We start from the raw sequence: 144,179 nt of genomic DNA, 5'->3' as shown, positions 1-144,179 counted from the left end.
CAAAGAGAACAATACAAAGAATCAATGAAACAAAGAGTTGGTCCTTTGAGAAAACCAACAAGATAAACAAGCCCTTATCCAAATTAACCAAAAGGCAGAGAGAGAGAGAGAGAGAGAGAGAGAGAGAGAGAGAGAGAGAGAGAGAGAGAGAGAGAGAGAATCCAAATTAACAAAATCAGAAATGAAAAGGAGACATAACAAAAGACAATGAGGAAATTCAGAGAATCATCAAACCATACTTCAAAAACAAGTACTCCACAAAGTTGGTAAATCTAAAAGTGATAGATAATTTTTGGTTAGGTGCCACATACAGAAGTTAAATCAAGATCAGATAAACAATTAAAATGAACCAATAACCCCTTAGTCAATAGAAATGGTCATTAAAAGTCTCCAAACCAAAAAAAAGCCCAGGACTAGATCACTTCAATGCAGAATTCTATCATATTTTCAAAGAAGAGCTAATACCAATACTCTTCAAATTGTTCCACATAATAGAAAAAAAGAAGGAATGTTACCAAACTCTTTTTATGAGGCTATAGTTACTCTGATACCCAAACCACGCAAAGATGCAACAAAATGATAATTACAGACCAATCTCCTTCAAAAACATTGAAGCAAAAGTACTTAATAAAATATTGGTAAACTGAATTCAAGAACACATCAAAAAATTATACACCATGATCAAGTAGGCTTCATTCCAGAGATGCAAGGATAGTTCACCATATGAAAAACTGTCATTGTATTATACCATATAAACAAACTGAAATTAAAAAAAACCCACATAATCATTTCATTAGATGCTGAAAAGGCCTTTAGTAAATTCCAACACTCTTTTATGATATAGGTCTTGGGGAGATCAGGTATACAAGAAACATACCTAAACATATTAAAGGGAATTTACAGGAAGCCAACTTCAAATTAAGTGGAGAAAAATTCAAAGCGATTCCACTAAAATCAGAACAAGACAAGGCTCTCTGCTCTCTCCATATTTATTCAGTATAGTACCTGAAGTTCTAACTAGAGCGATAATACAACAAAAGGAGACCAAGGGGATACAAATTGAAAAGGAAGAAGTCAATCTTTTATTGGTTCCCACATCTTCCAAATGATAGTGGGCAGTCTTCCTGGAATTGATTCTTTTTTCTATTTTATTGAGAGTTTCTTCTTTACAGCATAATTCCCTTTATCTAAGACTGTGATTCATAGCATACTCTCTGAAAACTAAAACCATCAAATAAAATTCCACAAAATAAAGCCAAATTACATCAAAACCAACTTCTGAACTCCTTACCATCTTGGACTTGTTGACATTTCCTTTCTTCCTTAAGGAAAAAAAAAGAGTCTTAAAAATATTTCAATCTAGTTATTGCTCCTATATTTTCTCTTTTAGTTTCATTTCAATTCACTTTTACCCCTCCACCTCTCCCATTAGTATTCCAAGTAGCATTCACATTATGAAGTCCAATACTTAATTTTCAATTTTGACTTTGAAAATGAACATAATAGAAATTAAGAATTTTACTTTTCTCAAAAAAATATTTGGTCCTAGGTGTTCAGTAGTAAATCATAGTTCTTCTAAAAAATTAGTTGTCAGTTTTGATCATTGTATTGAATGTATTCTTAGTTAAATATGATATTATGAATGACAGTATGACAGAACTCAATCATAAAATTCCTTGTCCCTCCCATTTTTTTTTTTTTTGCTTCTGTAGGCAAAGACTGCTTAATTTATATCTTCCTATACAATATCACCAATCACATTCAGGATTTCAATGTCTTTATTTGTTTCAAACATAATCTAGCCAAGATAAGACATTATTTGTAAGTTGCCTTTCACAAAACAATATTATAAATCATTTTAGTACATTTAAAAATATATTACCAGACTTCTAAATTCTCAGATCAGAAATGGTACATCTTTCTGTATTTTTCCCAAAGTAGATCTTAATGTACTCTGACTGCAGGCTTGGGTTCATTTTTGCTGTTTTTTTTTTTTTTTTTTTTTTTTAATGTGAATGTATGCTTTGCTTGAATGTATCTATTCATCATTTGCATGGCTAGTGCCTGAAAAGGACAGAAGAATGAACCAAAACATCTGGAACTAGAGTTCAAGAGGTTATGAGCTTTCGTGTGGAGGCTAGGAATCAAACCTGGATCCTCTGGAAATGATACCTTTAACCACTGAGCCATCTGTACATACTACCCACCTTTGAAAGGCACAGTAAACATTCAGTAGTAGCAACAAATGAAGTAACTCTGAAACAAATACTGTGCAAGATTCATGGACAACATAGGAGGTTCAAAAGGTCTCTGAAAGGAAATCTTGTTGAAACTGAGTAAAAAAGTTTGTCTTGGAGTAATCACCTTTATTAGGAAAAATGGAAAATATTTTTGCACTGTGATTTAGTATGGCATGTGATGAGGATTTCTCTCCAGAGTGCTTTCCATGAGGAGGCTTGAGAGGAAAGGATACAGACTAAAAGTATAAAGAAGCAGTGAGTTGAGCATGTGTAGTATGGATAGAGTTCTATCAACGCCTTGTATGGTGGAGTTTCAGACATTTATGTCAATATTGGATCATTTGTACCTTTGAAATAAACAATCTAACCACATTTGCTACCTCCAACCCCATAACCAATCACTGTCATCTGTTATAGAGTTGATGGGTTGGTGTAAAATCCTTTGATTGGAATGGGTTCTAGAGTGAAACAAAATTAAATAATTATAAAGCAGACAATGATGCCACACTTCCTTTTATTTTGCTATGCACACCATCAGATTTCGACAGGATTGTCCCCAAAGAAAAGTGAGCTTGGGGAAGCTTTGTCTTCAATTAAGATTAAGGAAATTACTTCTCATTGGTATGATAATAGAAGATAGCTATTAAAATTTAGAAGTATTGAAGCAAAGTAGATTTTTTCCAAAACAAATATTTGATACATGAGTATATATTAAATTAAGGAACCATCGGTATATCTATATTTTTCTGAATATTAAATGTCCATAAAGGGTAAGGGAAAAAAGGCAGATTTTCATATGATAGATGAATAAATAGTTTTTGGTAGGCATGTATCCTAATCACTTCAAATGGCCTCATTGTTTAACATAATACAGAACTAAATTAGTCACATGAACAATGATAATAATATAGAGGTATGTAGTTGGAAGAATAAAGGTGATGTTTTGAATAGTTTCTAAAAAGGATACAAAGAACAGAGTTATATTATTATAATAAAATATTTTTATATTTATCCTTCACAAATAGAGTGTTCATAGCATGGGTCTGTGTCAGTTTATGAATGAATTATCTAACTCTCTCTCCCTATGAAATCAACTATTATGTGAAGAGTACTAGGCCATGTTCAATGCCAAAATATATGCCTGAAATCATCCTGGCATTCACTGAAATTAGTTGAACTATAAAAATAATTTAAAATAAATATGATTAGAAGAATACATGTGAGCAACGAAGGACTATCGTAAAAAAGGTAGAAAAGAGAGCACAGGGTCACAATACTGTCTTTCCATGTGAAATTATTAAGTGCTAAAAATAGACTAGTGAATAGCCTTATCTATTTCACTGACGTTGACTTTATCTGATGACATTTTCTTGACAATGACTGTCAGCCAATGTCTGATACATCTGAGAAAGTAGGCTAGGTGGGTAGGTAGTCCTGTCATTGGTGACATTGTATTGACTGTCTCTGAATATTATATTTTATGTTTGTATGTTTAACAATGGAAAATAAACTTGTAGAAATGCATAAAATTTTCTAAGACATTTGATTTAAAAAACTTAAAATTATTTGCAATATTAAAATAATGTAGAGACTATTAAATTTTAGGCTAAGCAGCATATGATCCTCTTTTTTAGTTTTCAAACCCATTTTAGGTAACTTTGGATCTCTGTATGTAGTAGTCAATCTGCTCTAGAACACATAAATTGCTTGTCTCCATTGCCATTGTTGTGGGAATGCACATCTATACTTAAATGTTTTCTTACAAATAAAACAAAATATATAGATAGCTAAAATATTACTAAATGTACAATGCACTACATTTTCTAAATTATACTTAAAAAATAGCCTCTATTCCAGTATTTCCAACTATTTACCTTTTAAAGCTGACTAGTTTAAATGAGAACATGAATAGTATCATCATATTCCATTTGATCACAATGCATTGAACTTATTTTTATGATAAACCAATTAAGATGGTCAGGATCATTATTGGATGTTGAAAACACTCAATAATTTATTCAGAAGAAGGTAAATAAATTAGCAGTCACAGAAATGACTTATACCCTTACCACTACAGGATTTTCATGTATCTAAAGGATCCAGACTCTCCTTCCATTCTTATTTTCCTACTGCTTTGAAACCTAAGAACACATAACAAGTGCTCATTAAGTACCAAGTAAATATGTTTCTATTTCTAAACACCAATTTTCTTCATACTATTTTCATAAGTAATACATGTACGTCAGTGTTTTAACATTTACTTTGGTCAGTATAAAAAACAGAGCAGTCACTTTAGATTACAATAACCTACTTGATTTAAACTAAAATTTTACTTCTGTTTAAATTTTAAACTTTAAAGTAAGATATATACACATGCCTTTAATCCCAGCATTAAGGAAGCAGAGGAAGGCAGATCTGTGCTCTTCTCTTTGTTGGGTTGGTGTTTTGTTCCATGGTTTCTCTTCTCTGCTCTCATTCTTTGGAGAATGTGAGGCTGTGTGTCCTCTGGTACAAAATTCTTCTGGGACCATGCTAGGTGTGGCCCCTGAGGGTTCCAGGTAGAATGTCTTTCTAGGTATTGGGAGCTGTCACCTAAGAATGGGGATTTTTAGAATAAAAAAATTATTTTATTTTTCATGATTATTTTTAGAGATAGGGTCTCAAGTAGACCACCTTGACCTCAAACTCGATATGCATACAAGGATGACCTTGAATCACGGAACCTCCTGCCTCCACTTCCTGAATAGAGTACAGAGATTATAAGGATGTGCCACCATGCTCAGTTTTACACATTGATGGGGATCAAACCCAGGGCTTTGTGAACTTTATGTTAACCACCCTACTAACAAGCTACATTTTTAGCACCAACTTACATGGGTTTTATGAAAATGTACATTTATTCAAGTGATTTAGTTCAATGTAATCTAATTTTGATGGGCATATATTAAATTTTCAAAGGGCTAAGATAGGGCTACTGAGATGGTCCACAGGATGGAAGAAAGCAGGATGTTTCACCAGAATCTGCTTAGTCGCCTGCAAATGGAAGCACAGACTGAAGAGAGGCCATAACCTAGTCTGCTACAGAGCTACGAATGAAAACGGGGGATTGTATTTTGAGGAGAAGAGGGAGAGTCATGATCTGAATCTCACATACCTGCTTTTCTGACCTACTTGCTTCTCTGGCAGGCATGCCTGGTGGGTTTCCAGGGAATTTCTGCTGGTACTGGGGACCAGGATAACAAGACGAATGGAGGGAAGGAAGGTTGGAACGGAATGTCTTATACCTAATGTGGGACAGACAGGGCCAGAGAGGAATGGGAGACCACAAGAGATGTTCTGCTATAATGTTGTCTGTGCTTAAGACTGGGCAATCAGATTTGGAAGAGAGGACAGATAGGTAAAGATCTCTAGCTACCTTATTTGTTTCCCCGGACAGAGAGTTTCTCATGACATTTCTGGTGGAGTCAGGGAAGGAACATTGGAGATAATGATCTGTGTGACCCACTAGAGATGGAACCACAGAGGAGTGGGTGCAGCATGTGTCCTGCTACAGATCTTGAGGTGACTCTGGGCTTAATTTTGGAGGAAAGGGTAGAAAGTGAAGATCTGGAGTTGGCCCACTAGCTTCATGGCCTTAATGGCCTATGGTTTGCCAGTGCATATATTTTGGAATTTGACACTGGAATAAAGCCATGTTGGTAGGGAGGAAGGTTGGAAGGGGAGTTCAGTGTGATCTCCTGGGGATGGCGACAGAGAGCCAGAAATATTCTTTGAATTCATTCTATTGGTACTTTTATATGTACACAAATAATATGAAGAACTATACTTAGATTTAACATTTTTATACTTATATATTGATTTTTATTAATCTGATCTGTTTTATTTAGTGTCATCAATTCTTATTAATCATAAATTTATATAACAAATTAGTTCCTGTGTATATATGCATGTCTTCAAGTTTCTTTATGTGTGCCTTTGTATAGGGATACATGTACATGTGTATATACGCTTGTGAAGACTATATACTGAAGTTGATTATTTTTCTCCATCCTTCCTTTTCTTAATTTTTGAAACCAGAGTTCTCTAGAAAGCCAGATCTAGCCAAGTGGCTAGAGTGCCTAACCACAAGTCTCCTATGTCAGCTTGTCTCTGCAGCTAGCAGCACTGGAGATGCAGATTCATGCCATTACACTTGGCTTTATGTGAGTCCTTGGGATCCAGCTCAGACCCTCATCTTGTTTGCATAACAAACAATTGGCAAAATTAACCATCTCCATCCCTTCAAATTAGTCTTTCTTTTATCAAGTCAAATATAATTCTAGAATTTGTACATATAGTCATGTGATAACTTATACAAGTTTTCACCAACATGTCCATTATTTACTTTTAAATATTTTATCATGAATACTTGTTCTAATCACAGATTTTATTCTTGCAATTTACATGACAATACAGATTTTTTTCTATCAGATCATGTGTGTTTTTGTTTGAACCATTTTGTGTACCGCCCTTCCCATCTTTGAAAATCTAGTAATGAAACTGAAATACTGAAATTGTTGTAGACTTTATCTGAACTTTTCTGGCCTTTGAATCTTCTAAAACACAGTATGCTTGCATGTATCTGTGGCTGATTGCGATGGAATCACGATGCTTCCTCACCCTCACTATGTCTAATACTAATCAACTTCCATTTCTTAAATCTCCATTGTGTGCTGAATATCGTTGTTTTTTTTTTGCATTTTATAGCAGATGTTGAACTACTCCATTCACTGAACTACTACAGTGAACATGTCATATCTAGATAAATATAAGCATGCTACATTTTAACCTAGGCTATGATGTAACTGTTTTAAGTATTCTGAGATGAAATACATGTTGTACAAAAGAATTCCACAATATCTTTGTTATCTTGCTTTTCTTCTGCATACGGCCATTCTGTCTTCTCTTATAATATTCAATCCTTATACTACAATGTACTGAGCATCTCCAGAGTCTATTGAATCCGATGAGTAGACAATAAGATCAAGATATAAGACAATTAGAAGGTGAGCAAGCTCCTGCTTCATATCTCATTGATGCCACTTGTTGATTCTTCTCATAGTTTAAAAGCTGAACACTTCATCTTCATATGACTGAAGGAAAATCAGAACACTTCCATCCATTATGTATTTACCAATATGATAAAGTAGAATTTGTGCTTGTGATTTAGTCACTTAATCTCTTCTTAATGATGATGAAGTGATGATTAATTCTCAGTATAAATTTGGAAGAACATATTCCTGTCATAATATTGCACCCCATAGTTAATATGTATGTAAAATTAAGGTGCAGTAACCTCTCAGTCTAAGACAGGTAATTTTCCAAACTTTATGAAAACTAATAGATACTGACTAGAATGTTGTCTCTTGCAGCTAAACAATGTTTATTCTTGTTTTTGTACATTCATTTTAAAGTAATTTTTCTTTTGTTCTAAACATCAAAAATGTTGAGGACAAAAATATGTGATTAAGATAAAATTCAAATTCATGTTATCTATCACCTGTTAAACTATCTATCATCCACTTACCCACTGTCATCCATCTAAGCTTTTTATTTGCTTTCACAAGTAAAGAGCCATTATCAGGGTAAGAAAATCTGCCACTAGGTTTTATGGAATGTTACCAGTATAGAAAGTTGGAACTGTAGTTTAACCTCTTTACTCCACAAGTTTCATTTAACACATTCTTTCCATTCTCAAGATTTCTTATTCAGTTGATATGTTATGGAAAAGTTTATACTCATTTTCTTGGTTCTCTTCTTTCTCTTGATATGTGCATTAGTTTATAAATATCTTACCCTTCAAGAAGTTATTACATCTACAACTACATGATGGTTTCTGACACTAAATAGGGATATTGTGTATTCTCCCTTTATTATGTTCCATTTACATAAATATGGTCAATTTACTATTTATAATTTTACCTCCCCTCCTTGAAGGAGAGCTGGAATGACAAAAACATCAAAATTCATTCTGCTTTTTGGAGGCAAAGTGATTATAAGCAGACAGATACAAATGATCTTCATGTTACTTCCAAATGAAAGTAAGAATTTAATAAGATATTATACACTAGTTGCACATATGTTATTACACACATAGCATATATTTATCTGTATTTCTCATAGACCAATGTCCTTAGACTTTGAAACATGACAAAATTACCTGTGCATCCTTTAAAAAAATATATGTGGACTCCAGCATGAGAATTTTACTTATGCATACACAAAAGTTGCTCTCAATGATAGTATCTTTATAACACTTAGAAAATTAATGTGGAGCATACGTATAACATTTGAAAATGTTCAGCACCTGAGATCAGGCAAATGATGGAGGTTATATTTTTAATGAAGATTTTATGTCTGTAACCTGCCACCAGTAGGTGTCATGATTAATAATAATTTTTATGCTTTGCATAATATATGACATTTGAATGTTTTCCTTCTCTTCATAAAAAAACTTCAAATTCATGAATGTGGTTAATTAGTTCTACAACTCTGGTTAGAACAGATAGGGATATTTCCATAAAGTATACAAGCATCATTTTCTATTGTCTCTTATTTCTCCAATGAGCTTTAAATTCTTTTGTATCTGCTTATATGGGTAAATAGACAAGTGAGCATTCGTTCCTCTGAAATCACACATGCCAAGGTAGAGAACTCTGACTGATTTGATGCTGTCTACCTCTTGACACATCAAGCTGAAAACCTTTCTGCTTGTGTATCGATCTACACATTTAGATGAGTTTGACAAGTATGCTATTTTAGCAAGAAACAATACAAAGAGGGGAAAAAATATCCTTCATTGTATTTAAGCCTGGGGCTGTTCAGGGCTGCAGCCTAGCAGAATTAGCTTCTTTATGGGATGCAATCGTTTTCTAAGCTGAAATCTCCAATAGACCTGGAATTATTTTCAATGACACTAAGATAGATATGACCTTGCAGGAGAGTTTTATATTAAGTGGATAACTGATTGTTGTTATTATTTGAAAAAGACACAAACGCACTAGATATTGCAAATAAAATGAGTTGAATACAGGAAATTGGACTGTTATCTAATACTCAAAATAAGACAATACTCTATATGCCATTGATCATTCTAGTACTGTCTCTTTGCAGTGAGATTGATTTTATAAATTTATGTGTAGGTACTTTGTTCTCAGTTTTGATTGGAAATTCTTTTACAGTTTTAATATAGCACTATTTTGAACTATTTAAAGTCTGTTTCACAATTGATAACACTTGTTTATTCATTTTATGTTTACTTCATGTGACTTGAGGTTTGGCCTGGATGTATGTCCTTTCATCCTATGCAGTCAGTGCCCATGGATGCCAAAAGAGGGTGTCAGATCCACTGGAACTAGAGTTACAGACAACTGGGAGCCACCATGTGGGCAAATGGACTCAAACCCATATTCTCTGAAAAAGCAGCTACTACTAAACTAAGCCATTGAGCCATCTCTCCAGCCTCCATGCTATGATCATTCACTTAATGTATGTTGTCTATATGATGAATAATAATTTTTAGCTATGTCCAGGTTTTTATCCATTACTTGAGTTTTACAAATATTAATTAAACCAAAATTCTTCCTGTGCTATCAGAAATACATGTTAGTAATTTATTGCTGTTATTCTGATACATCCAGCAAAATACTAAGATTTAATGTCGGATTATCTGGAATAATTGTGAGTAACTTATTTTATGTCTTATAGAGTAATAGAAGTTTTTGAAGCTCATTAGTTATGAAACAACTGATAAAATATGAGTTTTAAATGTAAACATAAGATTTAATTTCAATGTAACTAACATTTAGTCAAATTCTTTTTTTTTACTTTTATTTTATTTTATTTTACAATACTATTCAGTTCTACATAATAGCCACAGATTCCCTTGTTCTCTCCCTCCCTGCCCCCCTCCCCTTCTCCCCAGCCCACCCCCCATTCCCAACTCCTCCAGATCAAGGTCTCCCCCTAGGACTGGGATCGACCTGATAGACTCAGTCCAGGCAGGTCCAGTCCCCTCCTCCCAGATTGAGCCAAGCGTCCTTGTTGACCGTATCCTTTGCTCTACAAAGCTTCTCAGTTTCAAGAGATCCCATTGATTGATTGTTTCTCTCAGTGTCTGTGTTACTGGTGTTATATTTAGGAAGTGATCTCCTATGCCAATATGTTCAAGACTCCTTCCTACTTTCTCTTCTAGCAGGTTCAGAGTAGCTGGATTTATCTTTAGGTCCTTGATCCACCTGGACTTAAGTTTTGTGCACGGTGACAGATATGGATCTATTTGCAGCCTTCTTCTACACGTTGATATCCAGTTATGCCAGCACCATTTGTTGAAGATGCTTTCTTTTTTCCATTGTACCCTTTTGGCTTCTTTGTCAAAAATTATATGTTCATAGGTGTGTGGGTTAATGTCAGGGTCTTCAATTCGATTCCATTGGTCTACATGTCGGTTTTTATGCCAATACCAAGCTGTTTTTACTACTGTAGCTCTATAGTAGAGCTTGAAGTCAGGGATTGTGATGCCTCCAGAGGTTGTTTTATTGTACAGGATTCTTTTGGCTATCCTGGGTTTTTTGTTTTTCCATATGAAGTTAAGTATTATTCTTTCCAGGTCTGTGAAGAATTGTGTTGGTATTTTGATGGGGATTGCATTGAATCTGTATATTGCTTTTGGTAAGATTGCCATTTTTACTATGTTAACCCTGCCTATCCATGATCATGGGAGATCTTTCCATTTTCTGACATCTTCTTCAATTTCTTTTTTCAGGGACTTAAAGTTCTTGTCATGTAGGTCGTTCACTTGCTTGGTTAGTGTTACCCCAAGGTATTTTAGGTCATTTGTGGCTATTGTAAAGGGTGATGTATCTCTAATTGCCTTCTCATCTTCTTTGTCCATTGTATATAGGAGGGCTACTGATTTTTTTGAGTTGATCTTGTATCTTGCTATGTTGCTGAAGGTGTTTATTAGCTTTATCAGTTCCTGGGTGGAATCTTTGGGGTCACTCAAGTATACTATCATGTCATCTGCAAATAGGGAAAGCTTGACTTCTTCCTTTCCAATTTGTATCCCCTTAATCTCCTTATGTTGTCTTATTGCTCTGGCTAGAACTTTGAGTACTATATTGAATAAGTATGGGGAGAGTGGACAGCCTTGCCTCCTGATTTTCGTGGAATTGCTTTGAGTTTCTCTCCATTTAATTTGATGTTGGCTGTTGGCTTGCTGTAAATTGCCTTTATTATGTTTAGGTATGTTCCCTGTATTCCTGATCGCTCCAAGACTTTTATCATGAAGGGGTGTTGGATTTTGTCAAATGCCTTTTCTGCATCTAGTGAAATGACCATGTGTTTTTTTTCTTTGGGTTTGTTTATATGGTGTATTACATTTATGGACTTTCGTATGTTGAACCACCCTTGCATCCCTGGGATGAAGCCTACTTGATCATGGTGGATAATTGTTCTGATGTGAGAGACAGCTGGGACTGACCTACTCTGGTGATGGGATGGCCAAACACCCTAATAGTTGTAACAGAAACCCCATTCAAGTACTGAGGAAACTGAATGCAGACATCCACGGCTAGGCCCCAGGTAGAGTGCTGGGAGTCTAATTAGCGAGAAAGAGGAGGGTTTATATGAGCAAGAATTGTTGAAACCAAGGCTGGATAAAGCACAGGGACAAATAGCCAAAAGAATGGAAACACATTAACTATGAACCGAAGGCTGAGGGGCCCCCAACTGGATCAGGCCCTCTGAATAGGTGAGACAGTTGATTGGCTTGATCTGTTTGGGAGGCATCTAGGCAGTGGTACCAGGTCCTGCGCTGGTTGCATGAGATAGCTGTTTGAAACCTGGGACTTGTACAGGGACTCTTGCCTCAATCTGGGAGGAGGGGACTGGACCTGCCTGCACTGAGTCTATCAGGTCGATCTCAGTCCTTGGGGGTGGCCTTGATCTGGAGGTGGTGGGAATGGGGGATGGGCTGGGGGGAAGGGGAGGGGGACAGCAAGAGGGAGAAGAAGGGAATCTGTGGCTGCTATGCAGAACTGAATAGTATTGTAAAATAAAATTAAAAAAATAATAAAAATAATAAAAAAGACATGCAAAAAAATTAAAAATAAAAAATTCTTAATAAAAAAGAAAATGTTGAAATTATAAAAAATAATATTATCAAATATATTATTTATAAATTGTTTCACTTTTCTATGTGTCATAATATGAATGCACATATTTTGTCCAGTCCATGGCTCACCCCGTAAAGGCTCCTTCTGTCAATCATGATGACCTGTGTTTTATTCCCAGGACTTCTGAGGTAAGAAAAAAGAAAGGACTCCTACATATTGCCCTTTATCTCCCCATGTACCTTATGGCATGTGTCCTCTCCAAATACACACAGAATAAGATAAATGAAAATATAAAAACTTTTAAAGCTTCATCTTGCAATATGCTTTAAAGTTGAATACCGTATATCTGTATATATGGCATGTATGTATACATAAGTAGTCATAAGGCTAATTGATTAAATATGTGCAAAATAAAATGGTCTTTCATGGTTTGCTGATTTCAGTGATTCTTACTAATTGTGACAGTCATGAGCACTCACATCTGCGCTTGATGCATAGAAGCCCAGCCCTCAAGAGACTTTGACAAGAAATATCAATGGAAATTTTTCAATGCTTTCAGGCAAAGTCACCATTATCCTTTGATTAGTAATAACATATGAATTTCAAATAATATTGTGAACTATTAGGATAGCCAAAAATATGCCTCTATTGCAAGGAACAGCCATATTTAGAGAAATAGTTTGCATGCTCATTGTCCAAAAAGACACAGCTGAACCCTGAAAATGTTTGATCCTACTGAAAACAATCAATATTGACTGTAAGGAAGGGAAACCATTGAAATAGTGTACTAGGTGTCACTAGTTGGCATAACTCAATTTAATTTTCACCAAAAGTTGAAACTAGTTTGATACGCACATAGAACTTCAGCATGGTGCCACCTGAAAAATAGTTGTTTATATACAATGTTTAATGTTTTAAACCATATAAGAACTCAACTGTTCAGTGTTTCTGGCATTATTATTTCAATAGCTTAATAATAAATTAGTACAACTGACAGTAGACAATATGCTTGTATGGTCATGGAACACTTTTATTTCTAATTTTTAATAATCCTTGAAAAATAAAATGACTTTTTACTTCCTGGTTAATTAAATCACAAATGTTCTTCCTTGTCTTCAAGAAGAACTTTTGGGACTCTACCTACAGACTGTCAAAAACGTACAAAAAATTAGTTCCATAGAACAAATTCTAACTTTATTCTTACCCACTTTTCTTTATCACAGACACAAATAGATACTGTTCTTTCTCCAACCATCTCATGTCATATCTATTCCTTCCCTTAAAAATGCCTGGAGTCTAAGTTATGTAGGTGTTGCATATATTTTTAAGAAACACAGGATGAGATATTGGGAACAAAATAAATTGGTCTCCTCAAGATATTTTGCTTTCTTTGTTATTATTTTGAAAACAATATATGGGATTTTACTCCTGATACAATATTAGCAGTTACCACAATATTTTCTTTATATAACTAAATATTCCAAAATTGTCTGTATTTTAGCTCATATATTTTGTTTATGTGTATACACACACACACACATTATATATATATATACACACATCCACACACAGCTTTTTGGAAATTTATAATGCCAGGTCAAAATATACTGCTGATTAAAATGTCTAAAAGAAATGGTAAAGAAAGACAAAACAGTGTCATAAGGAACAAGTACAAATAATTGTTAAGTACAAATTATTTCTTTAATCTTCATATTGTTTATGCCTTTTCATATATTTCCATACATGACATGGTCAGTGCCTATGTAGATAAGATTATCTGTTTTCTCGAGTGTTGTACAAGAAGTCAAAGTGTGTTATTCCCAGGTTTGATCCTTTTAAAGCCATTCTTCTCCTTACTTTAAAAATTCTACACATTTTTTTAAAAAATGAAAACACATATTGCTTAATGTAATGGCAATTAATAAGTGGGAGAAAGAGGAAGGGAAAGATCATGAATGGGAGCTCATGATGAACATGGGTAGTTCCAGTGATAAAGCCAAATAATTTATTCACACACCTATTGCATCATCCACACAAAGGTTCAATGTATCCTTAGAAAAAAGATTGCAATAAACCCTCCTCATTCATAGTAGGCTTGTTTCCTAACATCTAAAATTTGTGGGAAACTGTAGATTGAAACAAAACATACATATTCAATATTTTATCATATTATATAAATATATATGCTACTGATAATTTATACATTATTCATAGTAATAAACGAACAAAATATACTGAAGTAATCATCCTTATATATTCTGAAAACAATTTAAGTAGTGTGCCTTCAAAATATCTTCTTATATTATGTCACTTTCTGTGATACTATGAAAAAGTATATCAATGTGATAAGATCAAATAAAATGTATGACATAAGCATTTTGACACATTATTAATCTACCACTCAGTGTCTACACATCTGATACACTAGTGCTACAATACTGTCATAATGTCTGTTAACTGAAGAAACTACAAAGTGACAGAATGTTTGGTACAATTTAGAGCAAAGGGATGATATCCTACATGAAATTAAGCAGAATGGCACAATGTTTTCCCATTCTACTAAGAATAATGTACAATTTTAAAGTGAATCCATACATCTCTTTCTTTCTTGAGGTATGGATTCAGTTTTCAGATCATTAAAATTAAAACCAATATTTACAAATTCTCAAATTAGAAAAACAATAATTCATTATGCTTATTTCACTAACTTTAGATCTTATGATTATTCATATATATATATATATATATATAATTTATTATTCTTTATTACTGGATAAATGAATATTTTCTGTATGATTTATATTTAGGCATTAATTTTTATCTTAAAAAATCATACTCACTGGAATGATGAACTCAATTCATATTAAAGTATAATGGAAATGAAGTCCAAAATTAACTTACAAGGCATGTTATTCACTCAAATCACATGTGTTCCCTTGGAGGTCTCTTTTAGTGTATAAAGAGTAAATTGAATCAAATTTCTTCAGAGCAAACTATAATTCACCATGATTTTTATTTCATTAGAGAATAGTATCTACATAGGAAATGTGCAATGAGCATTATGTTTTTGTACAACAGAACAATATATATATAACATTAGATTCCATAAAATAGTTGAATTTCATTTCAAGAAAACTTCTTAACACAGTTTAAGATGATAGAAAAAATCCAAACAATGAAAACAAAATAAAACAAAACAAAAATACTTTCTAACTTATGGTTATAGAGTAAGAGTTTTTAAATCAAAGACTTAAGCCAGTAACACAAAATAATCTACTGTTCACAATATTGATAAGAATTAACTTAACCTGTCCCATGAATTAAAGTGGGGGAGGAGTATATTGGAAGGAAGGGAAGAGGGGAGGTGGGAAGAGTGACTGGGAGGATAGGAGGGAGTGGAAACTGCAGTTAGGATGTAACATAAATAAATAAATTTTAAAGAAGAAATTAACTCCAAATTGATTATTTTGTTCAATTTCAAAAAATGTTATCATCCACTGTAGAAAATTAACATGACAAAATTTATGACCTGCATATGAAAATAAATATTTTTGTTTGGTTGTTTTTCTTACTTTCTATGATGATAAAACTGTATACATTTATCATGTATAATATGTACAATGGTATTTTCAAATGTGCATACATTTTAGAATGAGTAATTCAAATTAATTAACTTAGCTCACTTTATATAATTATTTTCCACTTAGGGAAACATGTAAAATTTCTTGAGCAATTTGCATGAAAAGAAGATATTTTTATCAGCTATAATTTCAATTGCTTAATACCTACTGCAAATAGAAGCTTCTTAGGGGAAGGGTGAGAGATACATTGTAAGAATAAGGATAAGGCTTTAGGAATTAGTTTTAAACTATGTCTGTTTACCAACATAATAATGGTAAGTTCTTTTGTAGGGTATGTGACCCATCTAGTTATGTTCTTGGCCCAAAAATGTTGCCAGATATGTGTTTCATCTGATGGAGCAGGACTTAAATCCAGTCAGAAAAGCCTGTTACACACATAATGTTTTTGACCATAATGTACCAGTGGGTATGTCTTTCTGAGACATTCATTTTTCTAGCTTGAAGGATTCACAGCTGAGTATGATGTATTATTACTTTTTACCTCCAATAGCATGTTTAATTCCAAAGAGTGCTGTGACTGCTAGCCAGTAGGCATGATGCTTCTAGGTCAGTACCACCTTGATTTTTGTCGTCCTCCATATGACTGAAGTGTGTGATATCCTATGCAATCACACAGGCCAACAACCCAAAAGAAATAACCCATTCCCTACTAGCATATTAATGTGAATATGTGCATAAACAAAACTATACAAATGCATAATGCATTGTACATATCTATCTATATTGATATGTATTAAGATCACAGGGTTAGAAAACATTTTCTAAGATGAAATACTGAGAAAAGTGAGTGAACAAAAGGATATACTTAATGAAATTGAGTTAACACAAATAGAATGAGGATTTTAGAAGGAAACAAGAAAATAAAATAAAAATTAACTAAAAAGAGATGGCATTTTTCTCTGATTCCTACATTGGCCTCAAACCCACAACAGTCTGCCTGGCTCATGTACCCATGTTTTGGGAATTAGACATTAGCAACTATGCCTGGCTATAAATTTCTTATTTATAGCAAAATCTCAACCATAGGTGTAGAAGAAATGGTATAATGAATAAGTTTTAAGGAGGGAACAAAATCCCAGGGAGATATTTGTCATTCAACTACAGCATGTTTGTTGTAGAAACAGAAAATTCTGATCTTATCAATACTACTGATGTTCCATTCTGTCTGTAAGAAATATCACATAGGCTTTTTTTTTTTTTTTTTTTTTTTTTTTTTTTTGGTTTTTCGAGACAGGGTTTCTCTGTGTAGCTTTGCGCCTTTTCCTGGAACTCACTTGGTAGCCCAGGCTGGCCTCGAACTCACAGAGATCTGCCTGGCTCTGCCTCCCGGGTGCTGGGATTAAAGGCGTGCGCCGCCACCGCCCGGCTCACATAGGCTTTTCTATCAAATTCCATAAAACTTGTTTTTAGGAAAAGTAGTTAAGATCTTTTTGGCTCCCCCATCTTTTAAGGCTTTAAAGTGTTTTAATCCTCTCCACCAAAAAACCTTTATTTATGCAAAAGATCATTGCTCAATTATAGGAATTTGATCACCTGGAATAGCCACCCTTTTTCCTTCCTCCATTTCCTATGTGCCAATTCTTTTGGGACTAACCAATTGAATAAGACTGTGAGGTTGGACCCCTGGCCAATGGTAAGTGGATACAGTCATCACCTTTCCTAGAATAAAGCAGAAATATACTTCCTGTCTCAGTTTGTGCTTGTTATTCCAGTGTACACCTTCTTGATTAAGAGGAAAGTTTGCCTTGTCAAGGCACTACAGTGATAACGACGACAGTCTTTCTTTGGGACCGCAAACTTATTATTAAGATGTATAGGTTTGAATCCAGAATATTTCAGTGAAGGTGAAATCAACAGCACTATCCAGCCAATTTGGTGATGAGAATGATGACCGGTTCTCAGTGGAAGTGATCCTGGCACAAGACTTTTCTTTAAATAGCCTCATGTTGATATTGAAGACCATGAAAGAACAAAGGGTAAGTGTGTCAAGCTATGGCCACAAGTTGCATTTTTATTTGTGTCTATAAGTATGAAACCTTTGTGTGTTTTTTTTTTTCCTTTTGCATTGGAAAACCCTCCTGGACATTTGTTTGAGAGTTGTCTAATATTCTCAAAATATCAGACAAAGTTTTTGTGGCTTTGTCAGTGACATGCTAGAAGAAAGTGCCTTCATTTACACTTTGTCGTGCTGGTTCTTTGATTGTGTGTGAAAAATGGTCACATCGTTTCAGGTATATTTGCAAAATTATGGTTTTATACTGTATGGCAGAGAATTATCGTATTGTACAAATTGTGAAAATTCAATATTCTTACTTTCCTTTCAATGTCAATCACTACATTTTTCCCCTGCTTGAACCTTATACATTCCACCATTCTTTGTGCACTTATTAATGAATATTTTACTATAAACTGAAAACTTATAGACGGGCATAATTACTTTATTCTATATTCCCAAATCATGAAAATTTTAAGCAGGTAGATTATTGTGAGTTTGAGGCCAATGTAGAGTTCGGAGTAAACAATATCTTACAAGTAAATTGATAAACAAATGTGATAAGCCCGTTAATTTCACAAGGTCCGAGATAAAATATTAAATATTATGCAAGTGAGATGCACATCTAACCAGTCCTGGCTAAGTTTGATCTCAACTGCCATTGAGACACAATGGTTTGAGCTCTTGTTTCTTATTATACTAAATGTGGTCTCAAAAGTGTTTAGAGCTGTGCAAAATCCCTTTCTAGGAGACAAGTTCCTGCTCTGATCAGTAAACTCCTTGCTCATCTTCCCAACGAGCTGCATTATGTGGTGATATTTTAATTGTGCTGAAATGTGATTTTATTTGTATGTTAATCAATAAAGTTTGCCTGGAGATCAGAGGTCATAGTGAGCCAGGGACAACAGTCTGGCAGTGGTAGCACACACCCTTAATCTGATCACATGGCAGGCAGAGTCTCTATGTGGTCAAGGACACAGCCAAGCGTGGTGACCCTTGAGTCTTTAATCCCAGTATCAACCATAGAGACCAGGAGGTCTGTATAGACAGGCAGTGACAAGGAAGTCATGTGGCTGGGCTTAGAGTCAATGAGAAGGCAGAACAGGAAAGCAATAAAAAAAACACAAGACACACAGTAAGAAGGACTCTCCCTCAGGGGAAGGACAACAGAGAGTGGTAAGCTAAAGGAAGTTGTGGCTCTTGCTCTGATCTCTTAGGCTTTAACTATGTATTTGGCTCTGTGTTTTTTCTTTAATAAGACCATTTAAAATTTCATCTACAACTTTGAATATATCTTTTTTCTGATTTGTTACTATTAATTTGTCTCCTTTAGTTGGCTTCTAGGGTGAATTGTCAAACTTAGCTTCTTGGGTACACACAATGACGTAAAGTGTGTTGATAGTGCCGGTCAAAATGTTAGGAGATATTTATTTCAGCAGCTCATGCAAAGACATCCTATGTCTGATAATGTAAACAGTAATATAATATAGATACATATCTGAATTTAAAATGTCTGTTACCATAAACACCAATGAGGAGAGACAAAAATTGAACCTTAATATATATATATTTTTTTTTTTTTTTTTTTTTTTGGTTTTTTCGAGACAGGGTTTCTCTGTGTAGCTTTGCACCTTTCCTGGAACTCACTTGGTAGCCCAGGCTGGCCTCGAACTCACAGAGATCCGCCTGCCTCTGCCTCCCAAGTGCTGGGATTAAAGGCGTGCGCCACCACCGCCCGGCGAACCTTAATATATTATCCATTAAAATAGACATCAATATTCTAAAACAGTGCACCAGCTTCCCTTCTAGTTCCCTTTCTACCCAGCAAATATTGAGTTCTGTCCCTCTGACCAGGTAGTCAGCCTTGCCCCTTAACTCCTCTCCTACCATTTCTGCACATTTGTCCCATTATCATCTCTCTGTGCCAGGGTAGTTTGTATTCTCTAAGGCTGCTGAGTTTTGCATGCCTCCCAATGGTTTCATCTAGGCTACAACTAGGTTGAAGGTTAACCCAGAACAAATAATTAGCAGTGCATACTCATTGGACTACATGCAACATGTAACTGAAGTTTTCTTTTTTTTTTTAATATAACATGAATTTCAAATACACCCTTATAATATAGAATAGAAAATTAACCCTATCTTTCCATTCTCTATACATCATCATGTAGGTATACTTAAGGTAGTAAATATTAAAAAACAAAACAAAACAAAAACAAATTTACACTAACTTAAATAAGTGGAATAACCATTAACTTTATATTAAGGCTATGTTTAATTCTTAAATATAATTTTATGTGACAATGAATAATAATAATAGTGATCAAATCCTTGAAAAGTTCTATGAGAAACTGCATAGATACAAATAAGAAATTGAAATCTGCAAATTAATGGCCATATCAATTTATGTCTCTTCAAATTTTCTTTCCAGAAAAAAATCATGTGTGTTCTACTTCTCCATTTCTCTAAGCCTAAGTCAAAACTCTCAGTTCGTATCCTCCTATTCCTCTAATAATGAATTGTCCTATAGATCATTAGAACACATCATCACAGAAGAAGGGTAACCCATATAACTCCGTTAGCCCTGGAAGGCTAACTTGGACATATTTTATGTCTAGCTCACCAAAAGTATTTCATGAAACCACACCTCAGAGTTGTTTTCACCACTGTTCAGAGCACTAACCACAGACCATCAGAGGGTGTATGTACTATGATGGAGTTAAATAGGGGAGTTGGTTAATTTATATCTCTTGGGAAATTTTTGACTCTGTACTCTCCATTAATAACATGGCATGAAAAGTGGAAACCAAGAAAAACAACATCTGTATGAACAAATGAAAGAAACCAGCTGGTTGGCAGAGAAGAATTTAAAGCCTTTCCCCACCTGGGTTTCATAGAACAAATGGGGCATGTTCAAGTCAGTTTGCAGGGATACTGGTACATTTTCTAATCTAGATGTTTTGCAACAAAGCATAGTCTCAGAAATCCTTCACTCCACGTGTATGAGAGAAGGGTATGAATATGCTGCCAAAGGGTCATCTGCCTTGTGGCCTAGGCTTTGCTTTTCCTTCAGATCAGTAGCCCATTACTTTTCTTGGGGGGTATTCTCTTTATTAACCAAGTTCTTGGTACATTTTTTTTCATATAGTTCTCGGTAAATATTTTTTCATATTGTGTATTTCATACACAAGAATGTAGATCCTCATAAATGTACTCCTGGGACATTACAAAGCACACCATGGGTCTCAGGTTTATGTCTATTAGAAGAACAATGACATTACTAGATCTGAGGGCAGTTTGTCTCTCTGACAGTAGAAATGAAACAGCCAGTATGGGAGCAGGAAACAGGAACACAAACAGAAGAATTTTAGCTGAGGAAAGAAGAAAAGGAACATGTCTTAGGGGAAGGAATGAAATTTCACTAAATTAGAATGGGCAGACACAGGACCAAACCCTTATCCACAGACCTGCTAGCTTTTAAAGATAAAGTTTATTTTCCTTCTTGTCAGTTTTCTATCCCAAACAATATGGGAATAAACAAGTACTTACCAACAATTCAAAAATAAATACAAAATAAAAATAAAACAATAAGTTTGTTGAGAGAAGGTAGCAAAGACTGGGAAAATGGCATTAGCCATACCAAGATAGCAACAGAAATGCCAATGAAACCAAGATGACCCCAGTATACTCCCAAGAGTAGATTGAAGAATTAACTTTGATCCCTTTGTTTAGCCTGATATTCCTTAGAAACATAATGTGTGCCTTTCTTTTCCCTCCATCAAAGAAAGAATGCAACTGTTCCTGAGATAAAATGACTAGCCATTGTTAGGAAGCCTCATTTCCTATTTTCCTCACTAATTTTTAACACATATTTATACAAAAATAAATATCAAATGGCTGAGATTAGACTGTTCTCCAACCTCTTCTTCCATACTAAATAAAACATTTAAGAGTGAAAGATAGCTGGCACCTCAATAGGCATATGAATGGCAATACATTTTCAGCATTACCCACACTGCACACACTTACAATTAACTTATTTCTGAAAAACAAACAAACAAACAAAAAACATCGTTTATCATCCAGTAAATTTATGCAGGTGGCTTGTTAATGTCAGGGCATTTGGGTATAACAGACATGTGTTGGGATAAGCAGACCCTAAAATGTATCATACAAATCAGACCAAATGAAAGGTATCAATCTCTCACATGAAGCACATAAAGAGGTAATAACTTAATATTGTGTTCGTATTTGACTGCTACCAATCTGTAATCTGATTTCTATGTATGTAAGTCAAAGACTAACTAAGGGAAAATTTCAGAATGTTCCTATGACTTAGGTTAAGATATGTCCATCTGTTAAAGCAAACTACTGGAGTTCCCATTTGTCTGTCTACCAGTTTATCTGTCCGGATCTATTGTCCATCAATCAGACTATTGGTGCACGTTAAATAAGTCATGCCCTTTTACTTCTACAGCAGAATAGGACTCTATAGCTCTATTCCGAGGCTGCAGAGGGACTTCACAATAGCACCTGCTGTGTCTCCACAGAGACCTCCATCTAGTTTATTATTTCCCTTCCATAAATTATTTTAATTTTATTTATATACTTCTCCATGACTCATTCTCTTTCCTTGCTCTCCCAGTCTGTCCCTGTTCCAGCACAAACCTCCCATTCCCCTATGTCCTCATCCCCCATCCCTTGCCCTCCATTACCCCCTCTCATCCCCAGTTTGCTCATGTAGATCTCATCTATTTCTCCTTCACTGGGCAATCCATGCATCCTTCCTAGGTTCCTGCCTGCTATCTAGCTTCCCTGGAGCTATGGGTTGCAGTCTGGTTATCCTTGGCTTTACACCTAGTATCCACGTATGAGTGAGTACATACCATGTTTGTCTTTCTGAGTCTGGGTTACCTCACTCAGGATGATATTTTCTAGTTCCATCCATTGGCTTGTAAATTTCATGATGTCATTGTTTTTCTCTGCTGAGTAGTACTCCATTGTGTATATATACCACATTTTCTTAATCCATCCTTCAATTGAGGGGCATTTAGGTTGTTTCCATGTTCTGGCTATTATGAATAAGCATGTGTCCTTGGGGTATATTTGAGCATTCCTTGGGTATATGCTCAGTAGTGGTATAGCTAGGTCTTGAAGAAGAGTGATTCCCAATTTTCTGAGAAACAGCCATACTGATTTCCCAAGTGTCTATATAAGTTTACACTCTCACAAACATTGGAGGAGTGTTCCACTTGCTTCACATCCTCTCCAATATAAGCTGTCTTCAATGTTTTTGATCCTAGCCATTCTGACAAGTGTAAAATGGTATCTCAGAGCCATTTTGATTTGCATTTTCCTGATGACTAAGGATGTTGAGCAATTCCTTAAATGTTTGCCAGTCCTTTGAGATCCTTATATTGAGAATTCTCTGTTTAGCTCTGTAACCCATTTTTTTAAATTGGATTATTCAGTATTTTGGCGTCTAGTTTCTTGAATTCTTTATATATTTTGGAGATCAGTCCTCTGTCAGATATGGGGCTGGTGAAGATCTTTTCCCATTCTGTAGGCTGTTGTTTTGTCTTGTTGACTGTGGCCTTTGCCCTACAAAAGCTTCTCAGTTTCAGGAGGTCCCACTGTTGCTCTCACTGTCTATGCTACTGGTGTTATATTTAGGAAGTGATTTCTATCCCCTTGATCTCCTTTTGTTATCTTAATGCTCTAGCTAGAACTTCAGGTACCATATTGAATAAATATGGGGAAAGCAGACAGCCTTGTCTTGTTCCTGATTTTAGTGGAATCACTTTGAGTTTCTCTCCATTTAATTTGATGTTGACTGTTGATTTGCTATAAATTGCCTTTATTATGTTTAGGTACGGTGTAGATGTAACCAGCCATCTTATTAAATAAGAAACACATGGCCAATACAGAGATGAAAGCCAAGAGGTCAGAGCAATAGCTAAGAACTAAAAAGCTTACCCTTCACTGTCACGGTGCTCCTACCTCTCTGAAAGAGACCTACTTCCTATGTGTCTGTCTTTTTATAGTGTTTCTGTTCTGCCTTCTCATTGGTTGTAAACCCAACCACATGACCTCCTAGTCACTGCCTGTCTGTACAGACCTCCAGGTCTTCTATGGTTGGTATTGAGATTAAAGGTGTGTGTCTCCATGCTGGCTGAATCCTTGAACACACAGAGATCGACTCAGCTCTGCCTCCCAAGAGCTGGGATTAAAGGCGTGTACCACCACCACTCAGCTTCTGCGATGGCTTGCTAATAGCTCTGACCCCCAGGCAACTTTATTTATTAACATACAAATAAAATCACATTTCAGTACAAATAAAATATCACCATAATATGGTCCTTGTATTCCTGATCTCTCTAAGAACTTTATCATGAAAGTCCAGGTTAGAAAAGCAGTTAATTCCATGGTTTACCAGAAATTTATGCATGAATGGGATATAGAGAAAAAAGGACAGTGCAGATGAGAAGTGTCTACATTTCTGCAGTATCAAAAAGAAGTAAAATGATGTAATTACGATATAATCTCAGAAAATAAAACTTTTTTTTCTTTTTGTTTTTTTGAGACAGGGTAGACCATGCTGGCCTTGAACTCACAAAGATCCACATGCCCCTACCTCCCATGTTCTGGGATTAAAGGTGTGTACCACCAACACTCAGCCAAAACATTTAACAAAAGACTAAAAAATAATTTGATGAATTTTTGCCTATTTTCGTAGTTTATGGTTGAAGTTAAATAAATATAATTTTGAGAAATTCTATTTGTTTTTGGTTGAAGTTTATAAAAACAACACAACTTTTTCTCCTATAGATTCTTGAATGTCTCTGTGTCCTTCTGACCATTTGTCTATTTACCTTTACAACAGGAAAGCAGAAAGGTGACTATTTGACTATTTTAGTGAAGGCAGATGTACAAGAGAGAGCAACGGTAGAATGAGTATTACTAAAGTGTGGTGGCACACTTATGAAAACGCGGTAATGAAATGTACTGCCAGTTGTCGGTTTACTAAGTGATATTGGTGACAAAAATCCACACCCAAATAATTTTTCCCTCTGCAAGGCTCATATAACATTATCACTGTTCTTATATATTCACATATTTCACAGCATGAGTAGGTATCTGACCTGCTTAATAACTACAAATTCTTATGAAACCTTAACAGATATTTTTAAAAAAAAAACTACAGCAGTTTGAAAACTGAAGATAATTCATAATTGACTTGTTTGGTTGTTTTGATATGATAAAATAGTTTCTGCTAAACATAATCATATTATTCTATTTTCACCATTTTAGTTTTATTTTTCTAATATTTATCTTTTGTTTAAATTGTATTAAAGCAATTATATATTGTCAGTAAATTATACATTTTATAATTAGTGAAATAAACAATAAAATCTACACTTTTTTTTGACACTTCCTACTGCTTAATTTATTTCCAGTCTGGTGACTTTTGAAAATCCAAAGCCCTGGAGTCAATTTCCCACATTCAGATACCAAGTGTCCTTTTCTTTCCCTTTGCTTGGTGATTATTAACCTGTGCCTCCCTCGTGATGAGTGTGTGGCATTTACCTCTGCTCCTGACATATGCTAAGTGATCAACAAATGTCAGCAGCATTTATTATTGTTACTCTTGGAGACAAAGCAAACCTCTTATCTCAGTTCTCCTATGAATCCTCCAGCTCAGTTCTTCATTATGGTCTGAGAAAAACAAATGCAAAGGAACAAATATTCCCCAAATACTAACAATACCCCCATAAGACAAGTATGTAATTAACCTTGACAATTCTAGAAAATGGTAAACCTCTCAGTTGAGATGTCACTTCAGGGTGAAATATGAAGAGCTGTACATTTAACAAGTCACATATAGTTACAATTATTTACTTATGTTCATCATTTTTCACTAAAAAATAAATACCTGCAATTTTCATTGTGCTTTAATGGAAAAAAAAAATTCTACCTAGTCTACTTGCAGCTGTCCCTGGCACCTTGAAAACACCTGTTAGTAAAAATGTCTCCATAAAGATGAATTCTGTAGATTGATAGTCAGCAAGTAAACAGAGATTGTAGGTAGCAGATACTTATTCTATCCACCCTTGGTAATTCCTGTAGTAGCCACATAAGCACAGAAACTGAATCAGGGTGCTTTAATTTAGCAGTTACATTGTTCATGTTTTGTATCTTTTCATATACTTTGTGCAAATTTAGTATAACATGTCTAATCATTAAGAAGTTTATTTACAATTTCCTAAGGATGGGGCATGAAAATGTATTATCCCTTATCCTCTGACGTCACAGAGGTTTTTGGGTGTACTTTGTGCAGTTCCTTCATAAACTCAGCATCCACTTTCACTTTTGGCAAGAACTAGGGACTATCTTCTGTCACCACACTGTAATTAAACCCTCCATTCCCTAATCAGTGCTGTGCTGCCTTTTGATATTTTGCAAAATACTGATTCAGTTTTTGGCAGCTGGGATCTTTTTTATTTTTTTCTGCATCCATGAAATTTAAAATATAGTTTAAGAGAGTATTCAGCATTTTGTGTTATTAATAAGGAGCCCAGTCCTTCCAGTTCAGTTGAGTTTTCTATAGTAACCAGAAATCTTTGTTAGCACTATTATACATAATACATCACTTGAAGAATGAGATCACTTCCCCAACATATCTATAAGTATGGGAACAAGGCCTTATCTAAGTTTTATGACTGATTTAATTTCAACTGATTATCATATTAATGAATACCATCTCTAAAAAGAAATTATTGGCCCTGGTATTCAAGTATTGTCGATTACACACTGTAAAATTATTTTCTAGGATTTAGCACTTTGAAATTGAACGTTTCTTTAAAGTGTTAATTTTAAAGGGAACTTTTGGTTAGATTACTTCATGATACATATATAGTGCAGAAATTGTGGTCAGAAATGACAAAACAACCAAACAAGACAAAGAGAGAAAGGAGAAGCACAAGAAACATATGCAGGCACAGTGATACACATACATATGTGTACAGAAGAATCCGGTCAAAATATTTTAAAAAGGGAGGCATATGGAGAGAGATGGGTAGACAGATATTCAGAGGAGCTGAATGTATAAAAAAATGACCTAACTTAAAAGAATACAAACAAACAGCAAAAACCATCAACAACAACCACCAAAGGAAAAAAGAAAAGGAAAAAGGAACAGGAAAATAGAAGCTATAATACATACACTGAATACCTGTGAGGTAGGAAAAAAATGACCTAAGGCAACATTTGAGACTGAGAAACTCCACAAAGGATGCTGCATTTGCTTTGTTCTAGCCATCTACTGCTGAGCATGCAGCCACCCTTAAGAGTGCTTTGTTTCCCCAGTGAGACCCTTGAAGAAAAGCATTCTTTCATTTAAAAATAATTATCAGCTGCAGATAAGGATGGGGGTGTGTCCATTTCTACGTTGAGTACTAGGACATCTGGTTCATACTGTTGCAGGCCCTGTGCATGCTGCCACAATCACTTAGGGTTAATATCTGTGTCAGATCTGTTGTGACTAGAAGGCTTTGATACGTGTTGGTGTCCTCCATTCCTTATGACTGTTGCACAATTTCTGCCTCTTGTTCATTTTTTTCAATGACTTTCATGAAAATATTGACTGCGCCTTTGACCTGGGTTTTCTCTCCCCTCTTCTATTCATATAATTCTTTGATTTGGTCTTTTCGTAGTATCATCGATTTCTTGAATGTTTTGTGCCTGGATTATTTTAGATTTAATATTTTCCTGGACTAAGGAATCATTTCTTTTTTATTTTCGTCAATGGCTTAGATTGCCTCTTCCAACTCTTGTATTCTGTTGCAGAGGTTTGTGTCCGTTTCTATTTTTCAGGGTCTGAGGTTTGTGTTCATAAATCAAGCTTAGCAAGGGAGGTTTTCGCCATTTCTAAACTCCCATTAGGACAGGTGCTTTGCCTCATCAGGCCTTCACCTGGCCCAGTCCCCCAGTGGGTTGTGTTTGCTTGTCTGGGTGCTCAAGGACAGAGCTTATGCCGGAGGCAATCACCCCTCAGGGCTACACTCCCTCATTCTCATAGGGAGTCAGTTGAAACAAAGCTTTTCTCAAAGAGGTGCTTTCTCTGACAGAAAAGAGAGCTTTACTCCTGGATAGTTCTGTTTTGCCCTGGCTGGGCTCTTTCCCCAGACAGCGTTCTGACTCGGCAGCACAACTGCTTTAGACACAGTTCAGCTTTACTGTTTTTCCAGAAAGGTCCTTACTCTGATAGGAAGCTTTTTCTCAGATTTCTTTTTACAGCTGCGGACCTATCAACCCGGGACTTGTAGAAAAGTGGACAACTGTGCCATTCCCACCGGCTTTAGCTTTGTTTGTTCATTAGCAATCTTCCCCTGGTCCTGCACCTTCCTGCCTCAGCTCTGTGCTCCAGGAAGTTCACAATTGCAGGAACCCTAGTATCCCCGAAATGCACTCCAACTCAGAGATGCTGGCCAGTCACCTCTGGGTTTTTGATCAGAAGCGAGGATTCAATGCTAACAGTTTGCATTTCTTCAGGGGATCTTTGCATTAGGAGGATTAGGAGCACCTTTTCATTCTGAAATGATCACTCAAAACCTTTGCTGCCTCAGCTTGGCTGTAACTGAAAAGCCTGTTTTTTTTGCTTTTCTCAGGCAAAGTTTCCTGCCCTTTGGGGCTCTCAGTAGCTCTTCACCCTTGCTCTTCCTAAGCATTTCCCTCAGGGTACTCTGACCCACTGTCTTTTACTAGCTTGAAGAGACAGAGCTTAGAAGGGGTTTTTAGAAACTTGTTCCTGCCTCCTGCGTGGCAGGGAGGATTGTTAAAGCTTGAAAGAGAACTTAGAGGTTTTGCTGTCTTAAGAGGTTGTTGTTTTCCCTTAGAGCTAATCACAGGTGGTCCCCATACTAATATCTTCAGGTGATTCTAATTTTTGTCCTTCTGAGGGAGAAAGTTCTGAAAGGCTTTAGTTTTTAAGATTTTCAAGAGCTTTTGAGAAAGATTAAGGCTTTTTAGAGAGATTTTCCCCCCAAATTTTCCAAGAAAAGCTTTAGAATTTAAGAGAAAGATTTTTTTCCCCAGGAGACCAACTTTTCCCAAAACTTCCCAACTTTAAACTTTGACTTCTTACACCCCCATTTTTGCTTCAGGGAGAAAACACTTTCTCCTGCTGCTTGGACTTAGCATTTCAGCTGTCCCCAGGTCAAAAGCTTCCATAGGAAACTTTTTTTTCCCCATAAGCTCAAAGAAGAGCTTTTTTACTACCCGAAAAGCCCAAAGAAAGATTTTTTCCCCCAGTTTGCTTTCAAAGCCCCCAAAGAAAATTAGAAGAGTTTTTCTGTCTAGTTGCCTTACTTATTTTTTCCTACACAATGGTACACTTCTAAGTTTTTCCTAAACTATATTACTACACTATACCTTATACTTATTTTTCACAGATAGAAATTGAGAAAGGGATAGAAGATAGAAAATTTTGACAGAAGAGAATTTCGCTGCAGCATCGGACATCCTTCTAGTCTGCTTTCCTTTTCTCTCGAGGATAAAACCCCTGCCTCACCAAAAAATATATATAAAAATATATATATTCCATAACACCGGCATGCCTTTCCACTGGCAGGGCTGACTCAGCACTTTCACCAAAAACTCTGTAATAAAACTATTATTTTCCTTTATCTTTAGTCCCTATTACTTTGTCTTTAGTCCCTGTTCATTTGTCTTTAGTCCCCCTTTTTTTTGGTTCCCCCTTTTTTTCTTTAGTCTCTTTTTTTCTTTAGTCCCTTTTTTTTCTTTAGTCCCTTTTTTTCTTTAGTCCCTTTTTTTCTTTAGTCCCTTTTTTTCTTTAGTCCCTTTTTTTCTTTAGTCCCTGTTCACGGCGCCATTCTGTGGGGTGTTTACCCACCACCCCCACAGCTTCCCAGAGTTTTCTTGAGTGCGAGCAGCAGGAAATATTAGATAGAAGGATTTATAGCGGAGAATCTTGCGGAGATAAACAGATAGAAAATAAAGGATAGCCTCGAGAGGGCCTGGAACCTATTCCAACGGGCCCCGACTGTCTCTGGCCCAGGGTTTTTATAGAGACGCCAAGGGGGTGTAGCAAAAGTCCTCCTCCCCCAGCACAGCCAAGAGCAGGCCATCTCAGACACCTGCACTCAGGCCCATGGTCCTGATCATACTCTATTCGGACCTGCTGGGTAAAGCCACGAGGAACCCCAGAACGGGCTCCCACAGGTTTGCCTTTAAACAGATTCCCCTCTGTTTTTCTGTTTTTTAATTGATTCTATTTCTACTTTCTGGTATTGAATTCTTTTTTCTTGATTTATTCTGCTGTATGTGTTTTTGCAGATTATTTTAATGTATTTACCCATTCCATATTTTAGGAAATCAAAAACATTCATAAAGTCTGTATTTTGAATTACTTCTCTCATGCTTCTACTGTCTGACATTTCTCAGGGGCTACTATAGTAAAGTTGTTGGGTTTTAGCGTAGACATATTGTCCTGGCTCTTATTGATTATGTTTTCACTCTAGTGATTAGGTATTTGGCATCACTACAATTCCAGGTGCCGATATCTGGTCTTGTCATTTCAGCTGCTTGCTTTGTCTCTTGGTTTCTGTTGCCAATTTGGGTTCTCAGAAGAATTTGGTTGCTGGGGGATGCCTTCTATGGAATGCTTATAATATCCTGCCAGGCATGTTCACAGGGGGTCATTGGAACTTATTTCTTGGTATCAGAAGCTGACATTTAGGGATGGACATGGGCTAGTATGAGGGTGGGGCAGAGGGAACCCACAGGAAGGAGAAAAGCAACATTTCCTATCAGGTTCTGCTGGAAGGGTGGCAGAAATAGAGGAAATGCCACAGTTGGTTGTCTGCTACACAATTGGGGATGAAACTGTGGAATATGATTTGGAAGTGAAGAGGAAGTGCAAAGAGATATTCTAAAGACTGAGAGTACAGGGCTTGATGATTTTTTACTGGCAGTATCGCATACTACATTTTCTTATTTTGTTGGGGAAAAAAAAGAGTAAAAGACCATAAACAGTTTTGTGCCTAACTTATCATCCTAGATAGACAATCAAGTTAGACAAAATATGAAGTATACACATTTTCCCAATTTTGGCCCTGCTGTGGGATATCATTCTGTATGCTGTGAATATGTGTTGCTCTGATTGATTGATAAATAAAACGCTAATTGGCCAGTAGCCAGGCAGGAAGTATAGGCAGGATAAGCAGAGAGGAGAATTCTGAGAAGAGGAAGGCTGAGTCAGGAGTCACCAGCCAGATGCAGAGAAAGAAGATGACAAGGCAGAACTGAGAAGAGGTACCAAGCCATGTTGCTAGACATATTCTACGGGTTAATTTCAGTGTAAGAGCTAGTCAGTAATAAGCCTGAGCTAATGGCTGAGCAGTTATAATTAATATTAAGCTACTGTGTGTTTAGTTGGGGGACAAGAATTCGAGAGATTTGTCCCAACCACTGGCCAGTAAGGACACAGGAAAACTTCTGACTACAATTGGTGCCCAATGTGGGACATTGATTTACATAGACCTAAGAAAGCTTAAAGATTCTGAACACACAGAAATTGAGCCACACTAGGCTTCCTAGTCTCACAGCCTTATGGCAACAGTAGCACAGGCTCAACTCTGAACAGCTGCTTGCAAGAAGGAGGTGGCAGCCAGTCATCATATTCTAAGCAGCATGGTTGCAGATTTCCACTGTAGTACACAGTGGCTTCTCCAAGCCACACAGTGTGTTGAGTGTTGGATTTAGCCTTTGCTAGTACAGATGGATGGAGGCATAGACCCACTGCTTTCCCAGAGTCGGCAGTGAGCATGGCTCCCAGAGCTGGAGGTAAACATATCTCCACTATGTTGGGAAGCTGACAGGGAACAAAGTCAGCAGCCAAAGTCATTGTGCAGTTTAGTAGTTTAAAATCTCTCCTGGCCAAAAAAAAGTATTATAGATTCACAATAAGACAGGTTCAGATGGAGTAAAACTCTTAACAGTTTACAATGTGGGTAAAAGGTTTGTAGGCTTGGAAGAGAGAGGAAAAGGAGTATAGGCAGTTACATAAAGAAATAGTTTTTTTTTTTTTTTTTTAAAAAAAAGTTTTTAAAGAGACATTAAAAGTAATATAAAAGTTAAGCCAAGTGAAGATGAAATTACACAGATAGTCTGGATTATATTGTGTTTTGGATTTTTAACTGGAGATAGTCATTTGATTGTAAAGGCTGCTTAGTTAAACTAATATATATGTAAAGCTATCACGATTTCAAAATTTGGGTCTAAGGATATGTTGCTTTGGAAAGGAGTCTTTGCTTTTGTTTCCATAGAAAATAAGTGGCTGTGGATTTGTCCCAGGTTAACATGAATCAGATTTGATCAAACAAGACCTCCTGAAACTTGACAGATGGCATCTATCAACAAAGGTTATAGTCAGTCTTCCCAGGACTTGGCCATTATTTCAATTTTTTTTTTTTAGGATCCACATAAGATTGTCAGCAACCCCAATCAACAGAATGTAGTATGAAAATCTATGCCCAAATTCACACACACAAAAATATTATAAAGATTTATTTTTATTTAAGGGGTCTTGATTATAAATGCAATCTCTTTCAAAAGAAGAAAAGTGGATATAGATATGATAAGATGAAAAGGTAGGTTATTGAATCTCCTTTTAAAGAACAATAACTTATTTGAAATGTTTTACATATCTGTGGATTTTAGTTTATTAATACAAATTTAAAGTTAATTTTGTATATATATATATTCCTACTCTTGTTTAAGGTATTATGTTTATGCAACTCATTTAAAATTGTAATATATAATTAAAAATACAGAATAAATAGTCATCTATGATAATCAAACTTATAGTCTTGATAATGTTCTACATATGCATAGATATATTTCAATTAGGGAGATAATCTTTAAATACTTTAAAGACCTACAGAATATTGCACTTAAATTGTTTTAACAACTTAGACTTTTCTAGACAATGAGACATGTCTGCTCCTAGAAGCACCAGTTACTTCAAAGAGGATGACAAACATTGAAAAAACTCCATATGGAGTTTGCTTTCTTTATAGCAAAAGTTAGCCATTTATGGAAGAAACCACTCTTGCCCAGACTTCTTAATATGTTGTATAAACTGGACATACACAATCCATAGGAAAATGACCACTGGATTTTGCCAAAACAAGGTAAAATTGTCGTTCATTTTCCTGCTTTGCAAAAGAGATTATGAGACATTCTATAGGACACAGGGAAAAGTAACTGAGGGACTATGGGCCTATAGGCTGAAGATGGATGCCCCAACATGGCAAAGGATCTTTGGGTGACTGTCCAGACAGCAAGCTGATCCCTGTCATTTCCAGAATTTTGGAAGTTGCTTACAATGAACTTCCTGTTTACTTAGGTAATATTATATCCATCTGGTGTATTTGAGGGAGTTGAAGACCAGGTAGTTATAATTACATTTTTCCTTAATTATGATAAAAGATAAATTAAATATGAAACTTTAGACTTACAAATAAAGGATAGATGATAGAATATTTTCTTTAATTTTGCCAAATATAAATAGACTAAATATTGCAACTCTAATTCTTACTTGATAACTATTTGTTATATGTAATTTTATTATGTTAAATTTAAAAAATTTTCTTTTTGAAGGGTTGGGGATTTAGCTCAGTGGTAGAGCACTTGCCTAGCAAGCCCAAGGCCCTGGGTTCTGTCCTCAGCTCTGACAAAAACAAAAACAAAAACAAAAACAAACCTGCTTTTTGATTAGACTTTTAAAAAAAGGGGAAGTGCTGTGGGATGTCTTTCTGTACACTGGGAATAAGTGCTGCTCTGATTGGTTGAAAATAAAGCTGTTTGGCCAATAGCAAGGCAGAATAAGGTTAGGCAGTACATTCAAACTGAAGAGAGGTCAGAGAAGACACTGCAAGCCACCACCAGGAGAAGCAAGATGTGAAAGTACCTGTAAGCCACAGAACCACATGGCAAGACATAGAATAATAAGAATGGGTTAAATTAAGTTATACAAGCTAGTTAATAATGTCCCCAAGCTATTGGCCATATAATTTATAATTAATATAAGCCTCTGAATGACTATTTTATAAGTGGCTGCCAGTCTGCATGGCCAGATGGAACCAGAGAAACTTCTGACTATAGGAAATAAATTAGAAATTTCAATATTATAGTTATTATGTCAATGTAATAGAGTAATTTTAAAGAAATAAGCATTTTCTAGATTGCCATTTAATATGGCTGATTAGCAGAAGAAACATCTTCAAAAAATCTGACTTTATTAATTTATAATTTTTGACAGACATATAATAATGGACATCTGGTTCTTTCCCAGATTTTATTTTTTATGAGAGGAAGTTTTGGTTTTTAAAGAAATATGCTATTTAAAACAAATCAGAACGGGAAGATGACAAAATAAAACATCAGAAATATTCGTTAAATATAATAGTTAATGATATATATTAATTAGTGATAATCATAGTATATTACTGAATAATTACAGTATTTTAGTAAAAAAATGATAATTAAGTTACTAATAAAAGAAAAAGTTTGAACAAATAATTTCACATCACAAAATTGATATTTTATAAAATATTTTGTACTTAATCTAAGTATAAATTATGGAAATTATATTAATACATATTAAATAGCTATAGTTGTGAATAAAGATTTTTCTCCCACATTAGGCTTTGAAGTTTTAGATTTACATTAGTAAATCATGTTGTGCTTCCTTTCATTTGTTAGCATTAATCTCTGTTAATTATTCCACATCATCTCAAGGAAACAAATAACTCAATTAAAAATGGAGCACAGATATAAACATAGAATTCTCAATAGAGGAAACTCAAATGACTGAGAAATGCTTAAAGAAGTGTTCAACATCTTAGTCATCAGGAAAATGCAAATCACAACTATTTTGAGATTTCATCTTACACCTGTCAGAATGGCTAAACTCAATAACACAAGTGAGACAGTGCATGCTGAATATGATGTGGAGGAAAGAGAACACTCATCCATTGCTAGTGGGAGTGAAAACATGTACAGCCACTACAGAAATCAGAGTGGTGAATCCTCAGAAATATGGGAATAAATCGATCTCAAGATCCAGCTATACTACTCTTGGCATATACTCAAAGGGTGCTTTATCTCAAAAAAGCACTTGATCAAACATGTTTATCGCTGCTCTATTCATAATAACTTGAAATTGGAAACTACTTTGATGTACCTCAACAGAAAAATGGATAGAAAAATTCGATATTTATGCAATGGAATATTACCCAGCTGTTAAATATTGCAACCATGAAATACATAGGTAAATGGATGTAACTAAAAAAAAAAAAAACATTCTGAGATAAACCAGACACAGAAGACAAATGTGGTACATATTTGCTTATAAGTAGATATTAGCTTTCAAGTCAATGGTAAATGATACACAATCTGTAGAACCACAGAGGTTAGATATAGAGTAAGGGACTAGTGGGAATACATAGGGTGCCCTAGAAAAGGGAAATAAAATAGATAGTTATAAATGTATAGGGGAGTACTTAAACAGGAAGATCAAGTGAGAAAGAGGAGAAAAGTGGGGGGCAAAGAGGGAAACACCAGGAAAGGAAGCTAAAACTAAGGGTAATTTAAGGGGTATTATGGACATCTAATACAGTAAACCCCTCCTAAAATGTATACACATATGAAGGAGATCTAAATAAAGTTATCAAATAATGGTAACTGGACCTATCTGGACATCTCGTCACTAAAGGAAGCTCCCAGTACCAAGATTTAGTAATTTATGTATTGTTGGCTCCAAGTGTTTCCATGGGAACATTACAGCAACCCAGGCTGTTTCCAAGACTATAGGTTGATCTCTACACTCCAACCAGTAAGGCCCCATTTCAGAAGACAACTCCTACACAAATCACTTAATCTAGAGAAATGGAGCTGGTGCCTATATACAGCCTCCACACTTAGGTGCTGTCATCTTTGGCTCAGGAAGGTACTCTGTAAGCTACCGAATGAGAAATGTGAACACCAACCCAGCCACAATCTCTTGTGTTTACAATGGTTTTCTGCCTGGAAGACATGCTACTTCAATGTTGGCACAAAGATTGAGGGAGTAACCAACTAATATCCAATTAAACTGAGTATATGAATCCATAATAATATGATCAGTAGTTAGTTAATTTTTTTTTGGATTTATTAATCAACTACATGAATATTTCTAATTTGAAATAACTTCCCCATCAAATTCTGGACCCATCATCGATAACTACCATGTCACTAATTGTATGAAATTAGGGTTTTTGTACATTAATTGTTATTGCCACTCAAACCAAGGAAAGGAATCATCAGTATAGGCTTTCTGAGACAGGCCTTTTTCAACAACCAATGTCAGTCTCCGCTAGCTGAGACTCTAGTAGATATTTCTGTACACCATCTTTTCAGAGCACCATTTATAAATTACAGATAGTTCTTTGCACAGCACTGTGTAATATTTTTACAAAGCATTGAAATTCCCCTTGGATTTTTTAAGCTCACTTTCTTGTTTTCCTTCTGCTTTCATGTAATTCAGTCAGAATTTTTCTATTAACAGAGAATTCTAAATATAGATGGATAAAATGGATAATAGAGAAAAGCAAAACTTCCGAAAGGAAAACACAGCAGATGTTTAGACTCATAGCTAAGCTACAGGAAGCCCTAGCGTTTAAAAGGAAACAAACAAACAGACACAAAACAGGTTAAAGGAGTCACAGATCACACAATTCTAATGTTTTGAAACTTCCGTTATTTTAGGGTTCACAAAAGTTTAACTCAAAGAGTTATGTGTAAAATATCTTCGCTTCAAAGTATTCTGACACGGGTGGTTAAAAAACTTGGTCAAATTATACGTGTGTGTGTGTGTGTGTGTGTGTGTGTGTGTGTGTGTGTGTGTGTGTATCAGTTTCCTTTACTTTTTTTTTTTTTTTGGTTTTTCGAGACAGGGTTTCTCTGTGTAGCTTTGCACCTTTCCTGGAACTCACTTGGTAGCCCAGGTGGCCTCGAACTAACAGAGATCCACCTGGCTCTGCCTCCCGAGTACTGGGATTAAAGGCGTGCACCACCACTGCCCGGCTCCTTTTCTTTTAATAATGTTAACTTTGGATTTCTGCTGTGCTGAATAATGTAATTTGCAGCACTATGAACTTTGAGATTAGCTAATATGCTTTGTATTATCTACATAGGAACACACTCTGTTTTGTAGAATATTGATAGTTTTAGGATTACTCTTATACTTTAGACACTTGATTTTATATTACAGATTCACATATAAATATAATTTGAATCAACACAATATGTATATTAGGAAAACATCTGTTCATATTATATACTAACAATTTTTTCTGCCTCAATAATTGAATTTGTCAAACTGTTTGGCAATAACTGATGAAAAATAGGCTTATATTCAATATTGTTTTCATCATCTCCTGAAAATGTTAAGATTTAGAAGTATTCTAGACCTTAATATGCAATCCTGTTTTCCTTTATCTGAGTTTCCTTATTTAAATGTTAGTCCTATGGAGGAGAAAGTCATTAGCTACTAATTCTAAAATTTAAAAAGGCAATTACTGGGCTCAGAAGTTACTAGTGAAGGTACATTTGGAAGATGGTTGTTTTGCTCAAAATGTTTGGGGGGCACCCAGGCAGGGGGATTGGGATCTGTCCCTGGTCTATGGGCAGGCTTCTGGAACCCGGTGCCTGTGGTGTGACAAACTTGCACAGCCTTGGTGCAGTGGGGAGGGGATTGGACCTACCTAGGCTCAGTGTGCTGGGCTCTGCTGACTCCCCATGGGAGACCTGGATTTGGGGGATGTGGGGATGCCAAGTGGCTTGGGAAAGAGGGCTCGTGGTGGAAGCAGGGAGGAGGGGGGATCTGTGGATAGCATGTGGAGTGAGTAGAAAATTTCTTAATAAAGAAAAATGAAAAATAAATAAAATTGCAGTTGAATGTTAAGTGGTGTCTCATACAGGATTTCTCAAATAAGCTGAGACTGTTTTGCAATAAAGGGTTTCTACCTCTGCCTCCTCATCTATGTTGTTCTCTTCACTATAAGTCCTAATTTTGGTCCTCTAAATTCTATGTATTATTTCTGAGATGTACTTGAAATGTAGTGTTGAGTTATTGTACTGGTACTACAGTGAGAAATAAAATAAGAATAGCTAACATCAATATATAGAAATGCAGTCACCCAAAATGTTTTCAAAAGTGGTGAACAAGTACGGCAGTGTTTACAATTCATCATAATTGGCATCATCCACAGAGTAATTTCACATACAAAAGTTTGTTTTTAAAATCAGAGTACACTTTTATTTCAGGGATCTCTTTTAAGACATATTAATCAAATTCTGCTGTGGCAATTAGGAAAAAAATCCAAGTTTCAGTGGCTGAGTTTTGTTTCATGAGTTTGGCTTGTCGCTCTACTCAGCTTGACTGGGGACTTCTCAGCCACATTTGGTTGGAACTAAGTCAGCACCACATGTCTCATCGAAGCAAACAGCCATATTCAGTAACTAATTTGGGTAGCACTAACCAATCAAACCATGTGATGACATTTAAAATGACAGATTCAACGTGTCATATACTACTTCCATTTTGAGGCCATTAGCTGAAACAAATCAAGAAGGGAGCCCAGAATCAGTGGGGTGGCAAAATACATTCTTCATGCAGATTGTCATGGCAGTAATGAGGAGGGAACAAATGCAAACAAATTGTACAAAAATACAAACAAGGATTTCATAATAAAGTGAGACAAATCTTGTCTAGATTTAATACTTGCTATTGTATTATCCAACTTATGTTTCTCTCATGTGATTATAGTCTATATAAAAAATGATGCTTTGTCTATTAATATTGTCTGTTCCTTTTATATTTAATCTAAAATGCAGATATTTTGCACTCCTGATTTGTAGGTCTGTTTTTCTTGGTGATATAGGAATATCTATTAATTCTGTCCTCACTGAATCCAAGTGTGTATGTGTAATCTGCAAACACTGACACACACATACACACAATTCAGGAATATAACATAGTTGATCTTTTCAAAAATGATCTATAAAATTCTTCCTCTTTCTGTATTACAGAATGGCATTCATATTCTTTCACAGACCTACTGTACTGAGATTCTCTGTCCTATGAGTTGTCTACAGCATTGACAAAAGTAGTATCATTTGTTCTATTCTTCCAAAATACAAAGCTGCTCTCTGCCATGAATATAACAATAAAAATGTCTTTACTCAACAGGAATTTTTGACTTTATCATTCCACTCATTGTATAAGATGAAATATGTCTTTTGATTTACCCTTTCCTGCTTAACTACTTAATGCTCATATCATTTCTATGAAAAAGCAACATTTTGTAGCCAGATATTACACTGTGGAAACAGAAGCCTGGTTTGTTACTTTAGTAAGAAACATGGGTGATTAGTAACCTGAAAAAAGCATCTACTGTAGAGGCGCATGACACTTGTGCTAGATGAATTGTTAAAAGCCAGAACTGTGTGCAGTCAGGTAGAAAGGGGCTTAACCTATAATAACATACACATTAAGGTTAATGTGACCTCATTAACTGAACTGATTGTGTTTCCAAAGTATGTCAGAGACTCCTGTGTTTCAGCTACACCAGATATTCAAGAACATCCTTAGTGTGCTGGTGGTAAAAGCCATATGAAGTTTCCTTATTTTTAATAAGGGATAACTCAAGATTATGTCAAGACATCATAAGAATACTTGCCAGGCCATTATATTTTTCAAGTTTTTGTGGTCAGAGATCAACTTTATCTTAATGACAGGCATTCTTAACCAATTTATTATAAATAAACAGAGAAAGCAAACATGGAAACCTACAGTTACATTTATTACTATTTCACAAACCAAGTTTATTGTATTTGATCTTTTTTAAAGTTTAGTTTACTTGCTTTCAATTAGAAGTGTTCTACTTCTATTTCTATCATTTTCCTATTATATTATATACTCTATTTATTTACTATTGGGGTAATATACATCCATACAATACCTATAAGTATATGGGCATGGTTGATTTATATTTATGCCATGGTATTTTAATGTCAATTACATGAGGTTTCATATCAATTTAGTCAGAAGTTTGCCACTTAAATATTTTATGAAGAGTAAAATAGCTGTTGCAGGGCAGTGAGTTATGGGATTTCTCAGATGAACTTTGCGGGATTGAGTCAGATAATCAGAAACAGTTTCTCCATATATATATATGCCTCTGGACACTTGTGTATTCTACACAGCAGTCTTATGAGTCTCCCATTTACACAATAGTGATATCTTATACTTCTCTTAATAGATGGCTCTTTTAGACTGTTGATATGTGATTATGGCACAAGTAGGGGTATCTAATCTCTTCATTATCATAAAATAGTTCATCAGAGAAGGAATGTTTTTTCCTATTATGTATTATCTTTTACTACTTACAGCTTCCTTCAAGTAGAATTAATTTACAAAAAATTCCACAAATGTAGAGTTTATAATTTTATGGTTTTTGAGAACACTGTGCCATTGTCAAACTCTTAAAATAGACAAACAAAATCATTTTCTTACCATTAAAGGTTTCTCTATGTTTTTCATTTCTTTCTTTGTTTTTGTGTGTGTGCTTTTGAAGTAATCTCTTTTATCTAGGTATGGTGGGACACGACAGTAGTCATAGTTCTCACCAGAGAGAGGATGAACATGCCATGTATGAGGCCAGCCTCAAAGACATAGGGAGTTTAAAGAGAGTAAGGAATACATGAGACCCTAACTCCTTGACCCAAACTAAAATAAATACAATCAAATAATGAAATAAGTGAAATGTAACAAAGTACAAAAAAGTTAAATGAAATAATAATATAAAATTAAAGTATTTGGTCTTAGGTATCACTCTAGTGCTTCTGTGTCATAAAACTTACTTCTATAAGTCTTCATTGTTATTTTTCTCCCATAATGGCTTGATTGAGGCATGATTTGGATGGGATAATTTATTCTATCACTGATTTCTTTCCAGTGGTATTGTGTGACATTCCTACTAGAGATGTGAAATTATATCCATTTTCCTGAGATAAAAATAAGTGACATAACAAAATACTTACCCCAATGAAGCCTAATTTGATGAACTTGGTATTGAGTTTAGTGTACTTACATCAGGAGCCAGTGTGACTCAAAAGTCATTGTATCATGAAAATGTATTCCAGCATAGGTGGAGACTCTTGTAAGTCAGAATCCTGATGTCCTCTGGACTAGTTGAAGACAGCTCAGCATCTTTGACTCTCCTCACAGTGAGTAATCCATTCTGTCTATATAACCTTAGCAAAGGGCTCTATGTATCTGGCAAGTCCCCGGGACTTCTTGAGACTATTGCGCAGTTTATTTCCTACGTCTCTTTATTCTCTCTCATATATTACATGCCAACCTCTGTTTCTCCTCCCTGCACTCCTCCCAGTCACTCTCCCAACCCCCCTCCCCCAGGTCCCCTCTCTGTCTGTTTAGCTTTATAAAGAAAAGACCAAGCTACACAATTGTCATGCTATGCATAGGGCCTAGTCCAGTACCATGGAGGCCCCACAGCTATATGTCTCAAGTTCATGAGTTTTCACTAGCTTGGTTTAGTTCTCTGTAGATTTCCTCATCATAAACCTGATACCCTTTGCTCATAGAATCCCCTCTTCCCTCTCTTCTACTGGACTCCTGGAGCTTAGCCTGGTGCTTGGCTGTGGATTTCTGCAACTGCTTCCGTCAGTTACTGGATGAAGGCTCTATCATGATAGTTAGGGTATTCACTGATCTGATTACTGGGGTAAGCCAGCTATTCCTACTAGTCTAAGCAGGCCCTTAGGACCAGGTTTCTTCCTATCCCCATGATGTCTCCCTCTATCAAGGTATCTCTGTAGCTGGAGGGCTTCTCTCCAGGTTCCACCAAGCCCCGCAGTCCCACAACCCATGTATAAAATAATCACTCAGATGCTTATATTACTTATAAACTGTATGGCCATGGCAGGCTTCTTGCTAACTGTTCTTATATCTTAAATTAACCCATTTCTATAATTCTATTCCTTGCCACGTAGCTGGTGGCTTACCGGCATCTTTACGTGCTGCTTGTCCTGGCGGTGGCTGCAATGTCTCTCCCCCTTTCTTCCTGTTTCCCCAATTCTCCTCTCTCCTTGTCCCGCCTATACTTCCTATCTGGTCACTGGCCATCAGTGTTTTATTTACATAGAGCGATATCCACAGTATATCTCTTTCATTGCTCTTCCACTCCATACCTGTTCCAGCTTGACCATCCTGTTTCCTTATGTTCTACCTTCTATTGTCCCCCTCAAATTCTTTGAGAACAGATACTGTTGCTCCACAAATACCCTATTTTTGTTGAACTTCAACATATCCAATGTGTAGCTATATTTCCTCATATTCATTGCTATTCATTCTGCCTTGCAGGCTCTATAAAGTCACAAATATTGATTAATATTGCTATTGAATATTATGTTAGTTAGAAATTAGGGGGAGTTCAGAGGAAAGCAGGACCATATACATGCCCTTTGTCACATTTCTTTCCTATTTACTTTCATTCAGTCAGGAAAAGGTTAAAAATAGCTGGCTATATACCTTAGGGCATTTGGTGACTTAAGTTGATACTAAAAGTTGTAACAAACCATTTGAAAACAACCTTAGCCTGCTGAAATTAATTGTCTCAACTATTACAAATTATTTGTAAAACACGTATGCTCAGTTTGTGACCTTTGTTTCCAATCCCCTCCACTTTTTTCCGCCGCTATTTTTCTACCAATATCAGAGTATTCACACCTTCTCATTATACTTTGACTAACGAAAATATTTTTGAAAATGATTCTTCCACAATACCTTGCAATTCCTTGGGCATATCACCAATGTTCCTTCACCTAAAATGGGAATTCACCTACTTACTACATTTCATTGCTTGAAAATTAAATCTGGTTATAGAATCTAAAAAGAAATAAAAATGTGCACTTTCCTACATCATAATTGGCAGCATGGATAATATGAAATTCAGTCACTAACACTAAAATACTTTTCTGGAAATGCAAATGGGTATAAATGTTCTTTTAATAAAACTATATAACACAATAGGAAAATACTAACTTTTCCTCAAAAATAAATGTAGGGCTTTTCCTCAAATTTATCTGTATGGTAACAAATCATCCTTCACATACATGTTTCTTGATTAACACAGAATAACAAACATACACACACATGCGCGCGCACACACACACACACACACACACACACGTGCATACACACACACACATACACACAAACACACGAGAGAGAGAGAGAGAGAGAGAGAGAGAGAGAGAGAGAGAGAGAGAGAGAGAGAGAGAGAGAGAGAGAGCTAGAAGTTTTCCTATATCCAGCCTGGCCTGCGGTCAGGGCAAATCTCTTTCACCCACCAGAAGCTTATATTAATTATAACTGCACAGCCATGGCTCAAGCTTTTTGCTAGCTAGCTATTGTATCTTAAATCAACCCATAACTATTAATCTAAGTATTGCCACATGGTCCGTGGCTTTACCTGCATCCCATTACATGTTGCTCCTTGAGTGGCTTGCTGGTGTCTCCCCACTTCCCCTGCCTTTTTCTCTGTCTATTTGAATTTCCTGCCTACCTCTAAGCTGCCTTGCAATAGGCCAGACAGCTATTTTTATCAACCAACCACAGTAACATATTCACAGCATAGAGAGCAACATCACCCATCATTTTCCCTTTTCTTTCTATTTAAAAGTAAAGTTTTAACTTCAACATAGTAAAATTATATAAAACAAAACAGTTACCAAGCAAGAATTCCATTTATAATATCAGGTCAATTTGTATTTGGCAAAATTAAGGAAAATATTTTGTCATCCATCCTATATTTGTGAGTCTAAAGTTTTATATCTACATTTTCTCTTATCATAACCAGGGAAAACCATAATTATAACTATCTAGTCTTCAACTATATTAAAGACCCCAAAAGGATATAATATTACCCAAGTAAACAGAAAATGCATTGTAAGAAGCTTCCAAAATTCATAAATAACTTAAATAAGTGGAATAATCATTAACTTTATATTAAGGCTATGTTTAATTCATAAATATAATTTTATATGCCAATGAATAGTAGTAATAGTGATCAAATCCTTGAAAATTTCTATGAGAAACTACATAGATACAAATAAGAAATTGAAATCTGCAAATTAATGGCCATATCAATTTATGTCTCTTCAAATTTTCTTTCCAGCAAAAAATATGTGTGTTCTACTTCTCCCTTACTCTTAACCTAAATCACAACTCTCTGTCAGTATCCTCCTATCCCTCTAATAATAAATTGTCCTACAGATCATTAGAATACATCATCACAGAAGAAGGGTAACCCATACCACTCCATTAGCCCTGGAAAGCTAATTTGGACATATTTTATTTCTAGCTCACCAAAAGTATTTCATAAAAACCACACGTCAGAGTTGTTTTCACCACAGTTCAGAGCACTAACCACAGACCATCTGAGGGTATATGTACTATGATGGAATTAAGTAGGGGGGATGGTTAATTTATCTCTCCTGGGAAATTTTTGACTCTATACTCCACATTAATAACATGGCATGAAAAGTGGAGACTGAGAAAAACAACATCTGTATGAACAAATGAAAGAAGGATATATTACCTGAGAAATGGGAGGATGCAATAAACTTTCAGGAGTCTTGTGAGAGTAGACAGAGACAGCTGGCAGCCTGGACAGTCATCCAAAGTTCTTCTGTAAATTTGGGGCATCTGTCTTCAGCCCACAGGCCTGAAGATTCCAACCTAAGGAAGTCAGATACTCCCCGGAAAACACAGGCCATAGATAAAACCACAGCAGTAAACCCCCAAAAAGAGAAGTACACACACACTACCACCAAAAATATAACAGGAATGAACAATCACTGGTCATTAATATCCCTTAATATCAATGGACTTAATTCACCTATAAAAAGATATAGGCTTACAGAATGGATATAAAAGCAGGACCCATCTTTCTGCTGCATACAAGAAACACACCTCAAATTCAAAGATAGATACTACCTAAGAATAAAAGGCTGGGAAAAGACTTTCTAATCAAATGGTCTTAAGAAGTATGCTGGTGTAGCCAACCTAATATCCAGCAAAATAGACTTCAAACTAAAATAAATCAAAAGAGATCGAGAAGGACATTACATACTCATCACACAAAAGATCCACCAAAATGAAGTTTCAATTCTGAACATTTATGTCCCAAACACAAGGGCACCAACATATGTAAAAGAAACAATACTAAAGCTTTAATCACATATAAAACCCCACACATTAATAGTGGGAGGTCTCAACACCCCACTTTCACCACTGGACAGATCTCCCAAATTGAAACTTAACAAAGAAATAAAAGACTTAACTGATGTTATGACTCAATTGGACTTAATCAATATCTACAGAACATACCACCCTAGCAAAAAAAATATTTTTTAATTTATGTATTTATTTTTGAGACAGGGTATCACTGTGTGGCTTTGGATGTCTTGGAATTCACTATGCCTTGAACTAACAGACCCACCTGCTTCTTGCTCCAAGGTGTGAAATTAAATGCATTCAGCACAACATCTGGAAGATAACTGTGATTTTAAAAGTCTTTTACTACAATCCTCCACTCTACCAGCTGAGCTATTGAAGGGGGTTGGTATGTGAAAGGAAAGAAAAAAAAATAATTAAAAATTATTTTAAAAAATGTCTTCTACATGGTAAAAGCTTATTCATTGCTCACTTAAGATATTCTTTTTGGTTTTGATTTGTTTTTTGTCTTTCCAAGACAGGGTTCCTTTGGTAACCTTGACTACCTTTATAGACCAGGTTGGCCTTAAACTCACAGAAATCTGCCTGGTTCTGCCTCCTGACCACTAGGATTAAGGCATGCATCACCAGTGCTGGATACCTGATATATTCTTGGTTGGTGACATACTTTTCTCACATACTGTAAGAAATCTTAGAACTTTGTTTCTCTTTTCTCTATTTACATTTTTGTGAATTGCCAAATTTCCTTTTGCAAATGTTATAAAAACTACAATAGTTTGATACTCTTTTTTAGATGATCTCACATGATTGAATAATGAAAACAAATATTATATTTATATTTTTGATTTTTTTTGTTTTTTTGGATGTTAGATCCATAAAGATGAGTAAATTCGGGTATTCTTACATCTCTTATTCTAGAACTCCATTTATTGCTTTATTTGCTTGTTTATTTGTTTGATGTTTTTAAAGGCCTTGGTATACAGTCCTGGCCTTCTTGATAGCCATGCTTATCAGGCTGGCTTTGGATTTCCAGTTTGGCTTTGCTACTGCTGTGTTTTCATGTGCAGAACACTTTCCTAGCTCTTGGGTTGTATAGATCTCAGCCACCATAAGAATATTCTTATTAACACTTATTTTTTAACTATAGATTTATTTTTCTAGGGTTATAAAATTCTATGTGAATAAGAGACTATCATTTGTATGTTTTTTTCTTTTAATGAGGCTGCATTCAAGTTATGTGAAAATTGTCAGTGATTTTGTAATTGTATAAGTATATGCATTGATATTGCTTTATTTACCCATTTTCCCTATTCTGTGAATTTATTTATTTATTTTTATTTTTTAGATTTTGTTTTGATCAGAGAGTTAATAGACTTAACTAACTTGAAAACTATGCATAACATTGGCAATAGCTATATTTACATATTTTTTTCTGTACAACTGGGTCTGAAAAACACATATTTCTGATATTTTATATTCTGTCAGAGATTCCTGACCCTCTTTTTAAATATGTCTCTTTAAAATCCGCCAAGGCATTACCACTCAAGCATACAGAAATGAGACTGGATTCCTTAACACACACACAAAAACTGGGCATAAAGAGCATATCTGTAGTCCTGGTGACAGGTGGAGTGTTCCAAAGTAAGTAAGCTGGAACTCTCTGGGAAGCCTGAGGATACAGTTTGTATACTCAGGGTTCAGTGAGGAATTCATTTCATGAATATAGAGACTGATAGAATATGACATTCAGTGTTAAATTCTGCCACTTATTCGTATACATACTCAGTAAATATTCACTTTATCACACATGTGCACACAAAAATTATACAAAAATATCCACATGAAATAAAACACAATCAGATACACACAACTGCTTTTAAGACATAATTAGTGTGCAACTGAATTTATATTTAAATTTATACTTTATTAAATGTAAGATATGTGTATGCATATATATGGAAAGAAAATGCCATGAAACCATCACTAATATAAATATAATAAATTTAATGATTATTCCTTAGTATTTCTTATAATTCAAGCCATTTCTTCCAGTAACTGATCAGCTCTTAGTAATCACTTTATGTTTACTAGAATTCATTAAAGCAGAAACATGTACTTTTATTTTAATGTCTTTATTTTTTATTTTTATAGTCATCCAGTTTATTTTTCCCATCTGTGGAATATTCTTTTAAAGACTATTTAGTACAACATTTTATGTCCATATCATCATTGGCTTCTTCATTTATGTTTTGAGTAAAATATGATTCATTGTATACATGTAGCACAAAACTTGTGCAGAAATTTGAGTGCAAATTTTTGAATGGATATAAATATTAATTCTCTTGTATTATGTGTAGGAATGAAACTATAGTAGTTTGTTCTTTGTTTACATTGTTGAAAAACTACTTAACTGGTTTTTAAGTATTTGGGCAGTTTTTCCCAAATGCCCAGATCCTAGTGTATGACTTTTCTGAAAAAGTTTCTTCAGAAAAGTCCTTTGAATTTTACCAGCTAATTATATAGCATTATGAAGTTGTGGACACTTGATGTCAAATGACAAGTAAAACTGAGCATTTATTCATGTTTTTGTTTGCCTGTCATACATCTAAATGAGTCAATTTTTTTCCTGAATGTTCTATAGGCTTTTCAAGTAGGGAAAACTGCAATATTTTCAATGTCTTTCTAAGGATATGTGCTTCAATATCTTTTCATTGTAATAATATTGTACTCTGTGATAATATTCTCTGTAATTTTTCTTGTAGCCCTTGCAAGATACTTTTCTATTGCTGGAATAAGATACCATATCCAAGGAAACTGTTACAGAGCAGTTTATTTTGTGGCTTAAACTTTGAGAAGGTTAAAGTTCATGGACATCCTATCAGAGAACATGGCAGCAGGCAGGCAGCAAGAAAACACTGGAGTGGTAGCTGAAAGCTTGCAACTTGAGCCACAAGGACAAACCAGAGAGTTAACTGAGAAGAACATGGCCTTTGGATTCCTAAAGACTTCCCACAGCCACATGCTCCTACAAGGCCACTCCTCTGATTTTCCCCCCAAGATGCTAACAATCAGGGACCAATTTTCAAACATATGACCACAGGTCCCATTCTCATTCAAGTTATTACAGTGTGGTTGAAAATTTAGTCTCACAGATGACTTTTATTCTTGTTGTATCAGAACTTCTAGCTGTACAGAGTGGCATCTGCCTGCAATTTCTGATCACTGGAAAATGAAGCAGGATGGTCACTAAAAATTTCATTCAGCCTTGTCTACATTACAAGTTGTAGACCAGCTAAAGAAATATAGAGAGGTTTGCATCAAAATCAAACACATAAAAATCTAGAGACCAATATTGTCACTTGTAAAATTATTTTGTCGCTGTAGAAATGAATGTTATAATGTGGAAGGTCTTATGTTAATCAGTTAATAAAGCATGTGTGTCATAATATCTGAATTTTGAGAATTTTTTGGTTTCAGAACAAATGAGTTCAACTTAGGGGTGTATCTGCTGGATTGAAGCTTAAAAAGTAGTTGTTTAAGCAAATTGGTATGTTTTTCTATTAAATTGGACACTTGAAATTAATGTAAGATTAATTTCATTGACTATCATATTCGAGGACCGAGCACTGTAAGGAATGTGCTGTGATATGGGGAAGCTGAACTGAAGCAATATACTGTTCCAAATGCCGCCCAAACCACGGAAAGCTTGAGTTTGCTGTTTCAGTGAGGACATGGATGATTAGAAGGGCCAGCAGAGTTCACAGAGGCATCAATCACGTAACATAATATATGAACACACATGACAGGACTCAAGTGTAATCCACTGGCCATCCAACAACGGAGTGGTTTTTCCAAGAGTTACTCGTGAGATGCCAAGGACAAATTTAACATTTACCAACAGCTCATTTTTATGAAGGATTTTATTAGATGGAAGTCTTACAGCTTCAGCTAAGTATAGCAAGGAAAGGACTTCTAGGTAGATAAAAGTATCATGTGCAAGACTGCTCATGACAGCACTGATGAGGAGTAGTGGGAAAGGGATATTGAATGCTCCTAATCAATCTCATCACTTGAGCACACTGACCTCAGTATGAAAAACTGATAGTTGAAGTAGTATGTTGTCTTTTTAAATGAACTTGGTCCTTAGTTTGGAAGAAACTTCCTTCTCTTACTTTCAACTAATGCTTAGGCCTCTCTAAAAAGATTAAAACTGATGACTCTACACCCTATGTATGATGTGACAGAACTGTGAGAGACACTTTTATAGGAAGAATATTCATAAGCATGTAGAACACAGTTGACTTCCATTCAATTCCCACACATGTGTTGCCTTTAATACTGACACTACAATTAGTAAATTGTACTGATTCCGTCTGCTCATTATTATGAATAACCACATCCTTCTTTAGCATAAAAATGAATTTGGTGTTTAATTTAAATACACCCTAAAAATATCTCTGGTATTTTCAAGAGGAGGTTCCTGTAGTAATTCTGAACTACCAAAAATCATGAGTGCTTGTTTCCTGGAATATTGGTGCAAAATAATGCAGGGGAAAAAAACCTGGGGCCAGAAAATGACTTCTATTTTTAAGAAGGTCTAATACACAGAAATGCTGATTCGATAATATGAATATTGTGGCTGAAATATATCATCAAACAGCTTGTTAACATGGTACAATGTCTGCAGTTTCCTTAAGTCATATTCTGCAATGAATGTGGCCTTCACTCAAAAAGAGCATCTGCCTAATAAGTGTCAGACTTGCATGCAACACTTGTAACCAGATAATCTTCAGTACTCACGGTGCCGAAATGTAGCAGGAATCTTAAAAGTTCTTATTAATAAAATCAAACCCGAGGCCAGTTATTGGGGTGAACACTGGAAGATCAGAGAGACAGAACAAAACACACTTATCTCGCCACAGCTATCTCACCTCACCGGATCCTCAGCTGGTCTTGTCTTTTTAGACTGGAGGCCTCTGAGTCCTCATCCGGAATGAATCTCAGCTGAATTACTGCTCAAAAGCCTGAATGCTTAACCAGCCACATGCTTAACCAGCCAAATGCTTAACCAGACAAATGCTTAACCAGCCACATGCTTAACCAGCCACATGCTTAATCAGCCAAATGCTTCTAGTTCCTGGTCCTCACGCCTTATATACCTTTCTGCTTTCTACCATCACTCCCTAGGATTAAAGGCTCGCTTTCTGGGATTAAAGGCATGACTCACCATGCCTGGCTGTTTCCAATGTGGCCTTGAACTCACAGAGATCCCAGATGGATTTCTGCCTCTGGAATGCTAGGATTAAAGGCATGTGCTATCACTGCCTAACTAGATAAGTTTATTAAGGTACACAATATTTTGGGGAACACAATACCACCACACTGAAATTTACTAATTAGATGCTAATAAAACAGATAAGGATGGTGCTGCCTCTAAAGCCCAGCAATATGGCTGGTGTAATCATGAGCACATAGCAATATGGCCATGTGCAAAAGAGAAAGCAAGAGGAACATATGACAGTAAGGAGTCTAGTGGAGAAGAACAGTGTCTGTAGGAATGTGCATAGGGATGTGAGAAAGTACTAGGCAGTAAATGTGGTTAATATCACATTGTACACATATATGAAGTTGTCAAAAAATAAGTGATAAAATGGAGGAAAGATCTATTTATCATCAATCATGCTTTTGCAACACTGGCAGAATAAGTTATATATAATTATATAAAACCTTTTGTTCCTTATTTATTTTTAAAAACAAGTTTGGAGTATTCCAAAATCATCCCTTCCTTTATCCCTCAAATATATCCCTTCTCTTGATTACTTCTTCTTTTTAAGTCTACATTTCTTTTATCCTGATATTTAACCTAGTTTCTGTTGATATCTTCTCCTCTTACCCACTTTATTAATACTTTCACTATGTTCTCCCAGAAATACTCTCTGGCGAAAAGTATCAATATCCTTGTATTTCCTAAGAGTAGTGCTCATGTTATTTGTTTCTAATGTAAGTTCAAGTCATAATCTACACTATACCCCTCTCAATTATCTTTCATCATATTTAATGTTAAAAGTTGAAGAATGACAGCTAGTTTTGACAGTGTCAGATAGTCCTATGAACTTGTTGTTTTAGAAAAGGTATGCATAACATAACCCAGCTATGAAACCTATCAAATAGGGTATCACTGTGCCCCGCAAGAGTGTTTGCTTACTTGCATGCTTATTTGCATGCTTACTTGTGCAGTAGTGGCCAGACAGTTATAGAAATAACTATGACTATATGACTGGTTTTAATGTCTATTTCATGGAAGGAAACTGATGTTCAGCTAAATGGACATGATGTAAAATTGCCTTCTATATACTTATTTATAGCTATAGATTAATGCTTTTCTCAGTATTATTCAGAGGAACCTCTGTTTTATGAATGGTTCACAATGTTGGAAATAATCAGGCTTGCAAAAAGTGCTGAAAATAGGGGACGGTTGAGTGGTAAGACATTTATGTTAAATTGAGTGATAAGACATCCACTCTAAGGTTCACAGAACATTTCAAAAGAGAGAAAAGAATGTAAGAGCTAGGGTATGGAAATAAGTGTTTCAAAACTGCATCTTCTAGGTAAGACATAACCAATGCAACCATGAACTTAAGCAAATGAGTATGTCTACATGAGTTCTTCAGAGATGTGGGCTTACCAGCAGCCAAGTTTGGATGGAGAGCAGGATCAGGGTATTTACCATTCATTGATGAACTATTTGCTGCTAATAGCATTAGAAAGAGGCAGACATGGCATTAAGATGCATTCCCACTGGGATGCCCCAAGATTAAAATGGAAAGTTCCAATACAATCATCATAATATGGTTCTAATTAAAACAACACAGAAATAAAAGTCAAGAATTAAGGAAAGGCTAATGGTAAGGATGAAGGAATGAGATAATATGTAAAGGAATGTTTTGTGGGTAGACATTTGCTGTGGGATGCTCTGTATGCTGCGAATATGTATTGCTCTGATTGGTTGATAAATAAAATTCTGATGGGCCAGTAGCCAGGCAAAAAGTATAGGTGGGGCGAGCAGGTGAGGAGAATCCTAGGAAGAGGAAAGGCTGAGTCGGGAGTTGCCAGCCAGACACACAGGAAGCAAGATGACAAGGCAGAACTGAGAAAAGGTACCAAGCCATGTGGTTAAACATAGATAAGAATCATGGTTTAATTTAAGTGTAAGAGTTAGTCAGTAATAAGCCTGAGCTCATGGCCAAATAGTTATAATTAATATAAGACTCTGCCTGTTTAATTGGGGGTCATGAGTGGGAGAGATTTGTGCCAAATCCTAGCTGGCCAGGACACAGGAAAACTTCCAGCTACAGATATTAGAATGTATTGTATATACTTATGAAATTGTTGTCATACTATGTTAATTTTAAAAATTAGAAATAATACATATTTTCAACTGATATAAAAGATTCAGATAATTTAGCATTTTATTTACACAAATAAATTTAGTGTATTTATGATTTTGTAAATAGATTTTTCTATGGAGTACTGGCTGATTTTCTAAATCTCAAAACAAATTTTCAAACATATTTTTATACAAGTCATTATTTTGCATCCATAGCATTTTTTATACATGCTTTCTACTGTCCTTGCATCTTATTATATAACTATTTCTTTATGTATTTTATATCTACAACTAATTGGAGGACAGCCATCATTCTTGATAGATCCCTGTTTGTTTGACCTGTGTGATGCCAAAATTTGTTGTTTCACAAAGCAATTTATTGAATTAAAATATCAGTTTTTCTACTGCAAGGTAATAATTAACCTCAAACTTTGCAGCTTAAAAGAGCGTAATTTATTATTTCACAATTACATAGGTGAAAAATCATAAACACATCTGACTCTCAGTTACGGTTACAAGGCTTAGCTCTGGTTGTAGGCAGGGCTAACAACTCTATCTTCTGGATACTCTATTGTCAGTAAAATATTTAGCATAATTAATCCCCATGAACTTATATTAACGAGGATCATGCTTTGTTTTCCAAATCCAGGAGTTATTCTCTGCTTCTTGAAGAATCCCCCATTCTTAGACATTTGCCCATTTGCTTCATGCAAGACATAGTATGTCAGATATTATTATGAACTGGATAACTATCTCATGTTCCTTACCTGCCAATAAAATTTGCTTTATAAAGATTATCTTTAGTAAGTGAGATGATGTAGACATGGGCTTTAATAAGTCTGGTAAATGAGGATAAGCCCTTAACTTAACATCAATTAATTTCTGAATCTAACTCTACAGGTAAAATCCCTTAATAACAGTGCCTCGGTCAGGAAACCGGTGAGAGATGAAACTGGAATCCTAGCAAAGATTTTCACAAAAATATGCCTTTTTTGGTACTTCCACAATCATTCTAATCATTAAGAATTATATTGAAAACCTTCAGTCTTTATAGAAATTCTTTACTGTAATAAAAGCAGATTTTGAGTAGCATTGAAATATTTTAATGAAATATGATAAGAGGTAGTAAGTATTCAGAGTTTGTTTTTATTAGTTTCATCACATCTTAAAGAATCCAATATTTTTTATTCACCAAGACATTTTGAAGAGATTATTTGACTCATGAAATATTAATAATTTTAAATTTTATTTTTATTTTATTGGAAAATACATTTACAAGAAGTGATGTTATTCTTCTTGCCAGACAGACAAAAGATATGAATTTTTTCTATATGGTATTCAGGAAAATATACAATTAATGATACATATATTCAGAGAATTTTGCAAAGTGCATTTACACACAACTTTTCTTTGAACAAATCTTTGAAGAATTACCATTATTTTTTGTGGATATATTAATAGTGTTTATTAATCATTTAATCTATTTGATGGTTAAAGTTCAGAGTTATGAACTGGACAGTTGGTCTGCTTTTGCATTCAGTGATCTGTCCACTAGGAGTTATTATTTATTATAATTATATACTTATTTGACTGAAACAATTTTATTTCTTGTCAAACTTATTCCCATTGTATGAGTTTAGAGTGACATTATATGGGGAAGCAATATTTATTATACTTTGATACAGTATCTGCCAGTTAAAATTACTTTATATCTATAATATATCTATAAAATATATAATGTATAATAGTAGTAATACAGCATATAACTATAAAATATGACATGTGTATATATACTAAGTAAATTAAATATGTTACCCTACCATGAAGTAAAATTAGATGCTGGATAAATGGAAGTACAATTACATTTCCATTCAATTAGGAGAGCTAAAGAATAAGCGCGGATTGCACAAGATAGCTGCACTTATTTCCAGGCCCTAAATATGACACATGTACAAGAGATACTCAGAGAATAAGTGCTTCCATGTTAATGATCATGGTTCAAAGGTTTTTAACCTTTAAGGGATTTATCCTTGAATTTTTTTAACACCCTTCACTATGTAACAGTGAGACATCTGAAAGGGGAAGAGGCAGAATGTAATGTAAACACTTTCATTACTAGATGCAAAATTTCAAACTTACTACTATTTCATATTTCCTTCATTAATATTTGTCAAAATAAAATGAAAAAATCATGTTATATTTGGAAGAAATTTCAGTCTCCAAGTTAAACATTTGTTCAACTATTTATCTACTGTTTCATTTCTCACCCATATATCTGATACAGTGTGTCTTCTAATTACGTCTCCTCAGCACCATTCATGAGTAGAGCTTGCTTTTCCTTTAATGAATTAAAGGCATCTACATATAATTTCTACATATACAATGGCCTTTTGAAAAGTAGTGCAGTCTAACTCTTTGTTTTGCTTTGCTCTCTGCAGTGTTTAAGGCACAGAAGGGCACAACCTCTCTGCTGGGTTTCTAGTGTCAGTCCGTGAGCCACCCAAACTAAAATAACACATCAGAAGAGCAGAGCACACCGAACACCGGACTGTTAAAATATCAATGACATGGTATTTGAACGTGAAAACCCAGACATTTTCAGCATTTCAGAATTATCTATCTTTGTGCCTTTCAAGATACATAAGTTAAAAGTTATAAAGGAAAATAAAATGATGATGAATTTGTTACATCTTTTGACTGAGCTCCTCAATCCGAATCCTTAAGGTGGCATGTATAAATCAACTGCTATAAACATCCAAATCCTTAAGGTGGCGTGTATAAATCAACTGTTATAAACATCCTTCCTTTTTGGTGCCGCTATCCTCCTTTCTTCTCTTCATTTTCATTCCATCGTCCTTTTGTTCTAACCTTCCCTCCATTTTGCTAAGAAGGTACAAATACTTAATATGCTTATATTTGTTAAGTAATAGCATAATTTTTTTTTCAGTGGTCCTTTTAAAATCAAGGTTTTAAAATTATTTACTTGTGAAATTTCCCTGTATCCTTAATTCCTATTCCCACTCATTAGCAAACTGAAGGTAAATGTGTTTTCTTATCATAAGGATATTTGTTTATAAAAAGTAAATAGAGGTCAATTTCATTGCAGGTATACACATATGTAGACAAAATATATGTGCCACTGTTTGTATTTATCATCAAATTCATGGGATTTGGACTCACATAGGGGTCATAATTCTGGCTGTTCTCAGTAGGATGTTATAGTCTGCATCTCTTCAAACAATTAAATAAAATGAATTCTTCTTTTCTTAAGATAATATTTTAACACACACACACACACACACACACACAGAGAGAGAGACATGCATGTCTGTGTGTGTATCATTTTATGCCTGAAGGTGTTTAACAACTTCTTCAATGAAAAAGTATTTGTTTCTGGTTGTATTGGTTTTGGTTACTATAATGTAGAACAATCTACTGTAGCCAGGTTGAGGTTTACAACATGTTTTCCTGAATGCATAGTAAAGTCATTTTACTAAATTGTTACCTGGTGTTTTTCATCACGTACAAAAGATTAAAAAAAAAAAAACTTCAAAAGAAGAAACAAAACTAAATGCAAAACATTAATAATGGTGAATGTTTAATATTTATTGTTTTGATTCATTATATGCACTCAATTTTTAAATTATAAGGCACCATTTATAATTATAGCTCTGATTAAGCATATTTTAGGAAAATTCATGCCGATACTAAAGTCAACTGCAATAGAATCATGTGAGTGTCCTTCGAGCACATCACAGATTCTAAGTTTAGAGAATATTTTACTTAGAGAAATCTCACCTCATTTTACTTTCCATATTCCACTTTGTACCATGCAGCAATTTCCCCACAATTTTTGGTCTAAAAGAAGTTGAAGAAATGCAAAGGAATTATGAAATTTGTTCTAAGGGTTTAGGAACAAAATGACAAATATTTCAATTTGAATGCCAATCATAATTAGCAGTCCATCATTTCCATTGAATGCTTTAAAATGTTTATGAAATGTTACCTTATTCAACAAATTTAACTGCTTTGTTATTAAAACAACATATATAGTAGTTATACATATAATTTGGGCTACAAATTTTAAATACATAAACAAAGTGGTCATCCAGAAGACTGCACAGGTTCAAACCAGAAAAAAGGAATTCTAATACTGAAAACTTGAAGTAGACACAAAGTCTTAACCTATAACCAGGAAGACGTTTATAATTGATACCTGATGGAAAATGGAAAATCAGGTTTTATTTTACCAGTGGAATGTCCCTTGGTATAGCAACCATCCTCCAAGACAGACAAATGCCCAATGAGCCAAAAGAAACACATAAATATTTTGGCGGTATTTTTTTTTTTTTTTGCTTGTTTGCTTGATTTTTGAGTGCTTTTTGTTTTGTCATTTTTGTTTATTTGTTTTTGGTCATATTGGCTTTTTTTTTAGTTTGTTATTTGCTTTCAATTTTTTTTTATTTCTTGGTGTTTTTATGTTCTTTTTCCTGGCTTTTTTGAGGGAAGAAGAGACATAGACAGAGAGAGAAAGGCAGAGAAGGAAGACAGAGATAGAAAAACAAACACGTTGCATAGGTAGGGAGGTGGGGAGAATGGAAAAGATTGGGGCAAGAAGAGGGAATATGATCACAATACACTGTCTGAAAATTCTAATAAAAATATTCATGAGATAAAAATAAGGTGAAAAATAAAAATGCTTAAAATTCTATGGTACATGTCTGATTACCACATTTGAAAATTTTCTGTTAGAAAGAGAGCTGCATAAACCAAGGAAGGGTCTCACTTAGGTGCTTATACTCTTATTTACTAATTGCCATTGTATAAGGCCTTTTTAAAAAAATCTTGAACTCTATTTTCTTAGTTTGTAAAAATTACATAGTGATTTAAACTTAGCTCTATATAAATACACATATATTTACTTGTACACCTATGAAGCAGCAATGCATACATGTGTGCTGAGGTGTTTTAATATGCGATGCAGTGTTTTCTCAAGACCTCTAAGGGAGCTGTTTTTTTTTTTTTCTTTTTTGACACTGATTATTGTCTAAAAAACCAAATGCAAAGGCGATTCAAATGCTATGAATGAGCTGAGTTGAATGAAAATTTCAAGAATCTGGGGAACCCTGGTTTCTTCATGTGTGAGTGAAGTGTTTCCAGATTTGAATAAGTCCATAGCTACCTATTATTCTGACCAATGTTCTGTCTCCTCTAACTGCTGAGACGATCTGAAGAGAGTAAAAGGCAGAGGAAGTAAGTGCTTTCTCCGAATGAGCTTTTATGTGTAGATTCTCCTGTCCACAGACCTGAACAGTCACAGTTATCAGGCTTACTAACCTCTACACAACACACACACACACACACACACACACACACACACACACACACACACACACACACACAATGTTTGCGCACATTCAGTAACTCCTTGATCTAAGGTCTTGGGATTTGGATAGGACTGCACTAATCAGTTTTCTAGGCATCCGGTTTAACATAGGATTAGGGGCTAGAGGGAAGCACAACAGTTAAGAACACCGGGCTGCTCTGCCAGAGGACGCAGGTCAGTTCTCAGCACCCATTTGGCTGCTGAGAGCCACCTGTAACTCCTGTACTGGGAGGCTAGATGCCCACTAGTCTCCATGGCAACTGCATGCATGCCATACGGACAAATAAATGAAGGCAAAGATCTCATAATACATAAAAGTAATAAATGATAGACTATCAGGTCGAACTCAGTCTTCGGGGGTGGCCTTGATCTGGAGGTGGTGGGAATGGGGGGTGGGCTGGGGAAGGGGAGGGGGGCAGGAAGGGGGAGAACAAGGGAATCTGTGGCTGTTATATAGAACTGAATAGTATTGTAAAATAAAATTAAAAAATGTAAAAAAAGTAATAAATGAATAAATTGTTCAAAAATTTTTAAAATAAATAAAAAAATAAAATACTGGAACTTAGGTTCCTAAAGTCTCTCAATGTTTATTTCACATCTGTGTCTCTGCCTCTACATTTGCCGTCTTTTCACCTACCTCTATTTGTCTATCTCTCGCTCTATCTCTCTGTCCATCTCTACCTCAATTTTATCTCTATCTCTATTTCCATATCTATTCCATTTATTTTCTCTATCTCTATTTCTAAATCTACCATATCTCTCTCACTAGCACTTTACTTCTATCATCCTGACCTCTATCAGCTCTAAATATTTATCTTATCTATCCAATTACTTTAACATTAATTAGATAATGCAATAGCCTTAGAATATTGACATTTTCAATAAACTATATAACAAATTTATATTGCATTAAATATCATGTGTTCAACAAAAAATAATCTTTAATGTTCTCAGTTATCTTTTTTCAATTTGCATATATTCTTATATATATATATATTATAATTAACTTAATTTCACATATCAGTCACAGATTTCCCCCATCCTCCCTCTTCCCAAGCCCCAGGCCTCCCCCTCAATATTCTTAATTGTCTTATGCATGTTATGCTTAAACCTTAGTACAATAATCCAAAATGGATTTTTTTCCTTTATTGTACTCAAATATTTCACATAAAAGTTGGACATCCATACAGTGTTTAGGAAATCTCTTCTTTTTATATAACTTTGTCCAGTAAATTTTTTTGGTATATTTGAATCTGAGTTTTATTTTTGTTTGAATTGTTATTTAATATTTTATCAACATGTGCATAATAGATGATTCTTTTTTTTTTTTTTTTGCTTACAAACTGTATGGCCGTGGCAGGCTTCTTGCTAACTGTTCTTATAGCTTAAATTAATCCATTTCCATAAATCTATACCTTGCCACGTGGCTGGTGGCTTACTGGTGTCTTCACATGCTGCTGGTCATGGCGGCAGCTGGCAGTGTCTCTCTGCTTCAGCCTTCTGCTTCCCAGAATTCTCTTTTCTCCTTGTCCCACCTACTTCCTGCCTAGCCACTGGCCAATCAGTGTTTTATTTGACATACAGACCATCCCACAGCACTTCCCCTTTTCTTTTTTTAAAAAGGAAGGTTTTACCTTTTTTTTTTTTTTTTTTTTGGTTTTTCGAGACAGGGTTTCTCTGTGTAGCTTTGCGCCTTTCCTGGAGCTCACTTGGTAGCCCAGGCTGGCCTCGAACTCACAGAGATCCGCCTGGCTCTGCCTCCCGAGTGCTGGGATTAAAGGCATGCGCCACCAACGCCCGGCAGGTTTTAACTTTTATACATCTCCAAAGTCAGCTTGGTATATTTGGGAATTTGGGCGTAGCTTCTCTTACTACTTCCTGCTGGAGGGGGGCGCTGTATCTTAAGGGGACACAAAGAAAATTTTAGGATCATGGAGTAGTCCATGAGGCTATATCGTCTGAGCCAGTTGCCAATAGATTATTCTTGTTGGATACAGGTGGAATCTAAGAGTAACTGATAATAAGATATATTATTTTATTCAAGTGATGAGAAAGGAATCATTTATTAGTCAATTATTGACAAACAAAATGAAATGTCTCTATTACAGAAAAATTACATGACATGTCATGGATAAGAAGAGGTACCCATTTTTAAGTGTAGTACTACATCCTCTTAATCAGACCTTAGTAGGTCAAATTAAAGACTCCATTTATAACTTGATATAAATTTCACATGATAATTCCAATTGTTGCTTGTATTCTGAGAGTCAATAAAGAACATAAAATAAGTATCTAAATTTGATTTCACTTAGAATTTTTTCTAGGAGTTGCCATGACTTATTTATAGGTAAATGAACATAGTCTTAAATAGCCTTAAATGAGTCATATAAATGAAATCTACAGTAGCATCCTTTCTATGATTACAGAACTATTGTGTGACATAGAGACATAAATTTAGCTTCAGAAAGAGAAGCTAAATTTTTTAATTATATGCTAGATAGAACTTTATAAGTAATATTAACTCAGACCACTTACTTAACAAACAAGGTAGATTAAATGGATAATCAAAGAAGAATAAGATTTAAGATTCACAATATATCATCTCAGACTAATTTTAACCTACTTAATATACAATGATTTTTTAATTAAATCATAAACTCCCATACCTGCTCCACTTCATTTGATAGTTTCTTTTTCTTTTATTATATCTGCACTGTGTGCAAGTGACTGTGTGTGTGTGTGTAATTAACCCCCTTTTATGTTAACCTGTCCATTGTTAATTTCAGGTATTGTTTCTATAGCCACTTTTTTAGGAGAGACTGTTTCACAGTAAACTTCTTGGTTTCTGGCTTTTACGTTTGCAGTAGCCCCTCCCGGGTAATGTTCTGAGAGCTAAAGATTCAGGAGCTGTGATAAGCTATATGCACTCGAGCTCAGATCCCCACGAACTTTGGATGGCTGCTTTGTGTCTAGTTGTGGTCTTCTGTGGTAGAATCCAATTGTTTCACAGAGAAGCTCTCTCCATTTTCCCAACAGTTAAAATCATTATTTAGCTATTTCATGAGTTCATAAGAGTTAAATGAGTTAGTAATTGTAAATTACTTAAACTAGCACACTGATAAAATAAAAAAGTATTTGCAAAAGATCACTGTATTTTATGATCAATATTTTTTTCTATTCTGTCTGTTGTTTTAGAAATATATACATCAAGGTTGTTTCCAGCTTCTGCCTATTATGAACAATGCTGCCATGAACATAGTTGAGTGTGTGTCTTTGGGATATGTTTGGGCATTCCTTCAGTATATGCCCAAGAGTGATATTGCTGGGTCCTGAAGTAGACTGATTCCTAATTTAGGGGAAATGGACAGAGACAACCAAACCAAACTAGTGGGAACTCATGAATTGTGAACCAATAGCTGTGGAGCTGCCATGGCACTGGACTAGGCCCTCTGCATAGGCAAGACAGTTATGTAGCTTGATCTGCTTAAGGGGCACCTTGACAGTGGGATCAGGACCCATCCCAAGGACATGAACTGTCTTGAAGCCACCACCACCACCACCCCCCAACCAAAAAAAAAAAAAAAAACCATAAAGCAATCATAAATCTCATTTATTCTTTGGAAATGTGTTTAAATGAGTGATAGATATATGTCAAAATTATAAAGCCTATTATGTTATAGAAGGTATGAAAATCCAATATGTTAATGATTTTAATATTATTCACTATGAAGTGTTGAATAGCAAGTGTTGTATTTCTGGGTAAATCTAGAGAGTATAATGGTACAGAAAGAACATATAGTTTGCACTAAAATAATATAAATAAACTTGTTTTAATTACTGAATGAATTACACATCAAAATGAAGTCTAATCCAATAATTAATTATGCTGAGGACTTCGAAAATCAAAATCAATGTTTATATATATATATGAAGGAAAAAAAATGAAATGGTAGGGGTTTGTTTGACTAACAATACTACATGATCATTCTCTAGTAAAATTTACAAAGGCCTCTCAAATTCTACAGACATAATGCAAAGAATAATAAATGGTATAAATATAATATAACATTTATCATACAAAAGTTATACTTAATAAGAACAACATAATTAAAACTAAATTTTGACTCAACTTATCATTATAAACATTGTTTAAAAAGTAAAAATTCATAAAGAAAAATTAAGTTTGAGCTTAAAACGGTCCATCTCTCTAACTCATATCAGCTCTTTGGCATTGATATTCCCTTCTTAAAACTTATTTAATGTGTTAGACAATCAGTTTGTAAACAAACAACCTATATTAATTGAAAGTAGCTCTGACCTTCTATATTCTACTTCCAAGTTCTCAAAATGATTACAATTTTATAACAGATTTACATATCATGAATTCTAATCAAATGTTTTTTTCAAATACAAATGTGTAAATATAAATAAATATAAAACAATGAAATGTCAAGTTCAGCTGAGTGTGCATTTGTTTGGAAGTAATGAAACTGTGACTTACTACCTATAAAGAACATATAGCCACCATCAAGCCCACTTAGATGTTAATCCCATTGACAATATTAGAGAGTACACAAGAGTTGAGAATGCAGTCATACAAATCTGTCATGCTCTGCATGTTCATCTAAATTACAGAAAGAAAAAGCTTGTCACAATCTCATGTCATTGTGCACAAAAACACTGTATTTCATTGTCCCTTTCCCACTCAGTCAGGTGACCTGATTGGGATTCTCTTATTCTGAGTATAAAAATAAAATTTGATTGTTGGTTTATTCCTGATTCAGTTCATAATGGAGAAACATGTCCTATGGTTGTCATTGGCTTAAATCAATGAAACATGAAATTTTTTTTTCTCCTGAAAGAAACAAACTACAAAAGCCTTTTCAACTGTTTGTCAATAAGAATTTCTATGGAACAACAAATAAATAGGTTTGGGTGATTATTCCTTTCTACTTGAGAGAAGTTTAAGCAATGATTATCTTCAAATAAATGTTAACAGCTACCTGTATTGGCTGAAAAGAAGATATCCCCATTCTCTCACACTTTTTCTTTTCATCCTTCCCTCACTACCTCTTTCCCTCTTGTTCCTCATTTGTAAGAATATTTGTGACTTGACATGGCAGACCATTTGCTTAACAAGCCATATATACATTCTCTTTTAAATGTGTTTTCTCTAAAACGTCTCTACATTATGTATAATATTAACATAGGGTAAATACAATGCATTTTAATTGTAATTTTAGAGAGTAGTAGCAAGATAATTACACATAATATTGAGAACGTTGCTTTTTAGAAATTTTACAGAGGCGAGAGTTAGGCTATTAATCTCATGATCCAACATACTATCAAAATAATATAACATGTTTCATAGATCAGTATATTAATATGAATTGTGTTCATCACTGGTTAATAGGAATTGGTGTGTGAAATACCAATTGTGTGGTGAAAACATGTTTGCATAAATAATGCTTTCCATCCACTAAAAAACATCTGCTTTACCTAACACAACAGCCTTCTTTTCGCCTTGTTTGTCTTTTTTTTTTTTTTTCTGGAAGATCAAACTATTGAACTCTATCAGTTGGCTCACTGGAGTTAAGGTCAAAATAAAGTAGATTGCTTATTTTCCAAAGCTTTATTTAGTCTTTGGGAGATAAGGAAATAATGTCAAATAAAACTTCACAACCCCATTTTACTTCCTTTATCTTCTCAGCCTTTGATCCTCATCCACTAAAATTTCCAGTAATTCATTTGTCCCTGAATGATCTGTTCTGCAGCATTTCTGTAATTGAAAACCAGCTGGTAGAACTTCAAGAGACCAACAAAAATATTTAAAATGTATTTTCAGAACTATTACTTGCAAAATTACACTTCTTTCCCTTAGCATTTGAAGTATTTTGCATGTAAAATATGCCTATGATTGCTTAATTAAAATAGAGAGGAAAAAATTTCCCTCCACCTTACCTGTTAGTAAAATTATATTTTTATAATGACCCTGCAGCTGTATTTCTCTAGTGCTTTTTCCTTAGGAAATGTGTGCTATATTCAGTACTCTTTTCACCCATAGGTCTACTGGGCACTGCTAAGAGTAACTAGATTGTAGCTATTTGTAGAGAAAGCAGTCCAGTGAAAATCAGGTCAGGAAAGTTGTTTTTATTGGATGTATAACTGCCGATTGAAAAGGACAGAAATATGAGGCTTGCTCTCTTCAAAACAGAATATAATTGCTAAATGTTATGTCTATATTTTTATACATAAAATATAATACATTTTCATGATTTCACAGTTGGGGTGGGTGACATTACATTTAAAAGGGAAATGTTGAAGTGTCAAAACTTGACTGTACAAATATGTATTGTACAGATATGTCATATTAAATTCCTTCTGTCACTCTATTATTTATATTTTAATTTTAACTTATTCAATCCACATTTTTGTTTCATACTTAGAAACTGATCTGGAATTTCATAAGCAACTTTGAAAATGGTATCACTTTGATGAAAACAAATATGAAGCATGAATGATAAACGTTGGTGCTATGTTGATATCATTTTGTTTTTCTGAAGGGCTATTTTGAATTTTTGTTTTGTTTTTTTGAGACAGGGTTTCTCTGTGTAGTTTTGGTACCTGTCCTGGATCTCGCTCTGTAGACCAGGCAGGCGTCGAACTAACAGAGATCTGCCTGGCTCTGCTTCCCGAGTGCTGGCATTAACGGCGAGCACCACCACTGCCTGGCCTGGGATTTTAATTTTACAAATTAGTTTGCAAACATTTTAAGATTTCACTGTGCAGTGCCATACATTAGTAGCAACTTTAGAGCATGGAGAAAAACCAACTTAGAACTGAAAGAATGTTCAAGTCTTCTTTATCATCTATATATGGAGACATGGGCTGTTTTCCATTCATTCATTGGTTTTCCCCCATGGTTTTTCTAATCCTTTTATTAGCAAGAATTCAATAAATTGAACTTTCAAGTTTTCTTTAAGATTTTTGTTAAGTTTCCTGTGTATGGCAGTTTTGACTGCATGTATGTCTGTGCACAATGTGTGCATATGTGTGCAGTATGCACCAAAGTCAGGAGTGTCAAATGCATTTGTACTATGTCTATCGACCATTGTTAGCTGTTTCCTGGCTTCTGGTAGTTGAATCTAGGGCTTTTAAAGAGCAGCCAGGGCTCATTCCCAATGTGCCATCTCTTCAGCCCCTTATGTAAGGTTTATATAATGAAAAAATTAGAGATATTTTGAAAAAAAATAAACTATTCCTATTTAGTCCCTAGATTTCACTTGAACCTATTTTAAAAGGAATCATGAATCCAGATATCCTGTGACTATGTTTTACAGTTTATTGTATTTAATATAATGCACTAATTGTTTGTTGAATTTATTTAAAATTCAAGGACTTATTAAATTGTGCTATTTCAACATCATTAGGAATTATTCAACTAAAACCTCAAGAAAAGGAAGAAGCATCCAGACAGTGTGCAGTACATCAAAAAATATACATACCTCTTTCTTTTTTGTTTTGTTTTGTTTTTGAGACAGGGTTTCTCTGTGTAGCTTTAGAGCCTGTCCTAGAACTCACTCTGTAGACCAGACTGACCTCAACTTCACAGAGATCCACCTGCCTCTGCTTCCCAAGTTCTGGGATTAAAGACATGCACCCCCACCACCCAACACATACCTCTTTCTAACCTAATAAATTTTATATATCTGTGATATTTTCATACAAATGTTGCATATATTCAAAAGAATATATTAGTAAGATATTGTTATGGTAGTTGGGCTTCCTAATCCTTGATCAAAGATGTCTTGAAAATATTCCTTAGAAGATGGTGATAAAATGTCTTTGGACATTTCAACATAAGGGATGCTGTCAATTTTGCATGTAAAATGTGTATGTGTGGGAATGAGATGGCAGGTGGGGAGATGAAGGATGAAAGAGGAAGGATTGAAGAGCTAATGTGACAAGCAAAGGATGTATGATGATGATAAGAAGGTAAATGATCAGTTGATAATACAATCTACTGCATAGTTACAATGTAAAGAGACCCACCATTCAAAGTATCAGTGGCATAATATTTTGTACTATCTAGGTTCCTAACTTAAATCTGGCTTGAGTAGAATCCATTTAAATTTGACTTGATATAAGCCGAATAAGTTCCAAACTAGGATCAGAAGTGTCCCCTTATGTCTTGGCAATGTGTTCTATTTAACATTGTTACCAGGGAAATTTTTTGATACAGAAGATATTGTAGTCACCTTTATCACATATGTTCTTTCCTCACTTTCTTCTTCCTCACTCTTCTTCAACCCTATGCCCTTTCTCCTTCCTTGACCCCTTTCATTTCTCTCAGAAGCAAGCAGGGCAGCCACAATGTAAATAAACCTTAACAGAGTAGATAGAATAGCACACACCATAAGAGAGAAGAACAGAATGAATGAAATGGAACACAGTAACTTCCAGACCCTTTAACTATTAGAAAAACACGTTGATTATTATTGTTGTTTTTAATTAGACTTGCAAGCATCAATACAAACACATTTTGGCATATATAATACAGCAACATACACATATATTACATAAATACTAGTATCATGCTATATATGTGTTTGTTATACATTACCTAGTCTTTTGGTACCTTCAAAGAAAATTACACCACAGTACTAATGCAAATCTTCTATCAATCACATTCTTTTCTTTTTCAAGACAGGTTTATAATACAAATCTCAAAAGTTCTTAATAAAAACAAACCTGGAGCCAGGTATTAGAGTGAAAGCTGGAAGATCAGAGAGATGGAACAAGCCACAGCTAACCTTACTTGGCCAACTTCTCAGCCATCCTGTTTCCTCATAATGGAAACCTCTGAGTCCTCATCCGAATGGATCTCAGCTGAACTGCTGCCAATAGCCTCAAAGCTTAAAAACTTATAGTTCCTGGTACTCACTCCTTATATAACTTTTTGCTTTCTGCCTTCACTTCCTGGAATTAAAGGTATGTGTCTTTCCCAAACAAGATATGTGATCTCAAGTGCTGGGATTAAAGGTGTGTGTCATCATGCCTGGCTATTTCCAGGGTGGCCTTGAACTCACAGAGATCCAGATGGATCTCTGCCTCCTGAATGCTAGGATTAAAGTTGTGTGCTACCACTGCCTAATATTTATGTTTAATATAGTGGATATTCTGTTCTCTGACCCGCAGATAAGTTTATTGGGGTACACAATATATTAACCACATTTTTTTTTAATAAAAAGTTTTAACTAATATAAGAAAAAGTCAAGAATTATATTAGCACTGTCTAGTCCATTAACATTTGATAGATTCAGACAAAAACTCCATTACATACATTAACAATGTCCAGTCCATTAACATTTGACAAATTCAGACAAAAATTTTCATTACTTATCCTGTTTAAAACAAGTAGTTCCTTTTAAAAAGTATATTCAATAACCTACCTTTTTAATTTTACCATATCCATATTTTCTCTTTTTCTTTTCATAGTAGATTCAATAATCTACCTTTTATCTTATCATTTCTATACAGGTTCTTACTATGTAGCCTAAGCTAGTGAAGAATTCATTATACAGCCCAGAACTCATGCTGCTCATCTTGCCTCAGCTGACCAAGTCCTGGAATTACAAGTCACTCTGGCTGGCTTTCAATCCCATATGAAATGAGTATTCCTGGGAAGAGTAAGTGAGTGAGTTTTAGTTTTTAGAAAAACTAAACTACAAATCAATCTGGATCATCTATTTGTCCTCGAAAATAAACAATAAAAATAAGCAGTAAAAAGTGTATGGCGAAAGTACTTAGAAATCATAAAAATAGTATTACCTTTCTTCACATTGCGCATCAACAGTGAATAAGAGGGAGTTGGATTCAACTTTTTATAAAATACAAACCCATTAGTCAATAATGGAATAAATGAATTACTGAATTTTTTTAAAGAACACAGAAAAGTTAAAACTCTAGTGCACAAGTGCCAACAACAGGAGGAATTCAAATCAGAATAGAGTTTCTGCAATGTCCAAAAGTTAATGGGAAATGGCATTTATACATGCCTACCAGTGAATGACCTACAGTGTGATCCTAAAGTTGTACATAACTTGGAGAATGAGTCCCCTTGGGAGACAATAATTCCCTTAGAACCACTGTTCAGCTGTGAAAGACAAGCTCGAAAGATTTCTTAAAGTACAGTAAACAAATTCCTTACTAGTATGCATAGAATTTATCTTTCCACCATGCCACAATAGTAACTGATTCTCATGACTTCTTTAGAGTTGTCTTCCCCGGAGTGGAAATTGTAAATTGACTGATAAGAGTGCTTGGTTTCAGGTTTCATTTTTTTTAAGTTAAAATATACTTACTAGTTCAATATGTATATGTGGGTGCATGTGTGTGCATACTAAACACCATACATGCACTTTGTATACATAATTATATAGAAATATATTTTTTCCATTTTGCTATGTATAAAATTACATACTATTTCTAGTAAATCATTAATAATTTTAACTTCATTTTGCTAAGATTGCATATCCAAATGGGTAAAGTACATTTTAAAGAGAATTTTAGTCACCCACCAGGAAGTTCACTAACTTTATAAATTTTTATTTTTAAAGTTAAACACCCTATTCTGCTTGTAAATTTCTCAAGTTATTTACTTGGTTTTAAACTTAACTTTCTAAAAATAAATCCCATACGTGTGTGTGTGTGTGTGTGTGTCTATGTGTGTAGCAGTTTCAAGTTCAACCTTGAATCGTTGGTGTCAAAGAGGAAATATATGACACCTTACTCTATATTTAGCTATAATCTAATATTGTGACAAGTGTATTTCATTTGACAAAATACCTGTGCTGCATGTCCTTTCTATAATTGGAATGAATCTACAGCGGGGCTCATTTTTCACTTCCTGTGAGAAAGCAGTCCCAGGTATTTGATGTCCTTCATGATCAGTCACAGCTCCTGTGACTATCAGAGGCTTATGTGACAGCCAAGGGTGGCAGATAGCTTTTCCTTGTGCTGAACGACCATCATCATGTACTCAATCTGTGTTGAGTACATGAACAGTAGAAAATCATAGAAATCATCTATTGATACATACCAGCAGATTTCATCATTTTATCTTTCTGATGTGCTCTCATGGAGATGTTTGGTAGAGAGTAGTTGGAGATATCTGTTTAAATCTCCACCTTGAAATCAGACATTGATCCATGTACTTTCAGACCATGGCTTTAGTCATATGAGCCACTTTTAACATTACCTTTTATACTAGATTGAGCAAAACTTGTTTTACTAAATATCCTCAATGAGCAATATAGGTTGTCATATATTTTGGAATAATTTCCATGCATTATTTTATGTAAAACACTTAAAGACATAAATGCATTAGGAATATGTTCTGTTTATTTTGAAAAAATGGATTCAATTCAATTTTCATTCATTATTAAAAGGTTTCAATCTTGACTGCATTGCAATCTGGAAGAGAAAAAAACTTGACTTTTCTATGTTATTTATCAAAATACAAATAAACACTATGGGAGCCTCATGGAGTTACTATATGTACACACATAATAAATTTAGAAATATTTTTGACAAAGAAACATATGTATTCTTCATAGTTGACTAATAGACTGAATAGATTTCTGAAATACTTGAAATACAATCTATTACGGTTTACTTTCATAGAACATTATTGTTTAGGTCTTATAACGTTTTATATATCAAAAGGTTCTTCATAAATCATTGGTTAAAATTATTCAAATGATACTTCTGAAACTTCATTTGTACACCTGCCTTTATTAATCCATTAAAAATAATTAAAACTTGAGCCAGGCAGTGGTGGCACACGCCTTTAATCCCAGCACTCAGGAGGCAGAGCCAGGCGGATCTCTGTGAGTTCGAGGCCAGCCTGGGCTACCAAGTGAGTTCCAGGAGATGCGCAAAGCTACACAGAGAAACCCTGTCTTGAAAAACCAAAATAATAATAATAATAATAATAATAATTAATAATAATAATAATAATAATAATAATAATAATAAAAACTGAAATGACATGTGTTTATGTGAATTTCATTTGGATCATAAATATATGTCCATACATAAAGGGTTATTCACCAAAACTAAAAGTCCATAACTATCCTTTTATGTGTTTCTACCAGTTAGCTTATAAAATAACTACTTAATACCTCAGCTATGAATTTTTGTTTATAATAATAATCATATTTATTCAGAAAAACGGTGGGTAATGGAAAACATCTTCTTCATATATATTAATTATAATTATAACATTTGTTTGCATGTTTAATATCTCACACTATTAAACAAGTAAAGAGGAAGGATAAGTCAACAATATAGAAAACAGAACCTGGGATCATTTATGAATCTTCAAATATTGCTGGAAAAATACACTATACAAAGGTACTGCACTTAGTAGGAGCCCTTGATTCTATTAATAGCAGGCAGATAATAGCCTGCGTGGTCATTTCACATGCCCATTTTTATGTATTTATATTTAGTTCTAACTTACACATATGTATGTATGTACATATAAACATATATGCAGACAATACAGCCTCATGGACCATTTCATAATCCTAAAATTTTCTTTGTATCCCCATAAGATATAGCACCCCACTCTAGCAGGAAGTAGTAAGAGGAGCTACGCCCAAATTCCCAAATTATATGTAATTTTACTTTGTTAAGATTAAAACCTTCCTTTCTGGAAAAAAAAGGGTGGGGGGAGTGCTGTGGGATGTTTTGTATGTCCTGTGGGAGCCTATTTTTGGGTTCCTCATGGTTTTACCCAACATGTCCGCAAAGAGGATGATTACGACCACAAGCCTGAGTGCAGGTAACTGAGATGATCTGCACTTGACTGTGCTGGGGAATGTTCTGTATGTCAAGTTGTTCTGATTGGTCAATAAACAAAACCTGATTGGCCGTGGCTAGGCAGGAAGTATAGGCGGGACTAACAGAGAGGAGAAATAAAAGAAGAGGAAGGCAGAAGGAGTCACTGCCAGCTGCCACCAGAACAAGAAGCATGTGAAAATGCCGGTAAGCCACGAGCCAAGTGGTAACATATAGATTTGTAGAAATGGATTAATTTAAGCTATAAGAACAGTTGGTAAGAAGCCTGCCATGGCCATACATTTTGTAAGCAATATGTCTCTTTGTTTACTTGGTTGGGTCTGAGCGGCTGTGGGACTGGCAGGTGAGAGAGATTTGTCCTGACTGTGGGTCAGGCAGGAAAACTCTAGCTACAAATATTTGTGTGAGTGTTTTTTGTTTTTTTTTTAATTTTTTTTTATAATGTCTTCTTAATCTCATATTGTCTAGTCTTTATCTTAAAGCTATTAGTTTGTTAGCTAGAGACATACAGAACATCTCAACTACCAGGATTAAGTGAGCACAGTGAATTTAAGTTAATATAACATACAGTCATAGTGTTATATTATTGAGATACATATATAAAACTTGCTACCAATATTAACATTTATAATACGTCTCTTACAAGTTGAAATCAGATTTTTACCTATTTTCTCCTATTATAGATTCATTTTTAGTTTTCAGAATGATATATATGCAGAAACATCTTTTCATGTTAAGTAGCAATAAAATTCTAAAATAAATTTAATTTTTCCAAGTACAAATTACAAATATTCAGTAGAAAACACTATAGCGCTGCTGTTTATTGAATAAAGTGTATGTTAGTTGCAAACTGACATTTAGGAAATTTAAAGAAAATTGATAAGATTTCAAAAATATTTAAGTAAGATAGTCTTATGCTTTTATGAATAGGTGGGTGGTTATGCACATGAAAGGAACTCAGAGCTGTGCATGAGTACCAGCTAAGCATTCTACCCTGAGCAACATCTCCCATCTATATACTTAAATCAAATGATGAAATAGACGTTCTGAATACTCAGGAAACTTCATCAATGTTCTAGCTCTTCTCACTCCAATTTTTTGATAAAAAAATATTCTAATAGACAGAATGACATCAATCTTGATGGGCATAAGAAATTATTGTGTGAAAGCAGCTCTGGGTTTAGTAATGTTATATGCAAACAGGTGGTGGTTAATTTGAATGGCGTGAAATTTCCAGTGTATTTTAAATGTTGACAAAAGCAAACAGCTTGTCTCTTATCATCTTTAGTCATTCAGCAAAATTAATTGCAATTCTGCATGACAAACTTTTGCATTCTCTATTTATCTAAACAAGAATTTGCTTTTTAATTAATTTGACTTTGAGAATGCTTTTGACACTTGTATAGAGAAAGTTTAGCATCATACTAGTACTTTGCTATCAGTTTCTGGGATATAATTACAGACATAATGGATAATTGGAGAGTTTTGGATCTCCTACAGTGGGTTTCTATATTAACATTAGTAGAATAAAGACTGTTTCTGATTTTTATGCTGTCACACATCTACACTAGAGGTCAGGGAAGAGGTTTTAAGCAATAAAAGATAAATAATTCAACTTTCAAAATGGATTTCTTTGTGTAATTGGTGAACACATGTTTAATTATTTCGTGCCACATGCCTAATTCTACTACTCTGTGTACATATGTGACAGAGTGATGTTAGTAGACAGTGTTATGCATACTTGAAATTGAAATTTATGGATTATCAATGACAAATTAGTTCTCTGAGTGATCAAAAAATGAATGTGCCTTTTCCAACGCTAAAGTAAAAAATTCACAGAATTCCATGAAAAAAATATCAGATAATTGGTCAAAGTCAACATTTTACCCAAAAATATGCTGAGGTAGTTAAGAATAAAGAAAGCATTCTTAAAGGCAATGGTGAGACTAGAAAACATTCAGATAGGTTATCACATAAGGTGGGGATTGTAGAATTTTACACTTTTAACAGCCTTTGGATTTAATTTTCTCCAACTGCTTGGTTGCCAGAAACTGCAAATATTCATCTATTTTTAAAATGCATATTAAAGGGAAATATTCACCACATGCATTTAAAGAATACTAGCAATCTCTGTGTCTATTTTTTCCAAAATTTATATATTTTTTTTCAAAAATGGCATTTTAAAACTGACTGCACAGAGAAGAAATTTGAACAGTGAACGGCATTTCTTCTCATTTTTTAAACCATACAAAAATAAAAAACTTAAGGTATGTGTGGGAAAATACTAAAAGTGCTTGTGAACTTTATTCCTTTAAAATACTTGGTGATAAATTGGCTAAGAACCTTGTGTTGCTTTGAGTAGAAGTAAAAAAAAATGCATTTGCAGTGCTGCATTCGTTATATTTGTAAGCAATTTACATTTAAAGTGATAATAGTAATGGCACCTTCAAAAATCACCGAGTGGGTAATATGCCATGTAATGCGTGCTAAGCATTTTGCATGGTATATGTCATCTAATCTCCTCAACTACTGTATGTGATGGAGCTGAAGTGCTTAGCAGTTAAGCGATTAATGGAACCCTCACAGCTACAGATGGCTTAGTTGAAATGTGAAGGAGATTTCTCTAGACTTGAAACATGTTTTTAGTCTTTGCACTGTCAGCTAGTATTGAAAGTATCGAATTCTAAATACTTGTAGAAAACAAATGTAGTAAATTTTGTGGAGGTAAAATAGAAGAAATGGACACGATTAATATCATGCTTTGAAGAGATTGTTTTGCCTGAACGTAGCACAGGCTATTTATCAATATGCAATTCTGGAAACTGCGTGAGTCAATTTTCCTAAAGTAAAATGTTAGCTGTATTTTAAAATTAGGTGTTAATCTTTTTGTCATATAAATTTCAAATGGTGTGCGTTTTTTCAAGTATCATGTGACAACTTTGTTAAGAAAATGAAAAATAAAACTGTTTTGAGATTTCATTTTACTCTAGCCAGAAAGTATAATATCAAGAAAACAACTGCTATCAAATGGTGGTGATAATACAGGGTAAAGAAAACCCTCATTTAATTCTCATGTGATAGCGAAAGGTGCATTCGTTCTAGAAACCGGTGAGGTGGGTTTTCAAATGCCCTAGCTGTATCGTTCCGTGGAATATAATACATATGCCCAAAAGACTTGATTTGTTCCTCCACAGATATTTGTTCAATCATGTTCACTGATGCTTGTTCACAGTAGCTGGTAAATGGAAACAATCTAAGTGTCTTTTGACTGAAGACTGGATAATGAAAATGTAGTATATATACAAGAAGAAATTCTATTCTGATGTACAGAAGGATCTTCAATTTTCAAGTAAATGGAAGGAAATAGAAAAAATATACTGAATCAGAATACTCAAACTCAGCAATACCAATCCTGTATATTTTCTCTTATTTGTTGTCCTTGGCTCAGATTTTTAGAGTTTATAACCTGATGTGACTAGGAAAACCAATAAAGTAGAACAGGTCCAAGGCAAGAAAGAGAGAAGAAGGAGAGTGTGAGAGTATAACATAGGTCCTATGATGGAGGAGAATTTTTTTTAAAAGACTGTTTCTGTACCTGGGGAGGAATGAGGGAGGATGATATCAAGGGAGAAGCAAACAGAGAGAAATAACACACAAATTTTTTAAAAAAAACATATCTAAACTTTTTTATAATCCTACTTTAATATAGTATATTAAGAAAAACAACTGATAACAAACGCTGCAGAGGATGTGGAGAAAGTGAACAATTATTCACTGTGTGGGGAAATGCAAACTAGCCCAGACACTCTAGAAGTCAATGTGGAAAATCCCCACAAAGAACTAAATCTACCATATGATCAATCTGTACTACTCCATGCCACATTTCCAAAGGACTCCACACTCCATTCCACAGATATTTGCACATTTCCATTCATTGTTGCTTCTATTCACATTATCTAGAAATTTAAACAACCCAAATACTTGTCAATAGTGGATAGGTAATGAAAATGTAGTACATACCACATGGGATGCTATTCAATTGTAAATAAAAATGAAATTTGCGTGTAAATGAATACATGATCTTAAGTGAGGTAACCTAGATCCATTAAGACAATAGTCATATGTTCTTTCTCATCTGAGATTTTTATCTCCAAATCTTTAGATGCGAGTACATAACCTGGAGTAACTAGAGGAATCAGGAAATTAAAAAGGATCCTTTTTAGAGGATGAGGAGGAACAATAGAGAGGGTGATAGAATAATGCAGGTAAACTGAGGGCAAAAATTCAAGAAATGGAGGGGACTGAGTGCTTTGACTAGGGAGGAGTAAGGAGATAAACAGAGAATAAGGGAGGGGAGTGTAACACACACACACACACAGAGAGAGAGAGAGAGAGAGAGAGAGAGAGAGAGAGAGAGAGAGAGAGAGAGAGAGAGAGAGAGAGTTAGAGTTATGCCAAGAGTTAGAGTTATGCCATCTGGGTTGATAATCCCCCCACACAGAGCTATAGCTGTATCTAACAAAATCTCTTCAAATTGTTTCTCCGGGAGTCGAAGATATTTCCTAAATAGCATAGGATATTGGCATTGCCTTTTGTTCACTATTAGAACTTTAAGGTAAAGTTCTGTTGCTGAAGACACCAGCAAGAACTCAGCTAGAAGACACCTACCTGAGAATTAGCTCTCATAGTATCGGAAAGGAGTACATGAGCTGCTACGAGAGAAAAGAAATCAATAGTCCTACCCATCTGTACAGCCATATAAAGGCAAAGAACAGCCAGGCTACTTCTCTGCACTGGTGTGATACTGGAATGCATATCTTGGGTGTATCCAACAGCCATTTAACTGGACCTAAGGACTGCTAAATAGGAGGGGATTTATGTCCAATACTGTAAATCTATCAGTGGTTGAAAATGTAAACCCCAGAGGAGAACCTACTTCTACCATTTCTAACTAAGATAAATTCTTGTAACTATATTCTAAATCATTATATCTACAGATAAGTGTAGCTATTACTTATCATCAAAGTTTCTACATTTTGCAGTAGATAACAATGCTGATATACACAAATGATTAAAATTCAAATATTAACTAAAATATTTAGTTACCACTTTTACATCTATAACACACAATCTGGGAACATCACAGCAGAGTGGGAAGAAATATTAAGAGTCAGAGAACCAGGAAATTTGCAGCAAGACAATGCATTCTCTGTAAGACAGGGACCTACATACATGAAATTTATACTGTTTTTACTATTGTTGTTCTTGTTTTTCGAGACAGAGTTTCTTTATGTAGTTTTTGTGCCTGTCCTGGATCTCTCTCTGTAGACCAAGTTGGCCTCAAGCTCACAGACATCCTCCTGGCTCTGCCTCCTTCCTGAATGCTGGGGTTAAAGGCGTATACCAAAACCACCCAGTCATACTTGGAGTTTTAACAATGTAGTTTCCTAAGTAATTCCTGTACAATGGCAACAGAAATTGACATCCCAACATGGAAAAGGGAGAAATCTACAAGGACTCACACTTAGCTACAAGTCATTAATGGCTATTTAAAACAGAAAATCACTCTTTTTCAGGATATACCCCTTTATAGGTTATCCAAATCCATGTGTTCAATACTAAAACTCTTAGCACATATGAACAAATAATAATAAATTGTCTGAGCAATTTTTTTTTTTTTTTGGTTTTTCGAGACAGGGTTTCTCTGTGTAGCTTTTGCACCTTTCCTGGAACTCACTTGGTAGCCCAGGCTGGCCTCGAACTCACAGAGATCCGCCTGGCTCTGCCTCCCGAGTGCTGGGATTAAAGGCGTGCGCCACCACCACCCAGCAGCAATTTATATATATATATATATATATATATATATATATATATATATATATATGAGAGAGAGAGAGAGAGAGAGAGAGAGAGAAAGGGAGAGAGGATGGGGGCCAGGGAGCAGGCCATGGATTTGAAAGGAATAATTGAGATTATTCAGGTCCTTATTCTGCTTACAATCAGCTTAACTTGGTGGACATGGTATCTTTTTTAAAAGACCAACTGGCATTCTATGAGACTTCAATTCAAGTAGGTACAGAGATGATTAACTAAAACCAATGACAGGTAGTTACAGGAGCCTGTGGGATAATGGTAGTAGAGACCAGAATAGTGGTGAGGAGGTAAAAATAATTTGATGGAATCAAAAACTATTTAAATTGAATTTTAATTTAGTGTCACTTTGAGTATGAGGGATATCACATATTATTCTTGGTTTTGTTTTTTAGTGTTAAGAAATCATCACTGTTATTTATTTTTAATAAACTGTATTGTATTACAATCTATTCACATTGTCTAGAAATCCTACTTAAGTAGTTTATTCCTGTAAATGAGAAATAAATGAGGAGTTTTCTTTCCCTGAAATATTATTAAAGGAAATACTTTTAAATAGTAGAAGGTAATGGTTTTATCTGAAGATTAAAATCAAACATAAAATTTTTATTTGATGGAAATTTGACTAGAATTAAAATAACACAAACTTGTATCTACAAACCTCAAATTCATTGAAGGGGCCCTCAAGGTCTAGATTAGAGCTAACAGTTTTAAGCAATTTTCTTAAGTGTGGTTTATGATACCTAGGGCAATAACATACACTAAGGAAAGGAAAAGTCATTTTTGTTTCCTATTCAATTTCTCATCAAGTTCTGAATCTACTCCTAGGATAAGAAAACAATTTTCTGTACATAGTTTTGTAAATATTGTTATAAATATAGAAGACAGAGAGGTCTGAATAACTGATCTACAAGTGGAGCAAAGGTTCACTCAGAAATACAAATTATGTTCTGTGTCATAATCACATGTCCTGCACATTAGACCTCTATTGAGTTTCACAGTAGGACGTGCGATTTGAGAAATGAGGGCAGGGCCTCCTCCCTTACAGAGAAACCCACAGAGATGGTGAATAGGTCAGTCACCAGTACAGACAGAGCTATCCACACAGAAATTATATTTTTCGAGATAACTAGATACAAGCACGCAAATTATACATTGCAATAGTCAGTTCAATTTTATTTTTAATTATCGGTTGTCAGGAAACAGATTGAGATTTGTTATATCATTTTTTCTTACCTTCAGGATAGAATTCAAATTTTAGTCATGCATTGAGCTGAAGAGAATTTATTCTTTTTTAAAAAACTGGTCATACCATGCTCAATTACTTATAAATCTAGAGGGTATCTCAGGTCTTGGAAAAAGGTTGTTTGCTCAAAGAAAGTCATAAACTGGAGTCCTATGTTCGGAGTAGGTACCCTCTCATTTCATAAAGCCTCGCTTTAGTCAAATCTGTAAGGCTGTGTGTTGTTGGTAGACCCTCCTTTTCACTATCTACAACAATGAAATTCTTTTCCAGTGTGTGCTATGGTTAACAAGGGACTAAAACAATTGCTCACTATTTCGTGACTTATTTTAATTAATCATAAACATTATTGGAAACCTTACCTGATAACTGTCCATTGACCAGGGTTGAGCACACTTAAGCCTATACATTCATTAAAAAATATTTCCAATGTAGTATTGCTACAGATATTAAAGCAATCAATGTGTGGGGGCTGTTCTTAAAAGAGTTATGAAGTTTTTAATCTAATTCAATATTCTCGTCATTACTCTAATTTTAAAAAGTGAATCCAACATAATTTTAAATATGTGGCTGCTGGTAGATTAAACCTTAATTTTTTTTACTATACTTATTCAAATCTTATTTCTACTATGTAACCAACTGAATCACTTAATCTCTTCCTGCTCCAACATTCATCTCTAAAAGGGTGTATTTAAAAGTGTTTCAATAATATAACTATTAGAAAAATAAACTATTATTTTAAGACACAGCTGTATTAGTCATGAGAGATAGGGACCCAAAATACATAATAAAGCTTACATGTCATTTGAAAGATGAGGGAGCTATCAAGGGTTATTTCAGTGCTCCTCAGCTAGTTATTGCCGTGAGACAACATTCCACTTGTGTAGTCACTTGGAGGAGATAGTTATGCAAATCCTTCTTAGAGACCTGGGATTTAGATGACCCAACTAGTTCTAACCATTCAGGTACATGTTGTAATGAAGGAACTGAAGTGGAGTTTGTGTTTCTAGTTTCTGCAATGTATTTACACTGCGCCAAGCCTTATCATGGGCTGAATCTAACTGCAATCTTGATGTAGAGAAGTGATGGGTACAGTATAAAAAGCCCAGGTTCCCAAGGCAGAGAATTTATTGTTATTGATAATTATATTACAGTGGAATAAACAAATAGGTTTATATGCAGTGTGCCCTGCACAAAATAAAGCATTGCTTATTATGTGACTTTTCCTGAGGACATGTGTACAATTAATTCACTGCAGACAGAGAACTGATTTTAGGATAAACTTTGCTTTTGTCTAGCTTGGTGACCCAATGAGTTTGTTGGTATTACTTAGAGAAAATGAATGACTCAAAAGCAAGTGTGGCAGGTGTGATGATTCACAAAAGCTGCCTCTCTGCAGTTCACTGTCTAACAAGCAGGCAGCTTCCTCTGAAACATTGCCTCTTGCCTAATGAGTACTTAATACTTGGGGAGGAAGGTTGAATTGTGTACTCTCCAAGCTTTATTATTTTAATTATGCTACTTTTTAAAAAAAAATTGAGATGATAATTACACAATTCCTTTTCCATTTCTTTCTTCCAAATTCTTCCATATACCTCATTTTTCTCTCATTCATGATCTCTTTTTTTTCTTTAATCACTGTTAAAGATCATGTATATTTGTTCCAAAATACATAAATGTAACCTGCCTTGTCTGCGTAATGTTACTTGTGTGTATATGTGTTCAGGATTGACCATTTGTTGTTGATAACCAATCAGTGTGCTTTTCTGTGAGAAATACTATTGCTCCCACAGACAGTATTACTTCGATTGCTACAGTTCTTGGTCTAGAGTCCAGGCATCTTGAGCTTCACCCTGTCCCCTGTCATTCCCCATCCACATTAGCCTATTAGTCTATTGGTGACATCCCTGTTCAGGTTCGAGCTCGGTGAGCTCTCAATTCCATTAGCTTCCTAAGTCTTTTGAACTTACATTCTCCCTCCGGATTGGAATGCTGTAATCCAAAGACAAGGGAATCCATGGCTGATATGTAAAATTAAATTTAATAAATAAATTTTAAAAAATGAAATAAATATTTAAAAAAGAGCTACACTGCACTTGTAATATTATACTTTTCTAAAATAACAGACTTTGTCAATTATTTGGTCATTCTTCACTTTAACTCTACTTCAATGCACAGAAACAGGCAGAATGCAAAAGATTAACTGTGTTGTAGCACTTAATAAGTAACTTCAATAATTGCATGCATTTCAAATGAAATAATTTTTCCTTGATGCTGCTAATTTAAAAATAATGAGTAATAAAATGATGTGAGATTTCTCTCATGAAAAAATCTGAATATTTTCAATTCACAGAAAATGCAATTATATCAAATTACATTTCCGTTCACATTTTACTAGTTAATATATTTGGTATTACATTTATAGAGAAATAACAATGTAAAATAGTTTGTGCATAAACTATTTTCACAATTATCATCTTATAAATACATTTTAGATATATGTCATAGCTGTCAACCTGCTATTACAAAAAAGAGAAAAAAATATAAATAATAACCAATAGATGTTATCCAATTCTAAAAATTATTTAAAATGATAATTATCTTTATATTGTTTAATTAAGTGTATTTTAAGTAGGTAAGAAGATAATTTGTGTTCTAAATTACTTATTTTAATACCAAGATTAGTAATACAATATAATTAATAATAAACTGTTTCTAATTTACAGGATTGGTGTATAGAAATGTGTAGTCAGAAGTCAGAAGATTTCCTGTGGTCGGGACAAATCTCTCCCACTTGCACTCCCCAAGTAAACACACAGAGGCTTATATTAATTATAACTACATATCCATGGCTCAAGCCTCTTGCTAGCTAGCTCTTCTATCTTAAATTATCCCTTAACTATTAATCTATGTGTGTCGCCACATGTTCCATGGCTTTACCTGCATCCCAGTACATGTTGCTCTTTGGGCAGATCACTGGTGAGCCCTCTCCAATCTTCTTCCTGTCTCTCTCTTTGAATCTCCTGCCTTCCTCTAAGCTTCCTTAGGCCAAACAGCTTGATTTATCAACCAATCAGAGCAACACATATTCACCACATAAAGAAAGACAACCTTCATCAGAACTGTTATAGTAAGTATGTTGATTTTATTAGATTCTTAGATCGAATATCACCACTAATGTAAGAAATGGCACTCACTAAGGAAAATTTCAGGTTATAATTTACCAATGGAAAATTATTTTTTGTTAGTTATAGTTTATCTCATCTCAGCACATGGAAAAGAATGCTGTATAGTGGTCTATGTGTACTCATTATATAACTGATTCGTTTGTGTTTAAGCAACATTGTACCATATGATGGGAAAACTGAAGAGGAAACATGAATGTACAGTTTCAAATGCTGAGATCTCACCTTTAGGGGTGAAGTAAGAAAAGACACAAAGCAGATTCTATTGAAGCCAATGGACTCTATATTAGGAAAGCAGAGCAAAACGATATAGGAGGAGATATTGCAAGAACTGCCAAGAAATGATAGGTTTCAGAAAGCATGATATTATGATATGCATTTATAAACAATCACAGGGGACATGAGAGAGGTAGTCCTCAGAAATATAACCATGCAGACTGTTCAGGATTTTGTTTAAAAAAGTTTGATCATCTGATGAGTACGAAGGCAATTTGTTTGATATTGTAAATTTTCTTAAATATAAGAAAAAATAAAATATTCTAGTACATTATCTTGAAATGAACATTGAAAAAGTATAGTTATACAAAAATCTTGAGCTGTAGTTTAGGAGAGTTTTACTGCATCTCATATTTTATTTTAATGTGAAGGAGATAGTGAATTATCATTATAATGACTGAATGTTACAAAACAAATAGGAAGCATAAAATAAAGCAGAGAAAACTAACATAGCAGTCTCCCACAAGACACAAGTGTAAACGTTAGGTTTTTCCCACAGAGAATATTTTTCCATGAATTAAGGAAGGAAACATTGAGGTCAGGCATATTCAGAGGAAAATGTTCAGAGTCTGAAACCCTGGAACCATCAGTGGGATGTCTTCATCAAGCCCCTCCCATCAGAGATCAGAGAGCCATTGGGAGAGGAGGCAAGAAGATTACATGAGACAGTGAGGACAGAAAACAGCAGGGAAACAGACAGGACAGGATTCACACACATACGAACTCAGAGAGACCATGGCTGTAAACACAGGGCCTGCACAAACCCAGACTAGATGTTGTCCCACCATTGACAGGGAAGGTTGGATACAGGCCCCCATCCCAAACCCAGAAGCTCTCTGCAAGTGTCAACCTCCCACCAACAATTAAATAAATAAATAAATAAATAAATAAATAAATAAATAAATAAATTCTCCAATGGAGTCTCACTGAGTATTCAAAGCATACTTAAGGGCAGGTCCCATGCCCAAAAGTAGATGACCAAAACATTACAAATTCAGTTATATTTTTGGAGACATTTTGTCTCATAATGCTTAATTGAGCATTTTTCACTTTATTGGGCTTTTTTTTTGTATATTATAGTTTCCAATTTTGTATTTTTGTAGATTTCAGGTGTGTATGTGTGAGTATGTGTTTCATATGCATTTTTGATTTTTTTCCATTTATTTTGTTTCATTCTTTTTTTTTTAATTTGCCTGTTTCTCTTCTAAAGAAGGACAGAAAGAACACATGAAGTTGGATAGGTATGGAAGTGGGAAGAATCTGGGAACAGATAAAGCAGGGGAAATATCAGAATATACTGCATAAAAATATCTTCAACTGAAAAAACAAGAGAGATATATCTAAAAAAGAAGAAAGGCAAGGGAAGGAGAAGCTATTTGTCTACTGAATTTCATTGTGGACTAACTGGAATGAGTATCTTAAATGCTAATTATGGTATGTGTGTGTGTGTGTGTGTGTGTGTGTGTGTGTGTGTGTGTGTGTGTGTGTGTGTGCATGTGTGTGCAAGACCAAATTCTCAAAAGATGAGGATGCAAGTTGCTGTGCACTCAGAGGAATGCCATAAGTCAACCTTGGATATTATTCTTCAGATGTTGTACACCTTGGTATTTGAGAAGTGTTTCTCCCTGGCTTGAAACTCATAAAGTATACTAGTGTAGTAGTCCCATAGGCTCATATGTTTGACTACTTGTTCCCAGTTCCCAGTGGAACTGTTTGGGAAGGATTAGGTGATGTATGCTTGTTGGAAGAGGTATAACTTTGTTGAAGGAACTCTGTCCATAGGTGGTCCTTGAACTTTGAAAAGCCTATGCCATTCCCAAGAATCAATCTCTCTCTCTCTCTCTCCCCTCCCTCCCTCCCTCTCTCTCTCCCTCTCTCTTTCTCCCTCCCTCCCTCTCTGTCTCTCCTTCCCTCCCTCTCTCTCTCAGTCTGTCTGTCTCTGTCTCACTCTCTGTCTCTCTCTGTTTCCTGCTTGGAGATTTGATGCAATCTCTCAACTACTGTTCTAGTGCTGTGTCTGTCTGTCTGCCTGATGCTCATTAAGATAATGTCATGGACTGAACCTCTGAAACTGTAACAAGCTCCTGTAACATGAATTACTAAATGGACTTTAATAAAAACCCAGATTTAGATATCAGGGTGAAAACTGAAAGATCAAAGAAGCAGAGCATGCCACAGCCACCACCACTTATGTCACCAGCTCCTCAACCTAAAGAGCCTCAGCCAATAGATCTCTAGGCTAATGAGCTTCCTCAGCCGAAAAGGCTTTTCCTTCCTGTTTCTTCATGTCTTATATAACTTTCTCCTCCCTGTCATCACTTCCTAGGAATATAGGCATGTGTGCTTCCCAAGCAAAGGCAAGAGATCTCAAGTACTGGGATTAAAGGTATGTGCCAACACGGCCTGGCCTTTATGTTTAATATAGCGGCTTGTTTTGTTCTCTGATCTTAGGACAAATTTTTTTAGGGCACACAATATATCACCACAAGCTCCCAATAAGCCATTTCCTATATACGTTGTTTGGCTATATTATTCTTCACAGCAGCAGAACATCAGCTAAGGAAATAGTGTGACTAATGAATAAACCCTGAGACTTTACCTGTACCCAGCTATTGAGCAAAGGGAATGCAGGTATGTGCCACCACAAACAACAATTTTCCTTTAAGGATTTATTATCTACCATTTGACAACATGTGTATGTGTATATGTATGCATGTATAAAGAGAGGATATGCACACATGATTGCAGAGGGCAGTGACATGGGGTTTCCTGAAACTAGAGTTATAGGCTTTTGTGAGCCACCAGTTTAATTCTCTCCCTATTCCATGGCTGATTTTTTTACACAGATTCTGAGCATCAACTCCAGGTGCTCAGGTTTGTAGAACTAGCATTTTACTACTTTATCCAAAATGCTCCTAAAAAATCTTTTAAATAATGAATAGATAACAATTGAAAACAGCTCAGAAATGAATTTGAAGAGTCTTAAGTAGCATGGCAGTTTATAAAATACATGAAAATTGGAGCCTACTTTTAAATGATTATCTGTGAGTTCCCTTTGAGTCCTATGACTGTGCATTTCTACCAAAAGTGGTCTCATTTCCATGTTGTGTAGGTTCAATAATTCCAAAGCAATAAAGGCAATGGTTGAAAGATGCAGGAAGAAAAAGAAAGAAGAATCCACAAAATAACATTTAGAATTAGAAAAGCAGATGTGCACTGAACTGGTCTAAGCATGCTTAGATAGGCAGGAATGCCGTGGTGCCTTGGAATATATTGCAACAGTTCCCAAATATATTAATGTCCTAAGTTAATATGTGGGAGAATGTTGGTAGATGATCAAACTTATGCTGCTCTAGATATAACGTTTTAAGGTCAAGATCGTGTTTAAGAAAAATACTCAGAATCCACTCACAAGAACATAGATATCAGTAGGCAATGGTTCCAGCAGAAGAAAGCTGAAAATATGGTTTGTGTATAGTGTTGATACAGTCCAAGGTGAACAGATAATTCTATTGTGCATTCAGTGATTTGGAGAAAAGTGGATTATTAAACTCAGCTATTTGTATTTTGTTCCACATGACAATACATTAGCTTTCATCTTTTTTAAATTTTTTAACTGGATGATTTATTGCTTCAGATTATACATTTCCACATTATTTGTTCTAGGTGTGGTGGTGCATGTCTTTAATTCAGCACTTGGGAAGGAGAGGCAGGTGGATCTCTATGAGTTTGAAGCTAGCTGGGTCTACCTATAGCATTCTAGGACAGCCAGAGATCTACAACAGAGAGACCATGTCTCAGCAACACCACCCCTTCAAATTTATATAACTCTGCCATGTGTATACTTATAATTCTGCCATGCATAGAATTGGCTTTGAATTTCGACCTGGTCATCTGACTATTGTTGCTAGTAGAATATTAATCTATGATAACAAAGACAAGATTAAATGACCATGCACTTTTTGGCTTCCCTTCTTACATTCTGTGATTTACTACAGAAAACCACATACTCAGAAATGCCTTTAGTAGAGGACCATAATAAAAACTGAAAGGACCCAAGTCCACTCAGCTCCCTAGAGTCAATCCCATCCTGTTTAGGTTGGTAGAGTTAAAGCTGTCTACAATTCCTCAAATAAGAAAAGACTGTGAGTGTTTACCATTTCACCCTTTTCCCCTTCTCCTACCTTTCCCTTCCCTCCCCTCCCTGCTTCTCTTCCCTTCCTCCTTTCTCCCCACTTCTCCTCCCCTCCCCTCTCTTCTCCTTTCCTCGGTAAGCCTGTAACAGTCATATGTCCAAAATTCCTGGGCCAGGAGTCTCATGATCTTCTCTAAGTCAACCCAATAGCATTCATCTCTTCCTTGTTGACATATCAAGGCCTTTTCCTTTGGAATTTGGCTTCCTTCACATATTTCTCTTGCTATTGCTATATCTCATCTCTATTCTGCTGCAGCGCTCTGCTAAGAGCTGTGGTGCTGGAAAATTTAGGGGGGAGTTAAAGCTTAAAGAGTTGCCCTTTAAAACTTCTTTGATTCTGATGGGTGTATTGGCCCAACTAGAACCACAAGGTCCCCCAACACACACACACACACACACACACACACACACACACACACACACACACTCCTATTGGTTGGAGAGGTTAGTTTGGGCTTTCTGGACTAGAAGTTGGCTATAATCCTTGCATTATTAGATGTCTCATTTGAAATCTGGCAGAGTGTCTTTTAAATACTTAAGTTAGATTTTGAGGCTTAGATTTTGTAGAAAAATGTGAGAGAATCTTCCTAGTGTTAAAGTACAGATTATAGAAGTGATTAACTGCCAAGTGCTACTTACAAAGCAATTATTCACATATGTTTTTTTCTGTGTCAAGGTTTGTTACACATCACTGCATTTCTATGTTTTATTTAATGAGTAATAATTAATCTTACATACATTTTCAACCCCATCATATCCTGAGTTACCTTACAGTTCATCTATTATAATATATTTTAATTTCTAATTCAATAAATTAAGTAACCTGGAATCATGGAAACATTTAGGAATAATTTATACTATAAATATATTAAAATGACCAAAAATAAGCTAAAATCAACTAACAAATGCTGAGAGTAGAACTATTCTTCATCAGAGAAAAGCCTACCAATTGGTTATCCACTACCAAATGTTCAGCCCAGAAAATATATGTACAAGTAATATTATTTGACTAAGTAGTTTATATAGAGAAACATCCATTGACACACACACACACACACACACACACACACACACACACACACCTGTTTACACATGTATGATAATAAGAGGAATTAATGAATACTGAGGCCATGAATTTGAAAGAAAGAAATAATATTGGAAGAAAGAGAGAAATTATTCCGTTATATTATAATCTCAAAAATAATAGAAATATAAGATTAGCACTCCTTTATTTCAGCTACTAAATCTTTATATTAAAATTCCCAGTGATAGCTGATCAGTGGTGGCATATGTCATTAATCTCAGCACTGAGGATGCAGAGACAGATGGATTTACATGAATTTAAGGCCAGCCTAGTCTACCGAGTGATTTCTGGGACAGTGAAGGCTACACATAGAATCCCTGTCTTGAAAAACCAGAAAAAAAAATTGTACAGTTTCACTTGTATTGTGAAATGTGAAAATAAAAATTGCCAACTGTTTAAAAAACTACCCATTGAAGAATATAAACAAAATAACAATTTCATGCCCTTTACACAATAAGTAGAAATATTCTTATCAACTGCAACACAGCTCAAAAAGGAGAAACTGCCATTCAAGGAAGTACCCCATCAAAAAGAAACATTTTGAAGATTCAGTTGTTTGCAATGTGAAGCCATAGCTTAGAGAGTGACTGTTTGAGTTTCAGACTTAAGTTTGAAAGATGACTTCACTTCTTTGACCCAAAGAGGTCTCTGCAGCTCCTCTGTGCCTCAGTTTCCTCACTATGAAATATTGCTAGTGGTGTGAACCTCAATAATTTTTCAAATCAAATTTCTTTGAAAGCATCGTGTCTGAAATAAAACCTGAAAAAATCGTAAGGTTTGTATTTTTTTTAAGAAAATGAGTATAATTAAGCAACTAAGAAACTCCAGAACATTTATCAAGAAAATACTTAGAGATATATACAGCTTCTACTAGTGGACCTAAAATTTCCTCTTTATAGCAAACTACCATGGATATGTATAGACCACACTTAGGATATGTAGACAACAAAATATGTACTATATACTATGTCAATCTAGGAAGTAAATTATATAAGCCAAATATGTCGAATGAGTGAGAATATTTACATGCAATTCACAGTTTGGTGTTCAAAAACTCAATTGAACAGATTGATGCTGTCACATGTAACTGAACAAACCAGAAGTCTCTGAGTTGCCTTGAAATTTCAGTCTCCTACAGAACAATTGTCAATTAATTATCTAAAATATCTACATAGGTATACTTCAAAACACAGAATTGTTTAAAAATCTCTTTTTCCTACTTCCATTTCTTCTAATTACATTTTTTATTGGAACTTGAAATATATTGCCCTGGAGTTAACCTATGTTCCCCTTATTTGTAAGTTTTAATTTATACTCTAGTTTTAGGTTTTATAATCCAACCCCTAACATCATAGGTGTCATATCACAAAGGATCTTCTAATGACACTAAATTGATTACTCAATAATTTGATATTCACTAACACTAAAGTAATATTTGTAGAAAAAGTTAACAAGTTGCTTCTTATGACTTATTTTGTAATTTAATTTTAACTTCTGACATAATTGTTAAATTGGTAATGCTGTCCAAAGTCTGCAACCACCTTTCTTTAACAGTTTTGTCTTATTACTACAATTGTGACTTATCTTATCTTTAATGAAAATATCTCTTCGATGAGTCTTTTTTCATGAAGTATCTCTGTTTAAAATATTAAACTATTACTTGTTTTCTTGAACTCAATGTACGTTCTATACTATCCTAAACATATGTTTGTTTGTTTTTAATTCACAGTTGACTGAGTCATTCCTGTGAATAAGAATAGTTATCACTCTTGCATTATGGGAAGGTTTTCCCATATGGTTCATTATCTGTATACATCATTACCTGAGAGTGTTGCAATTCTCTGCCTTCTATTATATTTCTCTATAATTCTTTTCCATAATAATCTTTCAATTTTTCAGTAAATCAGTGATCTTTGAAGCCTTGGAATTTTCTCCTGTCTCTTTATACTTTATGTATGTTAGATCCCATTTTCTAACAGAAGCATCTCTTAAAACAATGATAATGAAAAATAATGAGCATTACACACAGACACACAGACATACACACACACACACACACACACACACACACACACACACACACACACCATTGATTCCTTATACTAACTCTACATAATTACATAACGCAAGGACCATCTGGCATATGGAAGCAAATCAGTGCACTGAAGATGTAGTTTTTTGCAAAGAGAACTTATATGCAGTTAAGCTTAAATTGGAACCAGGAAAACTAGCTCCAGCGTTTTTCTTCCATATGGGCATTTGCTAACAACTCTTCTCCTTCAGTGTGTGAGTATAACTTGTAATAGACTCTACAATGTGTGAAAGGACAAGCTGAGAAGCTTTCTTAATAACAAGGAAGTTCAAAATAGCCAGAAAAATGAGCCTTCCTTGACTAATCCAGGGTCCTCTTATGTCCTTTTGTTTTGCATCTTGTTCCTGATGCCACCTGTTATATAGAAAAATGAAAGAGGACAAAGCCAGAAACCAAAATTAGGTTTCCATGAAATTGGAAGGCAGAAGCTCTCAGCCACTGCTCTGGAACAACAGCAGTAAGCCCACACAGCTGTAGGTAATGAGGGTCCCATTCAAGTACCATCTACTTATTCACAAAAAGAAAAAAAGTTCATGATAAATCTGATTGTGAAATTGGGGCTCGTTATTACTCCCCTAAATGAAATGACAGTGCAGCTAAGTGTAGAAAGAGAGCTCTATTCTATGCTACATTATAATGAGGTAGTGATTGACACACCAAGACCATACCTGGGATTTCTGCAAAGCAGAATGTCACATAATGGATTTTTTAGAAATAACTTTTTACTACAAAACTTCACCAAAATTCCTGGTCTCAGGAATAGGCATGGGTTTCCTGAGAAAGCATATTGTATTTTGTAGCATGAATCTTAAAAGTTCTTATTAATAAAATCAAACCTGAGGCCAGTTATTGGGGTGAAATGCTGGATGGTCAGAGAGACAGAACAAGCCACAGCTCACCTCACCTGGCCAACTTCTCAGCTGGTCTTGTTTCCTCAGACTGGAAGCCTCTGTGTCCTCATATCTGAATGGCTCTCTGCTGAATTGTGATGCTAGAAGCCTGAAAGCTTAACCAGCCAAATGCTTCTAGTTTCTGGTCCTCATGCCTTATATACCTTTCTGCTTTCCACCACCACTCCCTATGATTAAAGGATTGCTTTCTGGGATTAAAGGTGTGTGTCACCATGTCTGGCTATTTCCAATGTGGCCTTGAACTCACAGAGATCCAGAGGTATTTCTACCTCTGGAATGTTAGGATTAAAGGTGTGAGTGCCATCATTTTCTAGCCTTTGTATCTAGTGGCTGTCTGTCCTCTGACCCCAGAGATAAATTTATTAGGGTACACAATATTTTGAGGAACACAATACCACCACAGTCTTTCCATAATTGTGATCAAGTAGAATATCCACCTGAGATTTCTCTCTACTTCCAATGATGAGTCTGTATTCACGACCTATATTTAGCACAAGCCTAATATCTTTTAGTGACTCACAGCTAAAATCACACATTTACAAAATTACAGGTCTAAAATCATAAAAATAGTAACAAAAGAATTAAAATATCTTTCAAATAGTTTTATTATTTTTGTAATATGCCAGTATAAATAGACAAGGGAAATGCCTAAAGCGTTATTGCTGTTAGAGCCTTTTCAAAGTAAATCATTTACACTGTCATAAATCATTATAATTAACTTTGACCACTGTCAATAAATGTGCACCTTTATTAATACTTCTTCATATATCTATAGTCTCTATTTATGTTTCAGTGTGAGGTATAAGCTGTGAATATAGTCATAAATTTGTTGTGCATTTATTAGAACAACATATCATTCTTAGTAATATTCGGGAGAAATATGGATTATCCCTGGGGACACCAGAGATGGGCATATTTAGTGATGAAGTCTTTGGTTATGAAATCACAGCTATAGGGCATTAAATTTGGTATATGTGTTCATAAAATACAGGAATAAGTACATTCAATAATTTGTAGAACAAGTATGGGATAAATAAATATATAGGTAAATAAATAACAGAAAATCTAAAAGGACTTACTACAAGTTGCTTTTACCTTCTGACAATTATCATAAATACACAAAGACCATCATTTAAATACCTCACATAAACCACTCCAACTAATTTAAGACAAGTTCTTTCATTTGTGTACATCACATTTCTAAAACATTTAACTTCTACTATAATATATTAACCATGAATAAACACACTTACACAGTTTTCTCGGTTATATTACTTATCTCACTGAATAATTGGATGTTTCTTAAAGCCATAAATAAGTCTACCCATATAACTTTTGAGTGTTTTATTAAATAAGAAGCCAATGTAATGTGATCCATTCAAGAATCCAGAGAGCAATATATATAGATAGAAGGCTCTGTTACTCATAGTATGTATCATAATCTTGGTTCTCAGCTGTTATTTCCCTGATACTTAAGATAGTAACAGAAACCATTGTGGTGAACACAGACCATAAAGATGATGATAATGATGATGATGGTGATGATAAATGTTTGTCACTTAGAAATGGTCAATGTAGGACAAAACCAACAAGAAAAAGACCCAAAGAGAAATCACAGGAGACATAGACAGATACAGAGATAAACACTTTCACATACACAGAGTCTATTCTGGCTTCCTCTTATTTGACCTTATTTTATTATTTTCTAGCTGTCTTATTTGTTTCTAATGAGAGCGAAAACAAAAAGCTGCAGACTTGTTTGGGAGGAATTGTGAGAGGAAAAACACAATCAGAACAGACTGTATTATTGTGGAATTTGAACATCTTAGAAAAGAATCCCCCAAAACACACACAATTTAAGATTAGAATTAACAAAATTTATTTAGGTTACTAGCAAGGCCACTGTCTCTAGCCCAAGTCAACAGACATGTCATGTAGGAGCAAGTGCAGGAAGGTCTTAAAAAGGGCTGTTCTGTTCTGCCAAGATTAGATGGCCAAGGTGACTTTAAAACAGTCCTTGAATGTCTGCTTAAGCAAGTTAGAGAAGCCAAAGCAGCACCAGATGTTTACAGTTGTACATTTCTGAGTGGGGGGACAAAGGGTCAGGGTTGCAGAGAACTTAATTTCCGGAACTTGAATCAGTGACAAACAGATATTTGGTAAAGATGCCTAGAACAAATGGGAGTTTCTTTAGCCATTACAGTAGGAAAAAAATATGTATTTAAAAATAACATATGTATGTATAAATGTATACCTTAAGAATATACCAATCCCCAACACTAGCAGGCATTTCCTGAAAATATTTTACAAGACCAGCCAGGGAAGTAGATTAGTTTCTTGCTCAGCCATCATCAAAACATTTACCTCCTAAAGAAGAGGAGAACAAATAACCACAGCCAGGAAGTATTCACAGAGTTACAGATACTGGAACACACAGCCCTCAAACTGATGTCTCCATCAGATCTGTCCCCACAAGTTTCAATGAAGAAGAGGTAGAAAGAGTGTAAGAGCCAAACGAATTGGAGGACACCAAGAAAACGAGGTCACCTAAAGCAACTGTGGAAAGCTTACATGAACACAAACAGACTGTGGTATCATGAACAGGGCCTACATGTGTTAGCAACAGTTTGGGTCCAGGAGCTGAGCAAAGTGGACATGACATATGCCCTCATCTGGAGTTAAAGTATTCTTGTGTCCCGGCCAACCAGCAGTCAGGACAAATCTCTCCTACTCTCGTCCCCGAAGTAAACACACAGAAGTTCATATTTATTAAAACTGTTTGGCCATTAGCTCAGTCTTACTACTGACTAGCTCTTACATTTAAACTCAGCCCATTTCTGTTAATCTATATGTTGCCATGTTTTTTGTGGCTTTACCTATGTGACATTACATGCTGCTCCCTGGATCGTGGCTGACATCTCCTCTTGCCTTCTTCCTGTCTCTCCCTTTGCATTTCCTGCCTGCCTCTAAGCTGCCTTGCCATAGACAAAACAGCTTTATTTATCAACCAATCAGAGAAATACATATTTGCAGCATACAGAAAGACATTCCCCCATCACCCATGCCTAACCCAGAAACTATCTCCAATTGATATCCACTTTCAAATAAAAAAAAAATTATTTTTCTCCAAAGGAGTCTCACTGGAAAACAAGCTACTCTTAAGGGTAGATTGCATGTCCACCAGCAAATGTCCTACAGAAAACTAACTCAATAGCATCTTTGGCATTTCTTTGTCTCATAATATTGTGTCAGGGTTCTATTCTTTTTTAACACTTTGTTCAATTATATTTTATTCATGTATTTCTTTTTAAATGTTTTACAATTATTTTTCTCTCATATATTACATCCTGACCATAGTTTCCCTCCCTGCCTTCCTCCCAGTTCGTCTCACCCCAGCCTTCCCTCTCCCCTAGATCCACTTTTCCTCCATTTACCTTCAGAAAAGAGCAGGCCTCCCAGGGATATCAACCAAACATTACAGAATTAGTTACAAAAAGACTAGGCTCACGCCCTCATATCATAGCTGGACAAAGCAAGCCAGTGGGATGAAAAATGCCCCAAAGGAGGCAAGAGTCAGAGATATACCCACTCCCACTGCTAGGAGTCCCACAAGAACCCTGAGCTATACAACCATAAAATATATGCAGAGGAGGTAGCATGGACGCATACTTGTTCCCTGATTGTTGCTTTAATCTCTGTGAGCCTCCATGAGCCTGACATAGCTGATTTGTGTGAGCTGTGATATTTTGTCCTCTTCCAATGTATTATTAGGATAGCATAGCATAGCATAGCATAGTATAGTACAGTATACTGTGGTATACTATGATATAATATAGAACATATTATTATCCTTTCGAAGCCTGCTTGTTTTCTAAATAGAAAAAGAGATGTTATCCTGATGGGAAATGAGGTAGGAAGGAACTGAGAAGAGTAGAGGGGATAGAAATTCATAATCAATACATGTTTTTGAGGAAAATTCTATTTCAATGAAATAAACAATATGTATCAACTTTAAATTAAGCATATACCTGTAGTAGAAAATATTCAAGCACCCAGAGTAATAGTACATGCAGGACTTCCCACTCTAGTGATGTGGTGTCAGATGCATCAAGAATTTAAAATCATTCTTGGATACATAGCAAGTTGAAGGCTACTCTGAGCTACATGAGTCCATGTTAGAAACAACAACAAAAGAATCAAATAATACATACACAAATCAGAGACGTGTTCTAGTGATACTGGCTACTTTAAATTGTATGAATTTCAAGCCTCTAGCACTAGTAATCCTAACCATCTCTCTTTCACTAATCTATTCATACTCTTGTGGTATCCAGATTTGTTTATATTCCTAAAAATTTCTGTCTTTTTTACAGTATAGACATCAACCTTTGTAATGTTCTAGTGCATCTTGTTCAATGAAGTAGTATCTGTTCATGTTAAATGTCAGTGGCTTTACTTTTTGAATAAGTCCTTGCCTATTTAGAGTATGACAAATCAAGAAACATCCCAGTTATGCTTAGTGGACAACATTAAAAGCTGTAGCATTATCATATTGTCACAGACAATATTTGATTAGCAATATCTTGCCCAAAGTTTGCAGGATTTTGTGTATGTACGTTTGAGTATATATGTATATGCATGTGTGTGCACAGTGATGTGTGAGTATATGTGTGCATACATGTATGCATTCATGGCTATGTATATTTAAATGGTTTTGTTTGCTTCATGGATTCTGCAAATTTAATATAAGTCCACAAGTTTATAAGGAAAGCCTTTGCTATCTGTCCAGCCCAAAATTTTGATTTACTTTGAAACTTGAAAACTTGTTTGATTGTATATCTGTGTGGTCAAGCCATAAGAATGCCATGAGTAAATTTGGTTTCTAATTCTTTCTCTTTGTTTAATCTTTGTGTGGTTTGGGTATCAGGGTAAATGTGGGATCATAAAATGAATTTGACAGTTTTCCTTCTATTTCTATTTGTGCTGTAATTTAAGGAGTATTGGTATTGGCTCTTCTTTGAAATTTTGGTAGAATTCTGTGCTGAAACCATCTGGCCCTGGGCTTTTTTGTTTTTTTGATTGAGAAATTTTAATGACTGCTTCTATTTCCTCAGGGGTTATAGGTCTATTTAAATTACTTGTCTGATCTTGATTTAATTCTGCTATGTGGTACTTATCAAGATATTTCTCCATTTCTTTTGGATTTTCAAGGTTTGTGGAGCACAGGTTTCTTAAGTATCACCTGATGATTGGATTTCCACAGTGTCTGTTGTTATGTCCCCCTTTTAATTTCTGATTTTGTTAATTTAATATTTTCTCTCTGCCTTTTAGATTGTTTGGATAAGGGTTTACCTTCTTGTTGATATTCCCAAAGAACCAACTCTTTATTTCATTGATTCTTTGTATTGTTCTGTTACTATTTTATTGATTTCAGCCCTCAGTTTGATTTTTTCCTACCATTTACTCCTCTTGTGTGTGTTTGTTTCTTTTTGTTCTAGAGCTTTCAGGTATATAGTTTAGTTGCTAGTATAAGATTTCTCCAAATTCTTTGTGCAGTCACTTAGTATCAAAAAACAATGCACTTTTTTCTTAGCACTGCTTTCATTGTGTTCCATAAGTTTGGGTATGCTCTGTTTTTGTTTTCTTTGAACTCCAGGAAGTATTTAATTTCTTTGTTTCTTCCTTGACCTAATGGTAATTCATTTGAGAGTTGCTCAGTTTCCATGAGTTTGTAGGCTTTCTGTAGTTTGTGTTGTTGTTGAGCTCCAACATTAATCCTTGGTGATCTACAAGGATGATCCCAGCTAAGACTACAAGAAATAATGGATACATAGCCTGAACTGGACATCTCCTATGATCAGACTGGTGACTACCCCAATTGTCATGAGACATTTTTAATGGACTTCATCAATTAACTGGTGAAAACGGATATAGAGGCCCACAGCCAAACAGACTGTGATCAGAGAATCCTGCCCAAGAGAGGGAGAGAGGATGGTAGGTGGCATGGGGTATCAAGGCTATCACAAGAAAACTCACAGAAATGGCCAGCCTGGCTCATAGGTACTCACAGTCTGAAACAACAACCGGGGAGCCTGCGTGGGACCAAACTAGGCCATCTACATATATGTAACAGTTGAGTAGTTTGGTCTATATGTAGGACTCCTAACAGTGGGAGTAGAGGGTGTCCCCAAAGCTTTGTCTGCCTCTTGTGAACCTATTTCTCATACTGGATTACCTTTTCAGGCTTAATACAAGGGGAGGTGCTTAGTCTAACCCCAACTTGATATGCCATGCTATGTTGATACCCATTGGAGGCCTGCCCCTTTCTGAACAGAAACAGAGGAGGTGTATATTGAGGTGGGGAAGAGGAGAGATAGGAGGAGGGAATAAGGGGAGAGTAGGGAAGAGAAAACTATGATTGGAATGTAAAATAAATAAATTGAAATAAAAAATCATTTTACTCTGGTCTTGAACATTTTCTTAAAACCATTGTATAAAACCTTTTTAATCTCAGAATAGTTAAATTTATTGGATGTGTTTAAAATTTGTAAAATTGTAACAAAATGATAGCTTCAAACTTGTAATACTAAGGATTGATAGGTAAAAAATTCTATAGAAAGGTAATCTTAGTACAGCATGATTTTGGAGTCCACTTGTGTTTAAAATATAATTGCTAAAGCATTATATATATAATTTGGATTCAATTTTTGCTTATGAAAATAGGACTTACAATAAATATTTGATAATTGAGGTTTATAAATCTATAAATTATCAAGTTTGAAGATCTATGTCTATTGTCTTTATCTTTGCTACCTTTGTTAAGTTTTAGCAATTGGGTTAAATTGAGTCAGCCATACAAAAAAAAAAAAACTGATACTTTGAAAAAGTACATTATGACAGAATCAGAAAGAGTGACCACCAGAGCCAAAAGCTCACCCTGAAATAATATGGAACAGCTGCCTGCTTTCTGAGACAGAGCCCATTGGACTAAGAGCTGCTTCTTAAGAAACAAAGTCCATCAGTACCAATTGGACCAAGAGCCCCAATTGGACCAAAAACTTCCATTGAATCAAGAGCATCAATCAGATTAAGAGAGGCTCCCTCAGACACAGACACCACTTCTACTGAGTGGAGGAAGAGATGAGTAGATGCCAGTGCAAAAATACAGTCAACAACATAAAGACCAATATGGCACCATCAGAACCTAGTAGTGCCACAGCAGCAAGACCTGAACATCCCAATGCAGAAGCAGCAGAAGAAATCAACCTAAAAAATGACTTTAAGAAGAGGGTAGAGAGGCTGGGTGGTGGCACAAGCCTTTAATTCCAGCAATAAGGAAGCAGAGCCAGGCAGATTGCTGTGAGTTCACAGCCAGCCTGGTGTACAGAGCAAGATCCAGGACAGGAACTAAAACTATACAGAGAAACCCTGTCTTGAAAAAATGAAGAAGAAGAAGAAGAAGAAGAAGAAGAAGAAGAAGAAGAAGAAGAAGAAGAAGAAGAAGAAGAAAGAGGCCTTTAAAGAGGAAATGAAAAATTCCCCTAAAGAAATTGAGGAAAAGACAAACAAAAAAATTGAAGAAAACAATGAATCCCTTAAAGAAAGCCAAAAAACAAAAGCAATTAAACAGGTGAAGGAAACAGTTCAAGATTTGAAAAGTAAAGTAGAGGCAATAAAATAGATACAAACTGAGGGAATGCTGGAAATGGAAAATCTGAGAAAACAGGAACAACAGATGCAAGCATAACCAACAGAACACAAGAGATCGAAGAGAGAATCTCTGGTGTTGAAAATATGATTAAGGAAATAGATTCATCAGCCAAAGCAAACACTAACGCCAACAAAGTCATAAAACAAAACATCGAGGAAATATGGGACATCATGAAAAGACCAGACCTAAGAAAAATGGGAATAGAAAAAGGAAAAGAATGCCAACTCAAAGACACAGAAAATATATTCAACACAATCATAGAAGAAAACTTTCCCAACCTAAAGTAGGAAATATCTATGAAGATACGAGAAACTTACAAAACACTAAATAGACTGGATCTAAAAAAGAGGCCCCTTGCCACATAATAATCAAACCACTAAACATACAGAATACAGAAAAAAATTAAGGAAAAAAGCCAATTAACATATAAAGGCAGACCCATCACTAGAAGGAAAAATCTAACCTACGGAATTTAGATACAGCCAAGAAAACACAGGCAATAGATAATCCCACACAAACTAATACCAAAGAAGGGAAACACACAATACTACCATTAAAAAATAACAGGAATTAACAATCACTGGTCATTAATATTCATTAATATCAGTGGTCTCAATTTGCCTATTAAAAGGCACAGGCTAGCAGAATGGATACAAAAACAGGATCCATCCTTCTGCTGCACACAAGAAAACACACCTCAACTTTACAGACACTACCTCAGCGTAAAAGGCTGGGAAAAGACTTTCCAATCCAATGGACTTAATAAGCAAGCTGGTGTATCTATCCTAATATCTAATAAAATAGATTTCAAACTAAAATCAATCAAAAGAGATCGGGAAGGACACGACATATTTATCACAGGGAATATCCACCAAATGAAGTCTCAGTTCTAAACATTTATGGTCCAAATACAAGAGCAATGACATTCGTAAAAGAAACATTACTAAAGCTTAAATCACACATTAAACCCCACATACTAGTAGTGGGAGATTTCAACACCCCACTCTCACCAATGGAGAGGTCTGCCATTCAGACACTTAACAGAGAAATAAGGGACCTAACAGACATTATGACTAAAATGGTATTAATAGATTTCTATAGAACAGTCCACCCTAACAAAAAAGAATCGAACAGCGCCTCATGGAACCTTCTCTAAAACTGACTAAATGCTTGGTCACAAAGCAAATCTCAACAGATACAAAAAAATGGAATAACCTCCTTTATTTTATTGGATCACCATGGCTTAAAGTTAGATTTCAACAACAACAAAATTTATAGAAAGCCTACATTCTCATGGGAACTGAATAATGCCCAACTGAATCACCAATGGGTCAAAAAGAAATAAAGAAAGAAATTAAAGTTTTCCTAGAATTCAATGAAAATGAAAACACAACATACCTAAACTTAAGGATACTATGAAAGCAGTAATAGGAGGAAAGTTCATAGCACTAAATGCCCACATAAAGAAAATGGAGAAATCTCACACTAGTGACTTAACAACACAGTTGAAAATGCTAGTACAAAAAGAAGCAAACTCACCCAGGAGGAATAGATGCCAGGAAATAATCAAATTGAGAGCTGAAATCAATCAAATAGAAACAAAGAGAACAATACACAGTTATTCACGGACCAAGAAAGAACAATATTCAACTTCATATGGAAAAACAAAAAACCCCAGGATAGCTGAAAGAATCCTGTATAATAAAACAACCTCTGGAGGCATCATGATCCCTGACTTCAAGCTCTACTATAGAATTATATTAAGAAAAAGAGCTTAATATTGGCATAAAAACTGACATGTGGACAAATGGAATCAAATAGAAGACCCTGACATTAATCTGCACATGCAGGACTACCTGTTTTTTGACAAAGAAGCCAAAACTCTACAATGGAAAAAAGAAAGCCTTTTCAACAACTGGTGCTGGCATAACTGGATGTCAACATGTAGAAGACTGCAAATAGATACATATCTGTCACCGTGCACAAAACTCAAGTCCAAGTGGATCAAAGACCTCAACATAAATCCAGTTATACTGAACTTGATAGAAGAGGAAGTAGGAAGTAGTCTTGAATGCATTGACACAGGAGATCACTTCCTAAATAAAATACCAGTAGCACAGACACTGAGAGCAACAATTAATAAATGGGACCTCCTGAAACTGAGAAGATTTTGTAGGGCAAAGGACCTGGTCAATAAGACATAACAACAGTCTACAAAATGGGAAAAGATCTTCACCAACCCCACATCTGACAGAGGGCTGATATCCAAAATATATAAAGAATTCAAGAAACTAGACACCAAAATACTGAACAATCCAATTTAAAAAATGGGCTACAGAGAGAATTCTCAACAGAAGAATCTCAAATGGACTAAAGACATTTAAGGAATTGTTTAACATCTTTAGTCATCATAGAAATGCAAATCAAAATGACTCGGAGATTCTGTCTTACAGTTGTCAGTATGACTGTAATCAAAAACACTGCTGACAACTGATGTTGGAGAGGATGCAGAGCAAGTAGAACACCCCTGCACTGTTGGTGGGAGTGCAGACTTGTACAGCCACTTTGGAAATCAATATGTGGTTTCTTGGAAAACTGGGAATCCATCTACCTTAAGACCCAGCTATACCACTCTTAGGCATACACTCAAGAAATGCTCAATCATACCACAAGGACACATGCTCAACTACATTCATAGCAGCATTATTTGTAATAGCCAGAACCTGGAAACAACCCAGATGTCCCTCAACTGAAGGATGGATGAAGAAAATATGGCACATATACACAATGGAATACTACTTAGCAATAAAAAAAAAACAATTATATCATGAAGTTTACAGGCAAATGGATAGAACTTGAAAATATCATCCTAAGTGAAGTAACCCAGACTTAGAAGGATAAACATCCTATGTACTCACTCATAAGTGGATATTAGATATAGAACAAAGGATAACCAGACTACAACCCACAGCTTAGAGAAGCTAGCTAACAAGGAGGACCCTAAAAAGAATGCATATATCACCTAATGAAGGAGACATAGATGAGATCTACATGAACAAGCTGGGAGTCGGAGGGGGGATAATGGTGGGCAAGTGATGGAGGATGTGAACATAAGGAAATGGGAGGTTCAAGCTAGGACATGGATAGAGAGGGAAAGCAAACAAAGAGATACCATGATCATTGAAGACATCATGTGAAGAGGGAGAACAAGGTGCTAATGAAGTTCCCAGAAATCCACAAGGATTACCCCACCTTAGACTACTAGCAATATTCAAGAGGGTGCCTGAACTGGACTACTCTGTTAATCAAATTAGTGAATACCCTGTCCTCATAGAGCCCTCATCCAGTAACTGTTGGAAGCCGATTCAGAGATCTAAGGCCAAGTGCCAGGCACAGCTCCAGGAGTCCAATTGATGAGAGAGAAGAGGAATTCTATGTGCAAGGGACGTCACGATCATGATGGGAAAATGTACAGAAATGGCCAGCCAAACATTGGGAACACATGAATTGTGGATCAATAGCTGAGAAGCCCCCATAGGACTGGACTAAGCCCTGTGGATAGGCAAGACAGTTATTTAGCTTGAACTGATTAGGGGGCCCCCAAGCAATGGGATTTCAAGTGACTATTCAAATTGCTAATTGTTAAGTGGTATTACTAGTACCCACTACGTAGTAGATGAACAATATTATGAAATAAGTATGTAGTAAAGAGAACTTATTTCCATAAACACACACACACACACACACACACACACACACACACACACACACACACACATATATATATATATATATATATATATATATATATATATATACACAAATACAAATATATACAAAGAGGCCAAGACTTACAATTAAAGAATAAGTTTAAGATCATTTGCTCAGCATGGTAATTATAATAAATTATTTATTTTGCTTAGTTTTGGATGTTTGAAAATGGCCTCTACACTAAGCGTTTTCTTCTGGAAATTATGATGTAGGCCAGGCTTTCTTCAAACTCTGGATAATCATCTCACAGCTGTGATTGCTATCATGTGTTATGGCTACTGTGTTATAGCCAATAGAATATATTGTGTACTTCAAAATAAGCAAAAATGATAAATTAGGTGATTGTTACATTAATAAGCTTAATAAAATTATTTCATATTTCATACATATTCCTGAAGAATACAGAATATTTTATTAATGTATATAAATATGTCTTCTTAAATAAATATTAGTAAAAAATTACCTGGTCATTTGTATTTTTTATTCATTACCACATACGTTTTTGTTAAGAAGATCCTCATATTGTAGTAGAGAAAAAATTTAAAAAAAAAACAGGAGGGAAAAATTCTCTTTTTAGCTTATCTGCTTTCATAAACGTCTAAGTTTTACTTTGTAAAACTGTATTAATTGAGGTTCTTGCCATAAATAGATCTGTATAAGTGATTAAAAGTCTATCATTTCATAATTACAATTCTCCATAGTTGCCAGCTGGTCTCATATTTTCAATTCAATTAAATATGGCATGATTTTTGTGAGCATTCATTTGCAACATATACAAAATAAGCTGCTGTCAGCAGTATCAAAAGATATCACTTGGTTTATATCCAAATAGCCTTACATTCTACACTTAATAAATGTTGTTGTCACTAAAAGTCTTTGAATAAAGTATTCAGGTGCCCATGCATATGGAAATGACAGTTGCATGATAAAAGTGAAGAAAAGTGGGACATTTTTAGAAACTCAGGAAGACATTAACCAAAAAAAGAAGATGAACCTTTACTATTACAGGTTAAATTTAATCTGCTTGGTTTTCTAAAATTGCAGGAACTATTTAACAGCCTCAGAGTCCACTTCTGGTTTTGACATGGTTTACTTTACTTTCTTGTGGGTGACCTTTCACATACTTCTGAATTTCAAAAAAGAGTTAATCTGAGTTCACTTATTTTGGTAGGTAAAACATTCTAAATTCTTCAGTATTTATTTTCTTATTTGTTGATTAGCTGTAACTATTAGTCATTGGATAGTGATGCAACTGGATTCAATGCTCAACCTTCCATGTGTTGTTGATAGTATCAATATTGAGAATAAAAGCATTAGTGTCTGAAGCAATAGCTGAAATACAACCATCAGGTCGCATAAGGAAGAGGTCACCTGGATGGGTAGTTACCTGGAGGAAAGTACACTTCTCATCTCCTATTGTTTTAGGAAATTTCTGTTGATGTTTTCTCAATCTATGGAGCCATTTGGTCAGGTGTGAAATGATGTCATAACCACACATGTTTCTCTCAATAGGTGGAACTCGGCATTTAGCCTTCAGTTTATATTTATTAAAGCCCAAAATCATTCACTATTCTGACACAGTTAAAATAATTTTGATATGGACTTAATAACATGATAACCCATTTATATATACTTTTCAAAAAATGAGGTATATTTTTAAACAACCAAAAACATTTCTGTTGTAAAACTTTCCTTGCCTCTTTCAAGCTCATGTTAAAGAGATGTGATGGTTATCACACAAGTAGTCAAACAGTTTACTTCTATGCCTAGGTAGGGGATTTAGTCTTTCTGTTATATACATGAGAAGAAATGATTTCATAATAATGTTGAGCATGGTAGGGCAACCTGTTATCTTAGCTGTTGGCAGGTAGAGGTAGAGGAGTCAGAAGTCCAAGACTATGCAATCAATTAAGGTCATCCTAGAATACTGTAGGCATTATGTCAAATTTTAAACCAGAAGAAAAAAAAAATCTCCCCCAGTTTTTTATATCTATGTTTGTAATTAGTACCAATTACTTGGCAGGAAATAACATGGAAAATTTAGTAACCTATATGTGACCACCTCTAAGATAAAGATAATAGTTCCACATTCATAAATCTCATTAAATTAAGTGTTATAATATTAAAAATATAAACACATGTAATATTTTTAGTTTAGCTTAATATTATAGACAATAGGTTGCATTCTAATTAAGTATTTTACAAACACGTTTTGAAACAAATTTATTGTTATTTTTATGATTTCTTACATGAACATTAGTATTATTTCACCAGAGGGGTTTAAGATTATTGGTGTACACAAATTTCTAGAGTTTTGCTTATGTGTAGTATTTTAAGATTGCTCTAAAAAGTGCATAAATAGAACACTCATTAAAGAAATAATCTTTGATGTATTGTTAAAATTATGTAAAGAAGCACACGTAATTTAAAATATTTTCTGAAAAATTAACATATCAACAATTATCACAATATCATTCTTAAAAATCATGTTAACAGCATTGAAAATGAAATAATTAATGATATTGTTTAAGGTTTGGGAAATTTATTGTTTTAATAATAGTTCTTTATATGCTTCATTTTCTAGAATTAACACAAGTCTGTTATTTAGTACTATTCTTCTAATTTACAAAGCAAAAAGCAGGAATAAATGCAGATTATAGAATTCATCCAACATTTCTTATGTATGAAGTGCCAGGGTCCAACATTTAAAAACAAATTTTAATTGTTTGACAATTAATTTTACTTTTCCCCACCATTGAGATTTTAAGGTTTTATTTTTCTTCTTTTGATTTATTTTTAACTGGCCTCTCTCATAAAGAGGTGTAGAAAATGTGTTTATTTTGCTCATTTTATTTTATTGTTTCTGAAACACACTGGTCTTTTACTTTGATATAACAACATCTTAATTCACATTCACTCATTAACTTGGTCTAGATTACATTATCCCATCTGAAGGAATAATAGTATACTCTAACAATGAAACTTTCCAAATAAGAAGGGATAATTTTATGTTTGTCTTGTTGAATGCAAACAAGCTTCTACCCAAAATTATATTCTCAATAACTTTTTTCATATTCTTGAAACAGCAAAGTAGTATATTTGAGGAGGAATGTTGGAACTTTTATGCTAAAGTTGAGATTATTGTAAAAGTTCTCAGAGTTATTTAAGCCAGGGTCTCTTAAAATTTTCTATTCACAATCCCTTTTTGTCTATGAATTTTTTATATGATCTTTGAATTATAAGTATTGAACATAGAAATATAAATTAAACATTCACTGATATTCATACAATTTTTAGTTGGGACTAATTCAAAATTTCATGTTAATGAATATGCTTTTGTCCTTTTACATAGAGAACGAAATCTTGGCTGGACAATTGATACACACAGTACTTTCAACATTTTTCAGAGTTATGTTATCTTCATCTTATTTTCTATTATTTTTAGAATGATAGTGTTTTAGTATTTAAATAACTAGTACTATACAAAATCATCAGTGTTCAGTATTTTGTTTGGTTCCATATACAGCACTGATACAATCACACAACAAGAAAGTTTCATTTACCAGTAAAGCTCTAATAACCGTGTTCTTATACAAGCAATGAATCATTTTTTAACGTTGTCCATTTCTTGGACTGAGATTTATAGGGAAAAGGGATGCAGTGACCCCCAGATAGCAATGTCAGTGGGAGAAGCAGTGGCCAATATCTCAAAACATCCAAAGCCTCAGAAGAAAAGAGAAAAAAAAATTGTCAAGTTTGAACCACAAATTACTGAGTCCTTGCTCAAGTCCTAACTTTTCTGTATTCTGTCTCTACTGTTGATAACTGTAGGACAGGCTTGATTCACACCACAGCACAGAAAAGTGGGAGTGACACAGTGACATGACAAGAGCTCAGTGACAAAAACTCTGGTTTACATCAGCTATATATAGAGACCATTTGCTAGGCAGTGTGTCTTGGTTTCGTCTTGTTATTTCCACCACACGTTTGACACCGGATCTGGGTGCATCGGTTTGCATCAACCTGTGCTGTCTAACACCTGGGTTTCAGTGTTCTGATGTGGCTTACTTATTTCTTAGGAGGCTGTTCTAATAGGCATGCTGAGTCCACAGCAGTGCTGGCCATCTTCTCTGCAAGCACGCGGAAGTGATGAACCTGGGGAAAGGAGCTGGAGGAAAAGACCTAAAGATAGGTCATATCACAGACACTTCATAATGTGTATCACATAAAGGTTCAAAGACAAAGACAAAAATACTGCTGGCAAAGTCTTCACTCACAGTCAAAGATACTGGCAGCAGCCAGCATGCTGAACTAAAGTCTCTTAATTGCCATAGATTCCAACCTTGCTCTCCAGAAGGGATAGTAATTTCCATCTCTTGTCTGCATAGGTTTAGTGCATCTTCCCTTGACTCACATAGAACATCATCTGTGCACCAAAAATGAGAGCAGATATTTGTTCTTACAGATATCTAAAACTCAATGCATTGACAGAAGAATTTCCCCATCTTCCCCCAATCCAGAATCATCTTTCTTATCTTGGGCCACTGTATGCCCAGCCATTAAACTGGTAAGTTGTAACTAGGATCACTTTGTTGAGGCCAACTCCCTACTAGCAGTATCTTATTTTTATTCTTTTGTCTAAAAACCCCATGAAACTGATGGCTTCTGTACATCCCCATGGTCATCTCTAAAGTTCATGTCATCTGTTATATTATTAGATTTCTTTTCATTTTAAATGTTTCTCTTAGGTCTTTGAGAATTTTTTACAATGTATTTTTATCATATGGACTTCCTTTCACAATTGACTCCAAATGAACACCATTTCCCTATTCACCAACTTTCTGTCCTATTTTTAAAATTCTTCAAGCTCAACTTATTCTACCTATAAAGGGCAGCACTCTTACACAGAAATTATTCTCCCTTTCCTAGCATCAATTAATTGCTCATAGTTCCAAAACTAGGGAACATTATGCCTGCATCCCTTCCTGCATGCAGCAATTTTTGTCTTGATTGAGCTCCTGAAATATTTGTACATGCTTTCACATCTGCTGTAGTTCATACATGTAACATCTCTTTTGTGTGTCAAAGGTGATGTTCTTTTGTAGTTATTCACTTCTTCTGGCTCTTAGAAGCCTTCCATCTCTCTATTCTGTAATGATCTATGAGTTTTTGGTAAAGGAGTGCTGTAATATTGATGCCCTTATCAGGGCTGTCAATTTAAGTCTGGGGAGATAAAACACAGTGTTATAAAGGGGAAACAACGGGACAGAAAGAAATAAACATGTTGGGAAAGTGAAGTCAAGGGAAAAGAATGAATATGGAGAGAGATAATTAATACTAAAGGCCATTTGAAGAAGTTGTAAGAATATCTACTACTGTAAAAGTTTCCTAAAATATAAACATACACAGAAATAAAAATAGTTTAAATGGAGTTACTCTAGAATATAGTGATAATGTCCCTTTTAGACACCACAGGCTAACAAAGAGCCCAGTACCAGGAACAGGTTATCTTTAGTGCTGCTTGCATTTGAGGTTCCATAGACCTCAGACATTGCTAGGCTGTTGCAAATACTCTTGACACACTCAATTTGTGTTGGTAAAATTGGAGTCTTGAAGACAACACACGATTGTTCCTTAGAATCTGAAGAAATTCAGCTGGTACTGACATGCAAGCTTCATCTCTACTCAGTAACTTTTATGGTGCTGAAAAGAGCTATGGCTACTAACTGAGGAATAAGTGAATCAGGAATTTCACCTGTCTGGGAATGATGAGATCTACAATAACAATTGATCTAGGAAGACACACCTACTGGTGAACTAGTGGCTAGAATATCACTGGAGACACCAGTCACATTCTGATTAGATTTAAGGTCCACTCCATTAGACAAAACCTAAACCGATTACTATTATTAGAGTCAAGAACCTGTAGCTAAACAGGATATAGGCCTCAGGAGAGAACCCACCTAATTATTTTGCTCAATAAATTGTATTAAACAGATTTAAAAAGACTTATTGCTATACTTATAGATTAGTGCATCTCTCAACCCTCACCATACAAACTTCTTTTTGTAGTAAATAGCAATTAACAATTGGTCAAAGGGCACTGAAGAAGATATTTTTGTTGTACAAGCAATGCTGATAATGACCCTTCACATAAATACTTAGTACTAAGTGGCCGAAGCTTCATTTTAGTCACATAAGAAACTGTAGGAAATTTGTTTTGTTCAAAGTCAAAAATCATATAATGATTTGTTATGAACCTCAGGTCATTAAATCAGCTGTTTAATATCTAACATTTTAGCACAGCACAATGTAAAGATACAGTGATGTGATACTGATATGCCGAGGAATTATGTTGAGAATATATTGAAAGTCTTTGTCTTTCAAATATTAAAACCTCATGCAGAAAGAACAGAAAGCATTCTGTGTGCAGTAACAACACTGCAACTCACACATGCAGTCAGCTTGAATCTAAGTAGAGGTATTTCAGACAGTGCATTCTGTCATATTCTGTTAGCATGTATAGTACAAAGTTTGCATGCTGTATGTTCAGAATCGATACTGCAGGAAAAATTATGAGATGTTGCATGGAAAAACAAGAAAAAAATCACTAATTCATTCAGTTGTGATTAGCTTTTCATCTTTTTATACACAGAAATATCTCGTTGCTCATATTGCACAAGTAACCACATTTAGGTGCTCTAAACTTTGTAGTGCCCTACTCAGAAATTTTATGAGCAATGTGTTTATTTTTCCTATATTAAAAAGTACAGTTTATCATCACTATTTCATTCATGCTTACAAACAGGTCAAAACACTACAGTGTATATGGGACATTAAAATCAGGATATTTATATTAGCTACCCTGGAGGGGTGTGTTTGGGAGTGTATGGGTGTGTGTTTCATAAAAATAGGAAACTTGCCTGTGGTTTTTAAAATGCATCTCACTGAAACTATTTCTTCTTAGGTTTGTTTGTTTGTTACTGGCTTCACATACAGTGAAGAGGCCCAGGGCATGACAGATTACAGAAAAATGTTTAAACCTGCTTTTACTTCTATTCTATTCATCTTTAAGTATAATAGTTTTGAAATTCTTTGTGTTACAGGGCATCAATAAAAGACACTAAAATTCATTGCTCCCACTCATGTACAGGCTGTTCATGTAGATCTCATCCATTTCTCCATCATTGGGTGATCTCCGTGTCTTTCTTGGGGTCATGTTGGGGAGGGGGGCAGGAAGGGGGAGAATAAGGGAATCTGTGGCTGTTATGTAGAACTGAGTGGTATTGTAAAATAAAAAAATAAGCCACATAAAGATGGAAATCACAAAAAAAGACACTAAAATTCTAGTGATGATATTTTCCAACATAGCACTAGATTTTGTAAATTTTAGTTATTTGATTACATGGAAAGCTAAATATTGTATTATATACACAATGTTTACTTGATGTGAATCTTATTACTCAGATTTTTAATGTGTTTTCAAATACATTCTAAAGAATAAGTATAATAATTTTACTGAGTCTTATCTTCTCTCTCTAATGATGAATCATTATGTTAGAATATTTTAACACTATATGATATCAATGATTTTACATTTATCACTGTGTATTGGTGTCTCTGGTCATATTTTTTTTCCAGATAATATGGTATCATATTTACCAGCAAGTTGTATATGTTACATTTTTATAAAAAGATATTCTGACATAATTATTATTATCCTTTCTTTTTTGGCTTTTTCAAGACAAGTTTTCTCTGTGTAGCTTTGGTGTTTGTCCTGTATCTTGCTCTATAGAGCAGGCTGGCCTTGAACTCACAGAGATTTTCTTGGTTCTGCCTCCCAAGTACTGGAATTAACAGCATGCACCACTCCACCCAGCAATTATTAGTATCCTTTAAGGTCTATTTTAATTACGAAAATTCAAGAAAAAAAAGGTTAATTAATGTTTTCATTAGTGAATAATGTCAAAGAAGTGTTTTTAAATAATTTTGAGTTTTGTATGGGTAACATTCTTCTAACTAGAATTCATATTACAATCCTTCTTTTCCAATTATCTTGTCCCAGAAATCTCTTTTTAAGTAATCTTTATTTTCTTTAAAAAAATGAAATCATGCATGTTTATTGTTCTCCTAATTCAAATATAGCTTCCCCTAAAAGATATAATGCTTATCCATTGACCCTTTTTTCTTCTTGCTCTTGACAGCAATATTATTTCTGTGATCCACCTGGATTTCATCTCCTTCTCATGCTAGAACTGCATACAAATCTATAACACTGTGTTAATCTCCAGCAAACTGGATGTTTAACCTACACCTGAATAAGCACAGAAAAATTTTAGTTCTCTGTCATCATATTTTCATTTTTATTTCAACATGGTAAATACTAAAATTAGGCATCGTTTACTTTATCTTATTATATTTTATTTTGTCATTTTTGTCATGTCTTTTCTAATGAGAGACAGAGAGAGAGAGTAAATCTGGATGGAAGGGGATGTGAGGAGGTAATCAGAGGGCTAGAGTGAGGGAAACTATAATAAGGATATATTGTATGGGAAAATAATCTATACCCAATAAAAGAAAAAAAATAAAAATGTGTAACTCACATCTACAAAGAAATATAAATCCCCAAGAAGAAAGAAAGCAATTGTCTTTTCATTGGACTGGAAGATAAGAATGTCTCTCAATCAAATGACAGGTGAAGAATGTCACAGAAATGTATACTAGCAGTCCAGGGACTGAACTATTTGGCAACAATGTTTTATTTGCTCGTAGCCTATTAAGTACACAGTACTTTTCTGTGAATGAAATCTAAGTTATGTATCATATAACTCAATACCCAATACTAACAGGAAACTAAAACCTTAGTATGTTAAACACTTATTACATCAATAAATTACCAATCATTTGATCTCAAGTAATATGCTAATAATAAGTACACTAAAAAGAAGTATGGCGACTTGTTTCTTTTCAGGAATGTTTGGCATTGCATGCATACTTTGAAATGTGGCTCCGCATCAGTCCCCTGTCTTTCTGATTTTTTGTAACTAATTCCAATAAGCAAATGTTCTGAATAAATGCAAAACTCCTAATGCATGTGCTTAAAGACATGGTACTTCTGCAATATATATATATATATATATATATATATATATATATATATATATATATATATACACATATATATATAATCCTTTGTAGTGATATATTTTGTACCTTAGTAAAGCTTGCCTTGGGGATCAGAGGATAGAGCGAGCCACTTGATTAGACACAGAGGCCAGATAATGGTGACACACACCCTTAATCCTATCACTCCAGAGGCAGTGATCAGCTGGATCTCTGTGAATTCAAGGCCACACCGTAAACAGAGCCAGGCAGTGGTGGCATACATCTTTAATCCCAGTACTTGGAAGCACACACACATTTAATCCCAGGAAGTGATGTGGCTGGGCAGAGAAAGATATATAAGGTGTGAGGAAACAGGAACTTAAAGAAGTTCAGCTGAGATCTTCTCAGGTGAGGATTCAGAGGCTTTCAGTCATAGGATTAGTGGAGTTAGCCAGGTGAAGTTGGCTGTGGCTTTCCCTGCTTCTCTGTTTTTTCAGCTTTCACCCCAATATCTGGCTCTGGATTTTTTATTACAAGACTTTTAAGATTCATGTTTCAGTCCTTCAAAAATCATTTAAAAATTAAAAATTGTATGCAGTGTTCATAAATGCATATTCATTTTAGTCTTATAAAATCAAGTCACAGAACATAGATAAAATAGATGCTTACTGCTAGAGTATAAGAATAAAGATGTGATAACTATACACTTGTAAAAACAGAAACCAAAGCAATTTGCAAAACTGCATACTTACAGGAATTCCAAACAAGTATTTTAAGGCACTAAAGAATGCTGAAACTCCCCATAGCTATTTGCCTCATAGTCATGTAAGTAGGAAGTATATTCAAATGCTGAAATGGCAGTCCTAAATATGATATCACACAACTGATATCCCAATGATTTAAAAAGACTATCCTCCTCATAGCTAACATTGCTGCTAGAATTTCTTTGTTTAGTGGCAACAGAAGGATTACTAAAAGCACTGTACAGGAGTGCTGTGCTGTTAAATTCATCAAGACTATAACAATGTGTGGTAAACTCTAGGATATAATAAAGACTCAATTATAAACTTTTTAAAGTAAGATTGTAGATGAAATCAGGGATCGGGGAGAAATGAGTCATAGAGAAAGACATGAAGATTGGCTATGCATTTTCTGGGTCAGAACAGAAAAATCCCAAGGCAATATTTAGTTTACCATGGCACTGTTGTACAGAGGAGACATGAGGTGCCATTCAGATCCATCTATTAAAAGGCCTCTGTCTATCTACTGAGTCATTATGGCCACCACGCAACCTACAGTTGCCCTAGCGGAGATACTATGGGCCCACAGGCAAACTTTTCTCAGGATGACTGCAACTTTTGAGGAAGAAAGGCAAATATATTTCAGAGAAATTCAGAAAAATGCACAATGTAGGGTTCCCACCTAGACTCCTTGAGGCTGTATCAGGTCTGTGTTGTCATACTGCATATTCTATCAGTTATGGATATTATCCTTAATAACAGCTTTTATCTCAAACTTTGCTTCTGGGGAACATAACACTAGACAGTTGGTAACATTCCTGGGTGCTTGTAAGGTTTTCTACCAAGCCTAGACTGTTGCTACCATAGGCCTTTACTCTGTGTGAGATCTTCCACTTTACATCTGGGTCACTTCCAATGGACTCCAGGTCTCTCAGCATCCCTGACTTATATTGTTGTGACTTTTCTGTTTTTTAGTGTACATTTTCTAGTGTACATTCAGTATACATTTCTAGTTAGCCTATTATATTTCTAGCAATGTAAATCATAATACCTATTAATTTATCACTTCATAAGAATGTGTCACTTTTGTATTTTTTTAATCTGATTAGAATATTGTAGGTGATGGTAATTTGTTATACAAGTAAATAATTTATTAAACCTGAATCTGAAAACAAACCAAAAAGAAAATAGAAGGAAAACTAGACATCAAGCAATATATTTTATCCAACTTTAATGTACATAAACATTAAAACATTAGTTTATGTTTTCTTATTGTCTCAATTATTTACTTTGCATTAATTAATTTTTAATTAAAATATACTTATATCACTCCCCCTTCCCTTTCTACCATACTGGCTGTCTCATGCAACTTCCATCTAACCCCACTTCATAGTCTTTACATACTCCTAAATTGATAGCATCTTTTCTCTTATTGTTATATATATTTGGAAAAATATATAACTATAATCTACTGAGTCCAATTTTAGTTTGTGTGTACATATTTTCAGGGCTGACCACTTTTTATTAAATAACCAATCAGTCTGGGAACTCATCTCTGGGAGAGGCTAATTCTCTCTCTCTCTCAGCTTCCTCAGTAGTCTATAGTTCTTTGTCTAGGGATACAACCATGTAGGATTTTTCCAAAATTTAGTCTTTAATGTCTGATTCTTGATAGTATCTTCCTTGATATGAGAAAAGCCCTTTCTTTGAAGAGGGCAAGCTCACCATGAGTTTTCCTAATATAAGATTTGAGGTTTCTCTGGCGTGTCATTGCATCTATGCATATGTACACTCATGTGTGTGAATGAGTGCACATGTGTACATTTGTATTTGTGTGTGCTGGGGTTGCACTTATTTATGTGGTTTCTTTCTTTGGCCTGTAAGTCATCAAGCAGCCTAGGATGCCTGGAGTGTAAGCATATAGTAAACCCTGTCTCTATCTCCATAGTTCTGGCAAGACAAGCTCACACTGCCACACCTGAAACTTTAGATGAATTCTGGGGAGTAAAGGCTTTATGCTCACAAGACAAGCATTGTAATGACTGTTCTATCTACCTACCCATTGCAGGTTTATTTGCTGAAATGTTTCCTTGTTTTGTTAGAACCTTTATGTTTCATGGATATTTGAATGAATATTCTGAGCTGTTCTTTCTAGTATAATGAAGATGCATAGGTTATCATACATAGGTTATTAAAGCCTTTAGATAATCATGAACATATTCCACAAATGAGATTAAATCAGATAACTGTCTACTATTGTCTAATCACTAAATATTTTTAAAATATATAATGTACACTTAAGATTTTTGTAATTCTATTTTGGCAATGTTAATTGTTTAGTATATATGCTTCAAATATTACTTAAAATGTGAATAAATCTTGTAACTTCAATTGAGTTTCTTTTTCTAAATATAAAAGAATCCTGAATCACCTAATGAGAAGTGAAAATCATAGAAAAATTAACTTTGAATACAAAATCTTTCTTTCCCTTTGAAATATAATTTTACCCAAGAATAATTTCCATCATTTTTCTCTGTTGCATTAAATATGTTGTAATACTTCCATGTATGTATGGGCAACTCCATAATCATTGGCAAGCTTTAATAAAGAGCTTTAGGTGAATGATTCTATCTGGCTTTACAGGACATGCATGCTTTCAGCAATGCTATCTTGGCAGTGCAGACACCGACTTGTTCAATCTCAGTGGCAAGTGTGTGAGAGGAGAGACTGGATAAAAAGGTAATATCCTCCCTAACTTAATCAGTCTTCCATGGTGAGCAGCTAAGCTTGTAACTGCTATTCAGAAAGATGTTCATTAAGGGTTCTGAAGCGTCCTTCACCTTGCAGGAGACAGGCCAGTTTATCGGATTGCTTAAATTAACAGACAGGATGTTCTTTGCAATACCTTTTCACGGAAGCTCCATATACTTCCTCTACACCAGTCAGGAGCTATATTCTCAAAGTGAAATGTGCTTTCAATATATCAAGCTCAGGGTCACTTGCAAATCTAACTTGTACATATTATGGGATGTCCACAGCCTTTCAGAAGTGAAGTATCTCTTTAAAAATTTATTAGCTTGATTTTTGATGAATTTATATTAATTACACATGTCTTGGGGCTGCAGTGGAATATTTCACAACACATTTAACCTTTACCAAACACAATAAAGGTTATATTCTTTAAATGTAGATTATTAAGTGCTACAGGTACCCACTAATAGACAAAAACATGTTTTCATATCTAATTTGTTAAAGGAAAATATCAGAATCAATTATAATGCAGATGTCTCCTCAAGTCTGTAGGACAACACAGTTTGTAACATGAAATGTTGAACCAGGGAGTTGGAAACTACATTTAGTAGAAAGCACTGAGTCTTCCATCACGTCAACTAATTGAAGCCGAGAAGGCTGGCATCTCTGCTTTATTTTGCAACTGTCTCTTTTAGTTTGGGGCACCTGCTCACCTCTTGACTTAGGCATGTTAATCACTAAAGCAGTATCTAACCCATCTAACCTGTCTCAGGCTGCTTCAAGGCTGAAGACATAGAGATAAATCTGCTCTAAACCTGAAGTCACCTTGGATTCTAAGAACAGCAAAAACTCACAAGAAAGATAACCTTCCTGGACAGACAAGGGAAATTATCTATGTTGGTCAGTAATCCTTCTCCTGAGATACAGGGTGATGCCTTTACCAGTGACAACGATCTTTTCAGACCACCTTGCAGAAGAACAGAGAAAGTGATCCACCAGGACACATCTAAACAAGGATTATTTAAGTATGCATGACACTTATGTTTCTTCCCCAGTTCTTATAGTATTTAAAGTTAAAACTAGTGTTAGTATCTCAAAAATGGATTTGAGGTCACTGCATCTCTTCATTTCCTCACAATCCAATATGGTCACACTGAAAAATATTGTCTGTGCTTGTAGGCATTATTTCTCTGTTTAATTGACATATAGGGGAAAGTTAGCCAAGCCTAGCTCTTGGAGGTTGTTAGAGCCCAAGATTTTAACATTTTATTCTAGTTACCCTATTTCTGATGGTTAGTGAATGTTATTGATATGTGTGTAAGGGTAGTGGTAAATGCAAATGAAAAAACTAATGAAAACCACTCAAATATAAATTAAGGGAATTTTTTTATTATGTTACCTGAATAAAGTAAAACAAAATGGCATTATTGTAGTTACCTTTGAAAAGAAAAGCCATATTTCTGTCATAAATTGTCTGCCATTGACTTTGTTGAACCATGAAATTTTTCTGCTCATTCATTATTAAATTTTATTGAGTATATTCTTTGTTCTAGGCGAGAAGAGTTGTAAAATAATGATATACAATAATGATGACTACATTCATTCAATTCTCTTTGAAACTCATCCTCTTGAGTTATAACTGTCCATATTTGCCTAGTCTCCATAATGATCTCTTCCACTGAATGAATAATCAATTATCATGCTAAAACATAAACACTGATTTTTTGAGTGTATATTTAATCCAAATTATGAAAATGAAATTGAATTTGCATAATACAATACAATTTATTATTCCTGTTTGTTCATAACTCTGTCAATATATAGCTTTAATCATCTTTAATCCTCGCTTACTTTTCTGTCTTACCCAAGTTAGTAATTCAATTAATTTGTATAACTACTAGCATATTGTTAATGCTTTAATAATAATAAAAAGAAAGTTCTGGAAAATCAAACAAAAAAAATGAAAAATAATTTCCCCATACCATTCTCTGTTTATAAGATATTAGTTTTGTTATCTTAGTGTAACTATAAAGATGATAATTTATAATCATACAAAAAAATTGACAACAGTAGAAAAATAGTATGGAAAAATATACCAGTGCAATTTTGACTCTACATTTCTCTAAGAACATAAAGGAATTTTGTAAGATCAAAGAAAAAATATATTTTTTATTATTAAGAAATGTTCTATTCATTTTATATACCAACCACAGATCCTCTCCCCTCCCCCCCAAGCCTTCTCCCCTGTCCCAATCCCCATTCCCACTTCTTCCAAGGTAAGGCCTTCCATGGGGAGTCAGTAGAGCCTGGAATATTCAGTTGAAGCAGGTTTAAGCCCCTCTCCATGCACCAAGGCTGCGTAAGGTGTCCCACCATAGGCAGTGGGCTCTGAAAAGCACACTCATTTGAATAAATAAACTTTATTTAAACTTTAAAAAATAACTTTAAATATATGTTGAAAATCTATGGAAAGATGCAATGAATGTCTATATGTTTTAATAGATTTCTTAGATATAATACTATGATCATTGTCCTATATTTGCTTTCTTTTTCTAAAAAGAGATTTTCTTTATTTTTATATTCTGATTACAGTTTCCTTCTCCTTTCTCATTCCAGTTGCTATACATCCTCTCATATGAATCCACACCCTTTGCTTCTCAGTAGCCAAAAAAGGGCGGGGAATGTATGTGATAATAATAAAATAAATCAAAATCAAACATATTGGAATATGAAAAAACAAGAAAAAGAGCCAAAGATAAAGAAAAAGAAATGCTACAGTTCCTGTTTTGTAACAAAACATTTCCTGGGGACATGCAATGTGACAGAAAAAGTATGACACCACCAAAGTCCAACTTGGTCAATGAGTCTTACAGGGATTACTTACAGGAATATGAGTGGGTGGTTACTTATAGGAGCAGAAATGACCCAAAGGCAGCTGAATCACAAAAGCCACTCTATAGCGAGAAATCCTAGTGAGTCTCCTTAATGGGTATAAGAAATGTATTAGGACATAAATTGGAAAAGACAACTCACTAAACAGAATAGGTGAATCTTCACAGCATCCTGGAAGGCTGAGGTCTTGTCCCATGCTGCTCCTGCCACCTGAGTCAGCATGCACCATCCAAGCCCATGAGGGAAAGAAGAGAGCTGGCATATGTTCCTCTCAGGTCTTAAGGGTAGCCCCGAGGCCACACCCCAGGGGCTGGTACTTCAAAGCCATAGGTTGAACAGATACCTACTACATCTCTAGGGACTGGTACTTCAAGGTCATAGGTAGAACAGGTATACACTACTTCTCCCCCTTTTGTCTAAATAGGAAAGTTCTAACCTTATATAAAACTATATACAATAGGACCGATTATCAAGTATTGTCCAGAAGAGAGGGAAGGTAATAACATAAACCAAATAGAAATACAACCAAGAACAACATCAAACAAGAAACATACACTAAATATCCAGAAATGTACAGACTATAGGTAAATGGTGTGTTACAGAGATTACTCCAATAGCTGTCCTATCCTGAAGGATCTAACTTTAGTACCTAAAATGTTCTTAGCTAAGGTATGTGATGATTATAACTGTAACTATCTAGTCTTCAACTCCATCACACACCTGAGAAGGAAAATAATATTACCTGGAAAAACAGGAAGTGCAAGCAAACAATTTCCAATAATTTGCAAACATAAGTGACACCTCACAAATCCAGGAATGTGGAGTACAGTGCACAGCCTGCATGCTGCTCAAGTGGGTGGAGAGTGTCCTTTCCAGGCAACTCTGTTGATGATCTGAATTTCCTCCAGACAGCTTGACTGGTTTCTGTGTTGGACTCACCTGAGTGCCTTCTTTTCAACTTGACTGTGCTGAATTGGTGGGGAACTCTGAGCTCTTATATTTTACTCTGGCAGGGAAGTGCTTAGTGAATCTGGTCAGTTTCAGGAATTTCCTGAAGCTCTTTTGAGTAGTTAATTTCCTGATTAAGGAGCTTCCTAAATCTGTTTTGTGTTATTTTCCTGCAAGATGGAATATTTTAAACTCAGAGGAAACTGTTACATAGCAGATCCAACGATAGAGATGCATTCATTCCCACATTCAGGAATGCCCCTTCCCCCCAAAAAATACAAAACCAGAAGCCATAACATCTATGCAAAGAACCTGTAATATAGTAAAACAAACAGCAATAAAATCCACCCAGACTTAACATTATGAACAAAGAAACTCCAATGATGCCTTTGAGTTTATTTTGTGCTGAACATCTACTGCTGGTCATGTAGCCTACCCTAAAGAAATGTTTGTTTTCCAAATGAGACTCCTTTATAGAAGACTAAATTTTCACTTACAAGTAGTTATCAGCTTGAGACAGCTTTGGGTTTAGGGATGTGTGTATATGTGTTTTCTCCTCTATGCTCTAGGGCATTAACTGGTACAGACTCGTGCAGGCCCTGGGCATGCTACCTCAGTCTTTGTGAGTTAATGTGAGTGTTAATCACACCAATTTAGAGGGCCTTGTTTTTATGGTGTTCTCCAACTGTTCTAGATCTTACACTCTTTTGTCTACTCTTCTGCAGAGTTCCGTGAGTCCTGAGGAAGGGATTTGGTGGAGACATCTTATTTGGGGCTGAGCGTTCCAAAGTCTCTCACTCTTTGCATAATGTCTGGCTGTGGGTATTTTCCTTTTTTTTCCACCTGCAGCAGGAGGAAGCTTCTCTGATAACTGAGCAAGATATGAAACATATTTTTCTTTCTGGGTCTGAGTTACCTCATGAAGGATGATTTTTTTCCTACTTCCATCCATTTACTTCTTCCCTGTGTGTCTTGGATGACCAAAAGTATGACTTAATTATCTAATTCCATTGGTACAAAAGAGTAAAAGAAAATATCAATTTTATTTGCATTTCACCAGAATCCTCAGTTTTTTTTAATATTTTAATATCTAATCTAAAACATTATCATGCATTTAATGTTGTAGATTTGCAAAAGTATAATGAGTATGTCTCTTCTAATCTGCTGTGTTTTGTAATCTCACTCTCTTTAATGACCTGGATAATTCTGAGTAAGTTTGATTGTAATTCTAATATATACATATTGTCCAAATTTCCTGTATTTGGAATCTGATGTTTTTCTAATTAGACTGAGAATATTTATTTTAAAAATTGTACAATGATAGAACTCATCAAATTATATAAGCATGGAAATAATATCATTATGACTATTAAAAGTGATGTCAACAAGAATGATGTAACTAAGAGGTACCTATATATCAGTTGTAAGCTTTTGACATGAGTGTTAGAAACCTCACTCGGGTCCTCTGTAAAATCTGCAAGGACTCAGTGGCTGAGTCATCTCTCTAGTGTCCAAACTGATCATTTAAAATAAATGTAGCAAGTTAGTTTGAATGTGCATATTTGCATTCCTTTGCCAGAATAAATTCAGGTTCTGAGCAGTTAATTGAGAGAAAGTCAAAGAATGTCAGTGAATACACAGTACCTCTCTCAGTGATCAAAGGACAACTTCATATTTACTTGGACGATGCACACCACACTCTGTTTCTCATGTAATTTCTCTTTTAGTGTATCTTTAATTACCTATACTAGTTGAAAAAAAAACCCTCAAACTTTAAATATTGCTCCATTAAATGTTCAGGTTTTCTACCTCTGCTTTATCTTAATCATAATGCCTTCATTTCCTGTACTGCTGCAGAACACTACAAGCGACACAGAATTTTAATATGGTATAGAAAGATTAATATTGCATTTTATTTGACACATTTACTGCAGCTGATACATTTGGATATTCCCACATTTATTTTATGATATGGAACCTTTGGAGTAAAAGTTTTAAGAAAAATCAATCAAATATTCACACACTTAGCTTACTATTTTTTCTGAGTAGAAAACTACAATTAATCTCTTTCAGTTTCGTTTGCTTCAGACATGATTCTTAGAGATTTTATCAGATTTTATGCAAGCGTTGAAGATTATAGGTGTTGCTTAGAGAATGTTATTTATAGTATTTGGTTAGTCATTTGCACATGCACTTTATGTATATCGTATTACTGAAATCAAGCTACATAAACATGAGTTATCTTCATAAAATGTTCTGTGCACTTGATTCCTTATGGCAACTTAATGCAGTGATACTTTACACCACACCAAGCTGCGACTGTTTGTTAAGTCTCAATTATTTCATTGAAGTAAGCAGATTTCTGACAGCCATCTGTTTAGAGTGTACTTATTTCTGTTAATAAATCCATTTGAAAGTGAAATAGTCATTAAGTCAAGGAAGTAGGCACAGCATCTCTAAAATGTTGGAGCTATATATAGATAGTGACACATCCTGTGCAATGTTAGTTTCAGAGGCACATAATACATTTAAAATTCCTGCTAAAACAAAAAAAAAGAAAGAACTATATATTGTTCACATACAAATACAATTTTTAAGCAAACCAACTGCAAATATTTCTGTAGCTTCAAAAACGTACATAATTGACATTAATTAACAAAAAGTATCACAAAATTTTAACACGTTTGTTTTGGTTCTATGAATATCTTTAGTTTTTAGTTGTACTTTCCTTTTCTACCATTCTAATACATCTATACAATGTGTAGTTTATTATGTTCACCTTAATAATAATAAGTTCTATTATTTCACAGTACCTTCAATATAACAGGTGCAAGAGAGTTCTAGGATGTATACAAACTTAATGTGCATATTTGTATCAGCCTGCTAATTTTCACATTGTTTCAGTGAAATTTTTGTGTAAGTCTTGTTATTAGTAGCTTGAATCTTAACATTTCTTATCACCCCAGATTTCATTCTCTTTGTTGGTGACTGCCTACAGCTCTGAGGTGATTCCCTACTGAGCCTCTCAAAGAGAATTGTTCATACTTTCTCTATTCTATATTTAAAGCTAGATAACCAGAAACCTACCTTCCAGACTCTGCGGGAAATCTATACAGGCATTTTCATGCTGTATGTTAACAAATAGAGGGATCTCTATCTTTCTTTTATTACAAATTTTAAGATGTTCAGAATAACATAAAAAATATTGTTTAGAAAAATACAGTCAATGAAATAAAAATGTCATCCCTATGCTTAAGGGGAAAAAAGGGGACTTTCATATGTGCCAATCAGAATATCTGACTAAATTTCCGAACAGGTTTTTCTTTTTTTTTTTTTTTTTTTTTGGTTTTTTCGAGACAGGGTTTCTCTGTGTAGCTTTGTGCCTTTCCTGGAGCTCACTTGGTAGCCCAGACTGGCCTCGAACTCACAAAGATCCGCCTGCCTCTGCCTCCCAAGTGCTGGGATTAAAGGCGTGCGCCACCACGCCCGGCTCCCAAACAGGTTTTTCTTAATGAAATAAAATTCCTTCCCAGAATATATCAAGGGAATTAAATGTCCACCTCTTAAGGTGTCAAATAGCTATTTTCTCTGTGTCTTACAATTAGTTCTTTGAGTGAGGAGGATGGAATTAATACTCAGAAAGCTCATGAAATGTACAAGGTGCAGAAGTCATCCTGGCTCTTGGACTTCATTTTTTTATCATGCTTCTGTAAGAAATTCTAGAAACCTATGAATTATCTCACCAAACTAGACTTGTTGGAATCATTTCATTGGTCTGTGATTCATGACAAAATGGGATGAATAAACATTTAATCATATCTTCCCAGCATATTCATTAAATAGAAGTTTTTCCTGAGAAATAAAAGGGATTTTAACTTCATTGAATTTATTCTTTTCACTAAAAGCATATGCTGGTGAGAGGAAGAATCCAAAGGACAACCAGCAAGGATATTTCAACTGTAGCATCTGCAAAAGCCTGCAAATGTCACGTGGGTCAGAAATCTCACTTCTATGTGTACATCAGAAGGAAATAAATTCAGGACATGAAGGAATCATCAACATGTTCATGATTTTGATGAAATCACATTGACCAAGAAGTGAAATCTATCCAAGGGCCCATCAACATCAAGGATAAAAGGGTTACAAATGTTCTATGTTCACAAAATAAAACAGCATTTAACATTTTCAAAGACATAAATACTGTCCCTTGTTCCAGTAGTCATGATCATACAGGACATGTACAAAGCACATCTCTCATTTTAAATGTGAAATAGTCAAACAAAGAAATAAAGAGCAAACTGGTTCCTAGTAAAAACTGGAATGAAGGAATTGGGAATATACTAATCAAAGAACAGAACAATTCAGTGTAACTATAAGACTAATCTTTTATGGTCATTATAACTATATCTTATAGTTACTAAAAATACATTACACTTGTTTAAATTGATAATAGAGTAGATTTTTAACTATCATCACACAGAATAAAAAAGAATATATGTAGTTTGATTTATCTTCTATTTATTTTTTATCAAAGAATAAGCTTTAGCCACAGAAATAATTTAAATTTGAAAGGAATCTTAAAACTAGAGCATTAATGAAAAAAAAAAAAGATACTTTGGTGAAATAGTTTATGAAAGGAAACACCCGCTGGACAAAGCAATGAATACATGAGTAGAGAACCTATGAAACCTGAAAGCAATGAGATATAGAACAAGCAGGCAACTGATTCCAGATAAGGTTCCAGAACATAGAAGGAACTGGAGGCTACCTGGAAAACAGAACCCCAAGAATGACACGAGGATTGCCCAATGACGGAGAAATGGTTGAAATCTACATGAACAGCCTGGTCATGAGTGTGGGTAACGAAGGGCAAGGGGCGAGGGAAAGAGAGCCTCTGGGAGCGTGAGATCCCAGCTGGATCAAGAACAGAGAGGGAGAACAAGGAATTGGAGACCATGGTAATAGAAGACCACATGAGAAAAGGAAGAAACAAAGTGCTAAAGAGGCCCACAGAAATCCACAGATACCCCCACAATAGACTGCTGGCAATGGTCGAGAGACAGCCGGAACTGACCCACTCTGGCGATAGGATGGCCAAACACCCTAATAGTCATGCCAGAAACCCCATCCAAAGACTGAGGAATCTGGATGCAGAGATACATGGCTAGGCCCTGGGTGAGGCTCCGGGAGTCCAATTAGCGAGAAAGAGGAGGGTTTATATGAGCGAGAATTGTCGAAACCAAGGTTGGTTGGATAAAGCACAGGGACAAATAGCCAAATGAATGGAAACACATGAACTATGAACCAAAGGCTGAGGGGCCCCCAACTGGTTCAGGCCCTCTGAATAGATCTCTGAAGTATTCGAAGGCCACCTGACCAAACATCCTAATTGTCATGCTAGAAACCCCATCCAATGACTCAGGGGAAGGAGGAGGTGGGGGGAGGGGAGGTTCGGGGGAGGGAGAACAAGGGAATCCGTGGCTTATATGTAAAATTAAATTTAATAAATAAATTTTTAAAAATGAAAAAAAAGAAGGAACTGGACCACCATTTGTTAAATTGCCCAAGCTTCTTTGAACATACATAAATAAGAATAAAACAATAATCATCACTTTTTCTGAAATGGGTTGCTGAAATCTAGTGCTTTTTTTTTTTATTCTGTATTATTATTGTTTGGCAATAGTAGTGTTCTGTAAATATGAACCTATTAGTTGATGTGAACTACACATAAAAATAATAAACTATATATAAACTATAGTTATCTGATCATTAAGGTAAATGCCACTTAGACATGAGAAATTAGTCACAGACTCCAAGTGTATTTTTGACTCCGGTGAAACCAAGTGATGAAGAAATGTGAACAATAATAAAAAACTTACTTGTGTGATCATTATGTTTATAACAAGGACTTTTCTGTTCTTGGAAAATATATCTAATTTTATAAAGCATGGTGGAGGGAACGTGGGAGTATTGGTGTTCCATACATCTGCTATGCAAATTCCTATGCTTACTTACTGGATCAAAGTCACCTGATATAGCCACAAGGAATTAAATCAGGCCAGTTGAAGGGGCCACAGCACAACTGAGGCTGTGATAAATCTATTGAAAGCAATTAGACTTTTTATACGTTTATCAGAAACAGACAATAATGGCAATTGCCAGGATCGATACAGTTGTAGTTGCCAGGATACAGTGACGTTTGCAAGTCATACAGGGTACACAAGATAATGTCTAAGAGCAATTGTCCTGTCAAGTTTCCATGCTGCCTTGGCTGTGAGGGAACATACAGAGAAACACAAAGTGGCCCAAATTCTTCATTGAGGGAAGGCACATGGTGCCCCAGGAGCCATAGACTCTGAACTGAAAAACCTATGATACATGCTTCAAGGCTGCTATGCCAAGCCAACTCCTTAGTTCCTTGCATTATAAAGAATCAGTGTCTTTTGCTCAATCAACATCAGAAAATCATATTGAAATAGATGGGAATTAATACAAGCCCCTCAACTTGACAATGAAAAGAGAGAGACTTTAGTGCACTTAATTTTAAATGGGATGTCTTCATTAGATCTCTCTCCTCAAGGCTCAGAGCTTTGTGTATAAGAGAAATTTGAATGATTATAATAGCACAGGTGATGGATGACTCCAAGGAAACAATGTCTTCCTGACATAAGAGGACTGATACACATCTGAACTTTCAGAGACCTTGGCAGCCTGCACAGGGCCTGATTTTCTCCTTTGTCTCCCATCCAGGCTTCTTTCCATATTACCTCCCCATGATTCATCTCACTCAATTACATCAACAGGAACACGACACTATGAAACACAGAACTACCCTAATTGTTCAGAGTAAATTACGATGAATAGAGTTCTAGTATGATGAATTTTCATATGTCTTTATTATTTTCAAGTTTCATATAATAGTTGTGTAAAAAACAAAGTAAAATAAGAAGTTAATATGTGAGTTTTAATATTTATTCCATATTCTGTTAGAATATACATTCAAAATGCAATGTTTTAATAATCCAGAATCTCTATTTTATGATCATGTACTTAAATTGTTTTCTATTAAGTTTAATTTTAGAGAGAGTGAAGTACCTATCTTATTTTTTTTACAATCATTGATAAATCACTCAATTTAGCTCTCAAAAACATTTCAAGATAGAAGCTATTGGTTTAAATATGCTGAATGATTAAACAATAGACTTGAACAAATAAAATATATTTTAAACTCCAACTTATGCCTGCCTATCCTTTGCTTTATTGATAATTGTATATTCTCCATTTTATAATTAAATTTTCTTATAATATTATTTGGTATTCCTTTGAATATTTCACTATGAGACCATTGCAATATTCCTAGTACTCTCTAATATTTTACATATTCGGCAACATAAAAACATGGTGAAAGTTTACGCTCTAGTCCATCAAAGTATTCCTATTACCCAATTAAAAAAATATCACTAGCATTTCACACTGTATATTATATTATTATGTTTTATTTTTGCTCTACCAAACACTGAGAACTTTAATTTTTTTTAATTTTTGAAAGCTATGTTCATTATTTCTTTCTTCTGGTAAGATGTCTATTATATAGGATTCTAGTCATTTTAAACTGTTATTTAAATCTTGAATGGTTTTTCTCATTCATTTTCTCTTACTGGCTTAAAATGGTCACATAGTTACACAATGCCAAGGCAGTCAAATAAGACGTTGCATTTAATTATTCAGGAGATATTTATGGAATGCTATTATGTGTCAGCAATGTGATAGGCATTCAGAAAAAGTCAAAGAAGAGTAAGTCATACTCTTTGCCCTTGGCATGTGTTCCATAGCTCAGGAGGAGAAATGCAATCTATTGTAATGAGTAACAAATAAGGACAAAAGAAAAATCATTTCACCACCAAGGACAGAACTTTCACATTAGAAAGGATAAAGCTAGGACAATGAAATATTTGTATTGGTCCATGAAGTATCAGTGTCTCAGAAAGAAGGAACAAAGTAAATACAGTCACAGACAACTGAAAGAAGTGCCTACAGGCAAAATTTTCTGTGTGTCTAGAGGGAGGTAGAGTGAAACAGGCAAAACCAGCAGAGAGGCATGTAAATTATTTTGCAAACAATGTACAGATAAACAATTTTACTATCTAAACCAGTGGGTGTTGAAGGCAATGATACTAATAATTATTTTTGAGAAACAGCATAAATAGAGCATTCAAAAAGTGAAATTTGCCATTACACTGACTGTATATCACAAGAATTCCATGCCATAATGCTGCACACAGTGTAACAACAGTGCATTGTATCAAAGCAGACATATGGTGAGCTACAATTTTAAACTGAATGGCAAAACTTATGATGAGGACAGTCCTTAGGATGAATTAATTTATAAATTTGAAACATATCTAATGCACAAATATTCATTGTAGATGTAACCAACCATCTTATTAAATAAGAAACACAGAAACAATGTAAAAGAGAAAGCCGAGAGGTCAGAGCTCAGAGCTAAAATCTCACCCTTCCTCCTCTGTGTCCCAGCTTCTCGAAAAGAGAGCTATATCCTGTCTGTTCGTCTTTTTAAATATTTTGTTCTGCCTTCTCATTGGTTGTAAACCCAAACACGTGACTGCCTCGTCACTGTCTGTATGTACAGCCCCCTAGGTCTTAAAGGCATATGTCTCCAATGCTGGCTGTATCCCTGAACACACAGAGATCTGTGGGATTAAAGGCATGTGCCACCATTGCCACACTCTGTCTATGGCTCTAATAGCTCTGACCCCCGGGCAACTTTATTTATTAACATACAATCAAAATCACATTTCAGTACAATTAGAATACCACCACAATTCATTAAAAACTATTGTACATTCAAGTTCGTATGTCATACGCATACATTCCATTTCTATATTTACTTCTTAATTTTGTCTCTAAAAACACATCAATTTTTCATTCATCCTATAAGAAAACAGAAATTCTTATTGAGAAATATTTAATTGACATAAGATAGAATCATCAGTTGAGTACAGGTTAGAATTCCAGTTAAAAACAGAGTTAAGAATTACCCTTGCAGGCTCTCTCAGGTTATGGTGGCAGAATTATCTAATATGCAAAATGTTAAAATACCTAAAATAAGAGTAAATAAATCCATATCTGCAGAGTAAAGTTTGGAAAGCAGAGACAGCTTTTGATTAGAACTCACTTGTGAATACCTATTAGAAAAAAAAACAAGTTCATGGAAACCTATATAGAAAATGCATTTACCAAAAAAAAAAAAAAATGCATTTACCTGTCAAGGCTGAGATCTGATTTTGATCTTTTAAACTCACATGGGAGAAGAAAAGTACCAATTTATTTTTGTAAGTTATCTACTAGCCCCTCAACATGAACATCATCACTCTTTTTCTTTGTTCTTTATTCACATGACCAGATTTATAGTTTGAATAGATAATTCAGATTGATAAAATAAAACTGATGTGTGTCAGCTTATTTTCAGTACTAGAAGATCAACTCTGGTGGAAGTTCCCTGGGAAGAAGTTCTGAGACTATCTGGCACTAAGGGGAAACACTGTTCTACTAGATCATTAAGAAAATGTGATCTGGTAAAATATCAGAAGGGTATCGGCAGGGAAAAATCAGATGACAAAGGGATATGAAGAACACTAGAGGTTATGATATGGAATTAGTTCTGAGAAGATGGCTGTGAACAGTGGTATCAATGTCTTAGATAACTGTGGAAATCATTCTAGATCACTAACTTCTTAATGTAAACATGAAATCATACATCTTTGGCAAATTATCGGGGAAGAAATTAAGTGATAAAATTTTCTCCCTATACTTTGTAATCCTAGAAGTTTAATGTAACTACTATATATTTCTGTCTTATATTGATATCCTACCATGACACAATGTGTTCAAATATGTTGACTTCTTTCTGTATACTTTATTGCTACACCTTCAAATAATTCGTAAATAATTGTTTAATATAGTTTATCACTTAAGTTGAATGGATCCCATTTGCAGCATAATTTAAGGCAACAGCAATTCCTAGACTTTGCTGCATCCTCTTTTGTGGGGAGTTGGTAGGTTTGACAAGAGTCCATATCTTTCCAGTTGTTCCTTGGACAATAGTAGGTACTTTGCTTTCTTCCGAAGCACATATAGTAAACGTTCTTCACTTTCAACTTGCAACTTATATAACTGTTAACATTTGTAACTGATATCACAAAAGTATTAAAACTCATTATTGAAGTATCTATCTCACGATTAAGAACTCCTTCTCTGGGTTGGGGATTTAGCTCAGTGGTAGAGCACTTGCCTAGCAAGCACAAGGCCCTGGGTTCAGTCCTCAGCTCCAGAAAAAAAAGAAAAGAAAAGAAAAGAAAAAGAAAGATCTCCTTCTATGGTGGCTTTTCCACAATCTCCATTCCCAGTTGTAAATGTAAAGCATAGGAATATCTTTAATAAACCACCATTCCTCCTGAGTCCCACACATAAGAGTCTATCAAAAGCATCTTGCTCATTACCACAGATTGCCTGTTCCAAGATAGTGGTTTTTATGTTTTCTTTCTTAAAAGAAGAAATAGAATTAAACATGTTTATGTGTTGCCACAGTTTAAAGTTTTAGTCTTTGCTCTGTACACTAATGGCATTCCACCCCCTCAGAAGCAAATTCTGCCTTAATATAGCACAGAATATAGCTATAATAGGAAATACAACATTTCCAATTACATAGTTTAAATAAAGATAAGTGTGGCTATTTGATATCCTTCACTGTTTACTGATTCATAGGTTTCTTTTTTTATTTTTGTTACTAAGAAATTTTCTATTCACATTACATGTCAACCACAGATACCCTCTCCTCCCTCCTCCCGCACCCAGCCTCTCCCCACAACCTAAACCCCATTCTCACCTCCTCCAAGGCAAGGCCTCCCATGGGAAGTCAGCAAAGCCTGGTACACTCAGCTGAGGCAGGTCCAAGTCCCTGCCCATGCACCAAGGCTGCACAAGGTAACCCACCATAGGCACTAGGCTCCAAAAACCTGCTCATACACCAGGGATGGTTCCCAATCCCACTGCCTGGTGTCCCCTTAAACAGTTGAAGCTAAACAACTGTTTTGCCTTACAGGGGGCCTAGTCTAGTACCATGGGGGCTCCACAGCTATTGGTCCACAGTTCATGAGTTTCCACTAGTTTGGCTGGCCATCTCTGTACATTTTCCCATCATGATCTCAAAATCCCCAACTCATAGAGTCCCAACTCTCTCTCAACAATTGGACTCCTAGAGCTTGGCCTGGTGCCTGGCCATGGATTTCTGAATCTGCTTCCATCAGTTACTGGATGAAAGTTCCATGGTGACAGTTAGGATATTTAACAATATGATTACTGGAGTAGACCAGTTCAGGCATCCTCTCGACTAATGCTATTAGTCTAAGTTGGGGTCATCCTTGTAGATTTCTGGGGATTTCCCTAGCACCCTTTTTCTCGATATTCTCATGATGGTATCATAGTATCTCTTTCCTTGCTCTCCCACTCTGTCCCTGTTCCAGCTCAAACCTCCAGTTCCCTTATTTTCTCATCTCCCATCCCTTACTCCCCATTGCCTTCCCTCACCCCTATTTTGCTCATGTAGATCTCATCTATTTTTTCCTTCGCAAGGTGATCTATGTGTCTCTCTTAGGGTACTCCTTATTAGCTAGCTTCTCTGGAGCTACAGGTTGTGTTCTGGTTATCCTTTGTTTTACATCTAGTTGTGAAACCAAATATGTTATTAAGTTGAATGAGTATGTTTGAACACACACACACACACACACACACACACACACACACACACATATTCCATATAGTATATATGAGATTATATATTACCCTCTATTATCGCATATCTAGAGCATGACAGCTTACTTTACTTTGCTGGGCCATTGTTATACTTGTGTCTTCAACAAGTTCATAAACTGTTCTGTCCTGGAGAGAGCTACAGTATGACATGAAATTGGAATAGCCCAGCACTCATAACGGTGTGTCTATTATTACTGCTTCCCTGGAACAATACAGCTGTGTTAGTCTGATGCAATTTACTGAAGAATCTATCAAATGAGTGATTATAAGCTGACCTTGTGCCTTTGTATAGTGATGTTGTCTGAGGGCCTGTGGGCAAGACCAGAAAACATGTATCTAGTGCTTATCCTAGAGGAAGTGTTGTAGTGTTATTAAAACGTACACTTACTCTCATATCTCACTGGGAATTTTTTATCTTTCCTGAATGTTGGCTATGGCAAATATATCTAGGTTGAGAAAGGAAAGCTTATTTTGTCACAATAGTTTCACATAGAATTCTCAACCCTGATGTGTAAGCCACTTCATTTTGGTATTATGCAGAAAACAGAAAATTAACAATTCTCCCTCATGAAAAATGCTCTCTGTTGAATATTAAAAAGTACAGAGACTTTTAACACTTCACTCATCTCCTCAACCCATACCTGTCCATTTGTTCTATTGCCCAGAATTTGTTCTATTGTCACAGTAGAATGCACAATGAAACCTCTGCTCATTGTGGTAACTTTCTCCATCCCACTCTGTCAAGACTGCTCTGGGGAGGCTTTCTCTGTTTTGTTTGCATTATCACAAAATTACAGCTTTAATGAAAAACTGACCTGACACTTTTTAAAAAATATTTGATTGCTTATTTAAATGGGATTACTATAATTTTATAATTTATTTGTTTGTCTTTTAATTTTTTTATATGTGTTAGGCTACTGTACCTAGACTTTTCCTGTGGAGACACTATGCACCTGTATCCTCATTCCAGACAGGGGGCTCATAACACACTCAAGTAAAGATACAGTGTAAGTCCAATTTGATGAACCAATAAATTGCTTTGGATTACTCACAGAAATATAGGTGAAGGGTTGCTTACAAGAGGAGAAATTACTCAGCTAGCTGTATCACCATACCCTACCCCAACATTGGTGACCGATCATAAAAGTGGGGAACCTGGAGCACATTGCACAGCCTACAACCAGCTCATTTTGGAGAGTGTCCTTTCTAAGTGACTCAGTTGGTCTAAACCTGTCCCAGGAAGATCAGCTGGTCACAGAGTCTTTTTTTGCAGCATGGGTTTTCTGAGAGTGCTTCTCTGCCTTCTATATTTATTCCTGGGAGGAATGGCTTAGAAAACCTTGTCAGTTTCAGGCATTTCCTGATAATTTTTTTTTATTTTTTTTTTTACCCTATATGTTAAAAAACTTCCCTGTGGAATAGAATGTTTCGATTTCATAGGAAACTGTTCCACAACAGGAGTGTGGTACATGCTAATGTGCATACATGTGTGTGGATGTCAGAGGCAGATGTTAGGTGTCTTCTATATTTCTTAGTTGTTATCCTTTTATTTTTCTCAGACAAAGTCTGTCACTGAAGTTTGAGTTTGTTCATTCAAGTAGACTGCCAAGCAGTGAGTTCCAAGGACCCTTGTGTCTCTGCATCCCTAGTGCAGGAACTACATACAACTATATGATGATGCATACTTGATCTTTTATGTGTTTGCCAGGAATCCAACCCTTACCAAATGATCCATTATCTTCACCTTAACTCACCATACAACTGTTTTTATGCATTGCCTGAAGTACTTGAATGAGATAACTATTCCAAACATTATTAGTAATAAAACAATTAAGAATTGGCTTTCAGCTGAGAATCCTACCTAGAACATTACTATAAACAGGATTGTCAAGACATCCAGCAAAGTCTTAACCACACACTTACACATATCTCAATGTATCAAGGACTATACTGGTCCCAAATAGACTATTTTGGATAAATAAAAGTTTCTTATTCAGCAGTTTCAATGTAACTCCCAAAAACAAGAAATATATACTTAATGATTTAATGAAATTCAGAGTAGCCGGGCGGTGGTGGCGCACGCCTTTAATCTCAGCACTCGGGAGGCAGAGCCAGGCGGATCTCTGTGAGTTCGAGGCCAGCCTGGGCTACCAAGTGAGCTCCAGGAAAGGCGCAAAGCTACACAGAGAAACCCTGTCTCGAAAAACCAAAAAAAAAAAAGAAATTCAGAGTCAAAGAATACTTACAAATGAACAACACAAAACAAGATGTGAGAACTTCTACAAGCCCATATGTATAAGACACAATGAGAAATACATGAGCAAATGTTAGTAGACATGGGAGACACAGAGGGCAAAGGAAAAGGACCGGAAGACAATGACAAGATGAATGGAATATTTCAAGGCCCTCTGCGCTAATCAAGTACTGTTCTATTTGTGTCAATCTATATTTCAAGACTGTTGTGAACCCTTGTACCTCTTGTCTGATGAATTATTTTGAATAGATGTTGCAATAAAAATGATTTATATACTTTCATCTACTTTAATAAAACCTTTTTTAATTCAGGCAAATTTCACAATAGTGAATAAATAAATGATTCATAGTCAGTGAATATGTTGTATTTCAAAAATACATAGGCAATTAATGCCAGTTGGAAAGACACTTGTTTTCCAAAATTAAAGTTTATGGATATGTCTTCCTTCTACACATATGCATTTATGTATCACCTATGACCAGGGTCACTCTCTAAAATCCAACATTGCAAAATTATTCACATACCATCATCTTATGTAATGATATGAGTCAATATAAGCTCTCTTTTGGGTCTAATACTCTCCTTTTAATATGAAATATACTTATTATTCTATAATTTAGAACTTTGGTCTCAAGAGTCTTATTTTGATCTTGAGCCTGACTTAAAAGACAAAAGAAAGAACTTGTGAATTACAAAAACAAAATTTCTACTATTACTGAGAATGAACAGATTATCAATTCGGAGAACTATAAACAAATTATGGTCAGGAAAAAGACCATTAAAATTTTGAAGTACATTCATGGTATTCTGGCATTTTTCCCTCAAAATCACGAACCTGGTTATTATGGTTGTGAGATAAATGAGCTGGCTCATTCCTAATGAATAGAATACAGTATGATAGACACAGTGGCACACGACCTTTATTATGAAGTCATAAACAAAATGAGAAATCTTTCTTTTTATATGTTATGTCTGTAGAACTAGGCCAGGATTTTTTTTTTTCATATTCTCAGGAAGTTTTGCAGTATGCTGACGTATGGACCCAGACTGCTACTGCCTGTCAGCAACTAGATCTGACTCACCACCCATTAAAAGGAGCTTCTTTAATAATATTTCCTTTATGGGACATTTGGGGTCTCTGTATCTTTATAAGGCAACCTGAATTTATTCAATATATGAATAAAAAAATCTTGAAATAAATTTTTTAATTGACAAGTCACTGATTTTTTCTTTCTTTTTTATTTAATTTTGTTTCCTTTTACATACCAACCATAGTTCCTCTCCCTCCTCTTCTCCCATTCCCTCCCCACCATGCCACTCAACATCCACTCATCAGAGAGGGTAAGAGCTCCCTTGAAGAGTCAACAGGGCTCCCTTGAAGAGTCAACAGTCTGGCATATCAAGTTGAGGCAGGCTCAAACCCCTCCACCCTGCATCAAGGCTAAGCAAGGTTTCCAACTATAGGGAATGTATTCAAAAAACCTATTTCATGCACCATGGATAAGTTCTGGTCCCAATACCAGGGGCCACACAGACAGATCAAGCCACATAATTGTCACGCACATTCAGAGGGCCTAGTCCTATCTCATGCAGGGTTCCCAGATGTTAGTCCAGAGTCTGTGAGCTCCCATTAGACGAGGAAAATGACAGAGACAGCTGACAAGTCACTAATTTTATAAATGCAATCAAACATGATGCCTTGCTACATCTGTACATTGTTGTATAAAAATAAGGAGCTGTGTGTGTTTGCTGTCTTGGACATTACATTCCAAAAGCACTTTTCATATAGCTGTAGATAAACAAAACACCAATCATTTACACACATGATTGTCCACAAGACAAACAATAATATAAGGACATTGTGTGGATTGCTTTGGACCCAATGTATCACTGTATCCCAATGAATTATATAAATGAAATTATATAATAAAATTATATAAAAAAATTATATAAATGAAATTATATAATAAAATGGACCTAAGTGATTTCCTGAAGAAAATTAGCTGAGAATTATTTATATTTCCATGTACTGCAAAGGGATGATTGGAATTGACATCTATGGCTCTTATTGAAACTCCTGCATGAGATACCTGTCTTGTAGATTGAAAGTTATCCTAATAGGAGAAGACAAGTGAGTCCTCTTCAAACTATCCTTCATCACTACCAGTGACGATATTATACCTTTAAAAATGTGCACAATCCAGGAACACATTAGAGTTTAGTAACATTTCAAGCCTCAAAGTGAAATAAAATGATATAATTTCATACAATAAAAAAGAGTGATCTCTTTCACAACACTATTTACTTTATTTATCTTATTTACAGAACCTGAAAGGATTTAGTGAATGATAGTTAACTGATGCCATATCAAGGAAATCAGAGTGAGCTAAGTTGTCATATTGGATAGATATCTTTGTTAACCTTGATTATTTGGCACCTATTTCAATATATATGATTATTGATATGAAGATATATATTATTTCCTTCACTGGTTAGAAAATGTTTAGAATCAGCATTTATATAGGGTAAGAAACATGCATATACAATATGTATTTATGGTTGTATTGAGGGCATATTCACAAAGCTGAGCACATCTTGATTATGAGCTTTACCACAAAGCTACACTGCAAGTGTTTATTATAGTGCCGGCTAATATTTTCCAAGTCTTTGAGCAGAATGTCTCCATCATGCAAATGTCCTGAAGACCATTTCAAAGACTTTATTCATTGATGACAAATTAACAATGTCAATTCAACAATTATTTTGAGATGCTTAGAAGTCTGACCTCTATAAATAATGTTTTCAAACATAAACATCATCCATAAATTTGAATTGTATCCGGTGTCTAGCAAAAAGAAACATTTCACTGGAAATTTGAAGACTGACTTCACACTTTCTATTGCCTATGCATATGAACAAGAAAACACCATACTAAATAGTTCCCAGGAGGTTCTAAAAACAGTTTCTATCACAGCTAGAGAGCAGGCAACTTTTAATTAAAATTTTAGTCAACATTTAATTAAATATCATATTTATATGTAAATATAAGTAGGTACAATGTGGGTCTAAAAATAAGAATCTAACCAGTCTTTGATAAAAAAAAAAAAAAAAAAAAAAAAAAAAAAAAAAAATAGGAAGAGCAGTGGAAAGCTTCAGGAAATTGAAAACTGGGAAATGAAGAGCTGGAATCAAGCTAAGAGAGGGATATTTCTAGCAGAGAAAGCAGGATGACTGGAAGCACCATGCGGAGAGCACCAGGGCATGTGTAGCCACTTACTGAAATGTACAATATGAGGATTATAAACACTAAATGTGACTCCAGTAGGTTAATAAAAAGAAAGTGATAAAGGACTATGCTTTGAAGAAGTTGTGATTGCAGGAATACATACATCTACATAGACTATCACTTGATTTTTCATTGGTATAGTGAATAACATAGAGATGAAAAATTATTATAAAAATAATAAAAGACAATTTTAATCTATAAAATAAAATAATTGAATCACTAACCCACATTATATAGACTAAGATGAAAAATGTCTTGTGGAACCTAGATAACAGAATAAATAAAATCAGTAATGTGTTGAGGTGATGCAACACCATTTTGTATTACATCTTAAAATTTTTGTAATGGGTATCCCATATATAAGATGTAGAAGGACTATATTTATTGAAAATGAGTGGGTTGAATTGGTACTCTGTTTTGCCATAAGAGTCTAAAGATTTATAATAGGTAATCCCTGAGGTTTGATAAATGTACTTGTTGACATCAGAAATATAAAAGTCATTGAATTACAAGTTGTAATATAAGACTGAAAAAAATTTCACTACCCAAGATTAATATTATTCATAAACAAAAAAGTTTAATTATTTTGGTATGCTATATTAACTTCCTTTAGTATTACATGCAAATCATAAAAAATAGAGTACTAATATGTTTTTCTATATTATTAATATGGTTGTATATAGTATGAATACATCTGGTAATAATTTTTAAAAGTGAATATCAGTTTGAATGTGAAGGTGCATGGGAGGGCTTGGAGGGATGAAAGAGAAGGGGAAATGTAATTGTTTCTATATTTTTTTTTAAATTTAAATTAATTTTAAGAAAAATAATCAGTTGTGTGTATATAACTTGAGTTAACTATAGAAACCAGGAAAATAAATATGACCACAGCAGGCAGCTTCTAGAGAAGGAAATAGTACCATGGAGTTGATATTAAGTTGGAAATGAAAAGAAAAATGGGTGGGTGAGTTTGATGGCTATTTTTGGTACTCAACTTAACTTTATCTGGAGTTGTACGATAATCAAGCTGCTAGGTTCACCAGTGATTGATTTTTTTCTTTATTAAATTATTTGAAGTGGGAAGAGCTATTATTATTCCAGTTCTTTTGAGGTAGGAAGATCTACCTTTAACCTGGCCCCTCCTTCTGGTGGCAGCCTTTATTAAGGGCATGGGAGAAGGGAGCTTCTGTTTTGTCTGCTTGCTTTTTCTATCACTGACAAGCCCATTCTTTTACTGGCATTAGAACTGACTTACTCAGAATTCTGGTGTATACTGATAACCAGCTAAGACAACCAACCTCATGGAATGAATAACTACAAGATTGTTGGAATTGAATTGGTAGACAGCCATTCTTGGATGAGCTTGACCACATTAAAATTCTCCTTGCATATTCATTTCAAATCATATATATATGTGTGTGTGTGTGTGTGTGTGTGTGTGTGTGTGTGTGTGTGTGTGTATGTGTATCTATTGTATTGGTTCTATTCCTCTAGATTTCTTTTAATTTTTTGAGATAATAATATAATACATCGTTTTAATTTTTCCTTTCTTCTTTCCAAACTCTCCCATGTATTCCCCCATTTAACCCTCTTTACTTTCTTTCAAATCTATTGCCTGTTTTCATTGTTTTGACATATATATATATATATATATATATATATATATATATATATTCCTAAACATAACCTGCTCAGTCTTATAATATTACTGTGTGTATGTTGTCATGGTTGACCATTTGGTATTAGACAACAATTGGTGTGCTCTTTCCTGGGGAAGACAATTATCCAGATCTCATTAGTCCTTAGTTGCCAGCAGTTCTCAGTGTAGATTTCAGGCCTACTGTCTGTCCTTTTTAGCATGGCTATGGTTGTCTTTGTTCAGGTCATGCTTAGGAAGTCATTTTGGTGAGACTTTATGCATATAGCATCTGATATTTCTAGAAGACACAACTTCACTCTAAACTACCTGACCCTCTGCCTATTACTGTTTTATCCATCCTTTTTCACAATGTTTCTTGAGCCTTAAGTGTAGGAGTTGTGTTGTTTATGTAGCAGTTGTGACTGAGTTCCACAACTCTATATTTTGATTGGATGTAGTTTTTGTAATGGTGTCTGTCTTTTGAAAAGAAAGGGCTTTTGTTTGTTTGCTTTATTTTATTTTTATGAGGAATCAGAAATATACTTACCTGCGGGTTATAGACAGATATTAAAATATAATTATTAATTTTCACTTTTGGGCTGAAAATGATCTATCCAAGATCCAAAAATCACATAACAAAATTGCAATACCTGGCATGAAAAACTATGTTATTTATTGTTACCCCGGGTTACCCAAGAGACTCCCAAATTATGCAAGATATTAATATTGCCTTACGTTCTCTCTAAGAGGTAGGAGGTATGCCCCTATTGCCGAAGACAAAGACACAAGCAGATGCAAGGCCCAGATGCCCTTGAGCTGATTCTGAAAGCTGCTAGCCTTAGAATCAGCTTTCATTGTTCCAGAAGACACCATGCAAGTTTTCATAGCAGGGAAGCAATCAACAGTTCTACCCAGCTATGCCACCTATGAACCACAACAAGGACTAGCAGGGCATAGTAGCCCCAAGGGTGCAGCAGTGGCACTCATCCTTCTGCGGTGAACAATAGCTCCTTAATAAGAACCTAAAACTTCCACTTCACTAAAAGTAATTATTCTCTAATTATATGTCGCTACCTTTACACATAGCAATTCATATAGTTAGTAACTAGCCATAATTTGAATCAATATTCTTAATATATTTGAACTTTGTATTAGATATAAAAATATATATTGTATGTGGATAATTGATTTGTGGGGGATGACATGTATGTCATGGTATACATGAAAAAGCAAGAGAACAATTTTGAGAAGTAAAATCTTTTTATCTACATTGATGTGGCCTCCTGGTATCCAATTCAGGTTCTCAGGGTCATGTAGACAGTGCCTTTACTCACTATTCTACCTTGCTACTCCAGTAAATAGCATCTTAGTGAATTAAATTAAAAAATAAGATTAGAGAGATTTTGAATTCCGTTGACATTAAGAAAACTCTATGCTTAATAGTATAGGATGTGTAAACTGTATAGACAGAGAGACTGCACTTGTGGAATTTTTCAACTAGCTATGTTTTTTTTCTCCTTTTGTCTTTCTAAGACTAGTACACAGACCAATGAATTTTATTGATTATAAAAAGGTAAACACTATATTTTACTATTGTTACATGATTTATGAGGAAAAATCTCCTGGATATGGTGTTTATTCTTACTGAGCTATAGAATTCCATAAAGTGTTGCAGATTATATCCCAGCAAATTATGAACTATGCATAGTTAGGGTTTCTCTTGAAGTTTTTCCAATGGAAGTTGCCCACAAGTCAAGATAAAAATATTTTCAGAACTCAGGGGCTGTGATCACAGCTGCTTTGCAATGGTACAATTGCCAAATTATCATTTTTTTCTCCACTACAAAGAATCAGAATTACCAGTTTGTGACCAACTGATTGAGCTGACAATAGAGTTTGTAGTACTGTCATAGTGCTTGGTATTTGTATGCTACAATTAATCCCTAGAAACCAGAATATTTAACTGATTCAAATGTGATGATTCCCTCCCTTTGGGGTCTACCACAGTATGCTAAACATTTCCTCATAGCTCATACTATTTTTTTGTAGGGGGGCGTTTATCTTTGGTTTAGAGGTTATTCTAGGACTCTTTAAAAGCTGCTGCTGATACATGGTAAATGATAGAAGAAAAATGTAACTGACAGACAAAATGCTGAGATAACATATTGCTTCTCTATTTCTTCAAATTTTCTTCTATATTTTCTGTGGCTTTGCATGAAACTAAGATACCTTTTTTTTTCCCTGGAGTACCACAACCAACCTTCTATTTCTATGTAGTTTTCTACATTTTCTGTTTTGCTTAAAATGCATTAAACAGAGATACTTTATGGAAGCTCATTTCTCAAATATCAGTGTTATATTATCTCCTCCATATTTAGACTATTAAACAATTACCTGAATCATAACATAAATACAGCTACATGTTGTACCAATAATTGCAAGTACTCATCATTTTTACACATAAACTAAGTAGAAAGGTTTAACCAGACTTGAAAGATAATGCATTCTAAAATAAACAGGAAGATCTGCTTAGCCCACAGAATGAATCACCATTTGAAACCATCATTGACTCTTTGATAAACATACCAATGATACCTATGTATTGTGCACTAGAGAATCCATTTGAAGTAATATTTTCAGTCTTCATTGTAGCTGGAGAATTTCTCTCCAACTCCCGCCAAGTCCTGCCAAGTCCTGCCAGTCCCAGAGCCCACTTATAAAATAAACACACAGACACTTACATTATTTAAACTGCTTGGCCATTAGCTCAGGCCTATCATTGTCTAGCTCTTGCTCTTATATTTAGCCCATTTCTATTAATCTGTAATTTGCCACATGGCTCATGGCTTACCTGTACCTTACATCTTGCTCATCATGGCAGCGGCTGGCAGTGTCCCTCTGACTCAGCCTTCCACTCCCCAGAATTCTCTTCTCTGCTTGTCCCACCAATACTACCTGTCTGGCTACTGGCCAATCAGTGTTTTATTTATACAGAGTGAGATCCACAGCACTTCATGATGGGCTTAAGGTTGGCTTCACCTGAATTCTGAAAATTGAAATTTATTTTATTGTGTTTTGTTTTGCCTACATAAGTTTGTATCTGAAGGTTACAACTAGAAGAATTGGAGGTAGCACTCAACTTATCTTTTTTTTGTAGTATGTAAAACTATTGTCTTTCTTCAAAAGCACTGACTCCTATCTGAAGAAGCCTTTCTTCATTCCCTGATTCTGATACACTACTACAATGCTGTGTAAGAGACTTACCTTTTCTCTAATAACATTGCTCGGCCTGTGAATTTTTATTGTGATTAATTGACACTGGTAAGGTTAAAAAAAAAAAAAAAAAAAGGTCCCATTTTTGCACTAGCATTTTATTCTGTTTGGAGTGGGAATGATTTTCATTTCATAGATATTCTTCTGAGAAAATACATGTCCATTGGTTTCAGTTGAATACTTTAAAACACTTTCAAATTTGCTTATCCCTAGACTCCTTAAGAGAGGTAATGAGGGTTACAATGAGTAAGAGGATTACCATGGCTGCTTGTCTCACTTCAGTCACTCCTCAACATCAAGCTTCTCCTCAGAGAAATGCACTGTGTGGATTGTTAGGGAATCTAGCATTATATGATAACAATGGATGATTTACTTTTTGAGAAGGGTAGAAATTCTTTTTGCTAATCTTCTAACGAGTGAGAGCTTCACAATTTTATGTATAAATAGCCAAATATAGAAGAAAAATCTTCTCTAAATAAATATACTTCTGACTAGTTGATTAGTTGCTTTGTTTGCATTTAAAAATAATAAAATTAATTAATATTTGCTCATAGGATTTAAAATTAAAACTAGAGAAAGAACTTAATTAATGTAAAATTATGCAGAGTTTCTTGGTTGTACATAACTTGTCACTTTTATTTACTAGGCTTCTGAAATAAGATAACATTGGCCTCCATATATTTTCATAGGTTTAGGATGACTGGCCTTGCTGGAAGAAGCATTTTATTAGGTACAGGCTTTGAGGTTTCAATAACACATTGAACTTTCAGTTCTCTCTCTCTCTCTCTCTCTCTCTCTCTCTCTCTCTCTCTCTCTCTCTCTCTCTCTCTCTCTCTCTCTTTCTCTCTCTCCTGTTTTGTGCTTGAGGTTAATAAGCACCTTCAGCTTCTTGTTTCATCAACAGTCATGGATTTTAACTCTCTGGAACCATAAGTCAGCCACACTATTTTTGTAACCATGTTTTATCACAAGATTTGGAAACTAATTAAGAACCACCAAAGTTACAAACATAAGTTCTTAGACATCATTCTAGATTTCTGTTTGGAAATAAGTTATGCAAATAATAAGTTCTGAAGGTTAACTTCATAATTTTACCACAAATACCTAAAAATCACCTTCATCTTGCAAGAAAGAAATTCATGTTCTCCCTCATATGAATGAAACAAAAAACAAGCTACATGTGTGCAGGGAAGCATGTAAAAAATATACATGTGGGTACAGTATAACATGAAAAAAAGAGAACAAGAAAGGGGTAATTATATGAACTGCATGAGGTAAAGGACACAAATATCTACAAAGAGTTAATTGTTTTTCTTGTTCTAATTCTGTCATGGATCTTTCATTTTATTAATGGTGGATAAAAATATATACAGTAGTGAAAAGTCCAAAACACAATTTTAAACTTCATAGCTTCTCAGAAGCTTTATAAATGTCTCTATAAAAATCATTGAAATGCAAGACTTTTGATCTGGTTAACTTTGGTCTGTATTTTATTCAAGACTTTATAATAAAGTTTTACAAAGAAAAAAGGACAAGGCTAATCTCTAAACAGAGAAAAAAAAGCCATGATATGTACTATTTGCTATGAAAAAAATCTATGTAGTAGTTTTGATAGTAGCTTCATCCACATTTGGTGTGATTTGCTTGGGAGGGTTAGAAAATGTTAAAGTTGAGTATTTCAGGAGTTAGGAAAGGGGATTAATTTTTATAATACGCCAAGTCTGTATCTATTACTTGAAAGATATGATGAATGATGCTACTCAGTGATCTCATTGCTTTTTGGTTCAAAAAGCTAAGGAAGTAACATTATTCTTAAGCCATCCTGGAAAATCGATCAAATATAGTGCCAGAAAGTTGAAAAAACTTTAAGCTGATGATGATGTTTATCCCCAATATCTGTGAGCTGTATGCTCAAGCTAATGAGGAGAGGCGAGACTTGAGATGCAAAAACTATGATTAGATATTCTTCATATGAATTTAACCTGAGTATCCAATACTTTAATTTATAACCATAGTCATTTGAATGCTGAAAATAAATTACAAATATAATACAGTATATTTTGCACAATACAGCAGTTGTGCAATCTTGATATGATCTAGGTAATGTTATTTATGGTATTGTCTAATTATCAGAAATATTTTCATTTGTAACATCAAGTCTTTAAAACATGATTTAATGCATTCTTATATAAGAATATGTAATATATGATATTTTAATAGAAAACATTTTAGTTGACCAAGAATCTTAGAATAATATTTTTTAATTGCAGGGTACTGTTATTAAAGAATAGTTTAGACTTTTCTCCACAGTCTATCCCAGTTTATTCACTTGATTGTCCACTCTGACTACCTTCTCCAACCTCTCCAAATCTAGTTGGTCTAGTTTGACCAACCACGCCTGCTCCTCTACCAATATTTAGAATTTTAACATCATCTAACCTATTTTCCCCAAACCTTGTGCCCTCTCCCTGACATCACAGCCAACTTCTCCAATCAGCCATTATTCTACATGGCATAGCTCAAAGAATCTGCCTGATTCTTATTTCCTCCAACATGCCCCAGCCTGCAGATATGCCCCAAGAGTCTAAGCTTGTTCCAGGCAGCAATCCTGCACACCATCCTACTCAACTGCGTCCATATGAATTCATTCCACTAGAGCCATTACTAACCTCTGGGGTCAACCAACTCTGTAATATTCTCTTCTGCCCCCAAAAGTTCAGACACAGAACTAAAATGAAAAAAAAAAAAACATCATATGCCCTGATTCATCATAAAATATAAACAATATGATAAATATAGGTAGTACCCACCACATTCCACTGAAAAAAAATTTACCAGCCCTATAGAAAGGGTATCACTAGAAATTACCTAGATGAACCTGAGGACAAATAAAAAGTACAGTGTCAGTTATGAGTTACATTATTTATGGTTTGGCCAGTGAGTTCCTGTAGAATTCCTAAACTTTCTAAACTATTGCCATTGTTCTTGAAAGATACCACATGCCTAAGGCATGGAACTTGGAGAAATAAAGCTGGCATAACCCTAAAAGCTTTACATATTGTCTAGCTTTCATAATACTGGCAAGTACTATGCATGCTCTAAGAGGAATAAAGTAATAATGATATTAATTTATTCCTGAAAATGGATATTTAGCTATTAATTCTTTGAGCTACAATAATGATATTTAGCTATTAATGTCTAGCTTTTGTCTAGCTTTCATACTACTGGCAAGTACTATGCATGCTCTAAGAGGAATAAAATAATAATGATATTACTTTATTCCTGGAAATGATATTTAGCTATTAATTCTTTGAGCTACAATAATGACTGGCCTGGAAAGATATTCCACTGGTGAAAAAAAGTAGCATGAAAATCAAGAGTGTAAGTGTTGGAGCCCACCAGGTTTCCTAGTGGCTGTACCCACCAGGACTGCATAAGAGCTTGATTGGATCACAGGCCTGGGTACCAGGTGACTGTAACCAGCAAGGGGGGGGGTCTTTTGCTCCACCCCTTGGTGTTGTTATAAATAGAGCTTTGGAATAAAGTTCTGGGCCTGAGGATAAGGAACCAGGCCCACCTGATTCTATCCTGTGTTTTCTTTCACCTCTCTATTTCTAACTAAGTCTCATATCCCTCATTCTTCAAGAGTTCCTGGGGTAAATAATAGTGGGGGTTGGTCTTCCATAAGTAAGTAACTATTTTTTTTTTGGCTGGATCAAAGTTCTACTCCAGAGGGTGAAACCTATATCTGTCACCATTATAAAGCTGAAACATTATGGCTAGTAAAGTCAAGGGCCCTATGAGAGAACTTACTGCAATTACATTGCTGAATGTGCACAATAGTACATCAATACCATTACCCCAAGTCAATGCATCTGTCATCCCATATGTAAGAGGCTACATCTTGCACCACATACTGATTAAAAAATGACTCACAACTGTCCGAAGTTCAGAGAATAAGATATTGTCTTAAAGGAAATGCGTTTACTGTACCCCCTTCCCTAAAAAGCATGAAAATTATTTCAGTAAGGGGCATGGAAAGAGGGTAAGGGCCAGAAGTGGTGGCT

Source organism: Peromyscus leucopus, chromosome 9, assembly GCF_004664715.2.
Source record: "Peromyscus leucopus breed LL Stock chromosome 9, UCI_PerLeu_2.1, whole genome shotgun sequence".
Lineage (NCBI taxonomy): Eukaryota > Metazoa > Chordata > Mammalia > Rodentia > Cricetidae > Peromyscus > Peromyscus leucopus.
The sequence above is the reverse complement of the archived record's forward strand: the minus strand, read 5'-3'. Positions refer to the sequence as shown.